Source organism: Mytilus trossulus, chromosome 2, assembly GCF_036588685.1.
Source record: "Mytilus trossulus isolate FHL-02 chromosome 2, PNRI_Mtr1.1.1.hap1, whole genome shotgun sequence".
Lineage (NCBI taxonomy): Eukaryota > Metazoa > Mollusca > Bivalvia > Mytilida > Mytilidae > Mytilus > Mytilus trossulus.
The window spans coordinates 94,713,574-94,820,123 of NC_086374.1; the positions used below are offsets into that span (position 1 = coordinate 94,713,574).

At 31.3% G+C, this 106,550-nt stretch overlaps 2 protein-coding genes across 4 annotated transcripts; both read right to left on the reverse strand.

The window, feature by feature from the left end:
* Positions 1 to 17,360: 17,360 nt before the first annotated feature.
* LOC134708412 (non-homologous end-joining factor 1-like) lies at positions 17,361 to 26,136 on the reverse strand. 2 transcript variants are annotated; one of them, XM_063568914.1, is made up of 8 exons: positions 25,869 to 26,136; positions 24,777 to 24,986; positions 23,925 to 24,063; positions 23,175 to 23,236; positions 22,234 to 22,342; positions 21,516 to 21,545; positions 18,695 to 18,870; positions 17,361 to 18,134 (listed from the first exon to the last, which is right to left on the reverse strand). In XM_063568914.1, the coding sequence occupies exons 1-8, from the start codon at positions 26,061 to 26,063 to the stop codon at positions 18,033 to 18,035; spliced, it is 1,023 nt and encodes a 340-aa protein (XP_063424984.1). In that variant the 5' UTR covers positions 26,064 to 26,136; the 3' UTR covers positions 17,361 to 18,032. The 2 variants fall into 2 exon arrangements, with proteins under 2 accessions (XP_063424984.1, XP_063424985.1); XM_063568915.1 differs by lacking the exon at positions 21,516 to 21,545 and having other exon boundaries at positions 17,370 to 18,134; positions 25,869 to 26,135.
* A 12,070-nt stretch (positions 26,137 to 38,206) lies between these two features.
* LOC134708413 (mucin-4-like) lies at positions 38,207 to 101,827 on the reverse strand. 2 transcript variants are annotated; one of them, XM_063568917.1, is made up of 48 exons: positions 101,588 to 101,827; positions 87,227 to 92,766; positions 86,560 to 86,681; positions 83,214 to 83,519; positions 81,500 to 81,707; positions 80,969 to 81,219; positions 79,778 to 79,991; positions 77,913 to 78,170; positions 77,351 to 77,482; positions 76,694 to 76,897; positions 76,164 to 76,421; positions 75,314 to 75,530; positions 74,695 to 74,864; positions 73,983 to 74,147; positions 73,090 to 73,212; positions 72,569 to 72,691; positions 71,549 to 71,686; positions 69,707 to 69,823; positions 68,868 to 69,134; positions 68,349 to 68,480; positions 67,509 to 67,634; positions 66,798 to 66,923; positions 65,940 to 66,071; positions 65,434 to 65,691; positions 64,954 to 65,067; positions 64,544 to 64,669; positions 64,031 to 64,165; positions 63,033 to 63,155; positions 62,491 to 62,745; positions 61,688 to 61,954; positions 60,886 to 61,149; positions 59,145 to 59,273; positions 58,474 to 58,542; positions 56,651 to 57,667; positions 56,090 to 56,116; positions 54,636 to 54,854; positions 54,033 to 54,056; positions 51,358 to 51,393; positions 50,888 to 50,997; positions 50,112 to 50,182; positions 48,583 to 48,773; positions 47,450 to 47,555; positions 46,921 to 46,937; positions 46,099 to 46,234; positions 45,257 to 45,426; positions 43,961 to 44,040; positions 42,863 to 42,913; positions 38,207 to 40,842 (listed from the first exon to the last, which is right to left on the reverse strand). In XM_063568917.1, the coding sequence occupies exons 2-48, from the start codon at positions 92,757 to 92,759 to the stop codon at positions 40,810 to 40,812; spliced, it is 13,350 nt and encodes a 4,449-aa protein (XP_063424987.1). In that variant the 5' UTR covers positions 92,760 to 92,766; positions 101,588 to 101,827; the 3' UTR covers positions 38,207 to 40,809. The 2 variants fall into 2 exon arrangements, with proteins under 2 accessions (XP_063424987.1, XP_063424988.1); XM_063568918.1 differs by lacking the exons at positions 56,090 to 56,116; positions 56,651 to 57,667; positions 58,474 to 58,542 and having other exon boundaries at positions 101,588 to 101,824.
* Between the last annotated feature and the right edge of the window lie 4,723 nt (positions 101,828 to 106,550).

Genomic DNA, 106,550 nt, shown 5'->3' on the forward strand with positions numbered 1-106,550 from the left:
TGCTATTTTTAGCAATTATCTCCTAATAAGGCGTTTTCATTAAACTAATTATGGAAAATCTGTTGTTGTCTAATTGAAGCTCTATATCTATTTGTGATTTTACCGCACTCAAATATATATGGTCCCATGGCTTTTCTTGGTGAATTTTGGGGTTTTTTCACGATAACTGACGATTTCGCAGAAAATTTTCCCTAATTTTGAGCAACATAAAAAAAATATTTTCGGCATTTCATACTATACATTTTAGGACAAATTTGTGCTTGCATGAAACTTCATTCATAATGCTTTCCAGAAGAAAAATTTATAAAAGATATAACAACCAATCACAGAGAGCCATCTATTTTTATCTCTATGTCATGTTCCCTTCATAAAATGGCTGCGCCCATGTAATTTTATTTGGTACATTGTAACCTATACGGTAATAAACAATTTTTGAAATTTGATTTTTTTTGCCGCATTAGTTACTTGAACATGGCTTGACTTCATTCTACTATGCAAAATATTTCATTGTTAACTGTATAATACACAGGAATTAATTTCTGGAGCCTACCCCTGTTTAAAAATTGGTAAAAAATTACACTGATTTTTATAGACATTACGGTACTGTTTGTTGCAGGTGTAATATTTTGCCTCTTTGTTAGTATTGCCTTTTCGAAGTAATCATGTGCTTCTGATATTGATCAACAGAAAATTTAATTGAGTGACACTGTACTGAAAAACAAATAAAAAATTCGGACCAGTTCAATATGAAATAAATTCACTATTTTGAAACGGACTATAGCTTTATAAATCGGATACATGTGCACATTTTAGCTTCTTTTCGTAAAAAACATCTTCTGGTGGTCTATATTAGCTATACAAGTAGTATGGTAAATGTTTTGAATGATGCGAAATCGTTAAGCGTATGCAAATACCCTTGGAGCCGTTTTTACCAAAAAAGGGGGAGGGTTAAATCCGAAGATTTCTGTGTCATGTGATGTGACAAGATCAAACAAGTATCGCCAAAAGTTAGGCCTATGTATGGCTATCAAGCCTGTAAGACAAATTTTGGATAAAAACAGAAAAGACACACCAAGGCGATGAAATCCTGTACCTACCCGTATTTTGAAAGCAAATAAGAAACAGACTATAGCATGAAAACGGAATTATTCACACAAATCACAACACTAGTAAAGCGTTTTTGATGTCTAAATCTTTCTGTAAATACAATTTTTGACATATTTTGAGACCATTATAGGATATAAAGAACTAAATGGTGGCCCCGTTGCCGGCAATGCTATTTTTAGCAATTATCTCCTAATAAGGCGTTTTCATTAAACTAATTATGGAAAATCTGTTGTTGTCTAATTGAAGCTCTATATCTATTTGTGATTTTACCGCACTCAAATATATATGGTCCCATGGCTTTTCTTGGTGAATTTTGGGGTTTTTCACGATAACTGACGATTTCGCAGAAAATTTTCCCTAATTTTGAGCAACATAAAAAAAATATTTTCGGCATTTCATACTATACATTTTAGGACAAATTTGTGCTTGCATGAAACTTCATTCATAATGCTTTCCAGAAGAAAAATTTATAAAAGATATAACAACCAATCACAGAGAGCCATCTATTTTTATCTCTATGTCATGTTCCCTTCATAAAATGGCTGCGCCCATGTAATTTTATTTGGTACATTGTAACCTATACGGTAATAAACAATTTTTGAAATTTGATTTTTTTTGCCGCATTAGTTACTTGAACATGGCTTGACTTCATTCTACTATGCAAAATATTTCATTGTTAACTGTATAATACACAGGAATTAATTTCTGGAGCCTACCCCTGTTTAAAAATTGGTAAAAAATTACACTGATTTTTATAGACATTACGGTACTGTTTGTTGCAGGTGTAATATTTTGCCTCTTTGTTAGTATTGCCTTTTCGAAGTAATCATGTGCTTCTGATATTGATCAACAGAAAATTTAATTTGAGTGACACTGTACTGAAAAACAAATAAAAAATTCGGACCAGTTCAATATGAAATAAATTCACTATTTTGAAACGGACTATAGCTTTATAAATCGGATACATGTGCACATTTTAGCTTCTTTTCGTAAAAAACATCTTCTGGTGGTCTATATTAGCTATACAAGTAGTATGGTAAATGTTTTGAATGATGCGAAATCGTTAAGCGTATGCAAATACCCTTGGAGCCGTTTTTACCAAAAAAGGGGAGGGTTAAATCCGAAGATTTCTGTGTCATGTGATGTGACAAGATCAAACAAGTATCGCCAAAAGTTAGGCCTATGTATGGCTATCAAGCCTGTAAGACAAATTTTGGATAAAAACAGAAAAGACACACCAAGGCGATGAAATCCTGTACCTACCCGTATTTTGAAAGCAAATAAGAAACAGACTATAGCATGAAAACGGAATTATTCACACAAATCACAACACTAGTAAAGCGTTTTTGATGTCTAAATCTTTCTGTAAATACAATTTTTGACATATTTTGAGACCATTATAGGATATAAAGAACTAAATGGTGGCCCCGTTGCCGGCAATGCTATTTTTAGCAATTATCTCCTAATAAGGCGTTTTCATTAAACTAATTATGGAAAATCTGTTGTTGTCTAATTGAAGCTCTATATCTATTTGTGATTTTACCGCACTCAAATATATATGGTCCCATGGCTTTTCTTGGTGAATTTTGGGGTTTTTCACGATAACTGACGATTTCGCAGAAAATTTTCCCTAATTTTGAGCAACATAAAAAAAATATTTTCGGCATTTCATACTATACATTTTAGGACAAATTTGTGCTTGCATGAAACTTCATTCATAATGCTTTCCAGAAGAAAAATTTATAAAAGATATAACAACCAATCACAGAGAGCCATCTATTTTTATCTCTATGTCATGTTCCCTTCATAAAATGGCTGCGCCCATGTAATTTTATTTGGTACATTGTAACCTATACGGTAATAAACAATTTTTGAAATTTGATTTTTTTTGCCGCATTAGTTACTTGAACATGGCTTGACTTCATTCTACTATGCAAAATATTTCATTGTTAACTGTATAATACACAGGAATTAATTTCTGGAGCCTACCCCTGTTTAAAAATTGGTAAAAAATTACACTGATTTTTATAGACATTACGGTACTGTTTGTTGCAGGTGTAATATTTTGCCTCTTTGTTAGTATTGCCTTTTCGAAGTAATCATGTGCTTCTGATATTGATCAACAGAAAATTTAATTTGAGTGACACTGTACTGAAAAACAAATAAAAAATTCGGACCAGTTCAATATGAAATAAATTCACTATTTTGAAACGGACTATAGCTTTATAAATCGGATACATGTGCACATTTTAGCTTCTTTTCGTAAAAAACATCTTCTGGTGGTCTATATTAGCTATACAAGTAGTATGGTAAATGTTTTGAATGATGCGAAATCGTTAAGCGTATGCAAATACCCTTGGAGCCGTTTTTACCAAAAAAGGGGGAGGGTTAAATCCGAAGATTTCTGTGTCATGTGATGTGACAAGATCAAACAAGTATCGCCAAAAGTTAGGCCTATGTATGGCTATCAAGCCTGTAAGACAAATTTTGGATAAAAACAGAAAAGACACACCAAGGCGATGAAATCCTGTACCTACCCGTATTTTGAAAGCAAATAAGAAACAGACTATAGCATGAAAACGGAATTATTCACACAAATCACAACACTAGTAAAGCGTTTTTGATGTCTAAATCTTTCTGTAAATACAATTTTTGACATATTTTGAGACCATTATAGGATATAAAGAACTAAATGGTGGCCCCGTTGCCGGCAATGCTATTTTTAGCAATTATCTCCTAATAAGGCGTTTTCATTAAACTAATTATGGAAAATCTGTTGTTGTCTAATTGAAGCTCTATATCTATTTGTGATTTTACCGCACTCAAATATATATGGTCCCATGGCTTTTCTTGGTGAATTTTGGGGTTTTTCACGATAACTGACGATTTCGCAGAAAATTTTCCCTAATTTTGAGCAACATAAAAAAAATATTTTCGGCATTTCATACTATACATTTTAGGACAAATTTGTGCTTGCATGAAACTTCATTCATAATGCTTTCCAGAAGAAAAATTTATAAAAGATATAACAACCAATCACAGAGAGCCATCTATTTTTATCTCTATGTCATGTTCCCTTCATAAAATGGCTGCGCCCATGTAATTTTATTTGGTACATTGTAACCTATACGGTAATAAACAATTTTTGAAATTTGATTTTTTTTGCCGCATTAGTTACTTGAACATGGCTTGACTTCATTCTACTATGCAAAATATTTCATTGTTAACTGTATAATACACAGGAATTAATTTCTGGAGCCTACCCCTGTTTAAAAATTGGTAAAAAATTACACTGATTTTTATAGACATTACGGTACTGTTTGTTGCAGGTGTAATATTTTGCCTCTTTGTTAGTATTGCCTTTTCGAAGTAATCATGTGCTTCTGATATTGATCAACAGAAAATTTAATTTGAGTGACACTGTACTGAAAAACAAATAAAAAATTCGGACCAGTTCAATATGAAATAAATTCACTATTTTGAAACGGACTATAGCTTTATAAATCGGATACATGTGCACATTTTAGCTTCTTTTCGTAAAAAACATCTTCTGGTGGTCTATATTAGCTATACAAGTAGTATGGTAAATGTTTTGAATGATGCGAAATCGTTAAGCGTATGCAAATACCCTTGGAGCCGTTTTTACCAAAAAAGGGGGAGGGTTAAATCCGAAGATTTCTGTGTCATGTGATGTGACAAGATCAAACAAGTATCGCCAAAAGTTAGGCCTATGTATGGCTATCAAGCCTGTAAGACAAATTTTGGATAAAAACAGAAAAGACACACCAAGGCGATGAAATCCTGTACCTACCCGTATTTTGAAAGCAAATAAGAAACAGACTATAGCATGAAAACGGAATTATTCACACAAATCACAACACTAGTAAAGCGTTTTTGATGTCTAAATCTTTCTGTAAATACAATTTTTGACATATTTTGAGACCATTATAGGATATAAAGAACTAAATGGTGGCCCCGTTGCCGGCAATGCTATTTTTAGCAATTATCTCCTAATAAGGCGTTTTCATTAAACTAATTATGGAAAATCTGTTGTTGTCTAATTGAAGCTCTATATCTATTTGTGATTTTACCGCACTCAAATATATATGGTCCCATGGCTTTTCTTGGTGAATTTTGGGGTTTTTCACGATAACTGACGATTTCGCAGAAAATTTTCCCTAATTTTGAGCAACATAAAAAAAATATTTTCGGCATTTCATACTATACATTTTAGGACAAATTTGTGCTTGCATGAAACTTCATTCATAATGCTTTCCAGAAGAAAAATTTATAAAAGATATAACAACCAATCACAGAGAGCCATCTATTTTTATCTCTATGTCATGTTCCCTTCATAAAATGGCTGCGCCCATGTAATTTTATTTGGTACATTGTAACCTATACGGTAATAAACAATTTTTGAAATTTGATTTTTTTTGCCGCATTAGTTACTTGAACATGGCTTGACTTCATTCTACTATGCAAAATATTTCATTGTTAACTGTATAATACACAGGAATTAATTTCTGGAGCCTACCCCTGTTTAAAAATTGGTAAAAAATTACACTGATTTTTATAGACATTACGGTACTGTTTGTTGCAGGTGTAATATTTTGCCTCTTTGTTAGTATTGCCTTTTCGAAGTAATCATGTGCTTCTGATATTGATCAACAGAAAATTTAATTTGAGTGACACTGTACTGAAAAACAAATAAAAAATTCGGACCAGTTCAATATGAAATAAATTCACTATTTTGAAACGGACTATAGCTTTATAAATCGGATACATGTGCACATTTTAGCTTCTTTTCGTAAAAAACATCTTCTGGTGGTCTATATTAGCTATACAAGTAGTATGGTAAATGTTTTGAATGATGCGAAATCGTTAAGCGTATGCAAATACCCTTGGAGCCGTTTTTACCAAAAAAGGGGGAGGGTTAAATCCGAAGATTTCTGTGTCATGTGATGTGACAAGATCAAACAAGTATCGCCAAAAGTTAGGCCTATGTATGGCTATCAAGCCTGTAAGACAAATTTTGGATAAAAACAGAAAAGACACACCAAGGCGATGAAATCCTGTACCTACCCGTATTTTGAAAGCAAATAAGAAACAGACTATAGCATGAAAACGGAATTATTCACACAAATCACAACACTAGTAAAGCGTTTTTGATGTCTAAATCTTTCTGTAAATACAATTTTTGACATATTTTGAGACCATTATAGGATATAAAGAACTAAATGGTGGCCCCGTTGCCGGCAATGCTATTTTTAGCAATTATCTCCTAATAAGGCGTTTTCATTAAACTAATTATGGAAAATCTGTTGTTGTCTAATTGAAGCTCTATATCTATTTGTGATTTTACCGCACTCAAATATATATGGTCCCATGGCTTTTCTTGGTGAATTTTGGGGTTTTTCACGATAACTGACGATTTCGCAGAAAATTTTCCCTAATTTTGAGCAACATAAAAAAAATATTTTCGGCATTTCATACTATACATTTTAGGACAAATTTGTGCTTGCATGAAACTTCATTCATAATGCTTTCCAGAAGAAAAATTTATAAAAGATATAACAACCAATCACAGAGAGCCATCTATTTTTATCTCTATGTCATGTTCCCTTCATAAAATGGCTGCGCCCATGTAATTTTATTTGGTACATTGTAACCTATACGGTAATAAACAATTTTTGAAATTTGATTTTTTTTGCCGCATTAGTTACTTGAACATGGCTTGACTTCATTCTACTATGCAAAATATTTCATTGTTAACTGTATAATACACAGGAATTAATTTCTGGAGCCTACCCCTGTTTAAAAATTGGTAAAAAATTACACTGATTTTTATAGACATTACGGTACTGTTTGTTGCAGGTGTAATATTTTGCCTCTTTGTTAGTATTGCCTTTTCGAAGTAATCATGTGCTTCTGATATTGATCAACAGAAAATTTAATTTGAGTGACACTGTACTGAAAAACAAATAAAAAATTCGGACCAGTTCAATATGAAATAAATTCACTATTTTGAAACGGACTATAGCTTTATAAATCGGATACATGTGCACATTTTAGCTTCTTTTCGTAAAAAACATCTTCTGGTGGTCTATATTAGCTATACAAGTAGTATGGTAAATGTTTTGAATGATGCGAAATCGTTAAGCGTATGCAAATACCCTTGGAGCCGTTTTTACCAAAAAAGGGGGAGGGTTAAATCCGAAGATTTCTGTGTCATGTGATGTGACAAGATCAAACAAGTATCGCCAAAAGTTAGGCCTATGTATGGCTATCAAGCCTGTAAGACAAATTTTGGATAAAAACAGAAAAGACACACCAAGGCGATGAAATCCTGTACCTACCCGTATTTTGAAAGCAAATAAGAAACAGACTATAGCATGAAAACGGAATTATTCACACAAATCACAACACTAGTAAAGCGTTTTTGATGTCTAAATCTTTCTGTAAATACAATTTTTGACATATTTTGAGACCATTATAGGATATAAAGAACTAAATGGTGGCCCCGTTGCCGGCAATGCTATTTTTAGCAATTATCTCCTAATAAGGCGTTTTCATTAAACTAATTATGGAAAATCTGTTGTTGTCTAATTGAAGCTCTATATCTATTTGTGATTTTACCGCACTCAAATATATATGGTCCCATGGCTTTTCTTGGTGAATTTTGGGGTTTTTCACGATAACTGACGATTTCGCAGAAAATTTTCCCTAATTTTGAGCAACATAAAAAAAATATTTTCGGCATTTCATACTATACATTTTAGGACAAATTTGTGCTTGCATGAAACTTCATTCATAATGCTTTCCAGAAGAAAAATTTATAAAAGATATAACAACCAATCACAGAGAGCCATCTATTTTTATCTCTATGTCATGTTCCCTTCATAAAATGGCTGCGCCCATGTAATTTTATTTGGTACATTGTAACCTATACGGTAATAAACAATTTTTGAAATTTGATTTTTTTTGCCGCATTAGTTACTTGAACATGGCTTGACTTCATTCTACTATGCAAAATATTTCATTGTTAACTGTATAATACACAGGAATTAATTTCTGGAGCCTACCCCTGTTTAAAAATTGGTAAAAAATTACACTGATTTTTATAGACATTACGGTACTGTTTGTTGCAGGTGTAATATTTTGCCTCTTTGTTAGTATTGCCTTTTCGAAGTAATCATGTGCTTCTGATATTGATCAACAGAAAATTTAATTTGAGTGACACTGTACTGAAAAACAAATAAAAAATTCGGACCAGTTCAATATGAAATAAATTCACTATTTTGAAACGGACTATAGCTTTATAAATCGGATACATGTGCACATTTTAGCTTCTTTTCGTAAAAAACATCTTCTGGTGGTCTATATTAGCTATACAAGTAGTATGGTAAATGTTTTGAATGATGCGAAATCGTTAAGCGTATGCAAATACCCTTGGAGCCGTTTTTACCAAAAAAGGGGGAGGGTTAAATCCGAAGATTTCTGTGTCATGTGATGTGACAAGATCAAACAAGTATCGCCAAAAGTTAGGCCTATGTATGGCTATCAAGCCTGTAAGACAAATTTTGGATAAAAACAGAAAAGACACACCAAGGCGATGAAATCCTGTACCTACCCGTATTTTGAAAGCAAATAAGAAACAGACTATAGCATGAAAACGGAATTATTCACACAAATCACAACACTAGTAAAGCGTTTTTGATGTCTAAATCTTTCTGTAAATACAATTTTTGACATATTTTGAGACCATTATAGGATATAAAGAACTAAATGGTGGCCCCGTTGCCGGCAATGCTATTTTTAGCAATTATCTCCTAATAAGGCGTTTTCATTAAACTAATTATGGAAAATCTGTTGTTGTCTAATTGAAGCTCTATATCTATTTGTGATTTTACCGCACTCAAATATATATGGTCCCATGGCTTTTCTTGGTGAATTTTGGGGTTTTTCACGATAACTGACGATTTCGCAGAAAATTTTCCCTAATTTTGAGCAACATAAAAAAAATATTTTCGGCATTTCATACTATACATTTTAGGACAAATTTGTGCTTGCATGAAACTTCATTCATAATGCTTTCCAGAAGAAAAATTTATAAAAGATATAACAACCAATCACAGAGAGCCATCTATTTTTATCTCTATGTCATGTTCCCTTCATAAAATGGCTGCGCCCATGTAATTTTATTTGGTACATTGTAACCTATACGGTAATAAACAATTTTTGAAATTTGATTTTTTTTGCCGCATTAGTTACTTGAACATGGCTTGACTTCATTCTACTATGCAAAATATTTCATTGTTAACTGTATAATACACAGGAATTAATTTCTGGAGCCTACCCCTGTTTAAAAATTGGTAAAAAATTACACTGATTTTTATAGACATTACGGTACTGTTTGTTGCAGGTGTAATATTTTGCCTCTTTGTTAGTATTGCCTTTTCGAAGTAATCATGTGCTTCTGATATTGATCAACAGAAAATTTAATTTGAGTGACACTGTACTGAAAAACAAATAAAAAATTCGGACCAGTTCAATATGAAATAAATTCACTATTTTGAAACGGACTATAGCTTTATAAATCGGATACATGTGCACATTTTAGCTTCTTTTCGTAAAAAACATCTTCTGGTGGTCTATATTAGCTATACAAGTAGTATGGTAAATGTTTTGAATGATGCGAAATCGTTAAGCGTATGCAAATACCCTTGGAGCCGTTTTTACCAAAAAAGGGGGAGGGTTAAATCCGAAGATTTCTGTGTCATGTGATGTGACAAGATCAAACAAGTATCGCCAAAAGTTAGGCCTATGTATGGCTATCAAGCCTGTAAGACAAATTTTGGATAAAAACAGAAAAGACACACCAAGGCGATGAAATCCTGTACCTACCCGTATTTTGAAAGCAAATAAGAAACAGACTATAGCATGAAAACGGAATTATTCACACAAATCACAACACTAGTAAAGCGTTTTTGATGTCTAAATCTTTCTGTAAATACAATTTTTGACATATTTTGAGACCATTATAGGATATAAAGAACTAAATGGTGGCCCCGTTGCCGGCAATGCTATTTTTAGCAATTATCTCCTAATAAGGCGTTTTCATTAAACTAATTATGGAAAATCTGTTGTTGTCTAATTGAAGCTCTATATCTATTTGTGATTTTACCGCACTCAAATATATATGGTCCCATGGCTTTTCTTGGTGAATTTTGGGGTTTTTCACGATAACTGACGATTTCGCAGAAAATTTTCCCTAATTTTGAGCAACATAAAAAAAATATTTTCGGCATTTCATACTATACATTTTAGGACAAATTTGTGCTTGCATGAAACTTCATTCATAATGCTTTCCAGAAGAAAAATTTATAAAAGATATAACAACCAATCACAGAGAGCCATCTATTTTTATCTCTATGTCATGTTCCCTTCATAAAATGGCTGCGCCCATGTAATTTTATTTGGTACATTGTAACCTATACGGTAATAAACAATTTTTGAAATTTGATTTTTTTTGCCGCATTAGTTACTTGAACATGGCTTGACTTCATTCTACTATGCAAAATATTTCATTGTTAACTGTATAATACACAGGAATTAATTTCTGGAGCCTACCCCTGTTTAAAAATTGGTAAAAAATTACACTGATTTTTATAGACATTACGGTACTGTTTGTTGCAGGTGTAATATTTTGCCTCTTTGTTAGTATTGCCTTTTCGAAGTAATCATGTGCTTCTGATATTGATCAACAGAAAATTTAATTTGAGTGACACTGTACTGAAAAACAAATAAAAAATTCGGACCAGTTCAATATGAAATAAATTCACTATTTTGAAACGGACTATAGCTTTATAAATCGGATACATGTGCACATTTTAGCTTCTTTTCGTAAAAAACATCTTCTGGTGGTCTATATTAGCTATACAAGTAGTATGGTAAATGTTTTGAATGATGCGAAATCGTTAAGCGTATGCAAATACCCTTGGAGCCGTTTTTACCAAAAAAGGGGGAGGGTTAAATCCGAAGATTTCTGTGTCATGTGATGTGACAAGATCAAACAAGTATCGCCAAAAGTTAGGCCTATGTATGGCTATCAAGCCTGTAAGACAAATTTTGGATAAAAACAGAAAAGACACACCAAGGCGATGAAATCCTGTACCTACCCGTATTTTGAAAGCAAATAAGAAACAGACTATAGCATGAAAACGGAATTATTCACACAAATCACAACACTAGTAAAGCGTTTTTGATGTCTAAATCTTTCTGTAAATACAATTTTTGACATATTTTGAGACCATTATAGGATATAAAGAACTAAATGGTGGCCCCGTTGCCGGCAATGCTATTTTTAGCAATTATCTCCTAATAAGGCGTTTTCATTAAACTAATTATGGAAAATCTGTTGTTGTCTAATTGAAGCTCTATATCTATTTGTGATTTTACCGCACTCAAATATATATGGTCCCATGGCTTTTCTTGGTGAATTTTGGGGTTTTTCACGATAACTGACGATTTCGCAGAAAATTTTCCCTAATTTTGAGCAACATAAAAAAAATATTTTCGGCATTTCATACTATACATTTTAGGACAAATTTGTGCTTGCATGAAACTTCATTCATAATGCTTTCCAGAAGAAAAATTTATAAAAGATATAACAACCAATCACAGAGAGCCATCTATTTTTATCTCTATGTCATGTTCCCTTCATAAAATGGCTGCGCCCATGTAATTTTATTTGGTACATTGTAACCTATACGGTAATAAACAATTTTTGAAATTTGATTTTTTTTGCCGCATTAGTTACTTGAACATGGCTTGACTTCATTCTACTATGCAAAATATTTCATTGTTAACTGTATAATACACAGGAATTAATTTCTGGAGCCTACCCCTGTTTAAAAATTGGTAAAAAATTACACTGATTTTTATAGACATTACGGTACTGTTTGTTGCAGGTGTAATATTTTGCCTCTTTGTTAGTATTGCCTTTTCGAAGTAATCATGTGCTTCTGATATTGATCAACAGAAAATTTAATTTGAGTGACACTGTACTGAAAAACAAATAAAAAATTCGGACCAGTTCAATATGAAATAAATTCACTATTTTGAAACGGACTATAGCTTTATAAATCGGATACATGTGCACATTTTAGCTTCTTTTCGTAAAAAACATCTTCTGGTGGTCTATATTAGCTATACAAGTAGTATGGTAAATGTTTTGAATGATGCGAAATCGTTAAGCGTATGCAAATACCCTTGGAGCCGTTTTTACCAAAAAAGGGGGAGGGTTAAATCCGAAGATTTCTGTGTCATGTGATGTGACAAGATCAAACAAGTATCGCCAAAAGTTAGGCCTATGTATGGCTATCAAGCCTGTAAGACAAATTTTGGATAAAAACAGAAAAGACACACCAAGGCGATGAAATCCTGTACCTACCCGTATTTTGAAAGCAAATAAGAAACAGACTATAGCATGAAAACGGAATTATTCACACAAATCACAACACTAGTAAAGCGTTTTTGATGTCTAAATCTTTCTGTAAATACAATTTTTGACATATTTTGAGACCATTATAGGATATAAAGAACTAAATGGTGGCCCCGTTGCCGGCAATGCTATTTTTAGCAATTATCTCCTAATAAGGCGTTTTCATTAAACTAATTATGGAAAATCTGTTGTTGTCTAATTGAAGCTCTATATCTATTTGTGATTTTACCGCACTCAAATATATATGGTCCCATGGCTTTTCTTGGTGAATTTTGGGGTTTTTCACGATAACTGACGATTTCGCAGAAAATTTTCCCTAATTTTGAGCAACATAAAAAAAATATTTTCGGCATTTCATACTATACATTTTAGGACAAATTTGTGCTTGCATGAAACTTCATTCATAATGCTTTCCAGAAGAAAAATTTATAAAAGATATAACAACCAATCACAGAGAGCCATCTATTTTTATCTCTATGTCATGTTCCCTTCATAAAATGGCTGCGCCCATGTAATTTTATTTGGTACATTGTAACCCTAAGGACCGCGCTTCTAGTGAAATAAATTATGTAAAGCCTGGAACTAAAATATTTGACAAGTTTTACAACTACTGCCATGCACTGCTTGTGGTCGCTTTGTCTCCGAGAATATCGCTAGTCGGTAAGTAAACTCTTCTTTCATCTTCTGTGTTAAAATGCACGGAATATCAATGTAAACGTGGACCTAAGTTTGTCGGTATTTTTGATTCATATATAATTATATGTAATGCTCTTCAACTTCGTATTTTATGTTAATTGTCTTCTGGTTTTGTGAGTGAAAAAAATCACAAAAATTCGGAACTCTAAGGGAAATTCAAAACGAGATTTTTATATAAAAAAAATAAAATATGATGTTTTTGTTCAATCATCAATGAAACTGAAATAGTGAGTTAATTATTATCTTTAAACAGCAGTTTTGGTTAAAATTAGACAAAAAAAGCAATGACACATCGCTGATGAAATAGTCCGACATTTGCAAGTGAAAAACTGTAAACTGGAATAATGTTCAGCAAAGTAAGATTTACAAATAAGTCAACATGACGGAAATGGTCAGTTGACCCCTTTAGGAGTTATTGCCCTTTATAGTCAATTTTTAATCATTTTTCGTAAATAACAGGAAGTAAACAATTGAATATGATTCGACCTGGTTGAATCCTTGTACATTTGACCTTCAATGTAACACCTTAGCCAGGTTTGGATTACGCACGAATAACGTGTGTTCAGTTGTTAAAAGCTAATAAAGGATGTCAAAGAAAGTGAAACAAGGGTAAACCATGTGTTAGGCGATTCGATAAAAACCTCATTTTTAGCTCACCTGGCCTAAAAGGCCAAATGAGCTTTTCTCATCACTTGGCTTCCGTGGTCCGTCGTCTGGTAATTTTAAGGAAATTTTGCTGTTTTTGGTTATTATCTTGAATATTATTATAGATAGAGAAAAACTGTAAACTGGAATAATGTTCAGCAAAGTAAGATTTACAAATAAGTCAACATGACGGAAATGGTCAGTTGACCCCTTTAGGAGTTATTGCCCTTTATAGTCAATTTTTAATCATTTTTCGTAAATAACAGGAAGTAAACAATTGTGAATGTTATTAAGCACAAAAAGTATATTTAAGTGACATATTCAGTCAACAACAGTTAATGTTTTTTTGTGAATGTTTGACTGATGGAATTACTAAATGAAATTTTGATAGGTTACATGAGACATCACCATACCAGCAGTATTAATTGAGGACAACATGCTGTCCAGTGTGGATTATTTAGGAAAAATCAACATCTTGATCAATTGAATCATAACATATCAAAGGGGCAAAAAAAGTCAAAGGCTAAACAAAAATAGACAACACGACAGCAAAAAACTAGACCTAGCTACACAAACTCTGCTTTAAACTGGTGGTAGTCTTTGGTACTCAAAAAGTTGAGTAGAATATGCTCTAGTGGCGATTTTAGTTATGACAAGAGTGCATAAACTGGACTTTCTAGCCTTGTTACTTATCAGAGGCGGATTTAGGGGGGGGGGCCCAGGGGGCCCAGGCCCCCCTTTTTGGGAAAAAAATTGGTTGCTTATATAGGGAATCACTGAAGCGTGACTCGAGCGGGCCCCCTCTTAGGTCAGTCAGTGGGCCCCATCTTATGCAAATTCCTGGATCCGCCACTGCTTATAATGATTGAAAGTCTGTCATATGAATGTTTTATTTCTATTATCTCACACATTTAACGTTATCGATGATTAATGAAAATGTGGTAATTCTTAAAGATCAAATAAAACCAACCAAACTGACATGCAATTCGTTAAATATTTCATAACACCATATGATGACCTTGCAGGGTTCTTATTCAAACATACCAAATACAATTATTCTATTATTCATAATTATATAAGAGAGCAATTAAAATTACCAAAAAACAAATATTTTTTTCAAGGAGCACTAAACCATGAAAAAGAGGTGAAGTACAATGAACGCATTGTATGGCATCTTTATACAAAGTATGTAGGATACAGGGTTTTCAGCCTTCTGAAATATTAAGCTTTTGGGTAGCTAGTTAACACTGTCACCAGATCACTATTCTTGTGTATCACTTTCTGCAACAGTTTTTTTTTCAAGCAGTTAATGAACCATGAAAATGAGGTCAAGGACAATGGACATATGACAGACAGAAATTTGTAACAAATGATATTTGCATACAAGGTATAAAACATTAAGATATTCTACCTTCTGATTTAAAAAGCTTTATACAAATGTTTTACGTTGTGGTTACAACTAGATTGTATGTCTTGGATTCTTGGACTACTGCCTTGTGCACTGCCTAGACAAAAACTATGCAATGAATCATATATATCATAATTTGGGAAGATGAGAGTTTTGGCTTTAGGAATTGAAACATAATCTTGGTCATCTGTGACACACATATATATATATATATAAAGAAAGTGAAACAAGGGTAAACCATGTGTTAGGCGATTCGATAAAAACCTCATTTTTAGCTCACCTGGCCTAAAAGGCCAAATGAGCTTTTCTCATCACTTGGCTTCCGTGGTCCGTTGTCTACATGAAAGTAAAAATATGAAAAAATTGATGCCGGAAGAAAACTTGATGTACAGCCGCAGACAACCTAAAAATTTAAAGAAACACTTAACCAGAGCTCGATTCGAACCGAAGGTTAGCGAGTTTGAAATAAAATCTTGCAGAGATTCAAGATGTGGTGTTTGCGGTCAAGAAATAAAATATTTGGAAACGGGAAAAATGAAAACATTTAAAGATGGCAGAAAATTTCATGTGAACGTCAATATGACATGTAAGACAACAAACCTTATTTATTGCGTCACATGTCCTGGTTGTCATGAAAATTATATTGGACAGACCGGGAATAGCCTCTGTGAACGGGTGCGAGTTCATAAAGAACAAATAAAGCACCCACAATACAGAAACTAGCCAATTAGCGCCCATCTAGACACTTGTGGTAAAAAACGTTTTCAAATTATACCCATTTTTAAATGTAGACGGGATGAAGCCTATCGAAAGGAGATGGAACGTTATTTTATCGCAACGTTCCGATCAAAATTAAATCCCGAAAACTTTTAATAACGAACAATGACGGAACGTCACAAACCTCCTTAACGACGTCGCCCATAACGACGCCATATCAGTTATCCTGAAGAGTCCCAATGGAAGGATGAAATCGATTGAATGGAACTGTTAACTTTTTAACTTATTTTACTATTTTATTTAATGAATATATCTATATATATATATATACATAAGTACGTCTGAGTCAGTGACAACCCTACAAGAGATGTATCCATCGGATCGCCAGGGTTGTCACTGACTCAGACGTACTTATGAATATAATTATTTTCTGTGACTGTATCTTACATTAATTTGTAGGATCCTTTACTATAGATAATTTAGCTGATCTGTAACAATAACATCTTCATGCCTTATATATCAAGTACTGTAGTACGCCGCTAGATTAAAACTGACGTGGAAAGGTAACATATGGCCACATATATATATATACAACTCGTCTAAACATCAACCCAACAATGTTAGATCTGTAAATTTGCTTTCGCAAATTTTTTGTTCGTCCCTCGCTGGGATTCGAAACCCATGCTACTGTGATATCGTGACACCAAATCGCCTGCACTGCAGCCGTCCCGCTAGACCACACGACCACCTGGGCTCATATATATGTATCATATCAGTTAAACCAAAACATAATGATGTGCCTAAAATTTTTGAATGATTAACTTGATATGCCAAACTTAGAAGACATTATACAGATAAATACAGATATATCTTGCATGAAATTTATCTATAATGTATGCACTCTTTTTAAAAACATTACATCATCCTGAAAAAGCATTTAACAATATGTTGTTCCTTCTTCCTTACACATTTACACCAATACCTCATAAAAGAATTAGAATTCACCATTTTTTCACAGAGTAAAATTTAAAAATGCAGCAGTTATCAGTAGACCACTTGCACTCAAGGTGGAAATGCTGTGTTTAGGAAGTTGGTTTCATAACAATGGAGATAAGGGCAAATGTAATGATGTTTTACTCATTGTTGAACATTGAAATGGAAATTTCTTGGGAAGGGGTTCTTCTTGCTATTGTTTTTCATTTTGTTCATAACTGTGTAATCTTATCATTGAACAAAAAATTATTTAGCTGCCTTTTTATTTCTTTAAAAATACATCTACAATATTTAAAACATATACATGATATAAATATATAAATAATTGATTAAATGCACATTTCAATTATAGGCCCAGATAAGCCAACACAAGATTGATGAACAACTAACTTACAGTCATCATGAAAATATCCTTCAAACGAATAAATTGAAGAAGTTTAAGTCAAAAAACATCTAAAATTATGTCTTATTTCTTATTAAAAGGAGGAATTGGTTTTTAAAGTTATCCCATGTGCAAACAAAACCATGGTAATCTAATAGTTAATACTACTATTTAGTTAGTAAAAATAGAGTTCAGAGGATCACAAAATTACAAGAAGACAAATGACAGATTTTGCTAGGGACCTAAAATTTTCTGACAAACCTCACTAAGCCCAGGACTTTTTAGAGCTGATATCTATCTAGATTGGGGATGTTCTCTTTCTTTTATTTACAAAACTGGTCCCCAAATTTTTGATAAAATACAAAAAAGATATACTGTGTTTTTTTAAATACTGACTTTTTCAGATAAATGTCAGGAATTTTGGAAAAAATCCAAAAGGTCTCTTACATCATGTTCCTTGATTCATTCGTTAAAAATAAAGATGCACAAGATATCAGGAACTAAATAATACAATACACTAAGTGATCATAAAAATCATGAAGGCATAAATGAGATGACATTAAAATGATAAAAAGTTCTTAAAAAGCCATTTTCTTTTTTTTCTTTGTTTTCTCATGCTTCTTTGCCTCGTCTGATTCAAGTCTGCGTTCTAAAGCCTGTCTCCTCATGAGTTCTGTATCCTGAATAAAAAGAAATAATAGGTGTGTTACTAAACATGTGACCAACAGCGTAAAGATGGCAACATTTGTTTCAGGAATAAAGCTTCAAAATGTAATGCTGTAACCTCAAATTATATTCATGTGTAATTAAATTAATACACTGGGAATTTAATCCCTATCACAAATTACAACAAAATACATCATATATGTCTTATATATGTGTTAACAAATTGTTAAGCATGTGCTCAGATCAATCCATTTCATTCAAATTGTTACAAAAACTTCTTTTTTGAAAGAGAAAAAAATATACACTGTTTTGTTGCTCAATTGTGTTGATTCTTTTTGTTAACATGTCATAAGGTATAGCATAAGCAGATAAACATCTAAGGAACTAAAAGTTTGCTTCATACAAAATAATAGCAAAGAAGATAGTTGTAGAATTGGAATTAATCTTTTTAATTGTGCTTAAGTCCACCATCTCTTTCGTCTGGTAAAACTGAAAACATTAAAATACAAATTAACAAAATGAGATGTATTTTTTTTTGTTAAATTCTGCAACATTCTGTAGACAATAGGCCTACCTTGATTGGTGATGTGTCAGGTGTATTAGATTTTGATGATGCAGGTGATTTATTTGGACTTTTCTGTGATGGAGGTCCAGTCACTGATGGAGGAAGTCTACTACTTCCCCATGATGTCCCTGTTGATGGCTTTCTCCCTTGGTCACTAGTGTCATTTACAGGTAATTCTTCCTCATCTGAAAATTAAACAAAAAAAATTTATTGCAAAGCTTTTATTCTACAAAAATTAAAATTATATCTAGAAGCTAGTACATGTAGTACAAACTGTTACTACTCCTCAATTAAATATACGTTGAAACATTTCATTTATTAATTTTGTTATCCTAATTAAATGAAATACAATGAACAAGCATGTAAACCCTTTCAATGCTGTGTGTATTACATAATGTACATATCTAGTAGATTCATACATTTTCAAGAATTACTGTTTTTTTGGTGTTTTTTTTTCGTATGTAGGTTAATGTTAAATGAATCTAATTGTGCTACAAAGAACCAATTTTCTTTAGGTTCTTATGGAGCAATTAATGAATCCTTAACATAATTAAAATTAGAATGGAAATAGGGAATGTTTCAAAGAGACAGCAGCCTGATCAAAGAGCAGAAAACAGCCAAGGCCACTAATGGGTCTTCAATACATCAAAAGGGGCCACTTACTTTAATGCAAATTTTATTTTTACAGGTATTTTGAAAGTGCTCATTTTGTATATATCATCTTTTATGTATTGAGTAGATATTGCCTTTTTGTTGAGCAAACATAAAGTGACGCAAAAACCGGAACATTTCCTCAATCCCAAAAATTGATATCTACAAAATTAAATGAATCCAAATTAAAGTATATGATAAAAAAACCTCAACTTCTCTAATTAATTACCCTTGTTATTAATTGATATAATTCTATCTTTGTTAGTAAGTATGCAAGCACTTTGAATTCCCTAATGACAAATACACCAGCAGAGAAAAAAATATCTCAATTTATAGAAAATTTGTGGAAAAAAAGAACATTTCTAGCATCCTATCAAAATACAGCATTATTACAAAAGGCAGAGTTATTACAAAAAATAATGACACAAAAAGCCCCTTATTAAAATCTACAATATGTACTAACTATATTAAAAGCTTAACCATAAGCAACATGGCATTCAGCAACTCGAGATTCCATTCTAACTTAACTATAGTATCGAAGCAGCTTAACATGAGGCATGTAGATCTTACATTTTCCAAAAATAAGATAAATGTAGATAACCAAAATGAAATATTCAATTTTTATTTAGTTCTAAATTAGTATTGTGATTTATTTAAAACAATAAATAAAAGTTTGCCATTGCAAACTAACATGTAATTTATCATAGTAAAAATAGATTTGCATTCTAGATTCTGTCAACATCAACAGCCAAAATATGTTAAGAGGCAAGTGATTTCAAATTTCTGTGATTGACAGCTTATTTATTATAATTACATGTTATTTAAAGATTCCATAGCAACACACAACAGCACCATTGCTGTCCTATCAATTCTCTGTTTTTTACACAGGAAAGACAGACAAAAACATGTGATACACAAGCATTCCTTCTATTGCTTTTGAGCTTTACTATCTATCTACTCTATATGCATTTACAGTTATGTACAGTGTACCATTTTATAAGGGGAAATTTTTAGTGTTAGAACTTTAATTACACTAAAACACACACGCGATATTGCGCGTCTGTGACTGAATTATAAGTATATAACTATGTGTAAGCCTTATTTTGGCCTAGATTTTTAGTATTGGTATTGAAATCTGATAAAGTCATGCTGATTATAAAATCACAGTTTTCTCTGAGTTCAAATTCTTTCTGTTTGAACCTGTCAACCTGGAACTTATCAATTATTGGTTATCTTATATATTTCGAAGATAAAAGGGCCTGGAATAGAGTAATTTTTAATCAACAGCATTGTCCTATATTTAGTTATAAAGTTGAATTCTTTGATTCACCATTTTTTTTTTTTTTTTGTAAAGAGCAGGTAAAAGGTATACAGGTAAATATACTTTTGGTATCGGTATCAGATTCAACTCTGAACTTGTTAATTATTGGTGACTAACAAATTGGCCCTCGTTATGTTAGTATTATAGATAGGAATTAGAGAAATATATCTTTAATTCACATATTTTCATTTCTCAAAAACAAGAGAAAAAGATTATTTACTATTTTGTTTTAATTTTGACATTAGTTATCATTAATAATTTTGCAAGTACTTAAAAAAAATTGTGAAACTTTAGTCAATCTTTCCAATAAAAGACCAGTTCTTACAAGGTTTAGCTGTATACAATTTGTGATACAACAATTTAAGGAGGGTTGCACTCAAGCAATTATGTATTCAATTAACCTGATGCTGAAATGAATTAAATTCACAATTATCAGACCAGGAAAAATAAATCTAAATGAATTAATGCATAATGCATTAGCATAGAATTTCAATTTTTCTTAAATCAGAAATAATTTTGAAGTATAAAATTCTGTGGATTCAAAAAGAAAATAAAGCTGTGTCTTTATTTCATTTATACAAATTTTAGTTATTCATTAAATGCAGCTTTTGTTTATAAAATTCCTGCAAGTTATTTTCCTGAAATATAGCAAGCAACTGTATATATCATATATATATTGAATAAACAGATGAACTGAATAATTATCCACAACCTTTAAATAACTGATATAAATTTATACAATAAACTCTTTTAATAGCATGCATACGATACAAAAGACAAACATGTCCTTTTTTCTTATAAACAAGACAATAACTTATACAAATAAACAAATTGAACATGCTAAAAATAGCAACAAACCTAGCGATGATGATTCCGTCTCTGTATCATCTAAAAAATTTGAACCAAAGATATTATACTAACCATAGAATTCACCGTTTCAGAATTTAATGCATTCTGAGTAATATTTTCAAAAGCTTGGTTTAAAATGTTCTAAACCATGGAAATCAATCCAATGATGTGATGCTATTTTCATTTTGGAGTATGCACAATAATATTACCCATAGTCCTTTAGATTCTGAAAAGGGGAATGTCTGCTATTTCATAAATTAACTTTATCCCTTGTATCTATCAAAACAAGTTAATTTTGACTGTACATGTTTAGCATGGTCAGAAGATTATTGATACCAAATTTCAGGGTACTCTGATTTGTAATTTCATAGAAATTTCATAAAAGTTAACTAAGATATAGAGATGATAGAGTATACAAGTATTTTATAACCAGAAAGCTGTATAGGAATGAATGTGAAAACACATCATACTGTAAAGCCTTTTTACACAAACCCTTATTCAAAACTTCAGGAAGCTTTAATTTGTAGTTCTTTTGAAAAATAGGAAGAAATTTCAAGCATGAATATTATGTGAAAGAATAAATAAGTATTTGGTAAACAGGAGGTTGATATGAGATGAAATGGACAGGGAAAAAACAGTAACCCCCTAAAACATGTCCTGAGTATGCATAGTCTTCCTAATTATCTCAAACAAAGAGAACGCAACTTTAACAATAAAATAACCTCACTTTTTTGTCTGTGCAACCAAGAATGTTTGGTCATGATTTGACGGTAGAGATCCTGACCACTATCATCAAATGCTGAACTACCAAAACTCTTCACTTCCTCTTCAAAACCCTGTAATAGCAAGTTACATTTAAATTGACCTTTAAAAATGATCTATTTCCAGTTAATCTGTAATTAAATACAGTTTATACAAAGGCAAAAAATGTTAGATAAATGAAAATTTTTTACACAGCCAATTACACACTAATCATGTAAACATTCAAATATTCTGGAAGTTAGAATTTATGCTATGATGGTACAATAAGGTTTGAGGTAGTGTGAACTCTTGAAATCAACATAAATGTTGCAAGTATTTGTATTTAGGTACATTTTATTCAGCAGGGCATGACATAATTCATTTATCCATTTATGGATTTATATATTGTTTTGACATAAATTAGGGGATAGTTTTCTCAATTGAATTGTTTCATATTTTGCATGTCTCATTGGCAATAGTACCATATCTCCTTATTTTCAAATTGAAAATGAAATTTCTTTTGAAAAATGCTTGCTAATATCGAGAGACTTGTCCGAGAGGTAAATCTCTCCCAATCCTTTTTTTGACTGGAAATATTTGTTGTAATTCTTTGTTTCAACAGAAGCTATAGACTGTTCGATATGGTGACTGCATTCAAAACCTACCAAAATTGGAATTAGAAGCATCAAATCTACCTTTACCATACAAAATTATTTGTAAATTTGCATTTACTGATTCTTTTTAAAACTTTGAGTGAATTCACAAAGAATAACATTTAAATCTGTTTTGGTAGTGTAAAATAATATTTAATTATTTGAAATAGAAAGATGTGGTATGAGTGCCAATGAGACAACTCTCCATCCGAGTCCCCAATTAGTAAAACGTTAACCATAGAGTATGAATTAACGTAATTAGTGCAATTTATACCTTTGACATCAACATTGTGTTTTCAAATGCTGTTTCCACAAACTCCTGAGTTTCTATATGTTCTGTAATAGAAAACTAAATTAAATAAAAAAATGTTTACGATTACAAGATTACTTATTACATGTATAAATTAAAGTTACTGTACTAATATCCTAACAAACAATATCAAAATATATTTTTCAATTTAAAAACACACATTTTGATTTCTGTTTTCAGAAAGCACATAAAAGATTAATAAGAAAATGAAAGTTTTTTTTACAAACATGTTGTTAACATGAAAATTTATAGCAGACAAAAAGAAACTATTTTTTTACAATGTAAATATGACATTAAATCAGTTTGCATTAAGTGATTGTAGGATAACAGAACTCTTCAGTCCCCACAACACAATCTCCTGGATAAAGAAAGCTTAATAAGGATGTTACCAATATTAAAACAGTAATGAATATTTGTAGAGAAAACTATTGTAATGACCTAAACAGAACATTCAAAGCAGTACCATGAGCATTGAACCTGAAGAATGTAAATCTGTATACTGTGGATTCATTTTTGTTGGTCTGATATCAACTTTCCTGGATTGCATGAGTATAGGTGAACCACGAAATACAAATTCTCCATAGACATGTATCCATACTTTGAAAAACCACAACATTAAATATTCAAGAAGGCAAAGTTTACTGAATCCACAAAAATTGATACCCACGAAAATAATTGTATCTTCAGTAATTACTCTCCTCCACAATTACTCACTTCGTGTTGTTTTTCCACCCTGGGATTTGTAATCTTCTATCTCCTTGTCCTTATTTTGCAGTATTTTGATAAGTTCTCTCTGCCGTCTTGTTAATTCACCTACCATGGCCATTAGTGGAACTATCAAGTTTTCTGAGGCCTATATAAAAAGATAGAGAATAGAAAATCTTAAATACGCGACAATATTCTATCATTGTACAGAATTGTAAAAATACTGAAACCTTATATACTTATCATGCTTATACCAAATATTAAATATGATAAGAGACAGATAAATAGGTCACTTTTTTATATTGAATAATAGTGCTTCTTATTTTCAATACTATGACATTTATCATGATTATGAGTTGGGAAGCGCACATTTTTTTATAATGGTACTTAACATGTATGCTAAGTAGAACATGTTATTTTTATGATTTTGCATACATTTTAATTTTTTAATTTTTATATTAATTTATTTTAAATGAGATGTATAATTTTTTTAAGACAATTTTAATGTTTATTCAAGATATATTACAAAACATGTAGTTGGTACGGATAAAACACAACTACATGTATAGACACAATGTTCTCCCCAGGCAGTTTTAGTGTTGAGGCACAGAGACGCTATATTTTTTCCATGATGCTATAATAATTTTGAGGGTGCTATTTTTATTGTCTATCTCACAAAACCTTGTCCTACATTTTTAACTTTCATCTAATTACGCATGTGATCATAAAAACTCATTTGACCCTGTTCCAGCCAAGTTAAACCCTACATCATTTGTACATCTTGAAAAAGAACTGGCATAAATAAATAGATTTGGGATTACTGATCTTGACCACTTTCAATTATTTTTGATTATTCTTTACCATTTCTTTGTCAGCTGAATTTCCTACAAAATCCCAACAAAACGGCAACCCTGCAAGCTGGGAGTTAATCTTTAGAACCATTTTGGAATTTTCTTCTTCCTTATCTTTAAAGCCAATTGTAATGCTTGTTCCTTTTTCCTGACTTTCAAGGCAATTCTTAATCTGGTCCAATATCCTAGAAACTGATGCCTCTATACTAGGATTTAATTTCTGTGAAATATAAAGGAATGATCATGGTTTTAATTCAGATTAACTTCTACATGTTCTACAGTCTAAAGTTATATCATTATACATATGTAACATCATGAACATGTTAAAAGAACAATCACCATGATCACATGTACATGAAAGCTTCATTTTGCAATTTTGGGAAAACTCTGTTAAAAAATGTAAAACACAACAAATATATTCAAAGCATTTTTATCAGCTAAGTACTGTCATGACTTTGAAAACTGTGCGATATTATTTTTTGGTTCAAAACTAATTTTTTAACTGTTTGTTTTAGATTTTCGTTATAACAATGTATTAGTTAAGTGTCTCAACATGCTCAAAGTCTCCAAACATAAAAAAAAAGTATGCCAATTCACGAAAAATGATGATCATCTCATCCAATCATCATGTCATTAGCAACCCAAAATGTAGTCCAAATAATTATGACGTCTTGAAAGGCTATTATATTTTTTTTCTTTGACGCCTTAAATAATTATGGCGTCTCGAAAGGCTATTATTTTTTTTTCTTGGACACCTTAAATAATTATAAAGCCTTTCAAGACTTAATGTCAAAGAAAAAAAAAATAATAGCCTTTCAAGACGTCATAATTATTTGGACTACCCAAAATGGCTAAAGAAATAATTTTATTTCTGAATTATAAGATTTGCTTCTTACAAAGTAATTTTAATATTCTGTGTTTTATTTAAGTAGTTTTATTGTAATTCATGTAGTTCTGAGGTGATTCTTGTTTACAGTTACAACTTCCTAACATTGAACAGTTGAAGACAATTTTTTTACAAGAAATGTAAATAAAGCTGTATCAAACATGTCAAAGAAAAGTACAGAACAACAATAAATTATCCAATTTTTTCTATGATTACCTGAACTCTCTTTTTCAAGGCGTTCTCTGACAACTCTTCATACCAAAAGCTTTTCAGATTGGTAAGAAGTAACTCATAAGAGTTTTGAGTAAACTTGCATTTGATCAAGTAGACATCACCGTCGATATTTAAAGGTTGCCAAGGAATAGATGTAAGATCCGGCTTCCAACGTCTTCTCCATTCGATTTCTGTCATAATTGGTACAAAAATGGAGTATTTTAATGCTAAAAGTTAAAATGAGGGTTAGAAATTTTGTGTTTTGTATTTACCGGAAACGAACACAAGGGAGACGATCAAAAGAAGCTGAACGTTTTATAAACAAAATTCCTGAATAGAATCATGTAAGATATTACTAAATACCGATGCAAATTATAAGAACGCAACTACCAACGACGAACAGAAAAGATTGCCGTTTTGGTTAATTTCGTCAAAAAGGGAAAAGAAAGAAATAAAACAACGTATAAACAAAAATGGAAAACAAACACAAAATTAAAAAATAACGAAAAACTGCGCATTTATTTGAATTTACATGCTTTGAAATTTTTCAAATATCATTTGCAGAGGATGAACATAGGCACTGGCTACAGTTACATGGAAATGTAACAATAATAAAAATATTATTGTTACATTGAAGACTAAATGCCGGAACGCATGGTTGGGTAAGGACCTGTTTAATTACAAATGTAACAATAATTATTAAGGCTACGGTTACATTGCGTTATTATTACATCAAAACAGCAATGTACGATGGGACTAGTAATATGTACTAAATATTGAAGACATTTATTTCATATATTAACAATACATCCATTAAGGGGGCTCCTGGGTATAAATGATTTTTTTTTCCTAATATAGGATTTCCCTATATTTTTTCATAAATGAACTTTAACATATACTTAAAAGAAAAATGAAATAAAAAAATGGGGTCACCGTTCATTTAAGCTAAAATCTGCCTCTGGAAGAAGCATACATTTTTGTTAATGTCCTTTTTTTCTGTTGAACTAATAGGAGAAAAAGAGGAAATATCGAAATAAAAAAAGAACCTAATATAAGAAATCGCTTAAATTTTACAATTATTTAGTTCATGTACAGCTCATTTGAAAACAATAATAAAAAATATAGGTCACCGATGAGTTAAAAAAGATATTTCAAATTTAAGGCAAAACAATGGCATTTTTGCACCAAAGGGAGATAATTTGAAGCTTTTTCAATTTTTAAAGTCATCTGGGGCCAAACCAAATCCTTTTTTGGGGTTCTTTTTTGTACCATATCATAAAGTAACAACTAATAGTGTATAAAAAATAAATTTGTAATGAAAAAATAAAGGTTTAATTTTTTGCTAAAATTTTTGTACCCATGAGCCACCTTAATTACATACACTTTATTTACGGTAATTTTTTTTTATATACGATGACAATTTCTACAAATTCAGTGAGCAAGTGGTTTTTAAAGTCTGACACATTTTTGATGAACGAAATTACGTCCTCCATGGATACGTGTACATACAGAAGTTCGTATTTAAGTTACAGCTAGCAAACTTTGCTTTTGATGTATCAATTTGCGTCAAGTTGTATAGCTGTTTGAAATTTATGTCTTGATATTGTTTCAGTTTCGGTCAAAAAGGGAAAAGAAAGAAATAAAACAACGTATAAACAAAAATGGAAAACAAACACAAAATTAAAAAATAACGAAAAACTGCGCATTTATTTGAATTTACATGCTTTGAAATTTTTCAAATATCATTTGCAGAGGATGAACATAGGCACTGGCTACAGTTACATGGAAATGTAACAATAATAAAAATATTATTGTTACATTGAAGACTAAATGCCGGAACGCATGGTTGGGTAAGGACCTGTTTAATTACGAATGTAACAATAATTATTAAGGCTACGGTTACATTGCGTTATTATTACATTAAAACAGCAATGTACGATGGGACTAGTAATATGTACTAAATATGGAAGACATTTATTTCATATATTAACAATACATCCATTAATTACATACACTTTATTTACGGTAATTTTTTTTTATTTACGATGACAATTTCTACAAATTCAGTGAGCAAGTGGTTTTTAAAGTCCGACACATTTTTGATGAACGAAATTACGTCCTCCATGGATACGTGTACATACAGAAGTTCGTATTTAAGTTACAGTTAGCAAACTTTGCTTTTGATGTATCAATTTGCGTCAAGTTGTATAGCTGTTTGAAATTTATGTCTTGATATTGTTTCAGTTTCGTTTTAAACGCATCCCAAGTTTTACTTCTTTACCCTGAACAAAATTGGTTCAAAGAAAAAAGACAGTAATAAGAGTACATGTAGGTGTGTAGTTAATTAAATACTTTAAAAAAATGAAACCATTGAACTATATTTTTCGCCTTTGACACTCCTTATCTTGAGTAGTATCTATAAGAACATCAAAACTATTGAATACGTAAAACTATTCAAGTTATACACCATTTGTTGAATAATAATATTTATTATTTATCAGTATTACACGTATTGTTTAGTACATAGAAAGATTTAGCAATACAACTATAGAAGATTTACGTTTATTAAATCTAGCGTACATTGCTGTTTTTCATGTAACAATAACGTTATATGTAACCGTAGCCTCAGTAATTATTGTTACATTCGTAATTAATCGGTTCCTTGCCCAACTTTGCATTCCGGCAATTAATCTCCAATGTAACAATAATATTTTTATTATTGTTACATTTCCATGTAACCGTAGCCAGTGCCAAGAACATATTTGACAGAGTTTAATAGCTAGCAAAATGTATAAACTGAAAAATAGAAAACAAAACTATGAACACTGGCCAGAACTATTCAATTATTTTAAATTATTTGAAAATTTCAGTTATTTAGTGGTGTCGATCCAATAAGACACCTTTTTGGCCACACTGAAATAAAGCATTTTTACAAAATTGTTAAAATGTAAACTTTTAGCTATTGATTGGAAAGTAAAATACTTCTGATACATAAACATGAGCTGTTGTTTACAAAACATTGGACATATATCGAGTACTGCCATCATTAAGTCATGCTAAATTACCGAAATCTTCTCAATTTTATTATTTGCGTTAAATGTTTGACGGTTTCCGTCTTTAAAAGAAGTGGCCACATTCGTGTTCATTATTAATATTTAAATTTAAGTTGTTTTGGTGATAATAATACATAACATTTATAAAGGTTGAGAGTGAACACGGATGCGGCCACTTTCATTTAATAATTTAGAAAATGACAATATTGGTAAAATAACTCATCTGTTATCTAAAGATCTAAGAGTAATACAATATGTCGCTAGTGCGTGTACATATTGTTTTGTGTGCAGACCATACCCCTGCTAATATAGTAATGGAATAGCATTAAAAAAGCGCTAGCTATAACATGATGCTTTCAAAGTCCCAATTGTCAACTTCACATTTTACGCTCGTACATGGTCACACTATATGGACTTCATTAACAAGTTACAAGGTGTGTATACTTCAAGCCGTAAAACTATCCTACAGAGGTATTGACAATTAAGAACGCATGAAATCGACACTACATTAGTTTTATGGTAATCCTCACATGCTTCACCGATACGAAGTGTTGATGTCTCAACTTACTCACGAATTACTATCAGTATGATACGCTTACCCTGTCGACTATCTGCATGTTGCTTTGATTTGCCTTTATTTATAGATTTGCAAGATTTGAACAGCTGTAAAGTTTTGTTATCTTAAAATATTTTGCTATATAAATGCAAATTTAAATGCACATTTTTTTCACATTTACAATATTAAATGAAGATGTAACAAATAATTATGTATCAAATTTATAGATAACTGACGAATAAGGGGCGGATTTAGGTGGGGGCGTGGCGGGCGTTCGCCCCCCCCCCTAAAATTTGCAAAGCATGGGTTGTCTGTCCTCAGCTCAATAAAGTATGTGAACAGACGACGAAAATTAATGTCGTCGCCTTGCATCTGTTCAGTTAGCATTCAACATGTTCAAAGAAGTATATAAAACAGTAAGTTTAACCGAATCAACTGACCTACGGTTTATTTACAGTTCTATAAATATATTTTACTTCAAAGGAAGGTGTCAAACGCGATACTGCGCTTGATGACAAATATATCATAGTCTTTTAACAGTTAAAGTATTACAACTATGACAGTGTAGTTGCGGATTTTTTAAACAATTTCTTTGATGATCAAAGTAACAAAAACATCCCTACCTCACTTTCCCACAAAGTAGGTGAAAGTGTCCTACCCGCGGTTGGGTTGGTTATTTCATCATTGCGCGTCCAAGAAAACAGTCCATGTTAGATTCTTTCTTAATGAAAGATAGAAATACTAGTTCATTCGAAAGGTTAGTTTATTAATCTATATCATTATTTAATATCTCTGTATCAATACATGTTTCTCACTTGTAACCTGTAAAGTTTGCTGAAGTGTGTATAAACGGTCAAGGCCCAAACTCGTACTCCCGTATTACATAGAATCTCATAAAAATAAAGATATCTTCGTAAGGATCTAATTCTGATTTTAGTGGTTTGCAGTTAAAAATGTTAATAAAAGGTTAGCCACGACCTCTGAAAATAACCAAAAAAATAATAATATTTATTTTTTTATTAAAAAATCGCTGGCAAAAGTAGAAATTTTTGTTTTCAAAATCTAATATTAGTCAGGTGAGCAATAGAGTCAATGAATAGAAGCTCACAGATTGTTTGTTTATTATATGGTAATTGTAGATTGACAGGGGTGGATTTATGCGGTTAAAGCTTAAAACTTGAATAATTTCTAGGTAATTTTACCACAAAATCTTTCTCGCAACGTTTTGCTTGGCAAAATTTCTACATTGCACACTCTCTAGAAAAATATTTCAATAATTTCGATAAGTATACCTCCAATTTTTTTTCGCATCGTTCCGATCGGCAAACAATTAATTTGCGCCCCTCCCCCCTAATCAAAAATCCTGGATCCGCCCCTGCGAATAGCATCATTAGTTCAAGAAAACAATCCTTTTAAAAGTTGTGCATTATGTATGGTAATTTATGACATAAATCAGCAAAGACTCATCGAAACAACATCTGATAAACAGATTTAATAATACTTTTAGATAATTGGATGATATTTTGGCTCTCAATAATGACGACTTCAGTATGTATACTAAAGAAATTTATCCTGTTGAACTTATTTTAAATAAAGCTAATACTAACAATGACCACTGCCCTTTCCTCGATCTTGATATCTATATCACTAAAGGAAAGCTTAATACTAAAATTTATGATACAAGAAATGTTTTTTCGTTTCCTACCGTTAATTATCCGTTTTTAGACGGCGACGTTCCCTTGTCACCATCTTACGAAGTTTATATATCTCAACTTGTACGATTTGCTCGTGTATGTAACAGTGTTTTACATTTTGACAGGAGAAATTTATGTATTACTGAACAATTATTACACCAGGGTTTTCGATATCACAAACTAGTCAAAACATTTACTAAATTTTATCATCGGTATAACACGTACGGCTGGTAATCTACACACGCAGAACATTTGGTTCTGCAATGAAAATCGTGAGAGGATTTTCCGGTTGTGCGTGAGTGGAGCAATTGTCACCGCTTCGAAAGGTATATACATTTCTAAATCGCAATTTCCTTATTCGACTGATCATAATATTGAAAATCGGAGAATGCTATGCTGTGATGAATACTTTAACAAAGAGACACATGTATCATTTACTGTTGTACGTGGAGTTGAATTCCTACAAAATCAGTTGCCGCACGAGAATTTGCCTAAAAAGTGACATTTAGATTTTGAAATGGTTCTTTTAACAGAACTACAAGTTCAAATTTACTTTTTATTAGGTCAATGGGTATGAATGTCGTTTTGGACGACTTGGACGCTGTCCGGTGTTGATCGACATCTTAATAAATCTAAAAACCTCATATTTTCATTTTGTCATGCGTGAGGGGATCGGTTCTGATTGAGGACATCGTGAATGCGTGAGGACTTGAAATCATATCTTTATATACAAGCTATCAGTCGTTGAAAGTTAATATGATTAGATTGTTTATGAAAAAAAAAATTGTGTGTTTAAATAAAAATTATGAGATAGAATTTTGAAAATTCAATAATTGACCATGTTTTCTTTTTATGAATAAAAGTCTACCAATAAATTTCAAATTTGTGTCCAAATTCATGGATTTGGGCAAATAATCGGTATAGTTTACTACCACAATTTGATATTAATTAATATGGTAATTTTCATTGTTATTGATAAATGTTATATATTACTAAACTAGTATTTATTTGTTTAGGGGTCAGCTGAAGGACGACTCCGAGTGCGGGAATTTCTCGCTACATTGAAGACCTGTTGGTGACCTTGTACTGATATTTTTTCTATGGTTGAGTTGTTGTCTCTTTGACATATTCCCCATTTTCATTCTAAATTTTATATGAGTATGACAAATCTAATCCTGAATTCTGTCTATCCTATTTTTGGGATATTGTTTAAGAAAATTATATATTACGTCACTATGTTCGTTTATGGTTTTGGCTAACTCGGCTGTGATTTTTTACGTGCTGGTTTATGTAGTTTTATGTATCCGTTTTTATAGTGTAGTTACTTCGATTTTTATCATGTATATCTATTATATAGTCATTTTATAAAACATCACTGGTTGCAAAATTACGAATTATTCGAAGTAACAAGGATGTTCTTATTTCAGGCAGAAACCCTAGCCGTATTAAGGCACAACTTTTGGGAACTTTTGGTCCTCAATGTACTTGTCTTGGCTTTCAAACTTTTTTCATCTGAGCGTCACTGGTAAGCCTTGTGTGGACGAAAGACGCGTCTGGCGTATAAGTGTTTTTCTAAACCTGGTACCTTTTGTAAGCTATTATTGGAGCGTTTCTCTGACTATATGTTCTATCATTTATTTGTATTGTACATAGTCCTGTCATGTAACGTTGTCTTTAAATGAAATATTTACCATTGCCGTAGAAGCGAGATTTGGCATGCAACAAAACCGGGTTTATCCCACCATTTTTCTTAAAATGTCCTGTCAGGAAAATGGCCATTGTTAAATTGCAATTTGTTCCGTGTGTGTTAAAGTTTAATTTTGTGATGCTGTTGTGTCGTAGTTTTCCTCTTATATTTGATGTGTTTACCTCAGTTTTAGTTTGTAATCCGAATTTGTTTTTTCTCAATCAATTTATGAATTTCGACAACGGTTTACTATACTGTTGCCTTTATTGGAGACATATTTACAATTTATTGGTTAGACTGTTTATATATATACAGAAAACTTTGTGATGTAAATATTCAAACAAAAATCAAAATTTGTGTTTTCGGGATCCATTAAAAAAAAAAACGCAATACAAGGGAGTTGTTCGTAACAAATATATACCGGGCTGATATTTGTAGCTAGAAACAAATCGTTGACAATTTTTTTCCTTTTATTGTTCGTAAAACCTACCTTCCGACAACGTATTTCAAAATTTTATCTCATTAATTTTGTTTATGCACACACATTTGTTTTTTCATGAACAATCTGACCACATTAAGCCAACTTTCAAATCATAGTTTGGATATAATATTATGATTTCACGTCCCCTCACGCATTCACGATGTCCTCAATCAGAACCGATCCCCTCACGCATGTCATAATGAAAATATTAGGTTTTTAGATTTATTAAGATGTCATTCAATATCGGACAGCGTACCCGCCACCCAAAACGACATTCATACACATTGACCGAATAAAAAGTAAATTTGAACTTGTAGTTCTCTTAATAGAACCATTTCAAAATCTAATTGTCACTTTTTTAGGCAAATTCTCGTGCGGCAACTGATTTTGTAGGAGTTCAACTCCACGTACAACAGTAAATGATACATGTATCTTTTTGTTCAAGTATTCACCACAGCATAGCATTCTCCGATTTTCAATATTTAATCAGTCGAATAAGAAAATTGCGATTTAGAAATGTATATACCTTTCGAAGCGGTGACAATTGCTCCACTCAAGCACAACCGGAAAATCCTCTAACGATTTTCATTGCAGAACCAAATGTTCTGCGTGTGTAGATTACCAGCCGGACATCATTCGTAAATATAGCTCTAATGAGCGTATTGTTATGCGCTTACTTTTTTAACTTGGCTAAAGGTATAGGGAGAGGGTTGAGATGTCATAAACATGTTTAACCCCGCCGCAGTTTTGCGCTTGTCCCAAGTCAGGAGCCTCTGGCCTTTGTTAGTCTTGCATTATTTTTATTTTAGTCTCTTGTGTACAATTTGGAGTTTAGTATGGCGTTCATTATCACTGAACTAATAAATATTTGTTAAGGGGCCAGCTGAAGGACGCCCCGGGTGCGGGAATTTCTCGCTACATTGAAGACCCGTTGGTGAACTTCTGCTGTTGTTTTTTCTATGGTCGGGTTGTTGTCTCTTTGACACATTCCCCATTTCCATTTTCAATTTTATTGCAGTGGCCACTGAGGAATAAAACATCGATTGACAAGTCATTGTAGTTTACCATTACAAAAGATGAATAAGTAATACACAAAGATTAAAAGAGGGACGAGAGAAGTTAATTCAATGAATCATTGGTTAACTTTCAAAGATAGTAAACGACATTTATCGAAAGATAGGAAATCATCATTCTCCCAATTATGATAAAAAAAACTACGCGGATACCGGCTATCATTTTGCTTTTAAATTCGTTTTCTTTACACTATATTGAGTAAAATAAATTTCAATAAGTCGCCTCCAGTTTCCCGTTTGTATGTAACATACGTTGCGGTGAATACAATTGTTGGTATAGCATTGGCTGTATGTTGGTGCATGGTTAAAAAGTTTAAAGTTTTTTGCAGTAATTCGGTTTGTTGTGATTAATCTGCACATGGTGTAGGCAAACACAGCTTTGCTGGTCCAGCTGGTAGCCCAAACAAAAGTGTTAAAGTTTTTAAATAAGGAAATCACAAATATAATACCTACGTTGGCAGGTTGGTATTTTTCAGGTTTTGTTTTAAATGTATAGTCTAATAAAATATAAGGATGTGTGAAAGCAAATATTCAGGGAAAATTTTATAACTCTGAAAAATTAACTAACCGGGATTATGCTTTAATTTCAATTTGCAGTTTTCCGGAAGCCTGTTTGATTTCTTATACTTCATTTTATTTACCAATCACTTTTTGTAAAGCATATACAAAAGCATCACAATTCATAGTTTTTCGACAAATATACAGGACACTAGCACCTGATTCCAAGACAGTAATTTTTGATTTTCCGAAACATGTTTTGTAATCAAGTGTTGCACTAGCTCTTTGTATCTGTTTTGGTTGGTGTGCTTAAAGCAATCAATACATATCATCATATGATGCCCTGTTTTATGAGAGATGTCGCCGTCAATTGAGCATGTAGAATCAAAAGTTTGACAAACTGCAAAACTGTTATAATAGCGGGTAAGATTGTTTATTAGATGTTTGGAACTTTTAAATTTGAGAAATATAGTTAATTAAACTCAATCACAGTATTTCTTAAAATTTTTTTTACTAGAAAGAGTCGTAGTTAAAACATAGTAAGAGTTTGCAATTCTGTAACTTTAGAATTCAATTTTCCAAAGGAACTCCTTTTACTAAAAACACTGCTGTGCCACTTTTACTATGAAGTTTTAAAAAAAATGTTATGGAATCGAAAAATCATAGGCACAATCATTTTTTTGAAGGTCAAATTATAGGACTGTGCAGTATAGCTTTAACATTTATCTGTTTCAAATTTCTAAGAGTTTAAATATAAACTTATTTTTTGTAATTTCATTCCTTCACTATGGGCCTTCCTCGAATTCATTTGGAAATAAATAAAAGAGAAAGTAACAAGCCTATTTCTAGGATTATAAACAAAAATCAAATACTCGTAAATCTTTTTATGTTCGTATCGCAAAGCAGCCACCAATGTGGTAGAAGTATGACGTGTGTTCTACAAGGAAGACAGTAAGAATGTTATTATACATTCATCTGCATTCAATGCTGTACGCTCCACAGAGAGTCATGTAGTAAATAATCATGTCACTACCACTTTTCATCTAAATTCAGCATCCTCTGAACATTTGTAGGTCCCACTATATGTAGTGGTTATTTAAACTACACAAAAAAAAACCCATAAAATATTGTTTCATCTCGGCCTATATCAAAGAACTAATCATTATTGTTTGTAATAAATAAAGGCAACAGTAGTATACCGCCGTTCAATATAGTCATAATTCGATTAAGCAAAACCAAATACAGGTAACAAACTAACTATGAGGAAAACAACGAAACAACTGAAGAACTGAACTGCAACAAAAAGCAAACGCAAAAATACATAGAAAGAGGCTGTGGTTTACAATAGCCATATTCCTTGCTTGGTACAGGACATTTCAAATCAAAATGATCTGTTGGACCTGTTTAAAATCATATGAAAACAGTGGAAATTACCATTGTTGGAGTGTAAAAAAATATGTTATTTTAGAGAAATACGTGCTTTTGATGGTCCTCTGAATTGGTTAACAGTTTTTACTTTTCAACTCTTTGAAATACACTTTCACACAATCCTATCAAACAAACGCTTTCCTATTCAATTAATTAAATCTTCGTATGATAAATACGATTACAAATGTATTTGCTGCAACTTATATTAAACCTTTTTCTCAAAAATGAGAAATGTAAATATGCTAGATGTACTTACAGAGATGTTATGAGATGCTTGAAGCGGTACACATTCTCCTAGGAAACATGTATGTACGTTTCGGCAATATTAAGTTTATCTACACCCGAGATCATCCTCAGTTTTGGTGGGGTTCGTCAGTTACTTAGTCTTTAGTTTTTTATGATGTGTCTTGTTTGCTATTGTATGTCTTTTTCTTTTTAGCCATTGCGTTGTTAGTTTATTTTCGATGTATCAGCTAGAATGTCCTTCTGATATTTTTCGTCCTTCCTTTGTAGGTTTTAAAATAGGCACCAATTGTGCTCCATTAATACCAGACTTGTTCATTTACTGTTATAAATCACATTAAATGGCCAACCTCAGTAACAAACCTTATAAATTCCTTTTAGTAAATCGATACCTATGAACACTTACCGTTATTTTGGTGATAGTTTTCGTCCAGATAATCAAGATTTTTCTAAATATACTGCAAAAATTTACCCAGAGGAAGTTACTTTATCTAGATAAATTATTGACAAACTATTTAGTTTTTTACCTTTATCAACTGATTAATATAGTTTGTTCTAATGTCCACTATTGCAATATAGTTTGTTCTTATGTTGTGCTGTTGCAATATAGTTTGTTCTTATGTTGTGATATTGCAATATAGTTTGTTCTTATGTTGTGCTATTGAAGTATCGTTTGTTCTTTTGTTGTGCTGTTGCAATATAGTTTGTTCTTATGTTGTGCTATTGCATTAATGTTTGTTCTTTTGTTGTGCTGTTGCAAAATAGTTTGTTCTTATGTTGTGGGATTGCAATATAGTTTGTTCTTTTGTTGTGCTGTTGCAATATAGTTTGTTCTTATGTTGTGCTATTGCATTAATGTTTGTTCTTTTGTTGTGCTGTTGCAAAATAGTTTGTTCTTATGTTGTGGGATTGCAATATAGTTTGTTCTTTTGTTGTGCTGTTGCAATATAGTTTTTTTCTTATGTTGTGTTGTTGCATCCCTGTCCGTCGTAGAATGTGTTGAAATTGCTGCCACTGGATCAGATATCTTTCTTGTTTATCATGTGTCAAGTCTTGAGGTTTTATTATGTATGTATGTTGGTGATGGGAATCATTGCATTTATTAGATATCAGCCTTCATCCTTTGGACAAGATATTATCTGTTTTTACTATGATTCCTAAATGGTCACATATTTATTGATTTTTTTCTATGTGAAGCATTTAAGACATAGTTAACATATAACAATTTCGTCAATAAGTCATATGTACCTATTATCAGTTTGTCTGCATACTGATATTGTAAAATATCAGCTGAGAGTCACAATATGAGGCTTTTTGTTGACTGAGAGCATCGAAAGAAAAACCTTCATATTATGTCAAGCAAATGTATATACTGTGGAATCATTATTATTCGTTGGATACCAATTTTCGTGGATTTCGTGGGTACAGGTGAACTATGAAATTAAATGTTCAACGAATATCAAATTTTCTATAAGCTTGTATGTAGACTTCCGCAAAACCACGAATTTGAATATCAACGAACATGTTAGTTTTCATTAACCCATGAAAATTAGCACCAACGAAAATAAATGAATCCACAGTATTGCATTAATGACTGGACAGATTGGTATTTGGATAATAAAACACTCCATTATAAAAATATTTTTAATTTTATATTTGAATATATATGTATAAATAAATTTTGATTTTTTTTCTTAAAATATAAATGCTTAATATAACAATATTTTAAAGACAAAACAAGTAATTATGGAACATAACTTACTATATATATATATATATATATATATGTATGTTACAATTCCAAATCTATTAACAACTATAGCTTGATAAACTGCTGACATTTTATTCAAATTATCAGCTAGTTATCATTTTACCATATTTAAAAAATATGATATAAAATCATGTTTTATTCAAAAATTACAATTTCAATTTAAGTAAATGATAATCACATCTTAAAATGCTGAGTATCACCTTTTCCTATAATCAAATGTATTGCCCTAATCATATAACGTGTTTTAAATAATAATATAAACCTTAATAAAAATCAAAGAACACTTAAAACATATATCTAAAAATGTTTCTGATTTTGAGAACAAGTAGAAAAGAGATTTGAATGAAAAACAATATATTTATCACTCATTTTTGTTACAATATATGAAGATGATCATGTAAATTGATATGTATTTGATAATAGTCATAACATTAGGGGACTATATTTTTGGCATGAAGATATCATTGTACACAATTTTGGGTAAGTTATTAGTTTAATCCCTAAAATTGTGTAATGATATTGATTGAAACTACTTCCTAGTATGATAGACCTTATAATGCAAATGATAAAAAGCAGTTTACAGTGTTTACAACTATAAAGGACGAATAAACTAATTACTATGGAAGTTTAATTTCCATGTAGGAAATATATCTAAAACAACAATTCCAAATATGATTTACGAAAATATTGCACTTACAATATGAACTGTAATTGATTCAATGATAAAAAGTAAAGCTTATGTAGAATTATAAAAGGTGAAAGTCATTTATCTCACCACTATTCCCATCAGAACCTATTTTGTTTTTTATTTTTCACATTTATTTGTTTTCAAACTTAGCTGTTTTTAAAAACTAGAGCAAATCAAGGTTTCAATTTTGACAAGTTATTGTTACTGGGTATATGAATTGACCAAACCATGCTTTGGTAGTACTTTTGATGGAGACTACCAGAGATGTACCAAATGTTTAAACAAATCTAAATCCCTGAGATGTAAACCTAAATGTTTTCTATATCATTATAAAAAGCAAAAATAAAATTCATATAATATTTATATAATTTGATTGAATAAAGAAAATGGTACACTTATTCTAAAAAGTCACATTCATTCATATAAACTAACAACTCACAATTACCCTTAAAACAAGTTGGCTTGTATTAAAAGTAAAATAGAAAATGATTGTAACACTTGATTTATAAAACAATAATAACTATTAGTTAATATCTTTAAATGGAAGAACATGCATTATGGAATGAGTATGCCTAAGGATTTTGTAATGGACAAAATTTGAAACACTATTGAACAGAAAATTTGGAGAATTATTTTTTTAAGAACTGGTATCAGAGAAGAAATTTGATGGATTAGGTATATAGATAGCACCAGTCAAATTCATAAATTTATTAAAAAAAAAATAATCTTAAAAATATGAAATATATTTTGGAAATTGCAATCTTGAAAAAAACACATCATATCAACCATATCAATAACAATTTAAAGATTCTGCAATCACAATATTACAACTCATAATGTATATCTGGATTTATAATCCTAAACTGGCCTTTCCCAAAAATCAAATTTGAGATAATTTCAAATGCAATTTTCAATAAATAAGCATGAGAACATCTATTTCTATACATAAACAATATTTGGACATAAGTGCAATAGACGTATTGCTTATTTCCAATTAAGGAAAGAGTTGTCTTTTAAAGTGTTCACACTAAATGTTCAATGGAAAATAATGATAGATCTAACAAAAGGATAAAATTCATAAACAATTGTATTTACTTATAAAAATGATGATTAATATGTGATGTTACATTATGATAATAACATTTGTAATGATAAAATAAAGTTCCCTATAATACATAATCATAAACATAATCAGTCTATTCCTTTATACATGAATTGCCATTAAAATGATTCTGTCTGATATAATTTTTCTATATATCATATTTACAGTTTTACATTATAAAACCCTGTATAAATATCCACAAATAAATTTACACCAAAATCCCTGCGTTTTTTTCTGTTCATCAGAAAACCCCTGTATTGTGTTGTGTTGTTCTGTTCTCTTCTTAAGTGTTTTTCAGTTTGAAACATGTTTTAAGTTCTTTTCTAATTTTTTTTACAATAAATCATTTATCATATTATAATATGTTACCTGTAAACTAATAGCAAATGAGCAGCAGTCAATTATAAAGATCATTATTCTTACAGCTGACTTCACAAATCAGTTGTATATACATGCTATATGCCTCACTTTTAAAACACATGATTTTGAAATTGGGACATACAATATGATGATTACATAATTCACAAAGCACATATTCAATGTCAATGTTTTCATGTCTCTATTTCATTAGATGAAGAATATCTCTAACATGTCTAATATTGGCACATGGGTATATGGAAGCCCTCTTAGAGGAACACTTGTTAAAATTTATTTAACTATCCTAAGTCATCTATGCATTAGTTGACGGACCTCCACCTTTCTTCTGAAATAAAAATATACAAAGTAAAGCAAATAAACTTTTAAGCATAATTTGATGGTTGTGCATCTTTTTAAAAACTTATTTTATTGCATAAAATCATTGACAAGTTATTAAACATTAGAACAAAATACTAACACCTCTTCAGCTATGATTTATTTATTTAGTCAATCAAACATGATAAAGCATCTCACCACAATATGAATAATCAGCAAGAACCATTTTCCTTGAATTACATAATTATTCTCATCGATTCCATACATTAATCAGTTTTATTCTTCTATGTAAGGAATTAAACCTGCATAAAGGAGTAGGTCCGGTAAGGACCGATTTTGGCCTCCAATTTCAGTTTCATCTGACGAAAGATTTTGACCACTTTTTAAACACTTAAGTGTCTATTTCATATGATTCGATTAATTTATGTGCAAGATTTTAACTTATTAAGTCATTAAAAACGATCCAATTCAAGCTCAAATATGAAAAATCTACCAAATATCCGAAAAAATGTTACTTTCCAGATGTTTTTTGTCAAAAACGAAAGTGGCCGCATCCGTGTTCATCCTCAATCTTTACATATGTTATGTATTTCCATCAAATACAACTTCCATTTCAATATTTTGGATGAACACGAATGCGGCCACTTTCGTTTCACCCGGAAACCGTCTAAAATTTAACTAAAATGCTGGAATTGTGAAGATTTCAGTAATTTAGCACGACTTCATAGTGCTAGTACCCAATATATGTGCATTGTATTGTAAAAAACAGCCCATATTTATGTAGCAGAACCATTCTACTATCCAATTACTAAGTAAAAGTTTACATTTTAACAATTTTGTAAAACCGCTATATTTTGGGGCCAAAAAGAGGTCTTACCGGACCTACTCCTTTCTTGATTTTAGTTTTCAAATTGTCAAATTAACTTTCCATCTGTTAGCAGTAACATAATATATGCCTCATTTTATGGCATTTTTATATCTTAATTGATACACTACACTTATGCACAATACAGATTTTATTAACAGGGGTATGCTCCTTACACAAAATATATGTGTATTCGTGTTCTTAATTTTACAAAATTAAACTAACTTTGCCATTAAAAAATTCGTAAGGGTTCCGTGGAACCCAGTGTCTCGCCTACTTTTGCTGTAAATCGCAGGCTCAACAAAAACGAGGAAAAAACTCAATAAAAATATTCCTTTTGATACAATCTTCTGATTGTTAGAAGCTTCTTTCCAAGTTTGGTTAAAATCCAGGATAGTTTATGAATCTAATAAAAGTTTAAAAAAAAACTGCAGACTGTACATGTATGTATGGTTAAATGGAAGAAAATCTAAGTCCATTTAAAAGTAAATACGGAAAAAATGGATTTGGTTTTTTTACAAAATTTACTTCTGGATACTATTTTATGATCATGTTATTAAGCTTCTGTCCAAGTTTGGTACAAACCCAGGATAGTTTAAGAAAGTAATCAAAATTTTAAAAACTTTAACCACAGAGTGAATGAAATGTTTCCCAACAAAAAAACTATCTCCATTTAAAAGTAAAATATGGAAAAAATCGATTTATTTTTTAACAAAATTTACTTCTGGATACTATCTTATGATCATAAACAAGCTTCTGTGCAAGTTTGGTACAAACCCAGGATAGTTTAAGAAAGTTATTAAAATTCTAAAAACTTCAACCACAGAGTGAATGTGTTGTTTCCTCGTAGAAAAACTATGTCCATTTATAAGTAAAATTCGGAAAAATTGGAATTTTATTTTTACAAAATTTACTTCTGGATACTATCTTATGGTCATAAAGAAGCTTCTGTCCAAGTTTAGTAGAAATCCAGTATAGTTTAAGAAAGTTATTAAAATTTCAAAAACTTTAACCACAGAGTGAATATTTGTGGACGACGCCGACGACGACACCGACGCCGACGGAATGAAGGATCGCTTAGTCTCGCTTTTTCGACTAAAGTCGAAGGCTCGACAAAAATGATTGGTTAACCAATTACTTAAGTCTATATAAATAATAAACTTACCGAAAAAACTGGGTTAGGTTTTGGATTTGTTTCTGGTCTCTTTATATGATACTGTAACAAGAAAGGATTATTCATGACAAATGCAATATGAAAAGTCTCACTTTTAATTTTGAGACTAAGCATTCAAACTAAGTGTGCTTCCATATTACAATGGTACATGTAACCTTATGAGATCACAAGTACCAGAATATGAACATTATGTTTTAAAAGATACGATGATGTAGGAAATGCTTGAAGATTATAATGTTAAAACTGTGTGTTATTCTACAGATAAAAATTATGTTTGTAGAATTTTAGTACTTCTCCAACATTTTGCCTTCTATTTGGTCATATTTCAGATGTAAATCAATGTAAATATAACAGAATTTGATGAGACTGTCATTAAAGTGAGAGGGTTAGCGCTATGGAACCAGGTTTAATCCACCATTCACCACATTTGAAAATGCCTGTACCAAGTCAGGAATATGACAGTTCTTGTCCATTCATGTTTGATGCATTTTGTTATTTGATTTTGCTAAGTCATTATGAACTTTCCGATTTGATTTTCCTCTAAGTTCAGTATTTTTGTGATTTTACTTTTTTCTATATATATCAAGCACTTGTATGTCTCTTATTACATGTACTACTAATAATGTAAGTGACAACTGTTCCTAACAATGTAATAATTGTTAACCCCGCTGGATTATAAAATCTTTTCTTCCTTTCTTTGATGGTGTATTTTATTCAATCTTAAACCTTTTTTTAGGAGTATTGTTTGCCTGCCATTTTGTTTATTTTAAAAATGTACTGACTGCTGATAAAGAAATTGTGTAATGACTTGTCCTGAATGCCAAATATTATCAGATGGACTTGTAGCTAATGCACCCTCTGTCTATTGAAATCACAATTATCATTCCAATATTCTATAGAATAATAAAGCACTGTCTATTTTTTTGCTGTAAAGTGTTAAATAAACTACCCAGTATTTAAAACATAATGCATACTTCATTAATCCTTACAGAAATGAATCCTTTATGAAGCTGTCAACTTTTCAAAATTTATCAAACATTTCAGTGAACACTTTAATTCAATAACCATCATATATTCTGATATGCTTACCTGACCATTACCAGGTAAACTTTGGAAAATAAAATCCCATGAAAATGAAGCAGGTTTTCCTCCTTTGTTGTTATCATACACTATTAAAAGAAAAAAATAAATATATTATAATAATCAGTTCCATGTTTTGGTAATAGTTCTAAAATAATTGTAATCTGTACTGCTAGGCAGGAAGTTAGAGAACTGTGCAAAAAGTTGGTTTAAATGTTGTGTGATGATTTGTACATGTTTTTATGACATTGCCTTGAGTTTAAGATCCCCTCATGAAAGCACCGTATCTTTACAAGATATTGTGTTTTAGACATATTACAATTATCTTTTATTTATCCTGTGACTTCTCCAATTGGGCACCTGGTGAGGTTTTTTATCAAGAAATATATGTTATTTGCAACAAAAACCTTGTTTTATCATACAGGTTTACAATATTCAGGGTCACTCATTTGTGTTTTTGTACAGTCATGCTTCAATTGATAGGTTTTATCAGTATATGTTTATTTCATGAACTTTTAAAATTCTTCTAAAACCAAAGCTGTGACTCCCTCTCACAGGCTTCATGTTGGACTACTTTTGTTTTTATGTAAAGCATTTTTTATTTAATGTCCTCCTCTTTTTGGGGTTTAAACTTTTTTTTATATATATGTACACAGGAAAACATTATAAGATATCGTACACACAAACTTCATTGTAGAATAATCTTCATTAAGAGGACTATTACAAAATAAAGCATGAGATCAGAGATAAAAAAATTGTTGGCTACTAATGTTCTTTTTTTATGTATGATATAGGGTTACTAGTTGTTTGGTGGTATTTTATAGAATATGACTGCAAAAGTTCATGTTATAATTTGTAATTTTACTTGTAAAAAACAGCTCATTTAAGTTTTAACATAGTTCATTTTTCACAATTGCTGAATGCTGAAAAATGATAAAATCTTAAAACTTTTTCAAATCTTATTTTCTTATTACAATTGTAAACACTTATTTTAATTATTTTTTATATCATTATGTGCTTCATTTGCCATAACTACTTGACTGATGTATCCCTATTTTTGACAGTTTTACCTATTATGTCTGTTTGCTTTGTTCACACATCATTGTCAATATAATGGAATTTGATATAACTGTCATACAAGTGAGAGGTTTAGCTAGCTTTGACACTTGGTTCAATCCATCATTTTCCACATTAAATGTTTGAGCTTTTGATTTTGCCATTTGATAATGGACCTTTTTTTTAAATTTTACTCAGAGTTCAGTATTTTTGTGATTATTCTTTTTTGTAATGATTGCGTTGACTTACCATAGGGATCTTTTCCACGAAACATCTCATTATCATATGCCCCTCCTCTTTCTGAATCTACAGACTCATCATCCCAACGACCATGGAATGCACTATCACCAGGGCGATTCCAGCTATTGAATCGACCAGGTATAGCACCAGTGAAAAATCCTTCATGAGCAGGCATTGTTCTGTGAAAAAATAAATGAAATATAAATGCCATCATTTTAGTTATTTGTTCAAAAGACTTATATTGCAGATAGGCAAATATTCGATCTATCAACTGTACAATTTGAAAGCAAATATTCGATCTATCAACTGTACAATTTGAAAATCAAACAGTTGAAGGTTTAAAATAAAATGTGGTTTTATCGACATATCTTATTCAAACTCAATACTTTTATCAAAATACTTTTCATTTTTATTTATCTTTTAAAAAAATCTAGATATTTTAGAGAACTTATTTAATTGTAGCACAATTGCAAGCACCTTTTTTTGAAGTTTTTTTTTTTTTTAATATGTGATGTATCACTTACTTATCATTTGAAATTAGAAGAATTTTCAACTCAATATTAAATCAACACAATATAAAAAATTTCTGATACAAATATAAATACAATGGTTCTGAGTGATAACTCATAAAAGGGGTTAGCTTTGATTGATTTAACTATTGTTTGCTATGTATTCATGGCTGCATGTGATTAAAATGGTAACCTTTTTTCACACAATATGACGATTTGTCGAAACACTAAATGGTATAATGTTAAATTCATTAAGAAAAACACAGATCATTTAAAATTCAAATCTATACCTTGAGTGAAAGTAAAACTTAAGTAAACTTGAAAGTTATATTAAATGCTCACCTGTCTAAATCATCATCTTCTAATGAGCTACTTTTTTGACGTTTACTGTTATATACACATAGGACTATGATCAAGGCTAGGACGATGAAAAACAAAGGAATTCCAACACCAAGACCTACTATCAGCGGGAAATTATCTGAAATTAAATAATAGTATGAAATATCAACAAATGGCTAGAATATGTTAGGTAAATAAATTTATTCAGTAAAATGAAATAATAAGGCATTTATAATATCTTAGTTTAAAGAAAAACAATGTAATAACAACTACGTTTGCAGCAGACATTTTCAACTTTTATCTGCTGTTTATCAGCTGTCAAACAAACAGGAAATACTATAAAGTGAGCACTGACATCAAATGTGGTCATGAAAAAACAGATATAGGAAAAAATAAACAGATCACTTATTCACTATTGATATGAAATTGCATCTCGAAAAATGTTATTAAAGATTATTTCAATTACAAAATTAATTTTCTGAGATTTAAAAAAAAAATGTATGTAACTGTCAAGACACAGACTATAAGGTGAATTGTTGTTACAACTTGTTTCTCTTTCTTTATATGTCAGTTTAGTGGCCATATCCTAATGACTTTTGAATGCCACCTTGATAATCTTCTCTTTCTTATTTTAAACATGCACAAGCTTGCTGCGAGTAATGCATTTTTAGTTGTTAATTCTATTTTTCAGTATTTAAATAATTTAGAGGAATTTTTCCAGTTTTTAGCAATTTCCGTAATTTTATCATTTTTTTATTGGCAGCTACTTTATATCCGATTACTAGGATTTTTTTGTTTGTATGATTCATCATTATCAAAACTTACCTGTACTCTCAATGGGTCTAAAAACAAAAACAAAGATATGTTTAATACTTTTTCATAGTACATATTTGAAAAACTCAAAAACTACATTTTAACTGTTATTGATAAAAAATGCAATAAAAAATTTAACCTCAGAATACATTTATTTCAAGTACTCTTCATGAAACAGAAAAAAGAAATTACAAATTGATAAAATAAGTCGTTTTAGTAGGTTGTGTAAATCATAGCTTTAGGAAATATATATCATTATAAAGATCGAGTAGAATGATTTCCTCATTAACTAGAGTATCTGTTAAATATCTACAATGGCACTCTCTACTGTCATTTGGAATATTTCTTCTACTAATCTGATCTACAGTGAGAATTTATTCAAAATTTTGAATTTAAGAGACGTTAAAATTTCTCATTAATTTTAGATATTTTCCTTATGCATATTTGATAAATACTTTTTACTCAAGAACCATTAGAATAAAAGAAAAAAAAAGTCTTTTATTTAACAGAAAGATTATAAATAAATTAAAAGTTTACTTACGCACAGTATGCTACGCCATTACCATTGATAGAACATTCCTGACTTGTCGGACATGTGTTCATTGTATTGAATGTTCCACAAAGAGTTGAAGATCCCGTAACTGTAGCTGTAAGATCAATTCCATAATATTAATATATATTCATCAAAGCAATAAAACAATCATACTAAAACATAGGAATTTGTTGAATCTGGAATAATTTTAAAATCAGGAAAATGACAAGAAATGTATGATGGTAACTAACCCAACTTCACAGGGTTGTGCATGCTCACGGCATAGGGGAATATTTAGCTTAATTATACTGAAATATCAGAGAAAGTCAGATTAGCCTTGGCCATGCTTGCATGGCTATAACCCTATTGGATGGCTTAGTTTTCATCATCCTTTTTTTTTGTGTATCAATTTTCCTGAATTCAAATTTATTACAGATCAAAATCATTCTTTGATCTTAGGTCTTTCACTTTCAGCTCATATTGATATAAAGTTTGTTATCAGGTAGATAAAAATAAGGTTTTATCAAAAACTATGAATGTAGCAAATATTATATTCAAACATATAAAATACATTCAAATAGCAGTACAAAATGTAGTAAAAAATCTTGCAATAAAGTTTATAAGTGATTAAACATTTTTGGGCATTGGAAATTATCTAAGGGCTATTCCAGAAAAAAATGTAGGGGGGGGGGATGGGGGGGGTTGGAAGGCCGTTTTTGTCAGCACCCGCCACCCAGACAATGTAATTGAGAATTATAGTGCATTAAAGACTTTAAGTGTGAAACGTTGCTCTGACACCCATCACCCATGTATTATTAATACAATGTGCCTTCCAACCCCCATACATTTTTTTCTGGAATAGCCCTAACCTCTAACCTACATTTTAGTAGAACTCAGTATTTAGAACAAATTGTTTTCTCTAATACTTAATTAAAAAAAATAGAATTTCAAATCATATTGTGCAAATTTGCTTTCTTGCCTTAATTTGTATAATTAAGTTGATACTAGGAAATAAATAAAGGCAACAGTTAAGTATACTGCTGTTGGAATTTATATTATACATGTATCATCTTATCCAAAGAAATAATTAGCCTAGGAATAAAAAAAAAAGGAAATTAGTATGAGTATAATAAATGAAGTACCATTATTTCCTCCTGGTGCATAAATGGCAGACTTAGTGGCACCAGCACTAACTGGAGTGGTTTGACCTGCACCAAATGTCAGTTTAGCACCACCATTTACAAGATTGTTATTGGCAGCAGCAACTTGATTTTGCCCATTTGTAGTTGTTGAATTCATTACGACTGCATGATCCACAACTAAACTTCCTTGGCTGAGAAAAAATCAAAAAATATTCTTAAAGCTAAAACAACTTCAATACTTTCTACAGAAAAGAAAACATAATGTAGCATTTTTGAGACATAAAGAGGTTATATATGAATAATTTCATGTATTTTATGAACTTTAAAAATTCTTTTTTACAATCTAGTACCTACAACTACTATTGCATTAATCTAAATTAATTTTGAATTTCTATCCTATTAACATTTCTTAAAATAAAACTAATTTTTAAAAAAAATTTGGAAATATTTTTAAAACTTTTTATATTCAGTCAAACATGGAATATAACATTTAGGTTATGAAAACCTGAGCAGAACTTGTTATCAATCTTCTTTAACTACAGGGTTCCCACACTTTGAGAACCAAAAATTTCCGAGTGTATCCTGGTTTCGACCATAAAATATATATTTTTATAAGGGTGGTATCAGAAAATATAAGTCATTAAACCATAATTTACTCTTAAATCTGCGAGATATTAATGTTAGGAACATCCTTTGTGATTGATAAGGACATTTGTATTGGTACCATTCTCATTAGACAAGGAAATATAAAATATACTAGAACACACCCGTGATATCGCGGGTCCGTGACTGAATTAAAGTATATAACTATGCGCAAGCCTTATTTTAGTATTAGTATTGTCATCTGATAAAGTAATGTCGATTATAAGATACACAGTTTTCTTTGCTTTCAAATCTTTCTGTTTGTACCCGTCGAACTGGAACTTATCAATTATTGGTAAAATTAATTATTTGGAAAACAAAAGGTCCTGGAATGGAGTATTTTTTAATCAACAGCATTGTCCTATATAAGTTATAAATAAAGTTGAATTCTTTGATTCGCTGTTTTACGTCATGCCCACTAACAAATTGAAAACTGTACCTCTACGCCTAATTTTTAGTCCAGATTTTTAGTATTGGTATTGTTATTTTAGAAAGTCTTACTGATTAAAATACTACAATAGGTAACATTTTGACAATTTAGTAGTGTCAACCCTGTGATTATGACCCGTGTATATAGCATATTAATTCTAGATACACCGTTTGTTGGTGCGCCTGTCAGATGCGGAACGTACAGATAAGGTAATAGGTAACCGGTGAGTATACTATTGGTATCAGTATCTGACACGACCCGGACCATCTTAATTATTGGCAATATTGATTACGTGGAAAACAAAAGGGCCTGGAGTGGTGTAATTTTTAATCTACACCTTTATACTATATTAGTTATATATAAAGTTGAATTCTTTGATTCGTCATTATTACGTGATGACGGCTGACAAATTGGACCTCGTAATATTAGTATTATAGATGTGTGTAGCTTCTCCTACCTTATTGTATACACAATTACTTTAATGAAATTGTCTTTTGTTGCAGCTGAAGAAGAGTAGTAAGTTGTCAACTGAAAAAAAAGGTTAAATTTTCATATTATAATTTAAATTCATAAAAATTGTTGTATATATCCTTAGAAATTTGTATTTACTCTTTACAAATGTTTTGGTATCATGTGTTTATACAGTAAATTGAAGGTTTTCAAAATGTCATCTGATTAATGTGACCCAATGATAGTTTTAAACTAAACTTGCTTATGAGTTTGATTCTGAATGATGTTAAGATTTTAATTGTTTTCAATTATTTATAGAATATCTTTGTAAAACATGTATATTTTTAATGTGAAATATAGACACATTTTTATGTTTCATTAACTGACTGGGACAGAAGATTTAAGTGTAATCAGATTTATGAATTTATTAGTCCGAAGACCACAGGTTCTTGAAAATTGGATTCTTGTTGTTCAATGTAAAGACAGAGAGATGGTTTGTTGTCTTTTGTTTGTTCCATTATAATTCTAATTCTTGGTTACGGTGTAGTCTTCTTTTAGTTCTGATTTTTCTGCTTTCCCCATACCATTTGTATTGTTCTTCATTGATACAAAGGTGTAAATTACCCCATTTTCTCATGCAAACAAAAATGCCTTTTCCAAGTCAGTTCTTAAATCTATACTTTAATATATCATAATATGCAATCTTTCATATAATTATAATAACATTCAATGAGGTCCTGTTGGACAACATAAGACATTCATGGGTATTGTATATGAACTTACAACTGTCAAAGTCTCGGCAATTAATTCTTTATAGTAAACAGTATTTTCATTGGATAAGTCTCCAGTTGGCGTTACATCTATGGTCAGGACTACTGTTACTTTTATTTCACCTGTTAAAAAATATAATAAAAAATTTCAAAATATTAAAATCTTGTTAGTTCAGATTCATAATTCAGACATAATATGATACTAAAGAAATACTTAAAATGCCACAGACTGTGAGAGACAAAGATGAACTAATTTAAGCTTTTTTTTAGATTAGAACTAGTGATTACAGACATCAAACAAAACTTGTGCATTTCATCTTACAATTTCATTTTTTTTAAGCTGAAAATTATTTAGTAGACTAGTGATAGAGTACCACTACTTATAAGTTACATAATGACAGAGAGAATTGTGTTCTCCAAGTTCAATATAATAATAAAAGAGCCACCATAAATGTGTAATAAATAAAATTAAGAAAAACTTACCAGATATAGGTGTGTATGTTGTTGTTGGAACACTCACTGAAATAGAATTTAACAAAATTAGTTACTCCTTAATCATCTTCTAAGACAATTTTTAAATTTTGGAGATATGTAATCATATAACCTTTAACATGGGGTCACACAGTGGAATGTCTTTAAGTCTGAATAATTGTCTATGAATGAATTTTAAATTCTTATTATACCGATACAAAATGTATCTATATAGTAAAACAAAAATTCAACATTAAATTGAACCATAAAACTGAGGTTCATGTTGATTAAGCAATGTAAGAAAGATGTTCAGACTTTACTGTCATTATATGGTACACCAAATATAGTTAAGCCGTTCTGAATAGTATACAGATCTAATCACCAAAACTAATGGTGGACCAATGATCAGTGGAAATAAGGCTAAGTTCAAATTAATATTACAGGATGGACATAAACACCATGTAATCATTCCATACATCAATGATCATATATAACTGACCATGCTGACCTTTTGCTAGCTGTGTCGTCAAAGAGACCCTAAACTATAAAAAAACTTAATGTTGACCAATAAATTTTGAAAATGATGTCAGATTAACCCTATCTGACAAACATGTTTAACTTGCAATATTTCCAAATACCAAATTCATTTGTCCTTCTCCTCATAACTGCTTAAATAACTTAATAAAATAACCTACTTTTTAAGCAGTCCTTGAACCATAAAAATTAGATCAAGGACTACAAAGAAATGCCAACTAGATGAGAACATCATAATATTAGGCATCTGAATGTAAGATATGATTATCAAATTCTTTTACCTACTGTATTATATCATTTATATAGAGTGTTTTGTTATGTCTCATATTCTTTCTCACTATACAAAAGTGAGACAAGAATCAAATATCATGGTCAATTATAAAATTCCTGCAAGCGAAACATAGAATCAATGCAATTGTGAACAGTGATTTGTTTAAACTTTTAAATGCATCTGAAGCACTATCAGAATAACAAGCCTGTGCAGTGACTTACATGAAGAATTCAACCGCTAAATAGCTTCATAGTAAAGCTCGAAACTGATATATCATTTAGCTTGACTATATATCATATCGCTTAACATTTAAAGCAGCTTTGCTATAATCCTTATGAATGCAGTAGAGAAGCTGCAAATAACATTTTTTTCGGGGAATAAATACCGAAGTTGGTATGATAAAAGAGGTGTACAGAATAAATGATTGAAAACTGATAATGAGGAGAAGTCCATTTGTTTCCTTTTTCATTATTATTTTTCACTGCTTCTCTTTATTTTTAAACTGATTCTAAATGTAGTAAATAAGTGATCATAAATTAAAAATGTATGTATTGTGCATAGAGTATGTACTAAAGATCAGTATACATTATAATGGTAGAAAAATGATTGGTAGTGACTAACAAACATGTGTATTGTGCAAAGAAAATGAAATAAAGAATAGTATAAATTATAATGGTAGAAAAATGATTGGTGGTGATTTACAAACACTTGTATTGTGCACAGAGTATGAAATAAAGAATAGTATACATTATAATGGAAGAAAATGATTGGTGGTGAATTACATCAGAAGGTATTGTGCACACAATATAAGAGCAGAATGTAATAATGTAATATATATAACAGTAGCTACATAAACATATAAACAACATTGCAAAAAAAGTGATTTACAAAATCCTCTTCCCTGAGTATAGCATATTATATCATAAAATATTATTATTTATGTATGATATGTTTGAGCTTTTGATTTTGCCATTTGATTATGGACTTTCTGATTTAAATTTTCCTCTGAGTTCAGTATTTTTTTTGATTTTTCTTATTATAGCTATAAACAATATTAAACATTTTTATTTTAACCAAGTCTTTGGTTGCTGTAAATCTGTTGGATACTTATGAAAGCTATATTAAATTGAGAGGATATATGAATTAAGAATAGTCAAGTAGATTGACAGTAATTTTACCAAGTTTGAGTCATTCAATTGATCAATGAGAAGTTGTTACAAAAAAAAATTCACTTTGAAGAAAACAGTACATGCATAGTGAATAATTCATACTGTATAAACACTCTTTCATAATCATTTTGACTTCACTACTATTTATTCAATAACATTTTATCATAACATTCCTTAGTCTAAATGTATTGGTCAAAAATATCAAAATTAATTATTTCTTAAATGCAACAAACCATATGTATTTATGGTTTTCATTTTTTTCAATCTTGTTAAATCAAATATACAAAAACATCACAAAAATGTCTACAAAAGAAGAGCTATAAAAGATTTTTTCTAAAATAATGATTGAAGATTGAAAAAGACAGAGAAATACTTAGCTACATATTAAAAGTCTTCCACCATTTGAGAATTCTAAATTTTTATTTTCATAAATGATAAAATTGAACAGGTTGTTCGATTTTGTCACAGTATGAATTCTATAAGAACCATAACATGGATACTATTAGGACTAACTTATTGTTTTTACAATTCAAGAAGAACTTCATGAAGACATATGTAAATATCATGTAAATATTACACAAAGATAGAAAGAAATTGAGAACATAAGTGTGTACCAGGTAAATCCATATTATTCAGTGCAAATGCAGTTATACAAAGATACATAATACATTGCTAATGAGAGGATGTGGGGAGTGCATAATAGGGACTTTTACCTGTAGTTTGGACTGTAGTAGTGGCTATAAGCAACAAAAATCATATCATAAATATTAAAGACCATTAATTTCAGCTCATTACATACAATATATAAATACAATTAAAAAATATGATTTTGAGATGTAAGTACATACAAATGAATAAAAATGCTTAAAATAAGAACTGTCTTACAATTACTTACGATACGAAATGAGAAAACTTAAATGATTGTGTTTGTTTAAACTTTTTTCCATTGTTAACATCATTTTCCAGAAGGATTTATTCTAAGTCTGTAAGTACAATAGTATGTGACAGAACATCAATTTTGACAGTTGTATCCAAAAGCAGTGTCAACATCTGTACTCATTTAATGTTTTAACAGCCATTTTTAGGTATTTATAGAACATAAATTCAGATTAAAATGAATCAGACAAAAAAGAATTAAAAAAATATTCATAAATACTTTCTCATAAAATTTATCTTTTTAAAGATCTTATTTTCATCATCTATTGCAATTTTCATATGAAAAGAAAATAAAATGTGTTTTTTTTTTAATTTTTTTTTTTGAAAGAAAAAAACAATGCAGCTTCTTTTTAAAAATTTGAACTTCAGTTCTTGGATACCTTCAGTAGTTGTGGCATCTTTGGTTGTTACTCCTTGTGTTGTTGCTTTTTCAGTTGTTGTTTCTTGTGTTGTGACAACCTTGGTGGTTACTTCTGGAGTTGTTGTCTTAACTGTGGTTACCTCTTTAGTTGTCACCTCTTGTGTTGTGGTAGCTTGGGTCGTAGCTTCTTGTGTTGTAGCTTCTTGTGTTGTAGCTTCTTCTGTTGTGGTTTCTAGAGCTTATGTAGCAAAAAAGAATTTTGATAAATTCAAGCATAACTAAATGTAAATGATCTTTTCATAAACTGTAACAAACCTGTTTGAACCTAGAACAACATTGCATTGGTGAAGCTTTTCCACTTCTTACACCTGATCATTGGATCTTCTTTTGTGTATCACATCAACCCTTTACTAAATCCGTTATCCATATATACTGCAGCAATGATTTCAAAGTATTCAAAACAAAACAAAGTGCATAAGAACAATTTACCCATGTGCTGTCTTAACAGTATCAACAAGAATGATAAAATTTAAAATATTATATAAGTTTAACCAACATAAATGTTTGTTATATATAAATTACAAACTAAAATATTTCATCAATATTTGTTCTGACATAACTCCAAGAGAAATATTGGACAGCTAATTGTGCAGATTTTTGTAATCTGATATATTATGTTCTTTTATTGGACATCTCAACAATTATTGGTAGACATTAAAATATTTTACAAACAAAAAAAATCTAAAACATTAATTTCATAACTCAAATTACTGAAAGTCATATAAGGTCTGACTGACTATAACAAACAATATTCTATTAACACAATACAATACAAGCAATCAAAACATAAATTTGAATTTCAGAAGGAGGGGAAAACATGCACACAATTGTAAGTTTGGAAATTGTACAGTAATACTGTACTGTAAATACACACAAACACAAACACACACATCAGATTAAACCATACCAAGACAATGAAGAAATGTGAAAGGAAATGTTGAAATGATGCATGGTTTCAGTATGAAATAAAAGTTCAGCAGGCACCATCTTTATATAACACTCTTTCCAAAGAGAAAAGAAACAACAAAAGACATAGAAAGAGATTGCCTTTTATGGTAAATCTGCATTGCTATATTTTTTCTCTCTCAAAAAGTAAGTACTATTTCTGTAAGAACCCTTTAACATATTTACCATTTGAAGATATCCATGAAAATATAATAATGAGCAAAGATATCTTGTTCCTTATTAAACATTACAAATTTTTGTATGTTTTTTTGTATGTTGTTTAATTATGATTCAAATCAACTACACCTGTTTGTATTGATGATTTTTTATGCAAAATATGAATAAAATAAAGAAAAAAGTAGTAGATTTAGAGTCAGTCACACTGAGTAGGATTGTTTTAAAAGTACTAAGATAAGATGTTGTGCAAAACTCAGATAAAGGGTAAGTTGTTCTGGGAAGTTGTTTTACCTGTAGAATAAACTGTTGATGATGTTGCTACAATTGATATGTAAACACACATTATGACAAAGCATTTCTCAACATAAGGTACATTATAAATATATCTTATACACAATTTTTAGTTTTTAAAAAACTTAAAGGTACTGAAAACATAAAATACAAAATTAACTTTAAAAAGTGGTATCAAACTGATCTTAATCAACATTAATATCATAACAGAATCTCCCGTAAAATGAAATCTATCACAAATTTTGAATGAAATTAGTATCAGCTGGTAGTGACAGTTGAGAAAAAACTTTCTTCCCTTGAAGTAACAGTTGAATAGTTGTGGAAACATATTATTTAAAAGATGTCAATGAAAGAAACTTAGATAGTATATTGATATGTGATAGTCATTGAGCTCTTTAGACAAATTCAAACATATAAACATAAAACATCTAGAATAACACCATAAACCTGATTTTGAAAGGCCTCTAAAGTAGAGTTTAGATAGTAACTAACAGTAGAAATTTGAATTCATCAAATCACCAATAATCAATAAAAAGAGGAGAGCATGGAATGCTCAAGTACCTTCACTACTGGAGAAATCAACGGTGGATATTACTTGTGTTGTCACGTCAGAATCCTCAGTTGTCTGTGTTCCAGACAGCATAGATGTTGTGGTTTTAGTGTCTTGTGAGGTCATACTACTTTCTGTACTGGTTCCAGTACCTTGTGGTAAAGTGTTTATAGAACTTGTGGCACTGTCTGTCGTGGCCTCAGATCTCTGAGTTGCAGAGACACTGTCTGATGTGATATCTATACTATGTGTAATTAAACCATTGTTTGTTGAAACTTCAGTGGTTTGTATGGCAGTAACAATGACTGTTGGAGTTTCTCTTTGACTAGTGGCTAGAGTACTTTCTGAGGTGGTTCCAGAGGTTTCAGTTGCAGTGTCTTCTATGGTGGTTCCAGAGGTTTCAGTTGCAGTGCCTTCTATGGTTGTTCCAGAGGTTTCAGTTGCAGTGCCTTCTGTGGTGGTTCCAGAGGTTTCAGTTGCAGTGCTTTTTGTGGTGGTTCCAGAGGTTTCAGTTACAGTGCTTTCTGTGGTGGTTCTAGAGGTTTCAGTTGCAGTGCCTTCTGTTGTGGTTCCAGAGGTTTCAGTTGCAGTGCCTTCTGTGGTGGTTCCAGAGGTTTCAGTTGCAGTGCCTTCTGTGGTCGTTCCAGAGGTTTCAGTTGCAGTGCCTTCTATAGTGCTTCCAGAGGTTTCAGTTGCAGTGCCTTCTGTGGTGGTTCCAGAGGTTTCAGTTGCAGTGCCTTCTGTTGTGGTTCCAGAGGTTTCAGTTGCAGTGCCTTCTGTGGTGGTTCCAGATGTTTCAGTTGCAGTGCCTTCTGTGGATGCACTTTCTGCTGTGGTTCCGGAATAATTGTTGGTAGAAAAAATGTCAGTTGAAGCTTCAGTAGTTTGTGCTGTCATACTTTGTGAAGAGGTTTCAGTTGACTGTTTTGTTAATTTTTCTGTGGTAGATCCAGTACCCTTTTCAGCTGTTGTTGACTCCATATGTCCTGTTGTTTGTGAAGTTTCAGACGTTGTCTCTGTTGTGACAGCTTCATTTATAATAGTAATGAAAAGTTGTTAAATATCAATATAATTACAAGTAAAAATAAATAATAATATTTACTACATATGAAGTTTGGTTTCAGTATATTACAGTTATATGTCTTAATCTCAATATTGTTGACTTTGTTACAATTTGTATGGTTTACAATTATTTCATTCAAATGCAAATGTAAATTTCTTATAAAAATATAGTTAGATACATTTTAGTTACTTCATTGCAGTAATTTTACTGTTGGTAAAAATCATACTTATTGTAGCTGACATTATAACATAAAGATTAATTGGCAAAAGGTCTATAAATAATATTTTACTATCTTCTACTGTATTTCATTGCAAGTGTTAAATTTCCAAATCAAACTAAAGAAATATGATGTAAAATATGTGAACTTAATGGCATTTCTGAATAGAAAAAATATTGTGCAAAGTCCTGCATTTGACACACTAAACCAGTCCCAACATAATTGAGGAAATGAAAATCAAATCAAATTTTGATACAAATCTGTTCAGCAAAATAATGACTTTTATGCTTTTATTATTTGTTTTTTTTTATTATCAAAATATCCCATAAAATAATGATAATTTATTAGAGAAATTTTTATTTCCTGATTTATTTTTTCAATCATCCAAATTGTATCATTTTCACCAACAACAAAAATTATCATATTTTTGCTGTTTTAGATTTTAATTTCCTCTCAAAATGTTTTGAAAGAAGTATTCACCACAAACCACACAATTAGGAATATTTTTTAAATTGACATGTGTCAACAAAAATTCAAATGGTAGGAAAAGATACCTTTTTCTGTTGTTGTTGACTCAGTAGTTTCTGTTGTTTGTGTAGTATCAGGTTCAACTGTTGTAACAGCTTCAGTTATAATAGTTAAATATGTTGTAATTTATTCATATAATAACTGGTAAACATAAATAACTATACTAACTACATTTAAAAAAATTTGACTGAGTATGATACAATTTTGTTCCTAATCTAAATATTGTCAACTGTAACAATTTGTATGTTTACAACCATTTCATTCAATGGTAATTTATATTTTCTAATATGAATGTTTAAAATACCTCACTTACAACAATAGCACTAAAGCAGTAAAAATCATGTTTATCATAGATGACATAAAAACACAAATAATCAAAAACACTGCTTAATTTGTAATAAGACTATACATAGCCTTTTACTATCTACAACTTCCTTTATAACTGAAATTTACAAAAGCAAATTAAAGAAATATGATGTGAAATATATATGAAATTCATGTATTTTTTGGCAAAGCAAAACTAACTATGCACTCTGCTGCAATCTACACAATAAACTAATCAAATGCTTAGAAAATGTGAAAATCTAAAAAAAAATTAGAAAAGATTTAAGGAAACTAGGCATATCTTAAGATCGACAAGCTTAACAAGAAAATAATAATGGTAGCAAATGAAAAAAAGATCATAAAATAAACTAACCTGTGCAATTTACATCTCCTTGGCCAGTAAACCCTGAGTCACAAACACAATAAAAACTGCCGTCGATATCAACACAGGATGCGTTCTCTGTGCAGTTGTTCAAACTACTTATTCCACATTCGTTAATGTCTACAAGAAAAATAAAATGATGCCATGAACTATTAGCCAGTCATAATTGTTTTACATTGTCATATCAGGGCCTTTTATAGCTGACTATGCAGTATGGGCTTTGCTCATAGTTGAAGGCTGTACAGTGGCCTATAGTTGTTAATGTCTTTGTCATTTATGTCTCTTTTGAACAGTTGTCTCATTGGCAATCATACCACATCTTTTTTATATATAATATGTAAAAGAATAAATATAAAAAAGAAAGCTGACACATTCTGTATTTTTTCATCATTGCCTGTGAAAATAATTATTCTTATGCCAATCTTTGTATTCTTATAATTATTTACATAGTTTATTTTGTATAACAACTTTCTACAACTAGTAATCCTGTTTATTTTAGGTCCTACATTCTGTCCATTGATGGTCCGGGACCACAATTGTCGTACCTTGATTTTCGTTGTTCACGAATATAGTCCCTAGTGTTAACAGTGGGTTACTTGCCATTAATTTTTATAACCCCTTCCAAATTTATTTCTCCATGTTTAATGCCTAAAATTGTAAGTAGGGGGTGAAATTACACTGTAAAAAAATTTGGGTCCAGAATTTTACAGGAAAGTAGTGATTTGGTTCAGCTGTAAAAGGTTAAAAATTAGCACTTCCGAAGCTGTCAAAAAATTTCCAGACACCCTAAACACAAAATTGTCCATATTTTGAGTTAGAGGCGATGAAGTTTTCTATAATTTTGGTATAATTTGTAACAAAAAGTAGTACAACACACTGTAAATATTTCATTGAGAAAGCGCAGGTGGGATTTTAAAAAAACTGTTTCATTTATGTTCTAAAAGAAATGCACTACAAATTAATTGTGATCATGGACCTGATGCACAAAGAGGCTAGATTTTTTTTTGCATCCATAAAAGGTGATTAAGATGAAACTTTCTACAATCACATATTTAGTACAACATAGCATGATATCCCCTTCACATATTGATAGCATTTGTACAAATATTATTCATATCACAAATGAGATAACTAATTACTGTTAAGGTTTGATAGATTAATTATAAGTAGAAAAAAAATTGAAAAAAAAATAATTGCAGAATTGGACATGGTTGCATCAATATGCACTAAACAACACAAAAATATGACAGAGTACAAACTGGAGACAAGGTCTGCATAACCAATTTTAAAAATTGAACCACTTGGACAATTTTATTTAATATTTTCTATTAATCTTAGTGAAAAAAAAACAAAAAAACTGATGTACAATAATTAAAACTGTGTACAAAATAAATCTAAAAACTACTCTATCGTACAGCATACTCACAAGACATTTCATAAGATGTCATTTGCTGTGCAGAAGTATTAACAAATGTATTACATATAATAATTTTGTTTTAAATAGATTTGGAATGAAAAATAGAAAAACTATTCATAAATTATTTTAAAAATTTTCAGAATATCTGCATTGATGAGATGTTGAAAATGACATCCACATTCATATCATATATAGGTGACTGAGATGTTGAGAATTTAAATATGAAATCCATATTACATTTATTTATTTTTTTAGATAAAGGTGGCAAGAACTCAACTTAAAACACTTTACATCAATTTGATAAGCAAAACTTACTATCACAGAGATTAGACGCATTCTTCTGATATCCAGCATTACAGACACAATCATAAGAACCATCTGAATTTTCACAAGTTGAATCAGGAACACTGGCGCAAGTTGTTGCATCATCGCATTCATTTACGTCCACATCACAGATGGTTCCTTTCCATTCAGTTTTGCAAGTACAACTACCATTAACATTGTTACAATCCATTGTATTGGCAGCAATACAAGTACAGGCCTGAGAACAGCTATCTCCATAGTTTGTGCTGCCACATTCTGAAAAAAGACATTATAATATGAACAGACAAACAGGACAGGAAATAAAATTACCAGTTCACTATGATCAAAAATTAAATAATAGCTTACATGCTGCTTTTAATCTAATTTGTATGAATATTGAGCTAAAGCACAAAAAACATATGAAATAAAAAATGCAATCATCTTGGAAGAAAATAACCATTTTATCTGAAATTGTTAAGATTTATGTATAATTTAACTGAAAAATTGTAAAAGCTTCCAATTGTGATATTATATTTTTTTTACTATACACTCAGAAGTTCAAGTAGTGGGTCATCAATAATACTGCTGTATGTTCCAAAATTATTGAGATGTTTTTATTATTGCGAAAAATGCGACTGGGTTATAATCGCAATAATTTAAACTGGCATTTTGAAATTTTTTATATGAATTAAACATGATTTTTTCTCAATATTGCAAAACTTAAAATGGCATTTTATGTTAAAAAAACAAAATTCAAAATAATAAATGCACACAGTAACTTCTGAATTTATAGTCCTTGAAAATTTAAGCCTACCTTGGCAACTTCCATTAGCTATTTTCTGGTATCCAGTCACACAATTGCACTCATGGGTACCATTTAAATTGTTACATTCAGAATTAGATGTAGTATTACATATATAGGAAGTAACTGTACACTCATCAACATCCACAGAACAGGTGGTTCCTTGCCAACCACTTTTACATGTACAACTACCATCAACATTGTTACAGGAGTCTGTTTGGGTTACCTCACAGCTACAGGTCCGAGCACAGTCTTTACCAAATGTGTTGGAACCACATACTGGAAAAGAAATGATTTTACATCAGGAGTAAAACAATAATATGTTATTACCTTCTTATCTGATGGTATGGATTGGAAGGTTTTCATTTCAGATTTTTTTAATTTTTTTTTTAGGCCATTTTACTATATTCTTTTTTTTCATGACTCTCTATTCTATAAACATAGTCCAGAATCTCTTATCTGGAAAACAATTTACTGTCTTCCTTTCAATATCAGAGATAAATAAATATATATTTAACCAAACATTTAAAGCTAATAGACATGTAGAAAAGTACAAAACAGTTACAGATGAGTCACCTCATGAAGCTTTTGATTTTTTGATTTTTAATTACCAGACCAAATATTTCACGATTATTTAATTATGTGATAATCTAGAACTGAATTTTTGATTATTTGATTATTTTGTTAAAAAAAACAATTAATGATTATGTGATTATATTGGCCGAACATTAGTAATAATGTAATTACTTGGATACCCCCCATAAGGGGCCTCATAGATAAAAAAAAAAAAAAAAAGAAAAATTTTGAAAACTTACCTTGACAAACATCTGCTGAGTTAAAATATCCCTCATCACAGACACAAACATAGGATCCATTGGTGTTTTCACACACTGAATTAGTCTGACATATTGTGGCATTGTCACATTCATTGATATCTGTATCACAGTTATCTCCCTTCCAGCCAGTTTTACAATTACAATTTCCATCTGTTTTGTTACAAGAATTGGTGTTTTCTGTCACACATGTACAGTTTTCAACACAGTTCTGTCCCCATTCTCCTTCAGCACAAGCTAAAGAAATAAAATATTGAATTTAGTTAAGTATAGATCAACACCGTATAATTTATTTTATTTCAATTTCACACAGAGATATACATATATCTTAATATCAAGATTTTGTAAATGAATATTCAACTACATATATGACTATAATGTATACTTTATAACAATATTAATGTTTTTACTACTTTTATTTGTCGATTTCTTAACATTCAATGTACATTTTTATTTTTTATTTAGAATTGGTTAAACAAAAAATATGAAACATTAATTTTCTCTCCACACAATTATATACCAACCTGTACAACTTTGTTCATCACTATCCAGTTTTGTACCATTTTTGGTACAGGAGCATTCGTACCCTGGTGTTTTATCTGTACACGTATCACCACATGGATTGCTTGGTTCACACTCATCTATGTCTGAAATATTTAATAAAAATACTGTTATAGAAATTCTTGTTAAAAAATAAACTTTCTTGGATTTCAATAAATTATTATTATAGATTTTCTTTTATCTCTTTCTATAGTCAATACAATTAAACTGGTGAAGACATTTATTGTGATTTTTTTAATTCAGGATTTAAATGAAATCGAAAGACCCTTTCACATTCATTATTAGAGTTCCTTCATGTCTTGCAAAATTCATGACTTATGCCTGTTATTATTTTTTTGTGGACTGTGTAGCATTTTGGCAATGAATGTCTTAAAATGTTAATAATGTGAATCTATTGTTGAAGACTATGCGTTGACCTTTAGATATTTGTTGGTTATTTTTGTCATTGAGTTGCTGTCTTCTTAAGATATATCTCCTCTTATTCAAAAAGATTATTCTCATTTAAATTTTCTAACTATAATTTATAAAGATAGTGATGGATTAATTAAGTTTTAATAATAATGTAAATATTATCTGTCATACCAATGCAGCACATTTTGCAAATCTTGATTGTCTCAAACGACTAAGAGAGCTGTGATGTTGTGGTTAGCGCATCAGACTACAAACACAAAGGTTCCTGGTTTGATCCCTGTTCTGATTGAATTGAATTTAATTTTTGGCTCTCCCTTGACACCATTTATAGTCTTGAGAAACATTCAGAAGGGGACGATATATGGCTGAACCATGTTAAGAGAGAGTTATATCTCTTGCACGTTAAAGACACCCTTGCAGATATCGAAAAAGAGTAGGCTAGCAGTTGCAAGAGTAAAGTGGAAAGGGATTAATATAAGTTGTCATAACTTGTTTACCAATCAACTATAAATAAAATTATTGAAACTAAGCATGGGACATTAAAACCTACTTTCACAGATTCCAGTAATATTATCAGTCATGGTTAGATTGTATCCTGTTGGACATGTACAGTATTCATATAGATCAGAATTGACAGCACAAGTTCCTGGCGAAGTACAATTGAAATTGGAACATTCTGTCTTAGCTGTGAATTAAATAATAAATATGTATATAAATATTGCATTGCATACACAAATTTATTGTACTCTTTTACTAGATTTCTTCTTCTTCTTCTTGTCTTCATACATGATTGGTGCATAAATATATAAAAGCCCTTTTTTGATTTTTTATAAATTGCATTATCACAAATCTTATATAAATATTTTACTGGTATCAAGAATTAAGGTAAAATCTATTCAAAACAGTAAAATTTTCCAAAACACAAATTTAATAATTTACTCAATTTTCTACCTTTTAACAACCAATATGATTTTTTTTTAATAATAAAAGAATAACATGACATTGGAGTTAATTCTAATTTCCAACTAGCATATAAATTCAGGATTTCTGGCAAAAAACTTACGTTTGCATGTCCTCTGGTCTGTTGAGCTGAGTATGTATCCATCATTACAAGAACATTTATAACTTCCTGGAGTATTAAGACAGTTCTGGTCACACTTGTTCAAAGTTGTGTCACATTCATTGATATCTACAAAATAAGATTTCTAATTATTCATCAAAACAAAGTTCATTAAAACATAACTGAATATATTTTTTTATATATATATATTTTGGCAGCCATTTTAAAGTTGCAACTTATTATATTTCTTTCTTTAATCAGAAACAGATCTACTAAGGTCATTCTGAGACAAAATACAGCTAAATGCCAAAATTTTAAATACATTATCTTTACACAGAATGCATAAATTAAAGATTGTCATAGCGGAAACTGTTATAGAATTTTCCGACAAAATACTATATAATGAATATTACCTTGACATTTGTCATTAGCATCTTTAGTAAAGCCAGCTCTACAACTACATGTATAGCTTCCGATTGTATTGGCACATAGTTGTTCACATGGATTGTTACTACACTCATTTATATCTGAAAGAAGCAATCAGGTTTTACTTATAAACTCTCCAGCCATTAACACAAAAAGAAAAAAATCTGGAATTTTAAACTAGATACAACTACTTCTACTTTTGCATGCTTATAAAAACTCAAACCTTTGTACAAAAAAACTTTAACTGGACATGATGACATGTCCTAAATAAATCCATAAAGTAACCTAAAAATGTAGAAAAAGACTTGACAAGAGTTGTATTACTTAATGTTTTATGGTTTGATAGTATTTGGTTCTTTTCAAAATTAATTAACTTCATAATAATTTTAGAAGACTTTTTTGTTGAACATAAGCAAAACAATTTAACAATAATATTGAAATCAAAATGTTTTTTTTCTTTCATTTACCAGTACAAGTTCCTGTTACATTCTGGTAACCAGTCACACACTGGCAGACAAATGATCCAGGTGTGTTGACACATCTTTGGTTGGGAGAGGTATCACATGGGTCGACGGCACCATTACACTCATTGATATCAGCATCACACAGTGTCCCCTGCCATCCTGATTTACACACACATCCAGTTATTCGGTCACACCTCTCTGCCCCGGCACCACAGTTGCATGTATTATTACACCTGGCACCCCAGTGATACTGATCACAATCTGAAATGTATATAAAGCATGTCATGAAATGTATTCTCAAATTCAATTTGTCCATTCTTAGTTCAATTTTGATGACTTAATTAATCTTTCTGCCAATGGATCAATTGTAGTTATATTATAACAACAGCAGTTTGTCATGTCTCATTTTAATAAAAAAAAAAAAAAAAAAATATATAAAACAATTATAAATAAAAATAGTAAAAACATAAAAGAAAAACATTTTTCTTTTCTAAATATTTTGTACTTACTTGAACAAGTTCTTTGGTCATTCTCCAAGAACTGACCAATTGGACAACTACATTTGAAACTTCCCGCTATATTGGAGCAAGTTGACTTATCTGTACACAGATTTATACTGTCATCATCACATTCATTTATATCTACAAATAAAACATGTAAAATAAATATTAAAAGTTTCGATGTGGTAAAAAAAAAAAAAAGGAGAACATTAAATTCAATTTTATTTCCAGATCAATATGGGATATTATCATATTTCCATACGTTTAGGAATCTCTAGCCTTTGTTTATAGTCTTAATTTTTTTTATATTAAACTTTGGTTCAATTGTAGATTTGGGAGGTAAGTATTTTGGCATCCATTTCCCTGAACTATAGCTAGTATACATTATTGTTTCATGCCAGCTGCAAACAAACTCTGGTTGCAGGATTTTCTCACTGCGTTGAAGACCAATTGGTGGCCTCAGGCTTTTGGCTTTTGGTTGGTTGTTGTCTCTTTGACACATTCCCTCTTTCAATTCTCCCTTCTGTTTTCACAATTTTGTTTAGTTCACAACAAAGTTCTTTATTATAGTTTAATACCTGTGACCATCAATGTTATAAATGACACTGATCATATACAGTAGTTCTAGATTATTGTTGTAAGTGAGAAATGCAATTGAGATGAGATGACCAATGATAATCTAGATCTGTTTATCATTAATTTACGTATGACAAAGTTGTTAATTTCATTGACAACGGCACATGCGCCCTTAGTTTCTATTGTTAATTTTTCATATCACTCTACTGTGCTGATAAAGGAAATTATCAGCCAGTAAGATCCAAGGAAAATTAAAAAAAATAGCTATAAAACCAGTTAACAGTGATTTACCTGTACAAGTCTCGTTATTAGCCAGTAGTTTATATCCAGATTGACAATAACAAAACACAGCGTTGTCTTTTAGTCTGCATGCATAACTACAGGTCAGGTTACTCAGAGTACCACATGGATCTGACACTAAAAATAGAAATCATATACCTCATGTTCAAATTTGTAATCTGTCAAAATTCATTAAGAGTGTAAAAAGTAAAATCACAAAAATACTGAACTCAGAGGAAAATCAATTTGGAAAGTCCATAATCACATGGCAAAATCAAAAAACAAAACGCATCAAAAACGAATGGACAAGAACTGTCATATTCCTGACTTGGTACATGCATTTTCAAATGTAGAAAATGGTGGATTAAACCTGGTTCTATAGCGCTAACCCTCTCACTTTAATAACAGTCTCATCAAATTCCGTTACATTTACATGATGCGTTTTCATAAGAGAAATGTAAATAAAAAATTATCAAAGATTAAAAGTTATTATCAGTAAAAAAGCATCAGAGATATTGAAATTTATTTACTATACAGAAACTTATTTCATATACAGAAACTAATTTAATATAAAGAAACTTATTCAATATACAGAAACATATTTGATTAAAGAAACATTTTCAATATAAAGAAACTTATTTCATATACAGAAACTTGTTATATATACAGAAACTTGTTATATATACAGAAACTTGTTATACATACAGAAACTAATTAGCCTACCTTGTTTACAAGTTTTTCTGTCCGTGTTGAGTTCGTAACCAAAGAAACATCGACAGTTATAACTTCCCACATTATTGTCACAGTCTTGTTCACAATCATCAGACTCTGTTGTACACTCATTTACATCTGTAGTATATCAAAAGTTTGAATTAATTAAAAACTACTGCTACCAACTATGTTCAAAAGCAAACACATTGCTAGTGGTTGTCATATTTTGGTCATTCAGAAAATTTAGTGTAAATGGATATCTTTCATTGTTTCTGATTTTATTCACACTTTTTGGGTGATTTAAGTCTGAGATACTGTATAAATATAAACACCTGTTTATTGTTGAAAACTATGTTTCTCTCTAAAAGTCTTTTGTGTTATTTTTGTCATTTGGTTGGTTTCTTATTGGTGTATGTTTAACAAGCAGAGCAATGGAAAAGTAGTTTTGTTTTTATCGCCACAAAAAATATTTTGTGGGTAGGCACTAGGTGTGCAACTCACAAATAAGACCCTGTTGATTTGAACCATAAACTCAAATGTGTGCATGATGTAACTTTTAAACATGGATTATTTCAAAAACTGAGATCTCAAGGAATCTCTACAGACTAATGTGAATTATATAGATACTGTAAATTCAAAAATTATTGCGAGTGTTGTAAATGCAATAATTTAAACTCGCATTTTGAAATACATATGAATCAAACAGGATTTTTCTTAAAATCGTAAAAATTAAAATTGCATTTTAAGTCTTTTATGACAAAATGGCAATAATAAATGCACATAATAATTTATGAATTTACAGTATATTAGATTTATTCTCTAATATTTTCTGTTTTACATATATGGTCATACCTTCACATTGATATGGATTTATTGTTTGGTAGCCAGTGTTACATCTACAGGTATATCCACCATCTGTATTCTGACACGTTGAAACTGTGGCTGAACAATTGTTTGTTGTTGCACTACTACATTCATTTACATCTATAATTAAGCATAAAAACATTGTGATGGCAAACTTTATTTATATGAAATAGAACATTAATATGAAATAGAACATTAATATGAAATAGAACATTAATATGAAATAGAACATTAATATGAAATAGAACATTAATATGAAAAAGAACATTAATATGAAATAGAGCATTAATAAAAGTATTGAACCTCAAATTTCATTAATTATAAAGTTTGTCACCTTTTTTCTCCTTAATTTAATCTAGAAATTGCTTAAAAAGTCAGTTATTTACAAGTCTGACAAGAAAATTGATTTTAAACAAAGAAAATAAAACAGGACTCATTCTACAATATATATATGTGTTTATTAAATACATTTTAAAAAAAAAGTACATAATTCAACCAAAAATTTACCTGCACAAGAAACACTGTTGATTGCAGACACTTTTTCATACCCAGCGCCACAATTACATTGATAACCGCCATCTTCATTTACACAAGTCTTGTCGCCATTTATACATATGCCTGGATTAACTACACATTCATTGACATCCACGTCACAATTATCTCCAGTCCAGGCACTGTTACAAACACATCCACGACTAGGATCACATCTGTCAGCCCCTGGTCCACAGCTACATTGACTTGCACAGTTGTCACCATAAAATGGATTCACACAGGCTGTCACAAGATAGAGCAAGCTTATTAATGCACATAATCAAAAACAATATATGCTTTTTAAACTGTTCATTCTCATTACCTTTTATTTGACTGGACTTCCAAAGTATCAGGTAGTTTGGTTTTTTTTTCCATTTGAAATGAATTGCTGATAAAGTGTTTATTTTCAGTACCTTTATCCAAATTTCCCCAAAAATCAAAATTTGGTATGAAATATCAATCATTACTCCTCTTTTTGTACAAGAAAAAACACAAGAATTATCATTAACATTCTATTAGTCTTTTGACAAGTCTATATCTCTGATTGTTTTTAATGGCTTAAAAGATGCCAATAGAGCTATTTCTTTTAAACTAACTGATTAGTTTAATTATGCGATGGGCAATAATATTTCGAAAAACAACGTTGAAAGGGATTTTAATGATTTTTCGCTGTCTTTGAAGGCATTATGAAGGATAGCTAGTATATTAATATCAAGCTCATATATATATATTTAATACAGAGAGATTGTTGCAATGTATGTGCATCATGACAATCAAATATTCAACTACATGCAATACTTGTGTATGATTTTTACCTGAACATGACGTTTTATCAGCGTTTAATTTGAATCCTGTATAACAGGAACAGGTATAACTACCATCAGTATCCAGACAGTTCTGTGTACATACATTAGCATCACATTCATTTATATCTGAAATGTAAAATTATCAACTGTTTCAGAAAGATTGATACATGTATTAATTCACTTTATAAATGCTGCATATTACTATTATATGAAATTTCATTTCAGAGTATTGCCTTATGACAGGAATTTTAATTTCATGTTAAAGTATACTTATAATACACTAGGTGGAATTATAAAGCAATATATATATATTTACCAGCATATTGTATTCTTTATGAAGGTTTGTGAAACATATCAATATCAACTCTGGTACATGTATATACATAACTTGTGTTTGAAATGAAGAAAATTAATTCTGCTATTCTATTTGCAGGCTTTAGCTACTGTGAAAGTACTTTAATTCGTGGGTATCAATTTTCGTGGTTTGAGCAATATTTACATGTTCGTGGGTTTTTAAATTCGTGGATTTTAGTTTCCCCCCAAAAAAAGAGAAAAATTAAAGCCTTAAGAAACGAAGGTTACACATAGTCTGGATTGAAGGAAATTGCAAAGTAAACATTGACCCATGTAAATCGTAGTGATAACACTAATTAACCCATGATAAAGTGATCAACAGATTAAAGACCATCAAAGGTGTTAATTAGGCCAGAAACATGTCACCTAAAGAAAACAGTAACATTAACGAATGCTATAAAAGTATCTTGAATTGTCAAATAATTCTTATCAAAATCAAGCCCAGCATGAAATTCTAATTTCCCATATGTCCAAAACTATGAGGATATAAAATGAACACTTTATCATACAAGCATATCAATACTGGAAATTTGACTTTCATCGATCAAAAATATTTTTTTATGAAAATTAAAAGATCAAAAGTTGTACAGTTTAGGTTATTAAAGATTAAATGGATGTAATCCTGCATGGGGTTGTAGTTCTATGACTGCTATTAAAGTATTCTCAGATTTGGCGTTATTCAATATATTTTCTAGATCATAACTACCGATGGGGATCTTTCCATGACTTGATTTGGACAATGGTTGTTCTATTTCGTTGGACACTTAAGGATGTTCGCTGCTCAGTTTCAAAATAAATAACTTTTCATAAAACTAGTATGTATTGAAAGGGAATAAATTGAGGAATCAAAAAAGCCAAAAAAATATAGGGGTCAATGTGCTTGTTTTCGAGCTATTAGCCATTGGAATTTTGGCGGGAAAATGTTCTCTCTTGATTTTTCAAGGCTTTATCATTGACTAGTTTAAGTTCTCAAATACTATCAAAAAATAAATAAAATTTTATAAGACTTTTACAAATGACTTAAAATTATAAATGTAAAAGATTTCTAAAAAGAAAAATGGGGGTTCATGGGGATTTTTTTTAAGGCATTCAAATGGATAAAACCAGAGGATTCCGAAAATCTGTCAAAAATTCCAAAACATGACAAGCAGACATCCTTAAATTCGTGGATAAAGTCATCCATGAAAACCAGGAAAATTGGTACCCCACAAATAAAAGTACTTTCACAGTAATTGAACTTTCTTACTGCACAAGGGTCTCTAATTTGGTGGTTGTTATTGGTTGCTGTTTATGATAATTGTATTTTTTAGGGGTTTTTTTCCTAACAAGGCCCTTGATTTTCTCCCTTCATCAATATTGCTGTGGTCTTTTATGGCTTACTCTATATTATAACATTTGTTAACCTATAGTTGCTCAATTCTAAGTCATTAGGTTTTGTAGGATGGTTTTCTCATTGGCAATCATACCTTGTCTTATAGTTATATAAATAACACTTACTAGAACAATCGCCACTGGCAATATCAAGTTGATACCCTTCTTGACATATGCACTCCCAGGTTCCTGGATTAGTATTTGTAGTGTTATCACAACCATATTCACAGGTTAAATTCAGCAGTGCACAGACATCAAATATTGCTGAAAAGAAGATACAAAATTATACAATCAGAAATTTCCAAGATTTGACTTGGAAGAGCAGGATAATACATTGGTGAAGTATATATATTAACATCTTTGATCAAAAATTAGGTTGAATGCAATAGATTTAATATATTACCTTACAATTTACACAAATCTAATAGTATATAGTTACATTCACAAAAAATTTGATATATCTATACTTTTGATAATCATCTGCTGAAAGTTACATACAATTTTCATTTTCAAATTATAATAAACAAGAATGTGTCCAAAGTACACGGATGCCCCACTTGCAATATCATTTTCAATGTTCAATGGACCATAAATTGGATAAAAAATATAATTAGGCATTAGAATTAGAAAGATGATATCATAAGGAACATGTGCACTAAGTTTCAAGTTGATTGGACTTCAACTTCAACAAAAACTACCTTGACCAAAAACTTTAACCTGAAACATGCACTTTCATTTTCTATGTTCAGTGGACCGTGAAATTGGGGTCAAAAGTTTAATAAGGTTTAAGAATTAGAAAGATCATATCATAAGGAACATGTGTACTAACTTTCAAGTTGATTGGACTTCAACTTCATCAAAAACTACCTTGACCAAAAACTTTAACCTGAAGCGGGACAGACGGACAAACAGACAGACAGACAGACGGACGAACAGACAGATGGACGAACGGACGAACAGACAGACAGACAGACAGACGGACGAACAGTCGGATGGACGAATGGACACACAGACCAGAAAACATAATGCCCCTCTACTATCTTAGGTGGGGCATAACAAAATGGGAAACTAGACTAACACAATTACCTACATTCAATACACCTTCCTACTATTTATGGTTAAAGTTGTGACTTAGGTTACACTTACTTTGATTACATTTACCATCAGCTATCAGCTCAAACCCATACACACAACTACATGTAAAGCTTCCATCGCTGTTAGCACAATTCTGATCACAACCACTTGTCCTTTCAGTACATTCATCAATGTCTGTGAAAATATAATTGCATCAGCTGATACTTTCAGGTTTAAAATTAACTATTCTCATTTCCATATTGCTGAACATTCAAATAAGATATCATGTTTCATTGAATTCTACCATTTTATAATCATGTCAAGACTAAAGGTGTCAATTCTTTTTTGCCAGTTTATTGGAATAGTCCTTTTTTTCAAATTTGTAATTTTTTTACTAAAATCATTAGAGTTAGAAACTGTTATCCATTTTTTAAAAAGAATAAATTACCAAAGTCAAGTTTCTTTAGATAGGATCTTAATGTCCTTTTGTGTATGAACTCTAGACATAAACATCTTCAAAGAAGGTCACATAGGTTATTTAATCTTTCAAATCAAATTGATAAAACCTCAAATAAACTTATGTTATTACAAACCTTGACACAGAGAACCCACTTTTCGGAACCCTGCCAGACAGTGGCATGTAAAGCTTCCATCTGTGTTTGTACAATTACTGTTTGCTGGACAGTTATCTGTTCCATCTAAACATTCATTTATATCTGAAAACAAAAGAGTCATTTTAATTGCAATTATCAAACTCCATCACTTTCAAAGTTGGCATTTTTTTCTATTTCAAGTAATGCAAAATATTATAAGGGTATAAGAGTTATGACAAAAAGTAGGAATATACCCAAGAGTAATGAAAACCATAACAGGAAGAAAACAACATTGTGGATTGGTGATGTAATATAAAAAAAAAGAAATTATGTGTTCATCAATTATAAAGAATGATCGATTTATAATTTTTGGAAAATTCATTTGAAACATCAATGAACCGAATTCTTACAATAAGAGTTTGTGTGTGTGTGTGTCAAGGGTTAATAACTACATTAGATGTATGTTTCATTATAATATGTCATTCTGATTGGCTACACTGCAATCTCACATTATTCCTAAATCAACTTCATTTCAAAATGAATTGTAACATTCATATTGACATGTGCTTCTACAATAAAGTGCACAGGTAAATAAAAGAAAAAACTTGATAGTAATCGTGTTTCATGATCATAGCGAAAAAATGTTATTATAAGGATTGAATGCTTCTTTAAATAATTTCATTGGGTTGTAAAAGTGTTGACCCGTACACACATTTAAAGAATGTACTTTGGTCAACGCTTTCACACCCCAATGAATATACATAAAGAAGCATTCAATTCTGAAATATTAAAATATTCAGGCTTAACCTTTACTGTTTAAAATTATAATTATTTATGCCCTCATTGCAATTGGAATAATTCTTAATTCTTAATCTATCTCTTTGCTTTAATACCTTCACATTTTTCATCGGCTGTAATATTGTAGCCTGGTGGACAATTAGAACAGTTGTAACCACGATTAAGTGATACTTCATCAGATGGTAATAAATCTATACAGGTACGTCCTAAAGCACATGGGTTATCAGAACAAGCATCTGTATCATTCTCACAGTCATCACCTGAAAAAGGGAAGGAATAAAGTTAAAAATTTATCTATTGTACATGTCCTTTACATATTACTGTCTTACTGGTTTCCCATACATTAAGCACAAAGATACATATGGTTTTCTTCAACCAAACCTCAGGTATGAACTCTCATAGCAAAAGTCAGTTACTCAGCTGCTTTTCTTGCTAGTTTTCAAACATACTTACATTGAAGAAATTTTCAAAGAAAAAAAGATGCAAAAAGTGGCCAAATAAGAAAGTAACTCTTGATGAATAAAGGTTCCCAATCATATTGTCTTCTCAATATGATTTTAGTATGATAATTTCACAAGTGTTAAATATTTAACAGTTTAAAACATAGAAAATTTAACTGAATTGAAACAATTGCAAAATGTCATTTCCTGGTATCTGCTTTGATTTAGATACCAATACTTCTAAATTCTATATAACAGATCATTGTATACTTATCATAGCCTAATTTTAGATTTTGATATTTGACAGATGCAATCTGAAATAATCAAATGTCATCTATATTTAAAACAAAATAAAATATGTCCTTACCAGACCATCCAGTTGTACAGTTACATGAGGCAATCACATAGTTTGGATTGGATTCATTTCTGAGATTTTCATAGTCACATGTTCCTTGGTCACCTGAACATCCACTACACGCCATAATCACCACCTCTATAGCGTCTGCTCTTACACCATCACTGTCCACAGTAGTTACCCTGTGGAGTTTATGTAAAATAATTACACAGTTTTACATACAATTTAATCAAAGTCTGAAAGAAAATTAATATTCCTCAATTTACAAAATAAAATAGAAAATAGAGAATGAATACCAAATGACTACATACTAAATCAAACACAGAACATCCTCATTGTTTCACTCCTCAACCCTAGAATTTTTTTAAAACAAAATGATACCTGCCAACTGTCACTATTTGTGTGGGATTTTCCCCATGGAGGCTCCCAAATTACAATTTTTTAAGAGCAATTATGTCCACAATTTTTTCATACAATTAATTAAGGCTTATAAAAGTATGAAGAAGCCAAAAAACAACATTACACTGGCCCCCTTGAAGGTTTTTTTTAGGAGTGTGGCAGCCATCTTCCATGCAGAACCTCCATGGGCATTTTGAAAACTTGGCAGGTATGAAATTCTACCAAAATTTACCTGATTTTTTCTGTATTTAGATTTGCAGGTGTCCAAGTTAATGTCAGATTTCCTGTGGAAATATCAGATGTGAAAGAGCCTCCACCTGGGCCTGGCTTATCTATTATACTGTATGTAAAACCTGGTTTATCATCCTGACCTTGGAAGTTGAAACTTATAGGTTGATTTACTACAACTTTGATAGATTCTTCTCCCTCTATTTCTGGTGCCTCATTTTCTGGAAGATAATGAATTTATTGAATTATATTACAGTTTCATCAAAAGAAATGAAACTGTGAGCTACTGCTCACTGATGATACCCCTGCCGCAAGTGGATAATATTAATAGTGTAAAAATATGCAAGTGTTCGGTAAACAGGAAGTTGTCGAGTGATGAATCTGAAAACACATAACACAGTTTAGCGGACTTATATCAAGCCTGAAACCGAATTTTAGAAATCCTTTTAGTATAATTCCTTAGAAAAATGGGACAGAAATTTTCAACTTGGCTATCATGTGTAAAATGATAAAAGTGTTCAGTATTAAAAGAGGAAGTTGTTGAGTGAGGAATCTGAAAACGCACCACACAGTATAGCTGACATATATAAACTCTGAAACCAAATTTCAGAAATCCTGGTAGTGTAGTTCCTGAGAAAAATGTGAAGAAAAATATTCTGTTAACGTCTGTCATTGTATAAATTAAAGAGGGGATATGATCACAAAATCACTTAACTCAATTCTCATGAATAGTGTTCTTATTGCTGTCCTTCAACTCAAAGAAAAATTAAGACATTCAACAATTTTATATTGGAAGCTTACCCTTCAAAATTTTAATACTGTCTTTAAAGTATAGAAATAAAAACAAAACTTACGTAATTGTGCAGTTTCAGACTCAGCTTCCACATTTGTTGATTGAGTATCATCAGCAAATGATTGATCCCCAGTTGCTAAGTAATCAAAGATACAAGCTTTATATTGGTCATCACTGCCACCACAGACGCTATAAGCTGCCTGGAGCGTACTATTGTCAAACTCATCAATAAACAATGGAACAAAATCTTTGTGACTATAATCAGTCCAGGATTTCCCATCAGTATAATCAAATATTGAATTGGATGCAGTTGTCTCCCCTATAATACAAAAATTGTAATACTATGATAAAAACAGATACCTAATATTTGTTAAAGGGTGCTTAAAATTATGTGATTGAGCCATTGAATTGTAAAGTATAATGCACTTAAAACTCTTCTCATGTTAAAAGTAAAGAAATTTCAAAAGAAAAGATTTTAAAAAAAGTCACAAAAGATAAATAAAAAGTTTACATTTTAATTATCTAGAGTTTTTTATATGTCATTTTACTTTTTTAATCTAACATCACTAAACATGAGATTTAATTACTTACACAGCTGACCAAAATTGTTATAGATTTTTCTTTCAGTATCCACATCACCAGGTGGAAGTACACTTCCATTTGGTAATATAAATTCATTGGTTTTGTCGCCATCAAAGTTTCCCATAAGACCTTTAACTTGACCTTTAAAATCCTCAGGAACTGATGCTGACAAAGTCAACTGCCGAGTTTTTACCTGAAAGTTTAACTGAATCCCTGCAAATGTAAAGGATTATATATATATATATTTAATGAAAAAAAAAAATCAATATTAAAAAAAAAAATTCTCACTATTTTATGTACATTAAAATAATAGTCAAAAATGGTATTGACCGTTGACAATTTGGTAGAATATAACCTATTTCAACAGATTATTCTTTCCAAAAGATATATGTAAAATTAAAGATATCTAAGTAAACATATGTAACACTGTCTTACATTATCATGCATGCATTGTACAAGTACTCTTCTTTAACAAGGATGATAATCATTCGACAATGATCTGAGCTGTCAAAACCAAATATCTTGGGTTAACTAAAATGGTAAAGTCAACTTAATCTAAGGGGCCATTTTTTTCCAAATGCAATATTGGTATGATACCTGAAAATATGCCTTGCTGTGAAATTCAGATTAACATGATATATATATTAAAAATATTGTTAGAATCACCTGACTCGGAGAAAGCAACAGCAAGTGTATGATTTTGACGTCTCAACACAATCCCAGATAGAAAAACAGCAAAGTTGTCTTCAGTATTAAAGCGTGTTGTGTAGTCATTCCCGTTACCATAAACTACCATTGCTGTAATAAAGAAAGTTCTCAAATATTATAAAACAATAACAACATAAACTACCATTACTGTTGTAAAGAAAGCTTTCAAATATTATAACAGACAGGCCATAACAACATACATCTGAATTATAGAACATATAATATTTCATATACAATTAAATAGAAGTCTCATATTATTCCTTAATTTTAATTAGCTAGCTAGGGCTTTCTGGAATTATCTTTTATTTCCATATAGAATGCAACATCCATTTTACATAATTACTTCAAAATGATAAAAAATCTTTGACTTTTTACTTTTAACTGCATGTGCTTCTTTAAAAACTGTAATAATTCTGTTAAGAGAATGGTAACAATTTTGAATAGTTCAGGTAACTAAAACCAAAAAAAATAAATATTTAAATTCAGTTGTTTTTAAACATAACAATGGTTTATAACTTACTTTCCAAATCACTGGCTAGTTCTACTTGCATAGTTGCATTTACATCTTCTTGTGCATGTGCAGCAAAACCACTAAATATAGTCGCATTTATTTTCTTTAGGTCAGTTCCATTCTTTGAAGTAGCTAAGTCTGTTCTAGCTTGAACTTCGAAGGTTACATTTTCATTTGTAATTTTCATCATGGTGTATTCCCCCCAGCCGTTAAATGTGTATTGAAATCCATCCAATGTGTCAACATGAGGATCCCCAAAGGAAAAGACTGAAAATTTTACAAAATTTATTCATTGAAGTCAGATGAAACAAATTATTTTTAATTATAACGAGAAGGAAATTATAGAACCAAGTCCTCTATGCAAATTATTTTACATTATTTTAGACTCCATAATGTATAACAAGCATTTCATATTTCATACTGTGATTGCTGATCTACTTATTTTTCCATCATTTACCTTGAAAAACCATCACTCATAAATTTTTCAAGTTTTAACCCTTTCAACGCTACACAAAAAAATAGAAAAATGGCTGCTGCTGCTGCATTTTTTTTTAGTTCATTCATTAGAACAGTATTTTCCTTTTCAGACTGCTGTATCTTTTTTATTATATGAGATACAGAGAAAGTTATTGCATGAAAAATGCTCAGGAGAGCATGAACTGTAATGATAGGCAATTATTTTACTGAAATTGTTATCAGGTTACCTGCGTTTTCAGGTAATTAACAGGTAAAAGGTGTAATTTATTACATTTGTGTTGAATTTTGAATAAAAACTACTTTTAGTCTTCATTTATTTTGTTGTTTTATCTGCCATATTGTAAAGAAGACACCAATTGCCCAATTCAGTAGCGTATTGTACCATACATAACGTTTTATTTAATCGTGGCACAAATAAATAGCTCCGTGCTTAAAAATTTCAGTCAACCTCCGTTTTCCCCCCTTTTTCTACGTCTCGTATTGATCGATCAAATCATATTTCCCACACGAATTTAATGTAATAAACACATTGAGATAACAAGAAACCTTTTAACTAATCCTCGTTGTTTGTTACGCCAAGGAAATGCTGAAATTTTTCCATATTTACAGCTTCGTTTCCGATTTCCGCCATTTGCATTTGTCAAAATATTTGTTTTTATTTTCCTTCTATTTTCCTTCTACTGCATGATTTTACTATAAAAATTGTCGGGATTTCAAGTGCAAATGAGACCTTGCATATCCTAGATTCAAACGATGAAAAATTAGAGAGAACCGAATGGTTTAAGAGTCCTAATGAAAAATCCTTTTTCATCGCGGCATATGCCGCAAATAGCAGTGGCGAACGGTGTACGTCATCGTGGCATATGTCGTGTATAGCGTTGAAAGGGTTAAATAGTTTTAAATACTTATAAAATGGTATATATGAGAAATCATTATGAAAAAGCAAATATTTAAGTAAGCAATTTACAGCAAAACAGAGTATTCATTTGTAACTATAAACCAACATGTTTAGCGTGGATAGTTGAATTTGCGTTTTGTTCAATCTAAGAAAAAAACAAAAGGATATGGGATATCCGTCCATGCCACAAAATCAGTACATATACAGCAATAAACATACACAAAGTAAATGAACAGTGCTTTTATTGCTGTTTTTCATCTCAAAGGCAATCCAAACGGCGCAAGAAAATCTCCCCTAAATGCAAGTCCACTTTGTGGTGATTAAAGTTGATGATTTCAAATTTGCAAGATGTAGTTGAATTAAGACAGATCCAAGCTACCATATTCTTGATGATTTATATTTGCATTGTTTTTCTTTCAAGGAAGGTCAAGAGAATAAGTTGGTTTATAATATGGAGCACTCATCTTAACCTATAAATCAGCAGAATACATGTACTTACATATACCAAATGGTGACCGCCTGTAACAAAATCCCACTGGTCTCACTCTGTAGTACAGATAACAATTATCTGATTTTTCACAACAATTTTCTTTAGGGATAACATTATCTTGTTGGTATGTAACAATATCAGTAAAAGGGTTCCCTGTAACCATAGTACCAGCATCTGGACGATTCCTAAGCAGGAACCCATAGAACTGGTGATAGCAACAAATCTAAAAAGTTAAATAAAAAGTTTGTTATTTATGTATAAACATTTTACTTTTGAATATCACTTTTGTTTGGCATGTCTGTGTGTGCCTATAATATCTTATTTAAGTGTTCCATGAACCAGATTTTTCTTATCAAAATATGAACAAAGTCTTATATGCAGATGTAATTGCTTGGTGTTTGTTTTTTTTTGCTTTATGTCCATACTAATCAATTCATACTGTAAGGGTAATTTTATTCCTGGGTATCAATTTAATGGATTTTCAAAATAAATGCAGATATATATATCAACAGATACACAAAGAAGAAAGGTAGCAAGTACAAATACTGTAAACCAACTTATTTTCGCGAATATTTTATTTTGCATTTTACCCTTTCTTGATCACTTCGCGGCTATTTAATTTCGCGATTATCTGATTTACTTGATGAATTTTATTGAAGAAAGATCAGAGATTGACATATTTGCGACGATTTATATATTCGCATTATTTTTTCTACTCACGAAAGTCGCGAAAATAAATCGCTCGCGAAAATAAGTTGGTTTACAGTACTCATAAAAAATTATGTTACACCATTCTGTTGATTTATATTTTTGCAAGTTTTATCAATCCTGAATTTAATTATCTAAATGAATTGTCTAATCATGATTTCTGGGAGGTGTAACACATGTCAGGGTTTTCTTGACACATGCAATTTTATTCTTTAATTTGTAATCTAAATCTTCACCCATTCATACATTAGTAAAATCACTTCCAAGGTCCATTTTTAGCCAAAGAAATGTTGTGAGGGTCAATAAAGGCTATAGCATGTTAATGTGTTTACCATGGATACAGGATGATAGAGAATGAAAGAGAGACATTTAATACTGCATTTAAACATGGTGTATGCTATCAAATTCCAAACATCACAGGCAAATATATTAATGTCTTAATCTACATGGATACACTTATGCACATTAAATCAGATATAAGTGTGTACTTACACGACTGATACCAAATCTGTAGTTGGCAAAGCACACCGCATTATTTTGATATGAAAAGAAATAAAATCTTCCATCAAAAACCATCATTCTCTGATTGCAAGGACACATATTAGCTAACCACCATCTCCTATTTAACAGGTTTGATCTAACTGAATTAACATTCTTACGATACCACCTCACACACTGAGAAGCTGGGTTTGGTGGTATTGGACCATCTGCGTTAAGTGACATAAAATATACACCCTTTGCACCTGCAATAGAATTTTAAATATATATGATTCCAGTAAACAATCATTTTACAGTTGAAAAAAAGTTAATTGCCCTATACAATGTAGCTCATAACACAATATTAAAATTTTAACTCTTTGGTACAGATGAATTTGTTCAGATAATCCAGAATTATATAAATCTTTAATAAAGGTATGCATAATTATTCAATATAAATTATTTGTGTGTGTTTTAAATACAAGTGTTGAATGTGACAGTTTTCCTTCATTAAATTAATATTTAAAAATGTCACTATCTACCAACCATCAAATGTGTTCCCTCTAAATTCACTAACGTCAAAGGCACTTTCTGTGAAGGAGTATATACTTGATTTGGATCCACCTAATCCAGAATATCCTATAGCACATTGTCTGCCACCAGGTGGAGACAGGATAGTCACATCCTTAAACAAGGAGTAAGCATAGGTCTTTTCACCATTTGTTGCCAAGATAAATTGAAATGTTACAGTTTTCTGAAAAGAGAAAAAGAGAATAAATTAATGTATATGATATTAAACTTCACTTTAACAAGTATTTCCCATGACTGACAATAGGTGTTAGAAGCATTCTGAGGGTGTCCATGCACAAAAGTATTATATATATATAGTTATCACTTTAACTAAGTGTCAGTTATCACTTTAACTAAGTGTCAGTTATCACTTTAACTAAGTGTCAGTTATCACTTTAACTAAGTGTCAGTTATCACTTTAACTAAGTGTCAGTTATCACTTTAACTTGGTATAAGACAATTTCCATAATCTACAACAGGACCTTAAGTACTTAATGTAATAATATGACTAAAAATCTTTTTTCTTCTTGTGGTTTAAAGCATATTGCTTTATGAAACATTATATTGACACAGTGAAAAAATCATGAGAGGATAATCATGGTAATATAAGATTTGGAACAACATACCACTGTCCCAGGTTAGGGGGAGGATTGGGAACCTGCTAACATGTTTAACCCCACCACATTATTTATGTATGTGCCTGTCCCAAGTCAGGAGCCTGTAATTCAGTGGTTGTCGTTTGTTATAAATGCTTTAAATATTTGTTTTTCGTTCATTTTTTTATGTAAATAAGGCCGTTAGTTTTCTTGTTTGAATTGTTTTAGATTGTCATTTTGGGGCCTTTTAAAGCTGACTATACGGTATGGGCTTTGCTCATTGTTGAAGGCCGTACAGTGTCCTATAGTTGTTAATGTCTGTGTCATTTTGGTCTCTTGTGGACAGTTGTCTCAATGGTAATCATACCACATCTTCTTTTATTATAAGCCTAATATGAACCTAAATAGTTGTTTCCGGCAAAGTCTATTATTTCTAGACTATAATGTAGGTTTATGAATTCAAGCAAATTTACCTTTTATTATTTCTAATTTTCAGTGCTCTTTTTTTTAGGGAATTTTAATAAACTGACTGGTATCAAAAATAGGAACTGCAAAAGCAGATAAAGATTGCATTGGATTTCGCAAAAGCAAGGAGCAATTAAATATCTTGAACAAATACTAGAAAATTGCAGATGGGTAAACAAAGTATAATACTTTTAATATCAGCATTATCAATTAATATCATGTATATGTAAAATGATACATGTATATGGCAACCAAGGAGATTAACAAATGTATATAGTATTCATCCTTTGTTATTGGCCTCAATGAATAGCATGTCTTTGTGCTTCATAAATCATTTTATCAATCTCATTATAATTCAAATGTATAATGCCTTAAAAAATATGTGTGTAAATTTCCTATTACCATAATTACATCTTTGAAAAAAATAGGGTAGGAAGGTAGGGATTTTTTTATTTTATCTTTTTTTTTTTTTAACAATGATCGAGTCTGATAGGGACATTCTGATTTTAACAGTGCTTATTAAGAATTGACAATTTTTTTAAGGGTAGGCTATTTTTTAGCTTGAAAAAAAGGGTAATAGGAAACACACATAATTTTTTATTCGGCCAAATCTTACTACATGTACTTACATAATCACCATATAGCCTTGCATTTTCCCATGTAGCTATATACACACAAGATGCTGAAAAATCACTTGTTCGAGCGTAATAATTGACATTAGAAGAAACTTTATTCAACACTGAATCAATCAGTGTTCTATCTCCATTTTCATCATCATCACTATAAAGATGATAAAACATCTTCTCCGTTGATCTAGATACAACCAAATCTGTCCATAATGCAGCTATTACATCTCTTTCTGTAAACACGTTCAATTCTCTTGGAACATAGGAAGTATATCTGCAACCCATGCATGCCAGACCATTTGAAGAAAACTGTGAATGAAAAGTAAAAGTTAAAATGAATATGCAGATTGTGTTACACGATGATAGCAATACATGTAGGTATTCAGCATTAACAATAAACTTTTGAATCCACAAGCCCGAAGCTAATTTTTTTTGAAAACATTTTTTAGATTCTGTTGGCTCATTGAAAAGAATTTTACAACCCACATGCAGGGCCGTATGACTTGATTTTAAGCATGAAGACTGGGTCTAAAAATGTATTAACTATGTCATAGCTGAACTATATTCATTTCTTATTTCATGATATATAATATTAAAGCACCCTGTACAGAGGACCCAACAGACTGCCACAGTATTTTTTCATCCTCTGAATACCCTCTACCAAGGATTCAACAGACTGCCTTAGTATTTTTGTATCCTCTTGGCTATGAATACCTGTCATAATGTACAAAGGACCTTACAAACTGCCATAGTATTTTTGTTTGGATGGAGAGTTGTATTATTGGCGCTCATACCACATCTTTCTACATTATATCTATTTCGGAAAACCATGAAATCAAATATCTATGAACATGATGAATATATGCAAGTTTTCTTCAATCCACGAAAACTTGTACATCGACAATAAATGAATCCACAGTATGTAGCTTTTAGGACACCTGACAGTAATTAGCCAGCAGTACATAAAATTGAGAATGGATATAAGCAATGTATCAAAGAGACAACAACCTGACCATAGAAAAAACAACAGCGGATGGTCACCAACAGGTCTTCAATGTAACGAGAAATTCCCGCACACAGAGGTGTCCTTCAGCTGGCCCCTAAACAAATATATACTAGTTCAGAGATAATGAACGCCATACTAATTTCCAAATTGTACACAAGAAACTAAAATTAAAATAATAGAAGACTAACAAAGATATGTAGTTAAAATATATAATTTATCAACACCATAACTATTCATTATGTTTAGTATGTATTGTACACTTAAAATATGAGAGTAAAAGACTTGAGCAGATCAGACAAAAGCAAAACAGCAGGCATGACACAAATGTAGTGTATAGATTCTAATATAATGCCCTAATCAGATGCTAAGGGGTAACCCTGGTATGTGGACAACATGTACAGTTTACTGGAACTGTTTGCATTCTTCTCACAGCCAAATGTAAAGAATATATGATCTGAACATCAATCCTAGTACAAGCTTATGCTAATAGATTATCTACATTAGCACTATGATAGTACTTAGATAGTGACAGACTGTCAAAATAATGAATTCTAATAGCGAACGACATGGGCATTTTGTAGTCCGGGGAGAGAAATCAATACATAGTTGGGATATTTCGATTCGTCCCATACTGATTATTACTGTTTTTCCTTATTATTGGAACAATACATTTTTGACTTCTGCACATAAAAAGAATACAAAGACAGTCTATAGAAGGTTTTTTAGAGGGAAACGAATACAAGTTTCTTTTGTCCTTGTGCCTTTTTAAAAAGATTTTGATATTAGGGGACATATTTAAAAGCAATTGACAAAAAATACCAAGGATTAATTTTGTATAGTTAATTTGTATAGTTTTAACTATACAAATCTTTGAAAATACATAGGACAAAATTCGTAAATAAGGTAGTTCCGTAATCAGATACAAACTTTTCATAAAATCATTATATATTGATATGGAATAAATAAAGGAACCAACAGACCATGCAGACTGAGAGCGAAACAAATTATATATAGGTCCGTTTGTTTGTTTTCGAGATATAGCCATTAAGGATTTGGCGGGGAAAATGTTCTCTCTTGATTTTCATAGCTTTAAAATCATTGACAAGTTTAAGTTCTCAAAAACAATTGAAAAATAACATATATTTAATAAGACTTTTACAGGTTGCAGGGGCGGATCCAGCCATTTAAAAAAAAAGGGTGGGGTTCCAACCAAGGACAAAAGGGGGGGGGGGGGCAACTATATGTAGGGCCCTACCCATTCAAATGTATAGATCGGCCAAAAAAGTGGGTTTCTAACTCCGAACCCCCCCCCCCCTGGATCCGCCAATGGGTGGCTTATAATTACAATGATCTATAATATGTAAAAAAATTATGAAAAGAAAAAAGGGGGTTAATGGGCAAAATTTTTTAAGGTATTTTTTTAGGATAAAACCATCTGGGATTCCGAAAATCTGACAGAAATTCCAAAACATGACAAGCGAACAAAAAGTACAATGTTTATAAATATCAAGGATAATTTGTGTAATATAGTGACAGTCTATATAAAAGTCCACGAGATTCCAATCCTTCTTACTATATAACACCCTTGTAAATATGGACAGATAATTATATATAATGTTTGTATTTTTATGGCTTCATACAAAATGTACTTCGGTCAACGCTTTTATACTCCAATGAAGGCAATCTAATAAAAAACCGATTTCTCATCGCTCCCGTTTTCTGAACTCAAACCGGGTTTCGTTAGATCTCACACGCGACTTATCCGAAAACGGGAGCAATGAGAGATCGTGTTTTAATTAGATTGCAATGAAGTTACAAAACAAAGCATTTAATCCTTAATTACAGAACTAACTTTGTCTCCTGGCAAATACATTTTGTAACTCCTCGAATGCATGATTTGTTGTTTTTTGTAATTTCAATATGCATCAAATGCAAATTAATTTTCTTATTTTGGAAACGGATCAAAACTACAATAGGTGAAGTGTGGAAGGAACTTTATCGTGACGTAGGGATTATGTCTTTTTTTTTTGCGGGTATTCAGGATTATCACTTATATTGTGTTGTGCTTAAAATTGAGGAATTGTGATTAATTTTTCGAAATATGGCTTTGTTTTTTCAGGAATTCTAAATTCACCGATTATTTTTTTAGGAATTTCAGATGATATCCTTCTATCCTCTCCTAGGTTGAATGATCAATAGTATCGCACAGCCAAGATAAGCAGACCTTGAAACAACTAGTGAATAAAATGGAACAAACACGGTTTTAAAATACATGAACGAAAAACAAATTTGAGTTCGCTGAACTACAAATGACATGAAATGTTTAGAAGAGTATAAACTTACTGTCAAGTAGCTGTAACTGTCACCCAAGAAAGGAATTGATGTGAAACATCCTAAGTTATATGTTGACACATCATCTCCGTAAAGTCGTGAATCAGCAGTTGTTTCTCCGAATGCCATAAATTCTGGAATATTTTAATACATGTTTTTTTAACATCACAGAACTATTAATGGCCATATAAGAGTAATTCGGATGCCTGTCCGGCGATAAGTATTAACCTCGTTGAAGCCTTTTTGTGTTGCCTACTTGTTGTTGTGTTGTCGTCTATAATTGTTGCTTCTCATGTAAATTATTTGATTCGCATATAACCATAATGATAGATGCCAAAAAAATGCAATTTATGACTTTTAAGATGTATTTATTGATGACTTTGGCAAAATTAAGCCGTGGTGAAATTATAAGCCTTATATATCTTTAATCGTTTTTTGGTCGTACAATAAATATGAAAATTGTGTGTTACTAATGACCATTACAATGTTTTGAACATATGAAATTCTAAATTAAAAGTTTACCCCCCCCCCCCCCTCAATAAGTCAATGCGTAGTTTTATGTATTTATGTTGAAAAGTTTTTTTTTAAATCTTACAACAAGTCACGGTTTATCTATCTTTTTCCTAACAAATTGACATATGTTTCTATGGTAAAATTTAAGGGAACAAAATGATCATACCCGAAGCACGTGCTGAAGCTGATGTTGTCTGTACTGTGGTTGTTGTTTGTGTAGAAGTTGTTGTTGACATTGTTGTTGTTGTTCCTGGCTGGGTTGTGATGTCTGGCGATTTTGTGGTTTCTATCGTCGTTGCAGCTGTTGTATATTCATATGTTGTAGTCGCCTCAGTTGTAGTTTCTAAGGTAGTTCCTGCAGTTGTAGTTTCTAAAGTAGTCCCTGCAGTTGTAGTTTCTAAGGTCGTTCCTGCAGTTGAAGTTTCTAAGGTAGTTCCTTCAGTTGTAGATTCTAAGGTCGTTCCTGCAGTTGTAGTTTCTAAGGTCGTTCCTGCAGTTGTGGTGTCTAGGGTAGTTCCTTCAGTTGTAGTTTCTAAGGTAGTTCTTGCAGTTGTAGTTTCTAAGGTGGTTCCTTCAGTTGTAGTTTCTAAGGTAGTTCCTGCAGTTGTAGTATCTAGGGTAGTTCCTTCAGTTGTAGTTTCTAAGCTAGTCCCTGCAGTTGTAGTTTCTAAGGTAGTTCCTGTAGTTGTAGTTCCTAAGATAGTTCCTTCAGTTGTAGTTTCTAAGGTAGTTCCCTCAGTTGAAGTTTCTAAAGAAGTTCCGTCAGTTGTTGTTTCTAGGGTAGTTCCTGCAGTTGTAGTTTCTAAGGTCGTTCCTGCAGTTGTAGTTTCTAAGGTAGTTCCTTCAGTTGTAGTTCCTAAGGTAGTTCCCTCAGTTGTAGTTTCTAAGGTAGTCCCTGCAGTTGTAGTTTCTAAGGTAGTCCCTGCAGTTGTAGTTTCTATGGTTGTTCCTTCAGTTGTAGTGTCTAATGTAGTTCCTTCAGTTGTAGTTTCTAAGGTGGTTCCTTCAGTTGTAGTTTCTAAGGTAGTTCCTTCAGTTGTAGTTTCTAAGGTAGTTCCTTCAGTTGTAGTTTCTAGGGTTGTTCCCTCAGTTGTTGTTTCTAAGGTAGTCCCTGCAGTTGTAGTTTCTAAGGTAGTTCCCTCAGTTGTAGTTTCTGTGGTAGTTCCTTCAGTTGTAGTTTCGAAGGTAGTTCCTTCAGTTGTAGTTTCTATGGTAGTCCCTGCAGTTGTAGTGTCTATGGTAGTTCCTTCAGTTGTAGTTTCTAAGGTAGTTCCTTCAGTTGTAGTTTCTAAGGTCGTTCCTGTAGTTGTAGTTTCTAAGATAGTCCCTGCAGTTGTAGTGTCTAGAGTGGTTTCTGCAGTAGTAGTTCCTAAGGTAGTTCCTTCCGTTGTTGTTTCTAAGGTAGTTCCCTCAGTTGTAGTTTCTAAAGAAGTTCCCTCAGTTATAGTTTCTAAGGTAGTTCCTTCAGTTGTAGTTTCTAAGATAGTTCCGTCAGTTGTAGTTTCTAAAGTAGTTCCTTCAGTTGTAGTTTCTAAGGTAGTTCCCTCAGTTGTAGTTTCTAAGGTAGTTCCTTCAGTTGTAGTTTCTAAGGTAGTTCCTTCAGTTGTAGTTTCTAAGGTAGTTCCCTCAGTTGTAGTTTCTAAAGTAGTTCCGTCAGTTGTAGTTTCTAGGGTAGTTCCCTCAGTTGAAGTTACTAAGGTGGTTCCCGCAGTTGTTGTTTCTAATGTAGTTCCTTCAGTTGTAGTTTCTAAGGTAGTTCCTTCAGTTGTAGTTTCTAAGGTAGTCCCTGCAGTTGTAGTGTCTAGGGTAGATCCTTCAGTTGTTGTTTCTAAGGTTGTTCCCTCAGTTGTAGTTTCTAAGGTAGTTCCCTCAGTTGTTGTTTCTAAGGTAGTTCCTTCAGTTGTTGTTTCTAGTGTAGTTCCTTCAGTTGTTGTTTCTAAGGTAGTTCCATCAGTTGTACTTTCTAATGTGGTTCCTTCAGTTGTAGTTTCTAATGTGGTTCCTTCGGTTGTTGTTTCTAAGGTAGTTCCTGCAGTTGTAGTTTCTAAGGTAGTCCCTGCAGTTGTTGTTTCTAAGGTAGTCCCTGCAGTTGTAGGTTCTAAGGTAGTTCCTTCAGTTGTAGTTTCTAAGGTAGTTCCCTCAGTTGTAGTTTCTAAAGTAGTTCCATCAGTTGTTGTTTCTAACGTAGTTCCCTCAGTTGTAGTTTCTAAGGTAGTTCCCTCAGTTGTAGTTTCTAAGGAAGTTCCTTCAGTGGTAGTGTCAAGGGTAGTTCCCTGAGTTGTAGTTTCTAAAGTAGTTCCCTCAGTTGTAGTTTCTAAGGTAGTTCCTTCAGTTGTAGTTTCAAGGGTAGTTCCCTCAGTTGTTGTTACTAAGGTAGTTCCTTCAGTTGTAGTTTCTAAGGTTGTTCCCTCTGTTGTAGTTTCTAATGTAGTTCCTGCAGTTGTAGTTTCTAGTGTAGTTCCTTCGGTTGTTGTTTCTAAGGTAGTTCCCTCAGTTGTAGTTTCTAAGGTTGTTCCCTCTGTTGTAGTTTCTAAGGTAGTTCCTTCAGTTGTAGTTTCTAAGGTAGTTCCCTCAGTTGTAGTTTCTAAGGTAGTTCCTTCAGTTGTAGTTTCTAGGGTAGTTCCCTCAGTTGAAGTTACTAAGGTAGTTCCCTCATTTGTAGTTTCTAAGGTAGTTCCTTCAGTGGTAGTTTCTAAGGTTGTTCCCTCAGTTGTAGTTTCTAATGTAGTTCCTGCAGTTGTAGTTTCTAGGGTAGTTCCTTCAGTTGTAGTTTCTAAGGTAGTTCCCTCAGTTGTAGTTTCTAAGGTAGTTCCTGCAGTTGTAGTTTCTAAGGTAGTTACATCAGTTGTAGTTTCTAAGGTAGTTCCCTCAGTTGTAGTTTCTAAAGTAGTTCCTTGAGTTGTAGTTTCTAAGGTAGTTCCATCAGTTGTAGTTTCGAAAGTAGTTCCATCAGTTGTAGTTTCGAAAGTAGTTACCTCAGTTGTTGTTTCTAAGGTAGTTCCTTCAGTTGTAGTTTCTAAGGTAGTTCCTGCAGTTGTAGTTTCTAAAGTTGTTCCCTCAGTGGTAGTTTCTAAAGTAGTTCCCGCAGTTGTAGTTTCTAAAGTAGTTCCCTCGGTTGTTGTTTCTAGGGTAGTTCCTTCAGTTGTAGTTTCTAAGGTGGTTCCTTCGGTTGTTGTTTCTAAGGTAGTTCCTTCAGTTGTAGTTTCCAATGTGGTTCCCGCAGTTGTTGTTTCTAATGTGGTTCCTTCGGTTGTTGTTTCTAAGGTAGTTCCTTCAGTTGTAGTTTCTAATGTAGTTCCATCAGTTGTAGTTTCTAAGGTAGTTCCTTCGGTTGTAGTTTCCAAGGTAGTTCCTTCAGTTGTTGTTTCTAAAGTAGTTCCTTCAGTTGTAGTTTCTAAGGTAGTTCCTTCAGTTGTTGTTTCTAATGTAGTTCCTTCAGTTGTAGTTTCTAAGGTAGTTCCCTCAGTTGTAGTTTCTAAGGTAGTTCCTTCAGTTGTTGTTTCTAATGTATTTCCTTCCGTTGTTGTTTCTAAGGTAGTTCCCTCAGTTGTTGTTTCTAAAGTAGTTCCTTCAGTTGTAGTTTCTAGAGTAGTTCCTTCGGTTGTCGTTTCTAATGTAGTTCCATCAGTTGTAGTTTCTAAGGTAGTTCCTTCAGTAGTAGTTTCTAATGTAGTTCCTTCAGTTGTAGTTTCTGAGGTAGTTCCTTCAGTTGTTGTTTCTAATGTTGTTCCCTCAGTTGTTGTTTCTAAAGTAGTTCCTTCAGTTGTAGTTTCTAAGGTTGTTCCCTCAGTTGTAGTTTCTAAAGTAGTTCCTTCAGTTGTAGTTTCTAAGGTAGTTCCGTCAGTTGTAGTTTCTAAAGTAGTTCCTTCAGTTGTAGTTTCTAAGGTAGTTCCCTCAGTGGTAGTTTCTAAAGTAGTTCCCTCAGTTGTAGTTTCTACGGTAGTTCCTTCGGTTGTCGTTTCTATGGTAGTTTCTTCAGTTGTAGTTTCTAAAGTAGTTCCGTCAGTTGTAGTTTTTAAGGTAGTACCGTCAGTTGTAGTTTCTAAAGTAGTTCCTTCAGTTGTTGTTTCTAAGGTAGTTCCTTCAGTTGTAGTTTCTAAGGTAGTTCCCTCAGTGGTAGTTTCTAAAGTTGTTCCTTCAGTTGTAGTTTCTACGGTAGTTCCTTCGGTTGTTGTTTCTATGGTAGTTTCTTCAGTTGTATCTACTAAAGTAGTTCCGTCAGTTGTAGTTTCTACGGTAGTTCCTTCTGTTGTTGTTTCTATGGTAGTTTCTTCAGTTGTATATACTAAGGTTGTTACTTCAGTTGTAGTTTCTGAAGTAGTTGCCTCAGTTGCAGTGTCTAATGTAGTTGCGTCTGTGGTCGTTTCTAAACTTGATGTATCAGTTGTGGTCTCTATAGATGTTAAATCTGTGGTAGTTGTTGTTTCTGTTGTAACATCAGTTGTCGTATCTGCAGTATTTGTAGCTGTTTCTGTTGTAACATCAGTTGTCGTATCTGCAGTATTGGTAGATGTTTCTGTTGTCATACCAGTTGTAGAATCTGCAGTATTTGTAGCTGTTTCTGTTGTAACATCAGTTGTAGAATCTGCAGTATTTGTAGCTGTTTCTGTTGTAACATCAGTTGTAGAATCTGCAGTATTTGTAGCTGTTTCTGTTGTACCGTCAGTTGTAGAATCTGCAGTATTTGTAGCTGTTTCTGTTGTTACACCAGTTGTAGAATCTGCAGTATTTGTAGCTGTTTCTGTTGTGATATCAGTTGTAGAATCTGCAGTATTTGTAGCTGTTTCTGTTGTAACATCAGTTGTCGTATCTACAGTATTTGTCGCTGTTTCTGTTGTAACATCAGTTGTTGTATCTGCAGTGTTTGTAGCTGTTTCTGTTGTTACATCAGTTGTTGTGTCAGCAGTATTTGTAGCTGTTTCTGTTGTTACATCAGTTGTTGTTTCTGCAGTATTTGTAGCTGTTTCTGTTGTTACATCAGTTGATGTGTCAGCAGTAATTGTAGCTGTTTCCGTTGTACCGTCGGTTGTAGAATCTGCAGTATTTGTAGCTGTTTCTGTTGTTACATCAGTTGTTGTATCTGCAGTGTTTGTAGCTGTTTCTGTTGTTACACCAGTTGTCGTATCTGCAGTATTTGTGGCTGTTTCTGTTGTTACATCAGTTGTTGTATCTGCAGTATTTGTAGCTGTTTCTGTTGTTACATCAGTTGTTGTTTCTGCAGTATTTGTAGCTGTTTCTGTTGTTACATCAGTTGTTGTATCAGCAGTATCTGTAGCTGTTTCTGTTGTTACATCAGTTGTTGTATCTGCAGTATTTGTAGCTGTTTCTGTTGTAACATCAGTTGTTGTATCTGCAGTATTTGTAGCTGTTTCTGTTGTACCTTCAGTAGTCGTATCAGCAGTATTTATAGTTGTTTCGCTAGTTGCATTATTTGACGTTTCTGTTGTGCCAACTGTTTCTGTCGTCACTTCCGTTGTAGTTTCTGTTGTGCCAACTGTTTCTGTCGTCACTTCCGTTGTAGTTTCTGCTAAAGTCGTTGTAGCAGTAGAGTCTGTCGTTGTAGCATTAGAGTCTGTCAATGTAGTAGTAGAGTCTGTTGTGTTCGATGCTGTCGACAAAGCAATAGATCCCAAGAAAAGCAGTGCTATTAAAATTCTAACTGCCATCGAAGTTTTTATCCGTCGTCCTATTATTAACATTTTGGCACTGAAAAAAAATAAGAAGAAAATATTAAATACGATAAGTTTTGATCAGTTGTGTTTATTTTTAAGTGGTAATGTATCGTGTTCGTCATTTTTGTTGGTCATATACTAGTATTCGATTTCTGTTCCCACATATATTTGGGTCTTTTATTATAAAGGAGAAAAATGCCCATGTGAAATTAAAACAGCATTTACTTTTGTCAGGTTTTAAAGGTTTGAGATATAAAAACTTGGTCAGAAGAGCCATTACAAGATTTAAATATGTATTTCTCTCATTGTTGAAGGCTGTATTATGACCTGAAGGTGTTCATATCATTATCCTGTGGTTGATAGTTGTCTCATTGATAATCACATCCCTTCTTTTTTTATTTTATAACTCTTGGCCAAATGCAGGTCAGAGGCGGATTTAGGAAAATTAATCAATGAACCAGACTATAAATTATACTTAAATAAATTACAATTACAATGTGAACACAAATGTTTAAGCAATTAAAAGAAAAGATCTCTTGATAACTTGAAAAAGACAGAACAACGAACGAAAATGTATGGATGAAGCGAACCGCTTCAATTGTTAACCATTGAGACGATATCTTTCGGTCTAAAATATGGGTTGTTTTTGTGTCAAACTTTTCAAAAACAACTAGTGTTAGTATGACATGGGGGAAAGGAGACTACGAGTGTCACATATACTAGATAGAGTATTGTATACCAATATTCAAGGTCCTTTTAAAATATCTACATTTATATAATTTCGCTGAGTGACATTCTATATCTCATCCATATGGAATGACATCAGATTATTTTATAAGATAAACGATCGGGAAAAAAATGGATGAGATATGGTTATATCATTGCGGGTAGTTTTAATTTTGGAGAAAGTCTGGAGTACCCACAAACAACCTCGTTTCTTTGGCAGAAAAACTAGCAATCCAAGTCAATCAAGATTGGAATCGAATTCATCTGACGCGAGCATGCAGGGCTCGACTCACAACTGAAATGATTTTATGATGGCAGGTTATAATTGCTGTAAATGAACTAAGTAGACCAATCGGTCATCGAGACCTCTAGAGGAACAGATGTACGAGATTAACGTACGTGCCAGACCATGGTAGATAGTAGAAGAACGTTTGTGGTCCCATATTAACATATTGAATGAAAACGGGTAATAAAAAAAAGAATTGCAATGACAAAAAAAGAGAAGAAAGGCAATTACACAGTACATATGATGGCAAATTGATCTTGTAAGATTTCCGTTGCTATCTTTTCTAAATAGGTGCAATTTGGGTACTCGGAGCAATTTGGGTACCCTTACGTTATATATGATTTATATGTGTACTAAATTATCAGGTTTTTTGAAAATTATTTAATAGCTAAAGTTTTTTTTGTAAATCAATTTACTATTTTTTAACCTGTCCATCTTTTTTGAAACCTTTGTTTACACTAGTTGTTATGTCCTTACGTTTTTCTTATTGGAAAATTGGCAATTAGAATTTTGAATATTTTTTTTCTATATCAAATCAAGGCGCGTTCTAGTACATACCAACGCATGTAATTAAACTAATATTGATAAAATATTACAAGTGCGAACTTGCTATTCAAGTGACTATCGATAATTGTCCATTCATGATTTAAATGTCTAGGTCATTTCTTACAATTTCAAAAGAGATGTTTTCATAGAGTATTAATTTACCGTTTTTGGAATAAGATATTTAACAAAGATATTGAAATCCTTCGACATAAATATTTGTATTGAGGAAATATAGGAATTTTGTTTGATTAGTTATCACTCTTCCTATTCATCTGGAGAAATTTAATTAAATCATTATCTGTTATTTTCAATAACCTCACCGGATTCAGAAATATACAAAGATAGTCTAATAAAGCAAGGCATATTGTGTATTAAAATTATGGGCAAATAAATTTCTTATTATAAAAAATAGATATAAGAAGATGTGGTAATGAGACAACTCTCCATCCAAGTCACACATTTTTAAATTGAACCATTATAAACATTATGGTTGTATTGGTACAGTTTTAATTGTCATAGACAAAATTTTGATAAAACACTTAAATTCTGTATAACGCTTTCCATCTTTAAAGTATAGTCTTTTTTGAAACAGTATTGATCAAATTATTAAGAAACGTGAGTTCTATCTCTCTCTGGCACGTATATTTGAGTACATTTTGTGGCCGGTCCATGATCAAATTATTCAGAAACGTGAGTTCTATCTCTCTCTGGCAAGTATATTTGAGTACATTTTGTGACCGGTCCATATTGGTTAAAAAGTTAGCTCATCAAGTAATACCTCCTAGACTTTCAAAATGGTGGCTATGAAATTCCTGGAGATATATAAAAATCCAGATAGCGCCTTGGATATGCAATAGTAAAAAAGTTATTTTTATTGACTTTTCGACTAATAATAATAATAGCCTCCAACCTAAATCTGTCTTCAGCCAATGTTATGCATGCTCACTGTGTCTTGCCATTATAACTTATAGAGTTTTATATGAAAATTGTATGGTTTTCTAAAAGTATTTAAAACAATTTTTAATTAACTTGTTTATTTTTTCATTAATTCCATTCGTATTCTCAAGTTTCAACTTTCATTTTGTATATAATTATGTATGCATTTAGCAATGCGTTGATAAATTCCTTGCACTACAGTTAGAGAGGATTAAGATTAAATCAAAGTTTACTGGTTAAAATCGAGTATTTCGTCTTTGTTTTCTTTCCTTAAAGTCATCATCGAATCACTTGTTTCAATGGCGTCCCTAAATATGTCCATAGAAACCTTAGAAACAAAAAGATTGAAAGCTAAGAATTAGAAAAACACCTAGAAACATCTTTCCGTAGGTTGGCTTGTTTAAAGTGGACTTTACGGTCGCTTAGATTTTTGATGTATATCTTTTGTCGATTAAGTACTTTAATCCAATTGAAAGTGTTGGTTCAAGCTCTTTTCATCTATGTCTGAATGTGATTTAATCCACTTAAATATGTGGCTTCCGATTTTATGTGGAATACTTTTTTAAATCAAATAAAACGGTGCATATATATGACTTGGTTTCGCATTAGATTATCGAGTCTTCACAAATACGTGATTTGTTTCCGTATAATCAACAAAAAAGGTTTTATTTCATATTTTATCTCAAAATCATTTGAGTATTTGATTATATTTATCTCTTTCGACATTTTTTAGTATCCAATTGCAGATTTAACTAATTATGATTTTGACGTTTGTTCGCAAAATTTTGTGATCATACTATCCCTTCGCGGCATACTGTGCTATTACGTATACATACATAGGGATGATTTTAAAATAAAACATAATTTTACAATATATTCTTAATGTTGCGAAAAAATTTTAAAGATTCGAAAGATGTATGAACACTATATAAGGGATTTGGGTTCATTGTTTAAAAGGTTACAATTTTCAATGTGAACTTTAAATACGATATCATGCTAATATAATCCTGTGTCTTATGTTACTCGAAGTTTCCGTGACTAGGAGTGATTTGAAGTGCTCCATTTCCATATATACAGATACTTTCCAGTGGAAGTTTGATAAATCTTTTAAATTTAACATGGTATGATGAATCCAATGCTCCATGTGGGAGCCTGTCGTGTTCTATTTACGTCAAAGATCCCCGGCAAAAATTATACGAGGCTGAAAACTATCTTAAAACAATTTTATTTACTTTTGTAAACTTGTTGATTTTGGAAAATGACCTTGCTTAAGTGTTCTTGGTATGCTGCATTAAACAATATTACATAACTTGGTGCTATTGTACTGATAACTATATACAGTACTAATAATATCGTAATCAAAGACATTTACAAATATTTCTGCACAATGCAAGCATTCGTCATGGTCGATCTTTGCTCAAGAGGAAATGATACATATGAAGTATCTTTTGTATTCCCTTATAGATGATCATCTGATATCATGTGACATTGTTTCGTATTTATATATATCTTTTATCAGTACGGTTGCATAAATCTTTAGGTTTGTAAAGTTTTCCTGTCTGTATAATATCGCCCCAGACGAACTGATACCTATTAGGTTTGAAAGAGGGTTGCTTAATTAAGAATGTTTTATCTATTTTACAGTTGCATTATTGCATTTGAAAAAAAGTTTGACACTGTGTGTGTGTGTGGGGGGGGGGGGGACTATTTCCATTACAGAAATATAAATCGATATTATATAGAGAAAACAAATTCCATAGGAAAGTAACTGTGTATTTCCCCGTTTGAATGGTTTTACACTAGTAATTTTTTGGGGCCTTTATAGCTGGCTGTTCGGTGTGAGCCACGGCTCCGTGTTGAAGACCGTACCTTGGCCTATAATGGTTTACTTTTATAAATTGTTATTTGGGTGGAGAGTTGTCTCATTGGCACTGATATCACATCTTCCTATATCTATATATATGATACTATTTCTTGTTACGGATAGTTCAGATAACATAGGACATTCAGAATATTAAACATATTCATTGGCATATTATATATATAACACTAGGACAAAGAAATCTGAATTATTAGTTAAGTCTAGGTGGCCGGGTGGTCTAGAGCGGTGTTGTCTCGATATCCCAAGAGTACAAATTCCTGTATGGGGAGAACAATCTTTTGCAAAAATTTACAGATTTAAAATTGTTGCGTTAATATTTAGATTGGTTAGATTGGTTATATATATTAATGAACAGTGTATGGGTCAAATAATCCACAAGACGAAACAATAGCAGCTTGTGTATAGGTAAGGAACAATCCGACAGAGAGACAACAGTCATCAAAACAAGTACCATGTTACAGTTCGGAAACTAGTGCTGGAGAACAACACCTTTTCTTTTAATGACAAACACTATCTACAGGTAGACGGCACTAGTATCGGCATTAAAGCGGCACCGTCATATGCTAAATATTTAGACTAACTTGAAACCTTGGTTAGTGATGAATACCAGCCTTATCATGGTCGATTTAGTAATGATAATGATTTAAAATGGACTAACTCCCAATACCCCCTGAATGAATTTCATGAACACTGTAGCTCTTTCCAACATTCATTAAATTTACACACGAAACATCAGTGGACTAAATTAACTTTCTTGATACTTCGAATAACATCCGCAACGGGACCATTATAACAGTTTCAAATACGAAGAAACAATTTGTACATGTACAGCAATTATTCTCTTTAGACCGCCTCTCTTAAAAAAAAAGACTTTTTTGCTCGAGGACACAATGACTATAGTATAGAAACAATTTTCAAAAAAAAACCCACCCAGAATTGACCGAAAAGAGCTTCAACAGTAGAGGAATAAGAATCAAGAACCCAACATAGTACTAATTCAATCAATATATCCTTCTGCTTTCAAAAACGTATCATTTACTGTTCGATAGCATTTGAAAATTATAGAAAATTTATACAATTCGAAAAAAAAAGTATTTCCTTCACAATCAGTAATGCCTTCAAAAAGACAAAAAAAAATATCCGTGACAAATTATGACAAGACGTATTAACAAAGCAAGCTATCTATCTCCTGTTTGATACAAACAATGTGAAAGAAGGAATTGGTTATGTTGTAAATTTCAAAATACTAGCAGTTCTTTCATATGCTACTTTACAATTCAAACTATTTACCATGTACTTAAATTTCAATTGTAAAACGGAAAACTCAATTTATGTAACACCTGCACATGCAATAAATTAGACAAATATAACAGTCGGCTAGTATAACCATCGATTATGGTATACCATCAACAAAACCTTTCACTTTACAAGACAATTTCGCTCTAAGAAACATCATTTTGATATAAAGTTACGTTTCAAATATAAAATTGAACATTGAGTAGGACACAGCAGCGAGAAGGGGACTAGAAAGCTATTGAATCCACCAGCTTCTGAATGTCTAAATGAAAAAGGCAAACAAAGTTAGGGACGACACTAAAAAATCAATGAGGGATAAAACATTAAATTCAAACAGTTGGGGGGTGGGGTCAAAATTGCTGCAAATTTTGTTTAATTGACATCGATTTTATTTATATCCTTACTGGTCAATCAAATTTTCCCAAATTAAGTTGAGAGGGAGTAGGGGGTCAGTGAAAAAAACCAAATGAATTAAGTTTTTTTATCCTTCATTGAACTTTTGATGTCTTCCCTTATTGAAAAAAAAGTATGTTCATGATTAGGCATCGTCCTTGATATGTTTTTAACATTGACCAATGGCCATTGCCAATCTTGACTGTCTTACTTCCACAACGGAATTTTTAAATCCAACAAAAAATCGTAAACCCAATCCAATGTATGACGCATATTTCATTAGCCTCCTCCAACATGGTTGTTTCATTTTATACAAAATAACTTTACCAGTACAAATTAGTATTATAAAAAAGAAGATGTGGTATGTGGTATGATTGCCAATGAGACAACTATCCACAAAATACTAAAATGACACAGACATAAACAACTATTAGTCATGAACAATATACATCTACGTATATTTCTTTGAAATTAATCTGTTCATCATATTTCATTTTTGTGATTTTATCAAAATAAATCCAGAGCACGTAAGAAAGGTAACCATATCTTGGAAAGAGTAACGCCACATGTAATGTGTTTTGCGTGTTGTTTTTATTATAGACATGTATTGATGATATCATTCATTTAAACCAATAATTAGAACCATTAAGAATGGAACCTGTGGTCAAATGTATATGCCTACACGGCTACTCTTTTGTTATTTACATAATCTTAAAACTATTATTATAAAGTAAAACTCCCATACAAAATTAAAAGGGATTGATACGCTTTTAAGGTTATTTAAACTTTACGTCGTGTCTTTAAATGGTCTTATTGTTGTCCTGGAATGTGGGGTTCTCACGGACGTTTCTATAGACCTTTTCATTCATTAAACTATGGACGATTTTTTAATCGGACCTTCCTTCGTCAAAATGCTGTCTTTTTTCGATATGATAGACTATTTTTAATGTGTATTTTAAAAGTATTTTTAATGACAGGCCTCTTCACTTAAATTTTTTATTTGAAACTTATTTAGTTTAACGCTAGAAGGAACAAAATTGTCACAGGTGGTAAAAAAAAGGCAGTTGCTTTATTTAAACCCCACCCGACAACACCTTAAAAAATCATTCAACCATACGTTAAGTATAAGATCAGTTTACAACTTGCTGCATGAAAATGCTGTTTAGTTCAGAAAGAATAATCAGCCATAACTATTTTACATGCCAAGCAGCCATTCACCGAAACTGATCACATTTCCTTTTAAGATTTTAATGTGATATGGAACAATTTAAAGTTTTGTATAAACAAATTAAGAGACGCTCATCACAATTGAGTTATTTTAAAAAGTCGCTGAAAAAGGAAAAGGTTAGTTATGAGTTTGCAGAAAAAAAATTTTGATGACAGATACAAATCAGTGGTTGTCTTAATCTGAAGAACATCACCGTGCGACAATTTATCGAATTAAAAGATTTAATAATTTCTTAACAAAACAGTTAACATATTTGTCCTTTTGTCTTTGATAGGTATGTGTCTTATTGGCAATCATAACACATCTCCTTCTTTGTTTAAACAGATTTATATCAAATAAACAAACAAAATGGTACAAGTATTTGTTTCGGACCGTGGTTACTTCAAAAGTTTTGGTAAAAAAAGTAAAAAAATGATGTATCACCAATTCACTCCAAAAATGTGAATGTGCAAAAGTATACTTATACCAGGAAAATATATACCCCAGCTTATACGTAAATTTCACCTGTTGAATTGTTTAGACAAATAGACATTTAGAAAATTACATAGTTACAGAGATGATGATATACACAATATTAAATAAATTTGCATATATAACTTATAATTAATAGGAAAAAAGACCTATGTTTTGAATTACATTAATCTTTATTAATAAATGGAAACAAATATATCATAAGTCAAGTCATGTTCCAAATAAGTTCATTACGCCATTAAGACTTATTATCAACACTTTTCCTGTCATGACTTTTAAAAAAAAGCTAATGAAGCGACTGTTTATGATCCATCGCCTTGTTTGTTATTACACAATCACCCTTATTAATAGGAATTATCTAGCATTTAAGAATTTCAATGAAAAGGGATTATCTATTGATGGACGTGTTAAAAAATATTAAATTCTTAATTACGCGTATCTCGTCCATATTGCTTCCAGTCTAGTAGTTACACGTTTCAACGCATTGGTATTTTTTTTAAACACCTTTAATATAACATATTATCTAAAAGAAAATAGTATTTAAAATCCTTATACTTTAAATGTTTTATTGCTACTTAGATGATTTTCAATGTCTTCCTTAAGTACGGAAGTTATAATAGTACATATGAGTACAACTTATAATCCATAATGATATTTGATAGTTTCAAAGACCTGTATAACTATGTGTCTACAGCAGCTTTTCTAACGCGTTAAGCTAAAATTAATAAATAAATCTATAAGAGAGCTTATGTGCAAATGCTTGTACAACGTAATTTTTCTTTTGTTCTGCATTCTCAGAAACCGCATTTATAAGATAGTCATCCCAATTGTAAAATGCTGTTTGTATATCATGCAAGCGCCTTTACAAGTTAACTTTAAAAATAATGTTTATAATAATGCACTGTTTAGTTTCCAATTATCCTCTAAAACAAGTGCACTATTTTTTTCAATTTTTTCAAATATTTATTATTTATCAGTGTAATTTTTGTAAACTTTTAATTCAAAGATTTTAATTTCGGGGCTTTTCATATACATTTTTTGACAGATGCATAAAGTGTCCATGTGTAATTAAAACTTGAAAATAAACTTACCTAAATAGAATTAATTATAAATTAATCCGTTTCGAAAAATTACTTATATCCCAAAGTAAGTAACACAAGTATCCAAAATGATAAAAGTTTATCCAATTCGAAAAAAATCACAAAACATGAAAATCGACGGATTTTTTAATACCGATTCATGGTTATGACCCACCCAGTTATTTCCAAACGAATGTACTCTTCGGGATTCTCTACCCTTTTCATTAATGGAAAATAATTTTTCGAAAATCTATTTGATGTACAAATGACTACTCAGGTAAAACGAAAATAAATAATTCTACCCGAAATGGCATTATAGTCTAAACAATAATTGTTTACCGAATTTTATAACTATGAATAACAACAATAGAGTACGAAGGGAATGGATTCTTCCAGATCTCTTTATCGGGATTTTACATAATTCTTGTCAAACAAGTTTGCAATGTTATTAAATATCCAATATGAGAAGTACTGTTCATATTATTTATATGGGCCCATTGCAAATATACACTGATATAAAATAATAGTAATGAATATCTTATTTACAAATCGAAGACAATTCAACCGTAAAAACTTATTTGCAGTTAATATTTAAATTTCATTGATTGACACGAGTCTGAACGTAAAGCTGCAGGTCAAGTTACGATATTTTGTATGTTCAGGACAAAAATGATTTGATGTGAACTCCAGGCAATCTACAAAAGTATTAATAACGACGTTGGAACTTAATTACATTCAGCAGATTTTTTTTAAAGAAATCTGTTCCTTGGACTATGCACAAACGGCACGGAACAAGTATATGATGTCCCAGACGTGTAACACAAGCAGAGTTCGAAATGTATAAACAAACTGCAATCACAATTTGCTATATTGCTATTGATTGAAACAGTATCTTCAGCATATATTGAGGAAACACGTTTTATCAAGGAGATTAATAGTGATGAAAATAAAGTAAAAATGTTATTCAATAATGTAACTACAACAAATGCTAATATAAAGGCACCTAAACAGCAGATTTTAAGATGAGTTTCAATGCAGTAATTGGCATTAAGGATGGTTATAAACGACGCTACTTTTTCTCAAGCTTGTCAAGTCCGATGCTCAACGCGAAAAAATAGTTACCAAAATAAATACAAAAAAGAAAATACAAAAAAAGAGAGAAAAAAAATTTAACAAGAAAGATAAAGAAAGGTAATTTTTTTTTAAATTTTTATGATCTGAATTATGTTGAGACAAACAAAATTGTAACATCGGTCGACTTGACTTTCCTCACACCTGAGTATATGTCAACGTAGCCTGTCATTCAACACCTCTCCTACGTAGTTACATTTTTAGACCATCTTCAAAGATCCCAACCTCCAAAGTTTCTCATTTCCTCTTGTTGGATTTGAAAAGTTGTAATATAATACTACACAGTTAAACATCTCTTTCAATACATTTCGAGTCAGCTACCGTCAAAGTAAACACGTTCTCATTTATTTCAATATTTTGGGATTTAAACTTAAATTAGTTAATTTTCAGGTTAAAATTTCAGTAAAATCTAAATTCATAATAACATCGAAGAGATTTAGATCTCAATGGCTGTCAAACAAACGGTAACATGATAATTTGAAATTGAAATGGATGAATCCTTGTCATTTTTATTAAAATTGAACTTTTACATTACGACGTACATTGTACATTGGGAATTTCATTCATTTACTAATTCCTAGAACATTTATTAAAAATGTTTATGCTTGTATAAAATAAAGTAGTACATTTAGTTGAATTTCTGTTTTCTAGTTAAAGATCTAGCTTTTCATTAGAAATGTTCACCCTGAAACATAGGACGACTTTTATGTACTATAAAATTTATTCATTATGACGTGTGTTAAGGGTACGAAGTTGTGGTTTGCTGAACCCATATTTTTCAACGAAAAGTATCACAAAACAAATACAATCGGAAAATAACTTTAGATTAACGAATAAATAACAATCATTTTCTATATTCTAGTAGGCCCTACTACTGTCGTCAGAAATATTTCAGTTGTATAATTTTCATAATTTATGACCGATACTGATAACCTGTGCTCTCTATAATAAAACATGTAAAAAGGTAAATATCAAATGCACATAACTTTGAGGTGTATAGCACAGCTTCGTGCCTTTTTGAAGCAGGAAACAAACAAACGTATATTTCATTCATACATTAATTACTCATTGTTTATTCCGATACTATATGCTACCGTGACAGTACACACCAAAATACAAATTTTAAAGATTGTTTTTTAAAACTTTTTGTTAAACTTTAACTTTGGTTTATGACAAAGAATACATTGAAGAGTACAAAAAGGTTTCCCTTTATCATTATCATATCTGGAGTAATGATGATAACACCAGCTGTGTAATTTGGTCTCTTCCTAGTTAGTTCACATCATTTGTTATTCTGTGCGTTCTTTATTCCAAATATTTAATTATTCAATTCATAAATATCAGCAATATCACGGTTAGCGAAAGCAATTTCATAGTCCGTGAAAAAAATGAAAAAAAACTAATGTCGAAAAGAAATTAGCGAAAGTGATACTTAGCGATCCTAGATTCCGCCGACTACTTCAGCATTTAGGTTCAGTCTGTGCTTAAAGTTTTGTTTTACATCAAAACCGCTGTCAAACATAATGGAATTTCGGGAAATGGGGCAGAAGCTTCTTTATGTCTAAAATACAGTATCCAGGGCAAAATTTTGCAAATATTTATTTTTATTTTTCCGTATTTTATTACTAGATGGACTTCGTTTTTTCCTGAACAGTTAATTTCATGTTTTGTCTGAGGTTAAAGATTTTCATGCAGTCATCAATAACCGTTTTGTTTAAACGTCCAGTTGCAAGTTAAATGCATATCCATGCAGCTCAAGATCATGATAATGATATATGAATATTGAAACTATTTTGTTCTTCATTGCGCTGGACTTTTCGCTCGTTTGTTCAAAATGCAAGTCAGAGTAAAGACATTGTATATATATCTTATTAGTGGGTGCGGCTTTTTTGCTTAGAGTTTAATTCCATATGACGACCAGTAACTGTTTGATTGTATGGGAACTTATTTTTTTATGGTTTGAACAAGGAACGTATAATATACTGTTCCAAGTTTTAGCGATCAGATTTTTTATACAATAATGAAAACATAACATTAACCCATGGGTATTTTTTATTGAATACATCGCATATCATTCATTGCGACTATGTGTGATGACCAGCAACAACTTTTCAAAAAGCTCTGTTTTACATGAAAATCATATGATTTAGATTGTTTATCTATATTTTCCAGACAAAAGCTAGAGAGAATGAATGATGTAGTGTCACCAGTGTATGATATACTGTTTTTGCAATTAATGCCATTACGCCATCATGTTTCTGGAAATTATTCTCAATCGCCAAAAATGATATTTCTGCACTTAAACTTCCTCAAAGTTCTAAACAGCCTCCAATGACTTGAAGGATCTCGGTCCTTCTTTAGAGGTCCTTCTTTATCAAATTTTTCGTTTTGGTTATTTGCAAGCCGTAATTTCAAATTTCTTGTCCAATTTTCTCCCGTAATTTTCAACACTATGTCTCTAAATTTTTCACAAAAAAATTGTTTTACTTTATTTGATATAAACATAAACAAACAAAAAACAGATGACACTCAACGACTTCACAGGTAAACGGGAAAGCGGCAGGCGTCCTCATAAACGCCTATTAAACATCAAATATTATATGACTTTGCCCCCAGTTCATCCAAATCTCGCATAGTCTCGTAGGAATTTTAATCAAACGCTTGACCCACTCAGAATTCTAGGTCGCGAACAAGCTTTCCCTGAACTAGTGTATTACAACTTATATTTTGAAACCTGTTACTTATCAACATTCCAACCAATACAAAAGTACTATACTACCATATCGGATACTGCCAGTCACAGACTTTCCACACCAGTTGGCATTGGGAAAGTTGTTACACAGTATTTTTAAAACTCTTTTGCTAATTAAGTTTTCTCTTTCATAAAATTTAGGCAATATCCTACACCATAAATCAATTCCGTAAAAAACAAAAACTCCCTTCATTAAATATTAGTCTGTTTTCATCATATCTCAAAAATATTCTACACCTATTGCGCCTACAATATTTTCAATTATTAAACGGTGACCGTGTTGCATGATCTCAGTATTGACGACTTCAAATTTAAATTTAGGAAGGCGAATTTCTATAAATTTCTCTTGTTTCCGAATCCTGATTTTTTCTATTGTATAATTGTATTTAGTCTCTTTTGAAAATAAGATATAATTTTAACTAAATCTGTACTTCCTGATAGCACTTGTCCCCGAATAAATATATAATCCGGCTGCCCATGCAAGTTAATACACTGGTGACTTAAACTTTGTCAACAATTATACTGGCGTAGGACATTTGCGCCGATTTTGAAAATTTTCATTCTCTCATTTGCGCCGATTTCATTTTTTCATTTGCGCCGATTTTATTTTTTCTCCTTATTGGATTTACAGGTAAATTACAGGTAGGTTAATACTTTTACATGGACTGAGCATAGAGTATAAAGACAAATTAAGCAACATTGGTATATGGCTATCCCATTTTGTCGGGTTACCATTCCTTCCCCCAAATGAAATCGATGACGTTTGACAATATGTCTGACGCTCCTTCTGATGGCAAAGGTCTTACATTCTTAGCCTACAGACTAAGTACATATATATGCACAATGTAACGTAGATGTGTTGCCTATACACACTCGACAAGAACAGATTTATAATTTGAATGTATTCTGTTTTAATGGATTTGAATCCTTCATTTTAGCATTAACAGACTAGTGCTTTTATCTTATGTTTTCACTTCTCGATTTTAAAGTATGTAAATATTAACTTTTATATTGATTTATCTTGCTCGAAACCCTACTTCCACCTCCCCGTGGTGAGCAGAGGACAATAGTTATATACATGTTATGATTGAC

Bases quoted from the DNA above. Each gene is read 5' to 3' on its own strand.
- LOC134708412 (XM_063568914.1), bottom strand. From the start codon at position 26,063: ATGACAGAAATCGAATGGAGAAGACGTTGGAAGCCGGATCTTACATCT. The intron at 24,064-24,776 runs GTAAAGAATAAT...CTTTTTATATAG, and splicing joins ATTCAGCTGACAAAGAAATG to GCCTCAGAAAACTTGATAGT. The intron at 21,546-22,233 runs GTGAGGTTATTT...CAAATTTTTTAG, and splicing joins TTGGTTGCACAGACAAAAAA to ATGATACAGAGACGGAATCA.
- LOC134708413 (XM_063568917.1), bottom strand. From the start codon at position 92,759: ATGTTAATAATAGGACGACGGATAAAAACTTCGATGGCAGTTAGAATT. The intron at 86,682-87,226 runs GTATGATCATTT...AAAATATTCCAG, and splicing joins AGCTTCAGCACGTGCTTCGG to AATTTATGGCATTCGGAGAA. The intron at 69,824-71,548 runs GTAAGTGTTATT...TTTACATTTCAG, and splicing joins TGCCAGTGGCGATTGTTCTA to ATATAAATGAATGTGATGCT.